Genomic DNA, 144,179 nt, shown 5'->3' with positions numbered 1-144,179 from the left:
AAAAATATGACCACTATTAGCTTTCATAAACAACAGTTTGAATGAATACAAGTATTCAATATCACTCAATAAGTGAATAAACAATAAAGCTCAAATAAAGATAAATTTTCTTAGCAAAGGATAAATAATGAAAGTTTAAATCAATCATCCAGTGATTTTTGCAAAGTTTTGCTTCAGAGTTATTCTCGTTCTCTCATAATAATTTTGTCGTTATGCTTTTGGGTAAAGTCTACCTTTTATAGACATCAGTGAAAGATCCATTACAAGATCAATGTTGAGTCCTTGAATTGACCGTTGTCTCTCACTAGGAGATAAGGCTATGTGGCATGCTCTGATTCAAGAGGAAATAAGCAATAGGACAAACAATTGCATGTGCTTCTTGTACTCGATGGAAACAACCCTTAAGGAATATTCTGTCTAGACCTTTTATTCTCTTACGTATTCAAATGTTAACAATTCAAATAAAGAGAGGCAAAATGAAAATTTATGAAAGAGAATTTGTGTACTTCCTTTTTTGGCTATCATAGCCTTTTTGAACTATGTTGATCACTTTGAAAGTATGTACGAAACACATATCAATTGGACGCGAGTGTTAATTATGCACAGTGTATAACACTGGTTAATATCATGAATGGACGCTCTTGGTTTTAGTGCTTTGGACGTTAGTTAATAATTAACAAAGCATTTCCCTCTTTGAGTGTGGACAATATATGTAGATCGCAATTAAGTCCTTTAATAAGTTGATCTCTTCCACTTATCATAAACTCATTAATTAATCAATAATTTACACTCATTGTTAATCATCAAAATCTAAAGTAGATGTAAGTAGTCGTCCAGACCAATCAAAATTCTATCAATTCTACTCAATGCATTACCTCTGGCTCGAACTCAAGGGAATTTCCTCCTACCAATTGTGTGTCCACTAACTCCATATCCTCAATGAAAAAGTTGAACTCCTTCATTTCCTTACCTCCTTATTGGCTTGCACTAGAACTTCCTACCCTTTCTGTAGAAGCAAATGACTTTGATGTTTTGATGATGCAAATGCGCTTTTCAAGTTTAAATTCAAGACAATGATTCAAGAATACAAGACACAACATCAAGATGATCACTAGTATTTTAGGAAGGGAATTCCTAATTGATATAGCAAAAGGTTTGGCCAAGTAATTTAAGTTAAAAAGTGTTTTTCAAGAGATTTACTCTCTGGTAATCGATTACCAGTGGCCAAAAATGGTTTACAACAGCTATTAAAAAATTTGAATTCAAATTTTAGACTGTGTAATCGATTACACAATATTGGTAATTGATTACCAACAGTTAATAAACGTTTTAATTCAAATTTTAAAACCTGTAATCGATTACCAGAGGAGATTTTCAGAAAATTATTTCTAAGAGTCACATCTTTTCAAATGGTTTTTACATGACCACCAAAAGTCTATATATATGTGACTTGAAACACGAATTTGCTCTGAGTTTTTAACAACAACAAGTCTTATTCTCTCAAAGAGAAAAAACATTTTATCCTCTTAAGAATTCCTTGGTCAATACACTTGCAATTCAATAAGGAATTAATTGAGTGCTCAGATTGTACAATCTATCTCTTTCAAGAGAGATTCATTCTTCTCTTCTTTCTAAATTCTCAAAGGGGATTGAGAGACCGATGGTCGCTTGTTGTAAAAGAATTCTAAACACAAAGGAAGGATTGTCCTTGTGTGTTCAGAACTTATAAAAGGATTTTACAAGATAGTGGAACTCTCAAGCGGGTTGCTTGGGGACTGGACGTAGGCACAAGGGTGTGGCTGAACTAGTATAAATCCGAGTTTGCACTTTCTCTTCCCTTAAACTCTTTTATTTATTATTGCTTTATATTTATATTCAGATTGTTCTATTTGAATCATTATTTAAGAGTTCATTTTTAAGGGAATTTGTAACTTGCATAGAAAGTGAAATAGAATTTTAATTGGGAAATAGTTTGCAATATCTTAATTCAACCCCCCTTCTTAAGATATCTGAGGCCACTTGTCTAACAAGTGGTATCAGAGCTTCATTCTTGTATAAATTTTAGAAGCTTCAAGAATAATGGCCTCAGCAAACTTCTTATTTCCAGAAGGAAATTCAATCAATAGACCTCCAATCTTTAATGGAGAGGGTTACCACTACTGGAAAACCCGAATGCAAATTTTTATTGAGGCAATAGACTTAAATATTTGGGAAGCCATAGAAATAGGGCTTTATATACCCACCACAGTAGAAAGAACCACAATAGATGGGAGCACAACAAGTGGAAGCACAACAATAGAAAAACCTAGAGATAGATGGTCTGAAGAGGATAGAAGACGAGTACAATATAATTTAAAAGCCAAAATCATAATTACATCTGCCCTGGGAATGGATGAATATTTCAGGGTTTCAAATTGTAAGAGTGCTAAGGAAATGTGGGACACTTTACAAGTAACACATGAAGGCACAACAGATGTTAAAAGATCTAGGATAAACACATTAACTCATGAATATGAACTATTTAGGATGAATGCAAATGAAAGCATTCAAGACATGCAAAAGAGGTTCACACATATAGTGAATCATCTTGCAACCTTAGGGAAAGATTTTCAAAATGAAGATCTCATAAACAAAGTATTAAGATGTCTAAGCAGAGAATGGCAACCTAAAGTAACAGCCATTACTGAATCAAGAGATTTATCTAACATGACTCTTGCTACTCTATTTGGAAAGTTACAGGAACATGAAATGGAATTGTTGAGATTAAATCAACATGAAGAAAATGACAAGAAAAAAAAGGGAATTGCTCTTAAAGTCTCATCTTCAATCCAAGAAGAAAGTGATAAGGAAATTGATCTAGATGAAGATTATGATCTTAGCCTCTTTGTAAAAAGGTTCAACAAGTTCCTGAAAGTCAGAGGAAGTCAAAGGCGACCAAATTTTATATCTAAAAGAAGGACATAAATCTCATCTTCTACTCCAAAATGCTTTGAATGCAATCAACTTGGACATCTGAGGGTTGATTGTCCTATCTTCAAGAAAAAGATGGAGAAATCTAAAAAGAAAAATTTTAGTGAAAAGAAAATGAAGAAAGCGTACATCACATGGGATGACAATGATATGGAATCTTCTGAAGATTCAGAAAATGAAGAAATAAACCTCTGTCTAATGGCTAAAAGTTATGAAAGCGATGAAGAGGTAACATCTTCAAATAACTTATCCATTTCATTTGATGAATTACAAGATGCATTTGCTGATTTGCATAAAGAGTCAATCAAACTTGCAAAGTTAGTTTCATCTTCTAAGAAAACAATTTCAGATTTAGAAAATGAAATTTCAAAATTAAATAAAGAATTAGATCATCTTAGAACTGAAGTTTCAATTTCTAAATCAAATGAAAAAGTTCATATCTCTACTATTTCTGACAAGAAAATATCTGATTCTTGTAAGTTGTTGTGGAAAATATGAAAAAGAAATTAAAGATTTGAAAAACTCACTTGCAAAATTTTCTTATAGTAAAAATAATTTAGATGTCATATTAGGAAAACAAAGATGTGTCTTTAATAAGGCTGGAATAGGATATAAACCTGAAAAACAACAAAAATTTCATAAAAACATCTTTAGTTCCACACAAAAATATAATTCTAGTTCTATCACTTGCTTTTACTGTGGAAGAAAAGGGCATGGCACATCTACTTGTTATTTTAAGAAAAACTACAACAACATTAAAATGATATGGGTCCCAAAAGGATCTTCAGTCTACACTAACACACAAGGACCCAATAAAGTTTGGGTACCTAAGTCAAAAACTTGATTATGTAGGTGTCTTTGAGGAAGGAATGGTACATAGATAGCGGATGCTCAAAACATATGATTGGAGATGCATCAAAGTTTACACATATCTCTCCCAAGAAAAGCGGGCATGTAACTTATGGTGACAACAACAAAGGTAGAATTCTTGGAGTTGGTAAAATAGGTACAAATTCTTTAAACTCCATTGAAAATGTTCTACTTGTTAAAGGTCTTAAGCACAGCCTATTTAGTGTTAGTCAATTATGTGACAAAGGCTATCTAGTATCATTTGATTCTCAAAAATGTCTTATAGAACATAAGCATGACATTAATATAAAGCATGTAGGATATAGAGTCAACAATGTATACATGATAGACTTAAGCCTAAAACTAGATAACAATCATTGTTTTCTTAGCAAAGATGATGATCCATGGTTATGGAATAAAGGAATTTCTCACATAAACATGGATCACTTAAACAAATTAATTTCAAAAGATTTAGTAGTTGGTTTGCCTAAATTAAAAATTGAAAAAGATAAACTATGTGATGCATGTCAAAAGGGAAAACAAACTAGAGTCTCATTCAAATCCAAAAATATTGTTTCAACCACTCAGCCCTTACAATTATTGCATATGGATTTATTTGGTCCATCTAGAACCATGAGTTTTGGAGGAAATTACTATGCTCTTGTCATAATTGATGATTTCTCTAGATTTACATGGACATTATTCATTACTCATAAAAGTGATGCATTTCAAGCATTTAGGAAACTTGCTAAAGTTATACAAAACAAGAAAAATCTTAAGATTGCATCCATTAGAAGTGATCATGAGGGGGAATTTGAAAACAAATATTTTGAATTATTCTATGATGAACATTGTACTGAGCATAATTTTTCTGCACCTAGAACCCCTCAACAAAATGGAGTTGTTGAGAGGAAAAATAGGTCATTAGAAGAAATTGCTAGAACTTTATTAAATGATACTTCTCTTCCAAAATATTTTTGGGCCGAAGCCGTCAATACTGCATGTTACATCATGAATAGGGCCTTAATAAGACTCATTTTAAAGAAAACCCCATATGAGTTATATAATGGTAGAAAACCTAACATTTCACATCTTCATGTTTTTGGTTGCAAATGTTTTGTGCTTAATAATGGTAAAGATAATCTAGGAAAATTTGATGCAAAATCTGATGAAGGCATCATTCTTGGATATTCATTGCAAAGTAAAGCATATAGAATATATAACAAAAGAACTATGAATATTGAAGAATCCATTCATGTTTCTTTTGATGAATCTAATGCTATTCTATCAAGAAAGAATGTACTAGATGATATTGCAGAATCTTTAGAACAAATTCATATTCATGGACAAGATTCTAAAGGAAAAGGGAAAGGAAGCAATGAAGATCCTCAAGAAGAAGCAAAATCAAATGATGAACTTCCAAAAGAATGGAAAGCCTCAAAAGATCATCCCCTCGACAGCATTATTGGTGATATCTCAAAAGGGGTAACAACTAGACATTCTCTTAAAGAATTATGCAATAATATGGCTTTTGTATCTATGATTGAACCTAAAAATATAAAAGAAGCCATAATAGATGATAATTGGATAATTTCTATGCAAGAAGAACTGAATCAATTTGAAAGAAACAATGTGTGGGAACTTGTTGAGAAACCTAAAAACTATCCCATCATAGGAACAAAATGGGTATTTAGAAATAAGTTAGATGAACATGGAATAATCATTAGAAATAAGGCTAGATTAGTTGCAAAAGGATATAATCAAGAAGAAGGTATAGATTATGAAGAAACATATGCTCCAGTTGTTAGATTAGAAGCCATTAGAATGCTCTTAGCATATGCATCCATAATGAATTTTAAGCTTTATCAAATGGATGTTAAAAGTGCTTTTCTAAATGGCTTAATTCAAGAAGAAGTATATGTTGAACAACCACCAGGTTTTGAAATATTGGATAAGCCAAATCATGTCTATAAATTGAAAAAGGCTTTATATGGCTTGAAACAAGCCCCTAGGGCTTGGTACGAGCGTCTAAGTAAGTTCCTCTTAGAAAAGGACTTCTCTAGAGGAAAAGTGGATACTACTCTTTTTATAAAGAGAAAATCACATGATATTTTATTAGTTCAAATTTATGTTGATGATATTATTTTTGGATCCACTAATGAATTATTGTGCAAGGAATTCTCCCATGACATGCAAAGTGAGTTTGAAATGTCAATGATGGGAGAACTTAATTTCTTTCTTGGATTGCAAATTAAACAAACCAAGGATGGTATCTTTGTCAATCAATCCAAGTATTGCAAAGAGTTAATCCACAAATTCGACATGGAAAATGCTAAGCACATGGCTACACCAATGAGCACTGCTTGCTATCTAGATAAAGATGAAACCGGTCAGTCAATAGATGTTAAGCAATATCGAGGTATGATCGGATCACTTCTTTATTTATCTGCTAGCAGACCTGATATAATGTTTAGTGTGTGTATGTGTGCTAGATTTCAATCAAATTCTAAACAATCACATCTTAGTGTTGTTAAAAGAATCATAAGATATTTAGTAGGCACTATGAACATAGGTTTATGGTATCTAGAAATTCCACATGCACCTTAATTGGATATTCTGATTCAGACTTTGTCGATTCTAAAACAGATAGAAAGAGCACAAGTGGAACATGTCAGTTCATTGGATCTGCTCTAGTTTCTTGGCATAGTAAGAAACAAAATATTGTTGTTTTATCCACTACAGAAGCGGAATATATTTCTGCCAGCAGTTGTTGTGCACAAATCTTATGGATGAAGCAACAACTTTCTGACTATTGAATCCTTCTTGACCATATACCTATTAGATGTGATAATACAAGTGCAATTAATCTTTCCAAAAATCCAGTTCAACACTCTAGAACTAAACATATAGAAATTAGGCGTCATTTTCTAAGAGATCATGTTGTAAAGGGAGATTGTGTTTAGAGTTTGTTGATACTAAGAATCAACTTGCTGATATCTTCACAAAACCTCTCCCCAAAGAAACATTCTTCTCTATTAGAAGGGAATTAGGCCTCTTAGATATTAGTGATTTAGATAAATAAGGATTGATTGATTAATTTATTTTTATTATTGATTGTTTGTGTTAAGTATGTTACTTTGCTTGATTTTGTTTAAATTCTTGTTATTATGATAGGCTTTATGAATTATTGTGTGTTTGATGCTTGAATGATTGAATTAAATGCATTAGTAGTGATGATTGATAGTATTAGATATATTTATCATAGACATAGGTAATTTTTAGAGAAACTAGTCTAGTTTATGCTCTGGTAATCGATTACCATTCAGTGTAATCGATTACACAAGAGCAGGAAGCCTGTAATCGATTATAACACCCTGTAGTCGATTACCAGAAGGCTTACTACTCCTGTAATCTATTACCATACCTTGTAATCGATTACACTTCGTCCTCCTCTATAAATACCCACGAAATCAATCACGCTGTGCAGCCTTACCCTCATTCACGAGCCTCCTTCATCCCTAATCTTCAAATTCTCATATCTTCCTCAATTCTTCACCAAAACACGTCCCGTAAAGCCCAATCTTCCTCTTTTTCACTTCTCTTTCAATTCCACCAATTGAAATTCACTAAAACTTCATCAAATGGCAGAATCGTCAAAGAAGAGAAAGGGATCATCCTCCACAACCGCTGATGCTGCTGCCCATCGCCGCCACGGACCATCCGAAGCACCCACAGCACCTATCCATCCTTCCTTGTCATCTCCAAGATCATCCACTCTGTTTTCTTCCGATGATCAGCGTCTACTGTACCTTTCTCAATTTTCTTCTAGGATCATTTTAGACCTTGAGTACCTAGACATAGATTTCTTCAATGATGAGGCATTTGATTGTTATCAAGTGTTTCAAAATTCTGGCTTGGTTGATTTCATGTCTTTAAAATTGCCTTATTATCCTGAACTTGTCAAAGTCTTTTACTGCAATTTAAAAATTCAGGATGGCATTCTTTCTTCTGAGGTGCATGGTATTCCCATGATCATTGATCAATCATTGTTCTTTTCTTTGACTAAACTACCCAGTCAAGGTGCACCTTTTGAGGGCACCATTGTTGATGACTGGAAATTTGATTATTCTAGTCATGATGCTCGACGTATGGTTTGCAATGACCAGGCTGAAATGACCGGTAGATTGCTGGTCGGATCATTAACTTTTGATAATCGCATCATGAACTACATTATTGTTAGAATTTTGCTTCCCCGGTCTTCAAATTTGGCTCAAGCCTCTGAGGAGGACTTGATTTTGATGTGGGCTTTCCTTATCGGTCTTCAGATCGACTAGGCTCACTTGGTTCGGTACCGAATGCATAAGGCATTACAGGCCAATGCACCTTTCCCTTACCCTCAATTGGTCACTCTATTTCTCCGTCATTTTCAAATTCCGCTTGATGATGAACCATTTGTTCAAGTCAAGCGTTCCTTTGCTATTGGTGCTGGTGCAGTGACTTCTTTTGGATACCATAAGGATCGAAATGGTCAATGGCTAAAGAAAGATGCACTTCCTCCTCAAGATGAGCGTACGCCTTCTCCTCCTCCTCAGCGAGATGATTCAGCCCTCATGACTGAAGTTCTTTCCGAGTTACGAGGTCTTCGTACTTATGTTGGCGAACATTTTGATTCTCTGGATACTCGCTTTGCCGGCATGGATATTCGTCTCACACAGCTTGAAGAAGATGTGGGTTATATTCATCAGAGCTTCGACCTTCCACCACCACCTCCACCTTCTTAGAGTTTAGTTTCTAATTTTCTTTTAAGCCTTGTATTTTGGCTATGCTATTTAAAGTTATCATTTTCTGCACTCTATTTATCTTTTAGTATTTGGACTTTAGTCTTTTCTGTTTAGATTCTATGTGGTTTGAATTATGACTGTTTGGATTACATTTTGGCTATGACTTATTTATGATTTTGGTTGGTTATGACTTATAATTGATTTTATCTGTATTGATTCCCACGAACTTTGGCTTTTTGATGTTGCCAAAGGGGGAGAAAAATGGGGTGGTAAAGAAGCTTAGAAAAAGGGGTGGTAAAGAAGCTTAGAAAAAGCTTAGAAATCAAGTGATCATCAATTCCAAAACATAGGGGGAGTGGAAATGTGCTTTTCAAGTTTAAATTCAAGACAATGATTCAAGAATACAAGACACAACATCAAGATGATCACTAGTATTTTAGGAAGGGAATTCCTAATTGATATAGCAAAAGGTCTGGCCAAGTAATTTAAGTTAAAAAGTGTTTTTCAAGAGATTTACTCTCTGGTAATCGATTACCAGTGGCCAAAAATGGTTTACAACAGCTAGATTCAATTAGGCTTTACTACTAAGTTATGAGAAAGTAAAGAACAGAAACAATAAGTTAGACAAAAGTAAAGCGGAAATAAAAAGTACACAGCAAAAATTAAAGAGTGTAGGGAAGAAGAAGACAAACACAAAATTTATACTGGTTCGACAACAACTCGTGCCTACATCCAGTCCATAAGTAACCATTATTTATTATTTCTTTATATTTATATTCAGATTGATCTATTTGAATCATTATTTAAGAGTTCATTTTTAAGGGAATTTGTAACTTGCATAGAAAGTGAAATAGAATTTTAATTGGGGAAATAGTTTGCAATATCTTAATTCAGCCCCCCCCCCCCCTTCTTAAGATATCTGGGGCCACTTGTCTAACACTTTCCTCCCTTCTTCTAACTGTATTAAAGCCACCCAATACACACCAATAGCTATCACAAATACTTTTTTTTAATTGAAGTATCTCCTCCCACGTTGATCTCTTCTCATTTAATGCACAAGGTGAGTAACCTCTTTCCCCTCCCCCCTTTCTATCTTCCTTGGACAAAAAGGAAACCAACTCCCACCTTCCAATTCATTACATTCAAATTGCCTTCTCCCCATAGACATAGGATCCCACTTGCATGATTAATCGTAGGGGCATGTCTCCATTCCATATTTGCATCACCCCAATGACTTCCACATCTGCATCACCTCCATTTTTGTTTCTTGAACACAAATAAAATCAAGTTCATCTTTTAGAACTAGCTTCTTGAACTCCCTCCACTTCACTATACTCCCAAGACCTCTAACATTGTAAGTGAGTAGCTTCATGGACAACTTGTTACACTCCTCTTCATCTTCTTACCTCCTTTTGACTCTACAACATTTTGATCCCTAGATTCAAGAGTGATCATATGCTGTATAAGCAACAACAAAAATATCTTTGGAATCAAATATAAGCAAATTTTAACTACTTGATTGTATTTAATGATACCATTCCAAAAATATCCTTCAATTAATTGTGACAGTTCCAATGACTCTTTTCTATTTTTGATATCAAATTTCAATCAAGGACACTTTAGGAAAAAAAGCTTATTTTTTAAATATGATTAGTAAAATTAAATAACATTAATCAGCTTTCTTAATCAACCTAAAGTTAGTTATTTTTGCTTATATTTAGGCCACAGTAGTAACATGCAAACAAAACTTAAATCCATTAATTGCACAATGCACACCTCATGTTGGAAAAAGATAAGTGATTTTTTGACAATTGTAATTTTGATTTTGAATAGTAAAAATGTAACTTTATAACATTATTTTTTTTGTCAAAGTTATGTCGGGCGAGATTCTAAAGATGATAAATTAGAGTCTAAGTTAATCTTGGGGTATATATCAACCTAAACCAAACTAAGTAAGTGATAAAATTCCTGAAATATTTCGAGGTTTATGATCTTTTATCATTTATTGGCTTTGACTGTACTTTTTTTTAATTAATTGGTCTAGTTTAGTTAACTAATTAATATATATAAATTATTTGTAACCCTTTTATATTAGAGTTTGACTCCTCTCTTAAAAAAAAAGATTGATTATTTTTTTATCTTGATTAATTATCTTGCAAAGATGCAAACTTCAATAACAATTAATTGTGATTTTGGGATTGATTGAAGTGGGAGAAAAAGAATGATAGGAAGAAAAAAGAAAAGAGGGATAGAGAAAATAATAAATGTAATAAGTGATATGACCAAAAAGATAGAAAATAATATAAAGATAAGGTGGAAGAGAAAGCCAGATTATGTTGATATTAAAAAACAAAACTAGAATTTTGGGAAAAAAATCACTTCTCTCTCTTAAAGCTTCTTTCGAACAGATGGTGAGCATAATGGGTGTACACTTTATGGTGCTTGAACTTGGGCCGGTTATGGTGATTAGTTGGCTATTACTTTTTGCATTTCCCATGTTGCTTCTTGCACTTACTTTTACCTTTTGAAATGGGGTGTTGCTAGGTGCACCCAGTAGTATTGCTGGTGCACCCAGCACTTATTGTGAAAAGTCACAAATACCCTTGTTATTTTTTTAAGAAAAGCGGTGCACCCAACAGACAACCCTTTCTTCTTCCTAATCCGCGGCTTTTCTTCCTCCCTATTCTGTGAGCCTTTCTTCTTCTGTTTTCTTCCTCGAGCCTCTTCGTTTCTTTCTTCTGTCGGTGGCCCTTTCTTCCTCCTTCCTCATTCTTCCGCGAGCCCTTTTGCTTCTCCAGCGCGAGGTGGTTGTTCTTCTTCCGCGCAAGCTGCTGCTTCTCCCTTCTTCCTAGGTGATCCGCAAATATGGTAGATGATTCGTAGGTTGTGTTTATGTTGTGTTGAACTTGCGGATCACGTTGATCCATAAGAAGAAAAGGCTGATCCACGTGCTTCATACGGATCAAGTTGATCCACATGAAGCTTGTGGATCAACTTGATCCGTAGGAAGCACGCGGATCAACTTGATCCGCATGAAGCTTTTTTAATTTTCAAAATGATTTTTTTTATTTTAAATTAGGGTTACTTTTGAAGCTTTTTAGCCTGAAGTATGATATTTTTTATTTTGGTTTTCAGAATGTCACGCTCTCGTGCTTCATCATCACATTGGACCAGCATGAATGAGGAACTCGAACACATTGTTGTGCATATGCCCAGTAAGATTGTCTGTTATTTGTTTTGTGCTTGAATGCCTATTATTTGCTTGCCTGTTAATTGGTTGAATGTTAATCTTGTAAGAATTAACAATTGAAGAGCAAGGGCAATGTAAGGAATTGGCATACAAGATGCAGCATGTCACGGCTCCACCAGAGGGTTTCTTCCAGATGGTAAGCGCTAGGGACTAGGTCATGTTCATTTTGATTTAATTAATATTTGATTTTCCTGCTATTTCGTGTAACTAACGAACCTTATTTGGCGATATGATATGTAGATTTTCGGTGAAGTTGGTAAGGTATATGCTACCAAGTGGAAGGATGTACTTGGCAGTATATGGCATTTGGTTGACAAGGACGGAAATTATCACAACGTTATGTACAACCAAGATATGGATCAACCAGCCATCGTTGCAGGGTGGACAGCATCATAACGTTGCATCATATCATTGCATCATTATTGTAAGGGTACATTTTTTCTTAAAATATGCAAGACCCCTCGCCTGCCCAGAGCATTCCCAAGATGACACTCTTTATATCATCAAGTATCAGGTTCTGTGACCTTCAAGGTTTATCTCACCGAGCAAAAAGTTTCTTGTAGCAGCCTGGTAAGCTACTTCCTAATTTCATTTCTTTATTTTTCAAGTTTTAAATTGCATAACATAAATTATTGACATAACATTTCTTTATTTGTTAGGACGTTCCAAGTAGCATGTATTATTTCTTGAAAGACAAAGGCTGGACTCATTTGCACTTGGGAGATGTTGCAGAATGTCGGCTCGTGTTCAATCATTGGAGAAAGTCACTGAAAATTGGAGCCGGGTGGAAACATTTCTGCGAGACGTTGTCGTTCACTACTGGCATGGAGATAGTTTCTGAATTTATTGATCCTGATGTTAATCACGTGCTTTACTGGCCATGTTTATTAATTGGCTTAGGATTGTGAACATTCTTATTACTTTGAACATTTTTATTATTATGCACATTTTAATTATTATGAACATTTTAGTTAACTGTGAACAATGAACAATTTATGTATATTTTAGTTGTTTTATAATGTGTTGATTTTGATTGAACATTTTTAAATTACTTGATTCGAAATTCGTCGAAATATTATGAATGGAAGTAACTAAATTATAACTTTTATTAATTCGTTGAAATTATTAATGAAAATTGGTTTAAATAATTTGATTTAAATTTATTATGAAAGTAACTAATTCGTTTAAAATATTGGTTTAAATTTAATGAAGATTGGTTTAAATAATTATCATTCAAATTTAAAGAAATAAAGGTTAAAAGCAAAAAAAAAAAAATAGTAACGTACGGATCAAATTGATCCGCGAGTAACTAACGGATCAAGTTGATCCACAAGTAACGTACGGATCAAGTTGATCCGCAAGTAACAGTCTTTATAGTAGTGATCTTATTTTAGTTGATAACACATATTAAGTTTGTAAGAAAAGACATAGGTTTGATTTGCAAAACATACTCTTGAGGAAGGATGAAAAACCTTAGGGTTGACTAAATTCAGAATCGAATTATTATTGTTATTAATAAAAAATATTAATACTATTTTTTTCACTTCAAATTTTTTACATTAATATTATTTGATGTTTTATATTAAAAATATTTAATTTTTTTAATTATATTTAGACTAATTATTTTAATCTTAAAAAATATAAATTTAAAAACGTTTATAATAATGTAATGATAGATTATTTTAGTTATATATACACAATTAATTTTAATATATGAATAAAATCAAATGTATAATCCATGTGAATGGACAAGTATTATACTGGTTAATAATGAAGAAAAACCATTTACAAATCGAAAACGCGACCATAGGAGAGAGGCGATGAATTAATTACTAACATTTAACTGTTTGTGGAAGAGCTAACTCAAACCTTGAAACGAACTAGAACCGATACCCCGTGTTACATGGGACACGAATCCAAATGTATGACAAACATAGTTTAGTACTTTGAGAATCTCATTTTGATGAATATATATATATATAGATATAATTTTTTATTATTATTCAACTTCCCTGAATTTATCATCAATTATCACAAAAAAGTCTAATTAATAGCTTCTTCATGATCAATTATTACGAAAAATATTTTTATCCATTTACAAATTAACAACCTCAAAAAAAGTTTATGCCCGAAAAACATTGTGCCATTTTTTCCTTTATTAGAGGCTTATCACTAACTAAAGGTGACGAATTAGCAAAAAATAAGAGTAAATTACCCTATCACTCTGAAGATGTTTTCAAATTGCATACAATTCTCCTCCTTTTTCTATCCCTACAATATCCTCTTAATTGTTGGAATATTACACTAACACCCATATACACGTACTAACGCCTTAATTGTTTAAAAGACATTACATCGAATACCCCTATAAATAAAGTTGTAAACGTTAAAAAAAACAGTAAGATTATGTGTAATTAAAAAAAATCTAAGAGGGTGTTAGTATAATTTAATCAATAAAAGAGAAAACAAGAGTAAAAAGAAAGAGGTGGGGATAATTGAGGAAAAGCTTACACGTAGCCCAGTTTGTGCATAGATTAGTAAATAGCACCGATTGATTGATTATATATTTTACTTGAGAATAATTTTGTGTTACGACGAATAATTTTATAGCTTCAAAAAGGCACTATCATGGTGCCATGATTTAGCAATTAGACTGGGAAATAGGAACTACTAAAGAATTGATCACATGTACCATATCAGATAACAATACACTTCCCATGATACAAATTTGTCCACTGTCTATGATTGCTATGGCTGATAGAAGTACCTATTTTTTGACCACACATTCCAAATTTGTAGGAGCAATACACGACAATAAGACAACAAATTGGTTTTTTCACATCATCGCACATACTTCTTGTTGCTTTCTACAATTGATCACCTTTTGGAGAGAACTTGGCCATCACTCAGGTCACGTCCTCTTCAATAGGAAACCCAAGATGAGTCCAATGATGCCAACAAGAACTACGTACATGAATGGTACACCGCCGTGGCTTCTGCTGGCATCACGCCTCAAAAGCTCCTGCACATGGAAGATTCCAAATCAATCCAAAAAATTTAATGAGAATTATGAAATGAAAATAATTGCATATGATGTATTTATTGAGTTCTTCATCAAACATTTAACCATTACGACTACAGTTAGACTGCACTACAAGTACTCTAATGGAAAATGATCTAGAGATGCGTTTGTTTTAAAGTTGAGTAGAATTAGTAGTGAACTGTTGAATGTAATTGGTGATGCGAGAACTGAGCTTAAACCCAGATTGGTCTTAAGCCCAAACACCTAGTTTTGACCAAAGTCAACACTAGGAGTGAAGTTATTAGATGTTTTTTTTTATCGGCATATGTTAGTTATTAAAATGTTAGTTTTGTTGGCTGGAGGGATCCAACCTATGATCTTCCCCCCTCCTTCCCTTCTCCCTTAATCATCCAACCTAGCTTGTATTTCTAAATTTATTACATGCACACAACCAAAGTAACGTATAATCGCCCACAAGGGGCCTTGGGCCCTATGCTAAGGATTCTTGCTCAGATCTAACACCTATACATACACCACCACCATCACGATGAAAGATATACATTTATTACATCTCGTCATTACTAATTTCAAGGTCAGAGTGTCTTTTGCAAGTAAGAAAGAAAAAAACTTGAGCTTTTTTAAAGACATCATCCATTTGTCATATACTTTAGACAAACCAGAGTCTCAATTGAAATTAGAGTTCAGATGATCAAGTATTTAGTTCAATCAAATCAACAATCGGTTCGGACCAGACAACATTCTAGCCTGAATTCATCACCTCATCCACTCAGGACAAAACAATTGGGAATTTGGGATATGTGCCTAGATTAATTTCAACCACAAATTTACATTGATGCATGTGGCAAGGTAGAAAGAATTGATTCTATGTGTTTGCCAAACAGGCATCTAGTCTGAGAAGTAAAAATGAATCTGAAGTGATCAGAAAAGAACATAGAACCAAGAAGAGTGAGAATTTAGAGTGCAAGACTATCATGGCTCCTTACTTAGCAATCAAAGGATTCAAAATATATTAGGCATTGCAACTATAGGAATACTGCAACAAGCCATCTAAACAATTCTCCTTTCTATTTCTATGATAGGTGATAAAATAGTTAGGCATATAAAACTATATGAGAAATGTAAGGTGATTGGTTAAGGAGGTAAATAATTTCAGGATGTCCATTGGTTTGTGAGGGTTGATTTTCAAACCATCCAACAACCATACTAATATACTCAGTTTAGCAAAATGAATAGTAGACTAAGCCTATGGATATGGCTAACATGAAACTGAACCAAAAGCTTTCAAGAATCGGCACAGTAGCATATGTTTGTTCAGTTTACTATTTCTTTTGATCTGAAAATAAAATTAGTTTAGAAGCAGCAAACAGAACAGGTTCCTTTCAGTTCTCCTGCCTCTATTTTCCTGATCATTAATCACTCAAAATCAGACAAAGATTTAAAGATATTCAGATACACTTTGCTTCATGAACACATGACTAAGATGAACTTCTCTTCCCCAAACTGTAAATTCAGACATAATGAGATGGATATTGAACTCAGTTCATCCTAATAAATGCATAACATAACAGGAGAACAATCAAGATCTATAGGAAGTAGAAACATTCAACATAACACATGTAGAAGCATGCTTAGAAGATTTTTTTTTCAGAATGAATTCCATACCAGTTCTTGCTGAAGTCTTCTGTTTTGCTCAACAACAGAATTCCTCTCCTCAGTTACCTTAGAAATATGAGCTCTTGCCTGAAACCAAAATAAGTTCAAAATGAGCACCATTTTTCCTTAATTAATTAGTATATCACTAAGAGCAATCCTGAGCTCTTCTTTGATGTAGTTGAGACAGCTGCTTCGATGAGTTACCAGAAAATTTCTTCCAATAATAGAATTGTCAATGCAAATAATGACTCAAATCAATCCACTTCAAACAGTTTATCATCAGGAGCATTTCCAAACAACATGCTTAAATAGAAAACAGAAGAAATCACAGTACCACAAGGCTATGAAGAAAAGATTACTGACAAAAGGCCAAAAACAGTAATATAAATTGATGCATAGAGTTGAAAGCTTAGAAATTTATGTGTTTCAAAAACATTTGAAAGGTAATTCCAACCTCCAAAAATTAAATTAGAGTTATCATGATAATTGATATCTCTACAATGACAAGCAAACCGGTCCTTTTGGGTAGGGGTCAAAAGGAGATGTTATTACATGCATGTTCAGGTTAGGATCGACAACCAACATCAAGCATTAGATTTTTCCAAAATTAAAAAGTACTCTGAGCCACATATAATGATAGAAATTATAATGTTAACTGTTTTTCTTTTTAATTGAAGAAAAAAGCTAATCAGAGAGAAATTATATATGTATATGTCACCTCAAAAGAAGCATCCTGATGTTCAGCCCGCTCATTGAAAGCTTTTGAAGCCTACAGTGCATGTTTATCACAAAAATTAATTAACCAAAAAGATGAAAATTTGTTTGAAAATATATGCAAAAACCCACTGGTTACTCACCCCTGTAAATTCCGCAGCACTTGAATGTCCATTCTCAGATACAGATGCACGAGGTGATGAGTCTTCATCAGATCCTTCTCGAACTGGGGATGGTGGTTGAGGAGGAGCAACATAAACAACTCTCAACTTGCACTCTTCAACATCATGACCAGATTCTTTATTGAACTATATAATTGAGAAAAGTAAACCATCAACTTAAGCAACATGTCACATGTATTAATTCTATCATGAAACAGTGTAATTTGTTGAATGGATACCATTTCTGGAGTGATATCTTTTGTGGTTGCCCCAGGGCTTGCAACTACACTTTGAAGGAGAAACTTATCCTTGCATTGCATGTCAGGAGGTGCCTCCTTTTGGGCTTGCATTGTTACTAAATATATAAATAAGACACTAACAGTCAATACATAGAAAACAAAGTTACTTAACAATATAAGTTCAATAGGCATACACGGTCAACGTAAAAGTTTTTACATAATCAATCAATCAGAAATCATCGTTGGTATAACTATTGGTATGACTTTAAGTTAGTTATCATAAAATTCAACAGTTTGTGATTGGATTGCACTGTCAGTTCATATATTATTTATTAAAAAAACTATTGCACATAAAAATGAAAAAACGATAAATCTATAATCTATAGCAACACTTAACCCAAAAATTACAAATATAAAGTATTTCACCATATATAGCCCACCAAATCAAGTAAAAGATAGATTCTCTTTGCATGCAAGTGTGCTTTTGTGTGAAAGAGGGAGGGAAGATAGAAATATAGAGTGAGAAAAAGAAACCTATGACATCACAAGTAGACCTAGGCATCACAACTCCAGTGTTAGGTCTAACACAATATTTCTTAGGATTTGTTGTCTTAACCTGCAAAACCATGAATTGCACCCCAAAACAAAATTACAATTCTCCACAACACACAAAAATTGAAGAGGGGGGGGGGGGGGGGGGGGGGGGGGGGGGAGGGGGGTGGAGACTATACCCAAAAAAAAGGTATAAAAATGAATTCTAAAAAAAATAATTCAGAAGTGAATCAGAAAAGAAACATAAAGAGTAAAATTGGAACCTTGAAAGCCACATAGTTGTCAGTCTTGTTAGACAACTGCAAAGAGCATGAGATCTGCTTCCTCAATTCAACTATTTTCGCAAACCCAAAACCCAGAAAAATTAAAAAAGAAACAAGAAATTAGAACAAGACCCAGAAGCAGAAACCGAATAAAAAAGCGAAAAAATTGAATTTTGAAGAGAAAAGTGAAAATCTTTAATGAATCTGAATAGGCTCACAGGGAAACTGCAGCTCCTGGGGTTGTATGTGGAGGAGCTCGCCGGAACTCATGGCGGACGGATCGGCGGAGAGAGAGATCAATGTCGGTTTTCCGGCGAGAGGAAACGGTTGTCGTAGGAAGAGAGACTCGCAACTTGCAAAGCAACAACGTGGGACACTTTGTGATTGTCTCTGATCTTTGGAAAATATTTTTACATGATACAAAGCATCGAATGGAAGGGTACTTTCGTCATTTTTAATGTTCAAAATCATGACCATATTAACTGGTCCCATCTTTATGATTTTATTTAATTTTTTATAAATAAACTTAATACAGTGGGAGACTAAATTGACTCTAAATATTCAAAATCTATTTGTAATACCATATATTATATTTTTAATAAAAAAATATAAATCAAAATATATTATATTTTTAATATAGAGAAAATATTAAAAATATATTTGGTAAAAAAACGTATAGAGAAAATATCATTAAGAGTTTAATGGTAATATAATTTTAGTATAAAAACTTTTTTATAGTTCATCAATCAGAAATAATTATTAATATAATTATTATAAAAATTAATAAATTTATTATATAGAATTATTTATAATTAGATAATGGTACGTTAGTATTTTTTATTTTTTAACATATTTTTTTATTTTTAAAAAAAATTTGTTACAAATTATATGAATTTATTCCTTATTTAAAAATTTTATTTATCATTTATAATTTTTAATAATAATTAAAAGAAATGTATCAATTGGTATATATATATATATATATATATATCGAACAATATATTTATAGCACTCCTCCCATAAAGTGATGTAATAATTCATGTCGAGGTAAATAAAAATATGTCAATCATGATGTGCTTTTTTTCTGGTTCTCCCTGCATGATGATGTGTTTTTTTACTTTTGTAAATTTCTTTCTCTTTTATTTAATTTTTCTTTCAAGGTTGATATTATTCTTTGTTGGTTTGTCAAAATAAAGTATATATTCTTTTTGGAAGGTCTGTTTGAATCGACGGGTTTTTTTGGTGGTTTACTCAAGCAAGAAGTATTTTACCGTAGTAATAAAAAAATTATAAGGTTAATTAACTAAATTAATTAGATTTTTTAAATATTACAAAACCCTTTTATCTTTATTTTTTTAATATGAAATTTTAACTTCCTATTAACATTAAATTATAATTTTCTATTTTAGATTATTTCTGTGAAGAAATATTAATGAACTTGAACGATGTAAGATCGTGTTAAACAATATTTTTTGACAGCAGTGTTAAACAAATTTGACTTTAATAGTTGGTGTACTTTTGCTATATAAGAATTAATTCGATTCCAGGTGAATGGGAAACATACCAAAAAATGTCAATTTTTTTTTGGCATTGTACCTTTGTACATTATTGGTGGAAGGTATCCATGTGCTTAAATGGATTGTTAATGTTTGCAATTAATAATGATACATTCAATTGGATGCAAGTATTTGTTGGCACACAAACAATTAAATTCATGTCCTGTTGAAGGTTCTTATTCAGTTTAAAATGATATTCTTGTAATGGCTTTCAATATATGTTTTCTCACATAATATTTTTTCAATTTAGTTAAATAAAACAATTATCCACTCTTCTTGTTTGGATGAATTTTACGAGGACAGTGAACTAGTACCAACAAGTAGATTAATATGAGCTTGAATGTAGTGCACCTTGTTGTCAATTGAGTTCTTTCCATGAACATGAAGATTTAAGAGCTAAAGATTCATTATAAATATTAAATAAAAGGTTAAAATGTTTTTTTAGTCTTTTATTTTATTTTAGTATGATTTTTTAATTTTAAAAACTTTTATTTTGATATTTTAAAATGACTAAGTTAGATTAAGTGGATTCTTGTATCAGTTTATCACATTAATTTAGTCAATTTGGTAACATGTGACAATAATATTTTAAAATGACAAATTATGAAAGATGTGGCATCATATTAACATTTGCTACATAAGCCAAAGTTTACATTGTTAGTGTGGTAAACTACCGTAAAGATGTGATACCATTTGCATGCCATCTTTCTCTGTGAAACCCTTGTGAATTCTAGACGAATTGAAGAAATAAAAAATCTCACTGACTTTGACTCTTGCATTGCTATTGATGTTAATGGAAGGAGTGGTGGCCTTGCTCTGTTTTGGAAACAACCATTTGATTGTCATCTCCTCAACTTCTCCCTTAATTTCATAAAAATGGCTTGCAAATATGGCAATTGACAGGTTTCCCCAAAAAGAAAAAAGAAAAATCTCTTGGGATCTTATTCATACTCTTTCTCATTCTTTCCTTCTTCCTTGGTGCATTTTTGGAGATTTTAATGATCTCTAGTCTACAGATGAAAAAATTGGCAATCGAGACCATCCAAACTACCTCATTCAAGGTTTTTCGAGATGCTATTTCAGATAGTGGCCTCCATGATCTCCCCATGGAAGGATATAAATTCACATGATCAAAAAGTAAAGGAAAATCAGATGCCATTGAAGAAAAATTAGACACGATGTTGGCAAATCTTGATTGGATTGACATGTTCCCAAATTTCAAACTAAAAAATATTGTAGCATCAAAATCTGACCATTCACCCATTCGTCTTTTGCTAGATGCTAATTGCAAGAAGCCTTGTAGAAAACATTGTCGGTTCAAAAATTCATGGTTGTTGGAACCATCTCTTGATGCTATTGTTAAAGAAGGATGGAATAATGGAGTTTATGATGACCTAATTTTGAAACTTAGCATTCATGGGACAAACAAGTCAAGCTTGCTTTTAGATCACATGTTGACCTATGTCTCAAAGAGTTTGAATCCTTGAGAGAAGCTATTGATGAAGATTATGCAAAAAAGCTTGCAACTGCCAAGGAACAATTGAATAGTTTGATCCCTCAAGAGGAGTCCTATTGGAGGCAAAGAGCAAAAGTCTATTGGCTTAGGGATGGTGATATCAATTCTCGCTTCATCCATTCTTATGCAACAACAAGAAAGAATATGAACAATATTGTCTCTCTAGTTCATGATGATGGCATGGTTGTAACAGATCATAATAAGCTTTGTAATGTTGCAAATTCCTACTTTGATCAATTGTATTGTGGTACTACTATTGAAATTGATGAAGTAATAAACCATGTTTCCCTTTACTTGTCGTCTGATGATAATTCCCTCGTCACTACTCCTTTTTCTATTAATGAGTTTAAAACTACCCTTTTTTCAAATGGGCTCAAACAAATCATCTAGATTTGATGGTTTAAGCCCAACTTTTTATAAGAAATTTTGGGGCCTGTGGCCTTGATATTTTTGCTACAGCCATAGCTTGGTTTGAAATGGCTCTTTCCCTCCTCAAATAAACAAAACATCCATTGTCCTTATTCCTAAAATTCCAAACCTTACCACTATGAAAGATTTTAGACCTATATCCTTGTATAATGTTCTCTACAAAATTATTTCCAAAACCCTAGCCAACCGCCTTAAGCCTTTACTTCAAAAATGTATTTCTTTGGAGCAATTTGCTTTTATTGAGGGACGTTCTATATTGGAAAAAGTTGTTATTGTCTCTGAAATTCTTCACCACATGATATCAGCAAGGCTTTTGACAGGATCTAGTGGAGTTACTTGATGTGATTCATGGCTAAAATGGGGTTTAATGAAAAATGGATTGGATGGACCAAAACTTATTTAGAAACTGTTAAATACTTTGTTAGGAATACAGATTCTTTTGGCAATATTACACCTGGGAGAGGACCGAGACAGGTGTCACCCTACCTTTTTATATTGTGCACAAAGGGACTTTCGTGTCTCTTGAGGCATTTTTTAGAGGAAATGAGATATTCATGTTATTAAGGTGTGTAAGGAGGCTTCAACCCTCTAACATCTTTTATTTGCTGATGATTATTTTCTGTTTTGCAAGGCTACTGAAGCAGAAACTCATTCTCTCAACAACGTTCTTGACATCTAGGGAAGGGCATTTGGCCAGATTATCAATTTCCAGAAATCTAAGGTATTTTTCAGTTCTGACACAAAAAATGACATGAGAAACTTTATCAAATCCTTTCTTGGAGTTTTTGTGATGATTGGAACTAGAAAATACCTTGGAATTCCTTCTCTCATTGGTAGGAATAAGAAATCTATTTTTGATTTTTTGAAAGATAGGCTCTAAAGTCGCATCAATCATTGGTCCAATAAACACTTATCCAAGGCAGGCAAAGAAGTTCTTCTCAAATCTTGTGCTTAGGAGATTCCAACTTATTGTATGAGTGTTTACCTTCTTCCATCAACTCTACAAAATGAAATTCAAAAGATGATGAACTCTTTCTGGTAGAACTCAGGAAATAGTCAAAGAAAAGGAATTAATTGACTTAGTTGGGAAAAATTGACAATGAACAAGGAATTTGGTGGCATAGGCTTTCGACATCTTTATGGCTTCAATCTTGCCATGCTAGGGAAGCAATGATGGATCTCACAACAAATCCTAATGCTATAGTGACAAAGGTGCTCAAATCAATACTTCCCCAATGGTGGTTTCTTGGATGCCCCTCTAGGGCATAATCCAAGTTTTACATGACATAGCATCCATGCTTCATAGGCTTTGGTTAAGGAAGGCATGAGATGTAGGATTGGCAATGGCAATTTGATTAATATTTGGACCCAACCATGGCTACCTGATTCAAATAAGTCTTTTATCTCATCTTCTCCACCTTTAGGTCTCGAAAATTTGCATGTCCATTCCATTATTGATCATGAAAAAAATAGTTGGAAAATGGATATGGTTGAACAAATTTTTAATGATGTTGATGTTCAAGTAATTCAGAATATCCCTTTGATGAACTCACAAGCTAATGATCTTCTTATTTGGAACCAAAGTGCAAGTGGAAATTTTACTATGAGATTAGCTTATCACCTCATGGAAAAAATGATTTGTAACAGTACTCTCAAGGTGGAAGGAAACTGGTATCTTATACGGGCTCTTCGAATCCCTCCTAAGGTGAAGTACTTCCTATGGCACACACTTAGGAGTGGTCTACCAACAAGAACTCGCTTTCAGCAAAAAGAAGTCCAACACACAAGTCTTAGTAAATATTGTGGAACTAAAATGGAGAATGAATGACATGTTTTTTCAATTGTTTTCAGGTTTGAAGCATCTAGGAAGTTGTAGGATTATGGGACATCATAAATCTTCATATGCAAAGTTCAGAATCTACAGTAGCATTGATATTCTCTTTGCTAGATCCTTTTCCACTAGAGTCACAAAACATCTTTGCTATTACCCTTTGGAGCATCTGGAAAATGAGAAATGAGAGAGTTTGGTAAGGGATGAACACCACACTAGCAATATCAACATTGCAGTGTCTCCAATTCCTCAATGAATGGCCAACAATTTGAGCACATACAACACACAACTTGCGTCAACCTCTCAACCAACCAACTATTGATCTCAGTTGGAAAAAACCGCCACTAGGTTTGGTTTAAATAAATGTAGGTGCTGTAATTTTTAGATGTGAAGGAAGCTAGGGTGCTAGGATGGTACTAAGAGATGAAAATGGTTAGTTTCTTAAGGTGAAAACAATGATAGTGAGAGGAATTCCAGGTGCAAAAGAAGTTAAGGCTTAGGCACTTTTACAAGCTATCCATTGGAGTAGTCAACTGCATTTTTAGAACATTATTTTTTGAGGTGGATTGTAAATCTATTCTTGATGGTTTAATGTCCAAACCAAGAAGAGTTTCAGATTTTTATGCTTTGCTTGATAATTGTTATTCTCTTTTATGTAATTCTCAAAACTCAAGGGTGAGTTTAGTTAGGAGGCAAGCAAATCAAGTAGTCCACTCTCTAGTTAAAGCTTTTAGATTTAAAGCTAGTCATCATGTTTATGAGCGTATTCCCATGTATATTTATGCTACTATTCTCAATGATATGAAATAAGTTTATTTCTCCTAAAAAAAAAACCAAAATGTAACTTCAATTATATTTAGCATACCAAATTAAAAAAAAAAGAGAAATAATGTTGCTAGAGTGTTTCATAAAACAAACTAAAATAATTTAGGAAAGAATATTGGTGTTAATAGGGACCTAAAAATATAGTTGGGGGGGGGGGGATAGTGTAAAGTATTTACAAAACATTTGCACTAACCTTCCGTTTCGGTTGTTATAATTAATTTACAAATATTATCTTTGTTCTTATCTATAAGAAATATATGAGAATACTTTTTTGTTCCTAAAGTATAAGAATATATTACAACTTGAATATTTTTCTATCAATAATTTAAAATAAAAATATATTAAAAAATATATTATTTATCATAAATTTAAAATATAATTTATATGTTAAAAATTATTAATTTATTACAAAATTTAATTATAAAATAACTTACATACTTAGAAATATTTATTTATTATAAATTATAAATTTTAGTTATGTAAAATAAACATTTATTGTGTGCAATGCATAGGCTAAAATACTTGTTATCATGTATGTAAAGTTTCATTCAAAATTGATTTGATTTATACCTTCAAAAATGCAAGATCAAAGTTTTCTGATTTGAGAAATTAGCTTCTAATAACTTCGAGAAGAATAATTTTTTATAAAAATTATTAATATCTTGCTTCCAAACATTTATGCACTATCATTTTATATTTTCCAAATATATTTAAGTGAGTAAATGTTATTTCCATGCTTATAAGAATCCTCTCATAACCAAGAAGACATTGTAAACAAAAATATATCACAAGAAATTTCAATTGCTCAATTTAGACCAAAGTTTATTAAAGATCATAATTCATCCTCTCTTTTTATGAATATCTAATCAACTTTAATTGATATGGAATTTCAATCTCTTGGGTTGAGCACACTAACAACATTGCTGAGGATATTATCGAAAGTTACTAGGATCTCCAATAATTTTATAGAACATGGCACAACCCTAGGTCATTCTATCAGAGATGCAATTCATTAAATGTCGAAATTAATTTGAACAGATTCAATAAAAAAAACACAAAATTCAATAAAAAAAAAACATCCTCTCTTTTGTCGTTTGTAGAATTAATAAAAAAAAACACAAAATTCAATAAAAATACTAAAACGGATTCAAATAAAATCAACCAAAGGATCAAAGCTTTTAGTTAAATCATCACGGTTTTAGAGTTATATGATGAATTCATAATCATGTAATCCAATATGAGTTCATAAGATAATCATCTATCATGTATTAAGAAAATTAAGAAAACAATTGCTTTCTCGAATTTGACTTGAATTGAAGCGCACAACATATTGGCAAACAAACAATCAATCAAATCCAATACAAGTTCATGAGATAAAACAATCGCATTCTCGAATTTAACCGAATTCAAGCACAAAATATATTGGAAATCAATCAATCAATTACTATAAGACTAACCAACCCTATTCCTATTCTGAATTTAATTCTTTAAATCTAATAATGATCATGCATTAAACCCAAAACATTGAAAACAAAAAAAAAAGGAAGAAACATATTACAAATTCAAAATTTAAGCACTGAGAAACTCAAATTTACTGTAGGCTTTGAGACCCTTGGATTGAAAAAGGAATTTAGCTCTTCATGAGCATCTACATTGAAAGATAAAATTACATAAAAAAAGGAGACAAAGGATAATGGAAATCCTTAATTAAAATTCTCAATATATTGTTCCTAATCTTATATGACATAAAGATAAGATAAAATAAAATCTTAATAGAGGAAGCAAATCTTGAAAAGATGAAATCCTCATCCTAATAAAGGAAATAATTCTAAAGATAAGATAAGATAAGAAAATATATTATAATGATATTAACTCTATATCTCAATAATCAATGTTAAATACAAGAGGATATCTTTATATATCTTTTGATAAATCTCTCATAAACTCTTCAAAAATCTACTTAAAAGTGTAATTGGGCCACTAATTACAAATTAGGCCCAAAAATGCTTAAGCTGAAAATACAAGTGTAGGGCCATAGTACTAAACTGGAATTTGACCCATGAGTAGTCTGAATTAGACTGAGTTTGAGACATAAAGTTGTAGAACTTCCTCTTATATTTCAAACAAGATAAGAATCACTTGAATTCTAGCTTTGTGCAAAAAGTTATGGCTTGTCTAGTAAAACAATGTCAACAATAAGAAAATGTTCGAAAATTAATAAAAATAACACTTGGTCCAATGTTACAAAATTTAGCTAAAACAGAAAAAAATCATTAAAATATGTCAATAATGCAACAAAAAAAGTCACTAATGAATGCTAAATAATGATCTATGACACACCTAATACTGTGAGAGAAAAAATTTAGGAAGAAGAAATTGACCATAAAATACATTTAACAATTTCTTTTAGTTTTAGGACAAATAAATAACATTCATTTTATGTCTTAATAAATAATTTGAGAATTACATGTTAGGTGCTGTTGTTTAAGCTTAATCAATAATTTCAAATTAGAGTCTAACAAGACTAGTGTATTAAATATATGAAGGGAAAACTTTATTATCTTGAACATAATTGACTCTTATAAAAGATACATGATGCTATTTACAATGATTACTTGATTTTATGTTATAAACACACAAGTCATTAACCAATATTATATGATAGTAGAAAAAACTATGAACAAGTAGGTACTAGTCAATTGTGGGTGGGTCAAAAATGAACTACCATGCATTAGCTAAAGCATCCCTGACTGCTAGCTTTGACCACTAAATAGAGTGATTTGGCTCCCCACCCCTCTTTATACTCATTAATCTTCTAAAAGGTCCTTTGTGAATCTACATCAAATTACGATTTTCGCCCATCCTTTTATTTAAAATATTACTTGCCGAATCAGCGAAATTTCAATATTAATAGCCAATCAACACCATCATTCCCATATCATAACATTAACACGTTCAACATGTTTAAATAATTTATAAAGAATGAATCAAGCATTTTTAAAATTTTCAAGCGAAGAAATGAAATTACAATTTTAACCTCAATGGCATATTAGTCTATACGATTGCCAATGAGTGTGATAATTCAGCTCAAATACTTGCAATTCCAAGCTAGAATGCAAGCTTCAAGTTATGTAGAATATAGAGCAGGATTCCAAGACGCAGTGGGTGTCCATTGGAATTTTCATGGAGAATGTTGCATTAGATTTAATCAAATAATGATAAATATAAACATCTTATTATAGTGTAGGAAATTTATGTTTTGAAAAAGCATTTCACTTGAACAAAATCCAAATTCTCCTGTTGTCTAATTTACTGAAACACTATAATTCATATGTTAACACATTAGTGTAAGACTCTGTTACATTCATATGTAGAAAAACAATCTATTTAATAAAAAAATTATATTCAATTTTTACTGTGTATAAAATTCTTTTGGATCAGTAACAATTAAATATCGTGAATAAAAATTAATTTCTAATCCTATGAATTGGGAGATTCCTAACCTTTCACATAAAACAAATTTGTTTTAGGTAAAGACTATCAAATTCAAGCAAGCATAAAGAGTGAGGAACACTTGTTCGGTAGTTTCACTATCACACAAGTTACTCAAAAGTGGAAATTTCAAGAAACTATTGAGCCCCGGATATAACTGCATGGCGGCTATTGATTGGAAGGGGGCTTGGGATATTTAATAAAATAACATAACTGATCTGTTATTTGAGTTGTATATGTAAACAATCACATGCTATCCCTTATGTTCAACTACTGTCCTTTTTATGGTGTTCTGAGCATGTGGTGTACCTTAGATGCCATCTAATGAATAATGATTTAGAAACTTTGTAATCGTACCCAAAGAATATTAACTTCTTTTCTTTTATCAAAACGTATATATTTGATAACATTTGTATTTATCAAAATATAATTATCCACATTTTATCTGACTATAATTAACAACGAGCTATTAATTTTTCATGAATCGTGGTATTAGGAACCCGCTAGTTCTTGGAATAATGATTTGTATAGTAATAATACTAAAAAATTATAGCACACAATATATTAATCACACTAAATATATTTTTAATAAGAAATTGAATTTTAATTTATTAGTTAGTGTCCCTAAGAAATTAGTTAGTAATATTTATATTTGTTTCTTTCACTACTTAGTCAATTTGAGCCGTTGCCATGTGGATGTGACAAAATTCAATATGAAAAAAATGATTGATTAAATGATTATAAATGCCTTGTACATATTTCAATACCAAATTTGTGATTAAAAGTTGACTATAAACAACCATGTTGAATTTGATCATTTGAAAAATGATTGTAAATGACACCATATTCCGTTCTTCAACTAATTGCATTATAATAACATCAGAATCAAGGTGCGATTCCTGCTCTAAAACCATCGTGACTTTTTTTTTCATCCTTATTCCCACCACCATTTTATTCTCCCAAATGTTAGACATTTTAATTAACGCTTCTTGTCCTTCAAAAATCAAATGTTTACTCATGATGAATTAAATGAATGTAATAAGTTCATGTTGCGTTTCTTCGCATCCTGCTATGTTGTTGCTGATATTGTTTTATTTGTAGAAAAAAAATTAGATGAGTTAAATCTCGAGTTATGATATATCTTAAGACTTACTGAACACTTATAAAAATATTTATAAATGGTTCATCAATAAAATTTTCACATTGACTGTAAGATTTGAACCCTGGGATATGAGTTTGATACTCACCCACGTTTCTCTTGGTTGTTTAGAATCACACAATACAAGCAAATGTAAATTGACTTTATTTCCATTCCCCCTCCCACATCTTTGCTTTCATTTCTACACATCTTTAGGAATTCTTCACACCAAGTTAGCTGCAGTCTTATTTATACGTGTGCGTCAGTCTATTGCTAATTAAGAAAAGGGACAAGAAAATGCTTACCCAGCCAATTAAGGAACATGTTCTGACTAATATAAATATAACTTCACTTGGAACTTTTCAGTTTTCACCAAACCCCGTTCATAGAGAGTCATCCCAATACGAATCTCATGGTGCGCATAAGAAAATTTGAGAAATTTAGTGTATGTTTGGATTAAACTTTTTAAACCTAAGTTTGAATTTTATTTTGCAAACTGAATTTGAAAAAACAATTGTATGCTTTCAATTGAAACTTGGTTTCAGATAATTCTGAAGTGTGAAAACATACTTTTGAGAAAAATTAAATATAGTTTTACAATGTTGACTAGAAAAATAATTGCAAGCCTTATTTGTTTACTATTTTCGAAAATAGTTTTTGTTTTCTAAAATTTTGTTGTCCCTTCTATATATTTGGTAGTGTTTGTCCCATGATCATATTTTTCTTTTCTAAAAGTTTGTCTCCTAGGTATTTCAACAGAAAATATCTTCTAGTTGTTTGTAGTTTTTTGTTTTTAAAACACTTATTTTGCAAACAACTTTAAAACTCAATAGAATTTAGATGAGAAATAGATTGCCTAATAATGTAGAATTATTTTAAGAAACAGTTTAAAACAAAAAAAAGTAAGAAGTGAACCAACCAAGCACTTACACTGTTAGAGTAGCCCAACACAGTTGGGCATTACGATGAATAATTCAGTATAATACCAAAGTAAAACGCAAATCCTCTAATGTAACTGTTCACAAAAACAACTATCCTAGAACTCGCAGTTCACAGTTTCTTGTCCCTCCTATTTAAACGTGAATCTTTGTTCTCACACATCTAAAAAAAATATAAAAAAATCACACTTGTTCTATGTTCTGTTATTCATCAAGATGCTGATTAAGAAGCAGATCGAGGGTAAAAAGAGCAGAGGAAAAAGACAAGGATACCTAAAAAAACAAAAACAGCCAAAACTGATTATCATTTATGAATGAAAGGAGTTTACTTGGAGGAGACAATGGTTCTAACAGGAAAAGCCTATTGTAAAGAATTTTTTGAATAAGGTGAATGGTGTTCAGTTAAAACAACATTTAAAAGACCACATACTCTGTTAAACAGGGCAATAAATTATTGATGCAATCTAGTTCTTGAGGCCAAAATGAGGTCTTTGAATGTTTATGGAGCACAACTGCGCCTTCTAACGTGACAGCATTCGCTTGGCGTGTGATGCATGTTAGAATACAAACCAGAACCAACCTTCCCTAGAGGAATGTGCAGCTACAGAGTTCAGATTCATGCTGCCCACTTTGTCAGGAGGAAGCTGAAACAGTGGAGCATCTCTTGTTCTCGTGTAAGATATCTTTCAGGTTGTAGTACAGATGCTATGGGTGGTTGGGCTTTGAGTCAGCTCTGCATAATAATCCAAGAATCCATTTTCTACAACATCACAATGATGGTTTATTGAAGAAGGAAGCACAGCTCAAACAGAGGGTTGTCTGGCTCGCAGTCATATAGACTATTTGGCTACAAAGGAATGACATTATTTTCAACAACACAGTTCTAAACAGTGAAAGAATGTGGGATTTGATCATGCTAAGATCCTGGCTATGGTTATCAAATATGAGCAGGAAGTTTAACTTTTTGCTTTATGAGTGGTCAACTCTGTCAATGTGTCTAAAAGGTAGATAGTTGGCACTTTGTACATTATACACGCTGCTGCACTTGGTTTGTTGTGAGACAGGGCTTTCAGCAGGTAATTCTCTTAAGTGGTGGTTCAACAGTCTCTGGTATATAGTGGATATATTGGTGGAGCTGTAATTTGGCACGGTTTGTTATAATCAGACATGGTGCAGCAGGTTTACTGATATTGGATATAGGGAACAACATAACAAATAAGTTACCAGCTCGATTTTGGTGCTGGTTCTCATTTTGAAGGGTCTGATTGTTGGAATGGCTAATTCTAGGGAGTAGTGAAGCTGGTGGGAAATTATGCAATATGCAGTACATCAGCTACATTATACATGACAGGGATATGTCAAATAGTGATTCTAGAGTTAGTCATTTATTTTTTGATGTAATTGAAAGATAAGTACCTATATGGTTTATGCTTTTAGCTACGTTTTCCTTGATGTACACGGGTTGGTTACCCCTTCTACCCCCATCAATCATACCTTTCTGGCTGATCAGAAGGAAAAAAAATGAACGTAAGGAATACGAGCCTCGACTCAATCTAGATGTCATCATTAAAAACAAAAGGACATGTAATTGATATAACTTATCTTATTACCTATAATTTATCAAGATAATACATCCATAAACTTTTCCTTGAACCAACTACCGTATAATTCTTCCATCTTCATAAGTTGAGGTAGAAAACAGATAAACCAATTTATTCACAACTTGAAGATAACAGACAAAACAACCATTGATACAGCATAAAGCCCAGTGATCAAAGTCTTGTATGCAATTTACCTGTGTATATATATATCCATTAGATGTGTACCACTATCACTATGGTATATAGATGGGATGGAAAACACCCATAACTATAATAAACAACATCTACTTATTCTAGAATCCGTCTCTTTCAGAATATTTTTGCAATGGTATTAATCAGTAATCACCAATCACCATTAGCACTAGAAGTATCAGAAGACAATTGCTGCTTACGAGTTCGCGCAGCTAAGCCAGCAAACCAAGCAACCCTCATCAACTGCAGACCGAGAATTAGCACCCACCAGCAAACCAGCCCCCTAATTGTATGCATCACCCATGCCGGTGCACTGAGCTCAACCCCAAGCTTTAATCCCCTCATTAGCTGCAACACACGGTAAGACTCATAAATGACAGGGGTAACAAGCCAGACTGGTGATTGCCAATGCCAAGTCAACATCTCGGTCAGAAACTGTACTGACAAAAGAAGAAGATAGGGACCAAGTAGAACTGCAAATGGGATGAAAGGTAGTTGAGGCTGGAGAAAGCCCTTCTGAGATCCAAACATCACCAACAATGGGATAATAAATCCGGTAAGAGTTGCAACAATGTTCCAGAATTGGTAACTGAAGGGAGCCTTGCTTTTGCAGTCTTGTGTTAGAGACTTTGGTCGTGAACAAGCGTCAGCCATGAGGAGAAAAAGGGTTGCACCGAGGTTAAATATGCAATCAAGTCCAATTAAGGAAAGTAGGCTGGCTATATTGGTGCCGAGAAAGATTGATGATATCGGTAACCACAATGTTGGGACCATGCCTGTTGCTAGGAGAATGGAAGGGCCAAGAAGCCACAATGGCCATTTGAAAAACTGAAACTGCAGGCCTGGCTGAGATCCTGTCTCTAAAACCCCTTCAGCATTTGCTATTGGCGACTCAGCTGTTTTACTAGATTCAAGAGTTTCAAATATATTGGCACTTTGCGGCAAAAAAGTATCACTTTGATTATCAGTAGGAGCATATGTGACAGGTGATGACTCCCATGGAGTTAACTTCGTGCAGCATATGCAGGATTGATTAATGTGAATACTAGGAAAGGCGGATCCTTGAAGTTGGGATAGTTTTCCAGATTTCAATAATCCTTGGCTTCTAGAATGCACCCTTCTGAAAGTGGAGGTATGTACTTTATAATGGAGTTGAGTTAATGAAGCCATTCCTGTATGCATTCTTGATTACTGACACTCTAAAGGATTTTATGCTCTTTGTTCAGTTGCACCTGAAGTTAAGAAATACCAAAATGTTGATAACAAACACTGTTAACCTCCAAAAATCAAGAAATTGTGGACTGTTGGAGTGAGAGAGTAATGTGATAAGAAAGCATACATCACCAACTTGGATGCTACCTTAAGAAGACAGTGAGTAAGTCTAACAATTTAAAAGGAAAAATGTAAAACAAACAAAAGAGTTATCAAGAAACATGAGCAAAGTGAATACAGGAACTCTGCTACCAAAGACTGTTCATCAATGCAGAAAGTGGCACACAAATAGTACTGTTCTCGAGAATGAGATTGGGACACCTTCAGTTACACCAGATGTCCCCTAACAAGATAAAACTAAAATTCAATTCTATTTTCAGCTTCACTTTCATTTTTCTTTTCTCATCAACTCCGAACAAGCAAAAAGGAAAATATTGGAAGATATACTCCCAAGTGTAACAGATACAATCCAGGTGAAAAACATAAACTTAAGCAGATTTCAGAGTAATGAAGTCATATAAAGTGGTGAAGGTTTAAAAACTGTTGTTATTAGCAAGGACAAAGAAAGAAAACCAGAAGTGAAATCTTTTATATGAAATGGGTGTAGGTGTACTAAAATGGCACTGAATCAGATCAATAAGCACAAGCAGCGGTTAATCAATACCTCATTAGGCAATAAAGGAGCAGTTTTCTAAATTAGTTAGCTAGTTTCTTCATTTTTTTAACAAATCACTCAGCTTAAATACCAATGCAGTAAGTGGAAATACTGAAATATGAAACTAGTTACATAAAAAGACCTAAAAGTAAAAACAAGGCAGTTATAAACTCTTAGGATTTTAATTTAATTTCTTGGGGATTTTAGTCAGCTGGAAAGACAATTTAGTTAACTGCGAAAAATTTCTATTCAACTAAGATAACAATGTAATTGACTATTTTTCCATGAAAAACAGTTCACATCATAAAACATTTTCTTGTCAACAGCAAACCAAATCTACTGAACTTGAAGCACAATCTGGCAAATGAAAATTTAATTTAAGTCGGATAGAATTCTCTGAATTTGAAGATTTCAGAGTTCAGACATTCAAAATTTAAACTTTCTGGGATTTATGTCACCGGTATACCCATTCTGTATCAAAATACTTATTATTTAAGTGGCATTTGGTAAAATAAATCTTTCATTCTTAACTAAACTACTTTACTGGAAACCAGGAAACGAGGTTACTATCAGCAATACGGTTCTGGTTCCTAGAAGTATGTTCATTCTCTTCTACAAAACTTTTATCCCCATGCCAATTTCCTAACAATGTTCAAACATTCCTTATCCCAAAAACCACCTTAAGGTAATCACGCAAGGACTAACAATGTAATTAAATAGCTACAATCGTACAATAATCAACAACAAAAACCCTTATCCCACTAGATGAGGTCAATTACATAGATAGCATGACAACAAACAGCTCCAATTGTATACAAATATAAAATTACCCTTTTTTTTAGAAGCAAAAGAAATTTTATTAAAACATAGACCAGAAAATGCCACAAGAAGTGCCATATACTGGTACAAACATGATTACATAGAACAACCTTGCTCTGCCTTTACAAAGGCCATAAACATCCCCACTCCCCTTGCCATAAAGCTAAAAGCACTTAAAAGAAAACAAAGAAAACTACCCAACTGTACAGCCTTTCCCCAAAACGATACTCCAGTTATTTTCTCTAGTATCTGTTGACTGCTGGAAATATAACATAGTAATTAAAACTGCATAACTGAAAATGCAGATTATACACTGCTAGACCATTGCTTTTTATATAGCCACCATCTATTTGACAAAATGTTACACCAAAATACTCATATGCAAAGATCTCATCAAAAACAACTTTTACTTCAACCATCTCAAAATTTCCAGGGCAATTCGTTAATTGAATACCAACTATCCTGCTGCAACATATTTCACCAATTGGATCACTTTTTACAAACAAAGAACACCACCACCGAATCAATCAAACAATAGTCAAGTTCACATATTCCTCCAAGTGCCACAATACTATATATACGAACCTAAATGCTCTGACATTCCATCTGGCAGAAAAACCTAGATGACAAGGATAATTTTTTTCTTTATAAAAAAGGACTGTCTTCTTGGCTGTCTTATGCCATCATCTGGATGACCTAACTCAAACACACTAACATAAGCTAAAACAAAGCCGAATATCTAAAAGCATATACATTTCCAGAACAAGGAAGTACCTAAAACACACAAACTTGTGTTAAATGGTCAGAGTATCATCAGAACCAAACTTCATCGTCACGGCAACAAGTTTAGCTAAACTCCAATACCCCTTTTCATTGAGCTACTACAATTATTTCTTTATCAATATTAAAAATTAGTAAATGAACAAATATTATATTCATGATTCCCTCAGCTCTATCAGTTCACATATATTGCAAGTCTAAATTTTACAACTAACAAGACTATTAGAGTATGCCCTAATAGCCCTTTTGCAATCACTAGCCTAATTCCAACATAGGTGAAAGAAAACTAACAAAATCCCATCAACCAAACAGGGAGCAACAAAAGATACGAAAAAAAAAATCATTGAAATTCAGAGCGAAAAGAAAAACAGAAGATAGTGAAATTCAAAGGAAGAAAATGGAGAGTGACCTTTTGGCTAAGTCGCTGGGCAGAGCACGGGCTTCGGATTCAGAGGAACATTCTCCTCCTGAGGTTATAGGTTATCAGGTTTTACTCGATGTGGATGAAAATAAACTACGTCAAATCGAATTATCTTTTTTTTTTTATGGAATTTGGAAAATTATAATTATTATTAATATTTATTGTATTTTATAATATTATCGACATTAATATTTATTTTATATAACTAAAACCTATGATAAAATATGTTATAATTAGAATTTCTAATAAAGAAATATTTTAAATATATAAACATATTTTTAATTATTAATAATTTTTTAAAATAATAAAATTTAAAAATGAGAAAATATAAATTAGAAGGGATGGATGATTTTGTGCCATAATTTTTAAAATCAAATATGTTGACTCAATCAAGACATTGAGTCACCATATCAATAGTAATTTAATTAAGTGACCTCATTTCATACCTTGCCATAAATAAATATCAACATTTCAAGTTTTTTTTTCTTCAAAAATATATAGTATATAAAGAAAAGATCAAATTAACTTTAACAATTATTACACCGTTCAATAACTTTTAATTAATATTTTCTTAAAACGCAGCGTTGGATTAGAATTTTTTTTTAACATAAATATATATACAAAATTTTATATTAATCCAAAATCATTTGTTATCTCGTTTACATATATTAAAATTGATGTAGTATAATCATTTTAAAATATACTAAAATATGAATTATTTGATTACCTTTTTGTTGTTTTTGATAAAATTTAACACAAACAATATTGATAATATATAGATATAATTCAATAGCTGGATCAATAAAAATCACATTGGATATCAAATTATCAAAATGGTATAGTAATTGTTAAAGTTATATCGGTGTAATTTGATATTCTTCGTGTGTGTGTGTGTATATATATATATGTTAAATTTGTTAATAATTATGACTCACTAGTTGAGATGGTTTATTGGGTAAGTTTCCGTGTGCCCTCCTTTAGATGTTAGTTGTTGGGTTCAATTCCAACTAGTAGCATGGTTTGAATTCACCTAAAGTGTATTTGTGAGTTTTTTTTTTCAAAAAGAAAAATTAAATTGACGAATCGACACCCAGATCGATTGCACCAAAAAAGGATAATATTTAAAAAGATTGAATATATATATATATATATATATATATATATATATATATATATATATATATATATATATATATATATATAAGAATAATTTGAGATAGTAGAGTAGAGAAAGAAACATTATTTAAGTCCTATGAGGTGGCTTCAAACCAAGTGATGTGCCTAGTACCTAGACTAACGATAGCAACTCCAATATCACGGTAACCACTAGCAGACCCATCATCTATCCTGAACAAAGAAGGCCCTGAAGAGCCACGTGGCATCGTTTCAAGGCCTCACTTCACTTTGTTGAAAATGAAAAATGAAAAAATAAAATGGAAAAAGAATCAGTCTGAAAAGGAAATGTGAGGGAAAACAAAAAGAATTAAATTTCAAATAGTAAATGGTGCAGAGGACAGACAAATTTCTCCTGCTTTCTTCACTTCTTCTTTCTTCAACTTTTCTTGCTTCCTCTTCGGATCTGACGCATTGCCTCTGACCGCTGCTCTGCTCCACCAATTTTCTCACTTCTTCTTGATTTCCGTTGACCCAAGTAACAATGGTGGTTTGTTATTGTGGTTTTTCCTATTTAGTTGCCCTAAGAATGATTCATTTAACTTCCCTAATAATGCGAAAGGACATGCAATTTGTTTAATAATGTGACACCTTTTGAAGTGTGAATGGATTTATGAGTAACACAATCCTGTTTCAGTTTTGTTTCTACTTCATTGTCTCTGATTTTCTGCTGTCATTTGCTTGAACACTCAGTGACTTCAAACCATTAGTTGCAATGTTAGTTGATTTATGCAAAGGTGTTAGCTTTGATTTTTAGTTGACTTTTCAAACGTGTTCTATTCTACTTATTTTCCTTTTTTTTTTTCTCTTTGTTGGTGGAAATCTGGCTTCTTACCATGTGTTTGGAATATTTTTTGTGTTTCATCCATGCCTCACAAAGAGAATGCCAAAATCAAACTGCCTACTGTTTAGTATTTAGTACTTATGAGTTCTATAATGTTTTTATTTTCACTTAGTATTTAGTACTTATGAGTTCTATAATGTTCTTATTTAGAATTCATACTAAACTCTTGGTATATAATTGTAGACAAATATCCACTTAGTGTTCAGAACACTAAGATAGCATCCAAGATGTATATTAATGTTGACATGTTAGAAATTCATGATTTCCTAAAACGGTATAAACTATTCTAACACTTCAAAAATCCTTATAAATTGATTTTGACCAAAAAAGAAATTCATGATTTCCAAGCCTTATCATACTGGTGAAGTAACTCAGGGAGATGCCTATTCTCAATCTTAGTTTTCTCAGGGATCTCAAGGTTCCTCACTTGGTAGATTTTTACATAATGCAAAAGTGGTGAGACTAGGCGAGATAAAACCACTGACACAGGTCAAGTTCCATTTCATTCTTTTATTATTAACGAATATCTAATTTATGCACATGTGTGCTAATATATTACAATTGTTTTTTTTTTTTGTCAAACTAGGATTTATACTATTTGATTGTTGGGACTGTTGATGAAGTCTTGGTGAAGGATCCATGGAGCTACTGTAGCTGTTTGTATTGTACCTGTTTTGTTGAGGCAAAAGTGTTCCTGGCTAAATGTGGGTCGTGTAAAAGGACCCTAAATGAAACTTTGCTCAGGTTATCATTATAGTCCATAAAGCTTTGTGTTGTGTTGTTTATTATTTAGTTTCACCAATAAAATATCTGTCCATTTTATCATTTAATTGAAATATTGAAATATAAGGTATAAGCTGGTCATTGTGATGGAGCATGAAGGTGAAACAGAAAGATTTCATTTTTGGGATAGTGTTTGCATAAAAATGTTCAACAGAAGTGCTGCAGAGACCAGGAAACAATTGCAAGATGTAAGTGTGAAGCTATGGTTTAAATAATGTTTAAATATTGTAAATTAATATAGTGTAAATGCTAGAATGATATATTTTTGTTATTGAATATTAACATGTTCAGATTGTTCCAACCAAGAAGGTGTGAAGAATATGAATTCTTTTCCAACATGTGTTGATGAATTGATTGGAAAACAACTTGCTCTAAGGTTCAAGTATCACCTTCAATATCGTTAGTGTTCTGTTGTAGATGTTAGTGAGAATGAAGACATCATCACTGCAATCAAAGCAAAACTTTCAACATCGCAGAATGTATGTATTGTTCTAACTAACATCAAATACTCTCCTGTTGGTTTTCTTTTTAATGTTATTTTTTGATTTTGTGATATTTAGTGATTATTATGCCCATGAATGTTTTTCCTTTTGTATTTTAGCTTGAACAAATCATAGACAAGGGAAAGTCTGTTTCTACTGATACTCAATCTCAAGAAACCTTCCCGATAGTAAGTTATTTATGTATTATGCAACTTATTTATTGAGTGACTATGATTCATACCCAATAACAAAGAGTAATATTGCATTGTGTATGATATTTGCAGCCTTCCTTATCTCAATCTGCTGAGCATGATCCCATAAGTTTTGTTTTAATGACCCCTGCAAAACAAATGACCATTAAGAATATGAATGATGAATATGCCAATCAACATGTTATTTCATATCAAAATTCTTCAAGCAAGCGTATCAATTCAGAGTAATTGTTTTATGAAGTTGGCATTTTGTAAATTATTCCATCTGGCAATATTTTGTGTTCCAACTTGAAAGAATTTAGTGGGTAACCTCTGCTCTACTGAGCAATGCTTGAATCATTCATTACTTTGATGTAACCTTCTAAAAATTGTACTTGACTATCTATGGACCAAGACAAGTTGTATGTGATATGATATGCCTTTTGTTAACTACTTCTATATTTTTTTTTTGTGAAGGGTTATGATTACAAATCACACATTTTTAAAAAACCATGGAAAGTAGAAAATGTGATACAAAAATGGTATAAACAACCAAGTTATAGTGCTGCTGATAAAATTCCTATAGTTTTGATCCATTTCATAATGAATTTTAACACTATTGATAAGAAATAGTGAATGTTTATACTTCATAAGTGAGTATGATATTATTAGGTGTTTCGTGAAAAACATTTAATTATTTACTGTGAACAAAGTATTTATTTGAAGATTTTGAATGTCACTACACCTCATACTATAATTTGTACAAATGAAGAGAAACTTTTTAACTTTAATATTATACTTATTTGCATACAGACACCGTGATTTAGCCATGAATAAATATTTCATGAACTTAAATGATGAAATTCTTGCTGCAATGGTTCATGCCCGTTGTGACAATATAAATTATTATGATTACAATTACTAATAAAAATATAAAGATAAAAGAGTAGTTTTGATCATTGTTTTTTATTTTTGATATTCAATTTTGATAATTGTTTAATTGTCTTAAATTGTATGTAGGGTTTTAGTATTACAATTAGGAAAAATTTTGTAATATGTGAATATTCCAAAGAGATATCAAGTTGAGTTGCTTACACTAAAATTTATTATCTTTATAATTTATGATAACATAAATTCTATTTGATTTATCTATTTGATTTATAAATTGATATAAATTGAATGCAGGATTATTGAGAAGATGTATCATGTATCATATATCAAGACTAACATGGTGGAGGGGATTCAATAAAAAAAATAAAAAAAGAAAAAAGAAAAACTGATGGAGTGGATAGGCGTGACTTCTCTTCCTTTGGAAAAGTAAATTTCAAAAAGCCTATTTTAATTTTTTTTTAATTTTTTAATAAGCATATAACCCCTTATCTTAACTCTTCATAGACGTGTGAATAGAAGTGACTTGAAGAGACAATTATAATTACGATAGGAAATAAGGAAGGAGAAAACAGTGCACTCATTATTTGTTCTAATTCTGTGGGAAAGAGAAGCCATTCCCCTTCTGTCACAGACAAGTTTTTCATTTGTCAAATCTGCACTTTGAGTCTGTGGGAGAGAGAAGCCACTCCCCTCCCTAACGCACTGTTGCTACTGTATCTCTTTCTTCCATCCATCCATCCATTACACTAAGAAAAGGTAGGCAAGTTTTCTGAAGTTCCTCCTTGAAGGATTAAATCTTGATGAAATCAATATATGTTTTCTATTGCATTTTTAATGAGTCAAGTTATTAAATTTATTTTCTTGCCCTTTTTATTTATTATTTTTTGCCTAAACATATCAAACTTGAAGCAGAGATGGCAAGAATTGGACAAAACAGACTGGCAACAAGAGTGTTTATGGCTATATTGCATGTGGACAGAGTAAGTGTCTAATTCCTTTACCAATTGTCTTTTTGCTACTATACTGATGGGAAGTCAAGTGACCAAAGTTAGATTTAGAGGAACTAAGTCCAATACCAATATTTTAGCGGGAAACAACCAAAACACACCAAAGACTACTATGCTATCACCTTCAACCCCAAACCCACCAAAAACCTTAGAAAATCTACTTTGATATCCACCAGCACCATACACATCCCCGCTTTCCTTTACCACCCATTCCTGAACTACTCTAAAATTGAAAATCCTTATTATGTATTTGCTTAATGCAAAATCTATGGCGAAGAGGAGGTTGAAGAAGGAAAAGTTGTTTAATGAAATACTACTTACTTGAGGTTGAAGGTGTTGAATCAATGTCACTGAGATAGATTCTGCACTACTTTTGAAGGAAGTAGCACACTCACTCTCTTTTGTTTTAGAAAAACAAAGATTTAGCCAATCTCAACAAATTTTACAGGTATGAGGTTCATCTAATATTGTAACAAGAGTATTTGCAGTTTTTGATAAAAAAAATACAGACCTTAAAACTCTACAAAGTGTTTAATTTTGTAAATTTATAAATTTTATTTATTATTCCAGATTTTACCTTGGTGTAATCTGGGTGTGCCAAAACAAAAATGGATGTAGCTGCTCAAGCAAGGAGAAAAAGGAAATTAATACTACAAGAAAAGAGAAAAAAACAAGAAAAGCAATAGGGATATGCTGAAAGGTAATCTATAACTCTTCAAATGTAAAATAAAATACAAGCATTTATCATTGTGTCTATGTTTATTTGGCGAATTCAAACTTATTAAAATATCATTCCAGATAAAGAAAAGCAGGCTCGCACTACATTTAATAACTTGCCCAATGAGTTGCAGTTTCAGAGTACACAATTTACTCTTTTGGCTGATATCACTTCATCAATACCTTCAAACCATGGGTCTATTAATTCTATGCAAAGAAATAGTCTAACTATTCTACACCATCAAGGCATACTTTCATCAACAACCAAACAAAATCTCTCAGAAGAATCTCATGAACAGGTTTGGAAAAGAAAATGTGACAATTGTTAGTGCTCTTCGACAAGTGTACCGATTCGCTCAAGTAGTATAAAATGGTAAGACCGAGTATCGTATCCTCAGGGAATTTGTTTCACTCAAACACTGTACATCCAGTATGCAAACATTTGTATGGATTAAAAGCAAAGTAAATATCAAGTTGAATTCTGTACTAAAGTCTATTGGAATATAAACTAAATATCTAGTATTTTGGAAGTGAAAACTATCAAGTAAAAAGCATAGGGTCGTTCTACTGAATTTCTCTTGATGTTAATGTGTATTTTTCTTTATTTAACGTTATCCTAGCGTTTTTATGCTGAGAAACTACTCAAACCAAGATCCCTCTAGTGAATGAGCCTAACCCTCTTTAAAATTCATCCTTGATCCCTCAACAAACTTAAGTCTAAAAGAGTTGCGTTAAGTTTACAACATCATATGAGCTAGATCACTGCACTCTATTCCTAGACATACAGATTTCTAGCTTGCTCTACCAAGTTCTTAGGCTTTAAAGCATTTCCCAATGCTAAAAATCCTAACTATACATACAAATGGGTGATCAAGCCACAAACATGTAAAATAAGCATAGATAGAAGCAATGAACACATAAAAATAACCTTAAATAGATAGTGAAAGAGTGTTACATCAAGGTTTCAGCAGAACTCCCCAACCAAGAGGCTTAGCCTTCCATTACAAGTAATGCAATCTCTGAATACAAGGAATGAATAGTTTTGAGTGAAAGAAAATGGCAAAGGATGGTTGAGGATGTCTCCTATAACCTTTAAACCCTAGACTTTACTCCTTCTAACCTAAGCTCTCTCAGCTGCCTTCCTTTTGTCTTCTCAGCTTCCTCTTATGCATTTTTTTTCTAAAACTATCCAAAAGACTCTTTTATTTCTGCCAACTTCAGTGTTTTAAAGGCTCTTGGACCTTTCAGCTTCTGAAGGCTCGCTAAGCGAGAGTAGTGAATTTTGGCTTAGCGAGACTGGGCGCGATAAGCGCGAGAAGAGACAAAGACCTTGCTGGGCAGGCTGGCTGCACACTGGGCGAGCACATCTCTAATTGATCCTCTTCTAGGGTTTCCTAACCCGCTAAGTGAGTTGTATGCCTCGCTTAGCGGATGCCACTCGCTGAGCAAGTCATCAACTACTTGAACGTTCTCTTCTTTGGCCTGAAACTGAGTTGGATTCAACATTAATTCATAGAATGGGAGTATCTACTCTATAAAATCACACTAAACAAAAAAACATGTACAATTCCTACAAAAAGAACCATAAAGTGGAGGTAATGCGTTATTTCCTTGCAAATATTCAATATAAAACTACTCATGAATAACAACTAACAAACTCCCCCAAATTTATAGTTTTTCTTGTCCTTAAGCAAAGAAATAACAGTTTACTTATCCTCAAGTGACCGAATTCACAGTGGTTAATAAAAAATGTGTTTGTTCCAAAATATTCAATCGCATGAATAGAGGTGATTAGCAATACCTCAACCAATAGCCCTTCATAAAGATATGCAATATTTCAAAGATATGAACATGTTCATTAAGCAGTACAAATGAAATAAGCTAGCAAGCAAGACATGTATCAAGGAAGGTTCATAAAGCTTAATCCTCATGGTCACTGTTTCTCTCAAAAGTAGAAGTGTTTAAGGTAATTCTTTAAATAAAAAACCAACACAAGTCTCAACTTTTGCATTTCATCTCATGTCATACAATCACAAATACACAAATTGAATCTGAAGGGCTTTCTTGGCTTGTAATGAGGCTGGGCTACAAACAATTCATGGTTTTTCTAGGATGCAAAACTTAGGTTCTAGGAGAGCATTCATCCTTAGATCACCTTTTCCCTTTAATTCCCAACTTCTATTGATATGCGACAATCATATAAGACACTTAGCTTGAGAAACAAAACACACAAAGCTTTGCTTATTCTTGAAACTTTCATTTTCTTCTTTTTTTATTTTTTTTATTTTTTTATTTTAGCAGTTTATGCTTACTGCTTCTTTCAACAATTGTCCGTGGCTGTTGCTTTCCTTACCACAGTCAAAATCACCCAATTCACTCCCCCAAATTTGGAACAAATTTTCTTTGAACCACAATGCTCTCCTACAACTTAAAGAAAGGTAGACAGAGATTATAATTTCAATTAGGCTTAGGGTTCAACTCATTCAATCAAATTCAAGCTTAACATGGGTGCAATGGTTTCATCATTCATGAACAAGGTAAGGCTATTTGGCTAAATCAATCAATCATGACCTTCATCATTTCCAAATCATGCATTCATTCAATATTCAGAGATTCAAGCAAAAATTGATACTTAATGCTAGTTGTTTTCTCACAATTTAAGTTCGCACAACTCACCGGGTTATAGCCAATGATTACCTTCATTATTTACCTGTCAAACAAACTAACATTTTCACTCACGCCACTAATTCATGTCCTTTCTCTTCTAACTACCGCATACTTATTCAAGGCATGTGATTTATCATCGTAATTCACTCAGGTCATGCAATCAATCAAATTCAAACCAATCAGCAAACACCAAAGATTTAAACCAAAACATGTTTCAAAAGAAATCAACCACTGTGCATAGTTTAAAAACTGTAAACTATTCCAAAAACTATAAAATTATGCTAAGTAAGTAAATAAAACTAAACTAAAACTGAAATTTAAAAATAGTATCTAAATAGCAGAAAAATAAATGAGTCCTATCTTCAATCATCTTGTGTTGGTGCTGGATCATCCTGAGGTGTGGAGAGGGCATCCTGGGCTGGCGTCGGAATGAAATCCTGTGCTGATGTGGGCCAGGGGTCCTAGGTGCCCTATCCTGCCGTTAGGGGTGGAAATGAGCCAAGCCAAGCCAAGCTTTATTAGGCTTGAGCTCGGCTTGAGTTAAATACGTAAGGCTTGAGCTTGGTTCATTAAGTGTCATAGGCTTTTTTTAACGGCTCGGTTCGGCTTACATAAAAGTCTGGCTTGGCCCACGAGCCTATTTAAAAACTTGCTTAAATATGTCTTTGATTAATTAATTATTTTAAAACCTAGTGAAATACTAACTAAAAAAAGAAACTTATAAAATTTCGTATAAGTAATGTACAAATCCAAAAATAATTGATAAACAAAATCATATTGAATTCAAGTTGTTAAAGCACAAAGTATATCAAAAGAAAATAAAAAGAGCATAATATTGAAAAATGTATGGATTAGGTCCTCAGCCCCAAAGCTTACAAATCTATTTTAAGTCCAAGCCCATAAATAAAATAAAATAAAATCTGGAAAAAATAAGATAAGATTAGATGAAATAAAATCTGGAGGAAATAAAATCTAAATAGAATAAAATCTGGATAAGATAAGATTTGATAAAATAAAGTTATTATTATTATTATTATTATTATTATTATTATTATTATTATTAGTTAAATAGGTCGACTTGTCAAGCTTAACAAGCTTTTTTTATAGTTTGGGCTTGACCTTTTATCTAAAAAAGCTTTTTAAAAAGCTTGAGCTTGGCCTTTATAGTAAACAAGCCGAGCCGAGTCGAGCCTTACATAGGCCGAGCCAAAGGCCCTTGACAAGCTACTCGGCTCATTTCCACCCCTAGCTGCCGTCATGTCCGCAACATAATCAACATTTGTAGCGGTAGTGGCAGGTGTGTCCTCCAGCGTCTCCTCTGGTGTCACCTCTGGCACTGGCTGCGACTCCTGGGCTGTAGGAGCCTCACCTTCCCCCGCAGGAGAAGGCTGGACTCCTGGTCAGGCCACTTGGGCCATGAAATCCTCCATGCTGATGATGGGCCGATGCTGAGCCAAATCGTGAATGCTCTGCATTACTAGGCATAAGCCATGGTGAAGGCTCTACAACATCGGCACCAAGACTTCTGAGCTCTGAGCGGAGGGGCCGGACGGTGCTGTGAGTGCTGGAGGGGCAGGAACAGGAACTAGTGGTGCTGGTGCTGAGGTAGAAGCTAGAGTGGGAGCAAGAGCAAAAGTAGAAGTGTCTGAAGGAGCTTTAGCCCTGGCCTTGCGGGACCCAGGGAATGTAATCGTCGGATCATCTGGGTTCCAGCAGTTCTTCCTAATGTAGGCCAAGTTAATGGTCGGGCTCAGGGACTCGAAGGTGAGGGAATCAGACACAACTCCTCTGGCGATGCACAGTGCTGTAATGAGTGTAGGAAATTCGAGCCGAGAGGATTTGGACTGGGCCATCTGTGAGATCTGGCTTGAGATGATGGAGCCCAAGTCCATGTCCATCTTCATCACCAGCCCATAAACTAACCTTGCCCTGTCCATGTTTAAATCGGACGTGTGAGAAGTAGGGGCGAGGTTAGAATAGGAGAGGACACTCCATGTCTGAGCTAGAGTGGTCAGGTCCTTCCTGAGGAGCTTCCAGGGTGCTCCCTTATCATTCAACACAAATCCCCGCCCTGGAATGCTTGGCGAGCTCCTGAGGGTCGAGGTGTGTATGAAAGAATCTGGAGTAGGCTGAGTACCTCTCCCAAGGCTCTAGAACCACTGGGGTCTCTAGAAATTCATTCAAGGTCACAACATCAAATTTTATAAGCTTCCCCCGCACTCTGCACTGTCTAAGGGATTTGTCTTCTGGGTCATATAGATTAGCATAAAATTTCTTGACCAAGGCCAAGTCAATATGGTTATCCCGGCTGCCTGGTCTAGGAGGATGTTTCTGGCGTGTACATTCTGCTCATACCTCTCCCATGCAACCTTAGAAATGAACCGTGAGGTGTCATATGGTTCCTGAGGTTGGGAGGTGGAAACCCTTCTCTTTCTAGAGGGCATCTACACCAAAACAAGCAAAGGAGTTGAGTTAGACAAGTGTTATTGAGAAATAGATAACAGAAAAACAAGTAGTAAAAAAGGTTGTGCGCTTAGCGAGACAGACTCGCTTAGCGCGCCTTCAGAAAATAACAGCATGCGCTTAGCGCGCAGGGCACGCTTAGCGCGACAATAGAAAAACACAGAACTAGCTAAGCAAGACAGACTCGCTTAGCTGAAACAACACAGTGGCTAAACGAGCATGGCTCGCTAAGCCTTATTCTCTAACAGAGAGCTAATTGCGCTTAGCGAGCATGGCTCGCTTAGCGTGACACACTACACAGGCTTAGTGCCTGTGGGCGCTTAGCGTGACTTAACTACTGGAACATAAATGGCTTAGTGAGCAGGCTCGCTAAACCCAATTCTAAAACAGAGAAGAAATTGCGCTTAGCGAGCATGACTCGCTTAGCGCCTGAACAAAATTCAGCAAAACTAAATTGCCTTGGGCTTAGTGAGACAGACTCGCTGAGCCCAGGCTTATTCAGACTTTAGAGGCAAGGTGGCTTAGCGAGCGTGGTTCGCTTAGCCACAACTAGAATGTCAAAAGCCTCTATGACTCAGACCTAACTAATCTAACTCGCTAAGCGCGACATGACGGCTTAGCGAGTTCATACGAACTCTAAAATTAAAAACTTGAAATTTAAATGCTCGCTAAGCCATAGTGCAATGGCTTAGCGAGTTCATACATATATGCATAAATTTAAATAGAAATGATGAACTCGCTTAGCGGGGTAGAGCCTGCTTAGCGTGTTCATCTGAAAACCCAGAAATTCATCCAAAATGGATGAACTCGCTTAGCGAGTAGGCTCGCTTAACGAGTACATCGAAATTTCTAGAAAAAAATTGGGGCTTTGAAGCTTCAACTCTCTAGCCACTTTCAAGCATAGGAAATCTGAGGCTCAACCCTTCAATCAACCTTCATTATATAAACTAAAGCCTTAACAACATGCTAACTAAACAACTAATTACAGAGCCACAACAACATCAATAGGATCAAATCACGGAGAATTCATAAGTCTTCTACCCTAGGGTTCAGAAACTTAAAAATAACTAAAGAATAAGGAAACTTACTTGGATTGCTGAGATTGAAGTGAATGTGAGGCAAGGAGCAGAGAGAAAATTTAAGCACAAAGCAAGAATGCCAATGATTGTGTGTGTGGGAAGTTATAATCTTGGTGAAGTGTAACTACCTAAGGCAGTTATGTTTTATTTTTTGGTAGTTTCGACTGACTCGCTTAGTGCGAATGACTCGCTAAGCGAGCACTCAGTGACGTTTGAATTTTCAGGATTTAAACTCATGCGCTTAGCGGGCAGGCTCGCTTAGCCCAATTTGAAAATTAGAGAACCCGAGAGGGTTTTGGGCTTAGCGCACAGGTGTGCGCTTAGCGAGTTATGTAGCTTTGATTGGTATGCAAATTTTGCTAAACGGGACATGGCCGGCTTAACTGATTAAATGCCTCAAGATGCAGTAGTGGGGTTGCATTTAGCGAGATGGTCTCGCTTAGTGCTATTGCTATTCTAGAGAAGGTTTTGGGCTTAGCGGGTATGACCTGCTTAGCCCAATTGACATGGGGGTCTATGTAGAGAGCCTTTTGCTAAACGTTTGAATTTTCAGGATTTAAACTCATGCGCTTAGCGGGTAGGCTCGCTTAGCCCAATTTGAAAATTAGAGAACCCGAGAGGGTTTTGGGCTTAGCGCACAGGTGTGCGCTTAGTGAGTTATGTAGCTCTGATTGGTCTGCAACTTTTGCTAAACGGGACATGGCCGGCTTAACTGATTAAATGCCTCAAGATGCAGTAGTGGGTTTACGTTTAGCGAGATGGTCTTGCTTAGTGCTATTGCTATTCTAGAGAAGGTTTTGGGCTTAGCGGGTATGACCTGCTTAGCCCAATTGACATGGGGGTCTATGCAGAGAGCCTTTTGCGCTTAGCGCATAGACGCGCTTAGCGAGAGACTATATCGCGCTCAGCGAGCTGACTTGCTTAGCCCTATTCCATTAAATGCAATTCCAGAGAGGTTTTTGGGGTTAGCGTAACTGTCTCGCTTAGCGAGACCCCTTCAGCCAATGGGTGGAGGTTGGCGTGCTTAGCAAGAGATGCTACTCGCTCAGTGCATGGGTCTGTCTTGCTTAGCGCATGAGGCTCCCTGAGCGAGTGGATGGCTGAAAATTTTTCTCTAAGTTCTTTACTCATCCAATGCTTTAGTGAAGCTTTTGCCAACCCTTTTATCATACAAAATAGACTGAATTTTGACTCTAGCAATATCAAATAAGCTAAAACCTAGCTACATGTAATGATGAACAGAAAATAATGATTGAGAAAATAAAGAAAAAATTGGGTTGCCTTCCAGTAAGCGTTTCTTTAACGTCACTAGCTTGACGTATGTTACCTCTAAGGGTCCTATAATTACAGAATGGTGGTCAATCTCTCAATGTTCTCACCATGGTATAGCTTCAATCTCTGGCCATTCACTATCCATGTTCTATCAGGAGTTTCTGACTGAGGGTCAAATAATTCCACTGCTCCATAAGGCTTGACATCCTTGATGGTGAATGGTCCAGACCATTTAGACTTTAACTTGCCTAGAAACAACTTCAATCTTGAGTTGAAGAGCATAACTTGTTGGCCTGGCCTAAAATCTTTCTTTAGCAACTTCTTGTCATGATAAGCCGTCATTTTTTCTTTGTATAGTCTTGAAGACTCATAGGCATTCATTTCCATCTCTTCCAGCTCCCAGAGTTACAACTTCCTCTTTTTTTTCTTGATAGAGCCTCATCAAAATTCAAGAATTTCAGAGCCCAGTATGCCTTATGTTCCGTTTCTGCTGGTAAGTGGCAAGCTTTGCCATAAACCATTTGAAACGGAGACAGGCCTATAGGGGTCTTGAAGGTAGTCCTGTAAGCCCATAGTGCATCGTCCAACTTGCTTGACCAATCCTTTCGAGTGGAGGCCACAATTTTCTCCAGGATCTTCTTTAGTTCCCTGTTGGAAACTTCAACTTGACCATTTGTTTATGGGTGATACGGTGAGGCTACTTTGTGTGTGACATGATAATGGCCTAGCACCTTCTGTAGTTGGCTATTGCAAAAGTGAGAGCCCCCATCACTGATTAGGACCCTTGGCACCCCAAAGCGAGCAAAAATATTCTTCTTCAAGAATCTCACTACAGTTTTGGCATCATTCTTTGGGGCAGCCACTGCTTCATTTGAGTGCTTTGCTGCATCAAACAAATCAAATGTAACTTTCTAGTCATCCACACTTATTTCAAGATTACCTTTCCCATATCAACCACACAATTGGTTGTTAACATGAATGGATGACCTAAAATCAGCGGGATTTCAGCGTCCTCTTCAATGTCCATTATCACAAAATCTGCAGGGAAAGTAAATTGATGCACTTCGACCAACACGTCTTCCACTACATCATATGGCCTTGTAATTGAGCGATCTGCCAGCTGCAATGCCATTCTTGTTGGCATGATTTCCAACTCTCCAATCCTTCTACACATGGATAGAGGCATCAAATTAATGCTAGCCCCTAAGTCAATAAGGGCTTTTCCAACTGACACAACACCAATCGAGCAAGGGATTGTGACACTCCCTGGATCCTTGTATTTTGGTGGAAGAATTCTCTGGATAACAACACTGGAATTTCCCCCCACCACAATATTATCACTATGGATATATTTGCCCTTCTTGGTCAGCAGATCCTTGAGAAACTTGGAGTAGAGTGACATTTGTTGCAAGGCTTCTCCAAATGGGATAGTTATCTCCAATTTCTTGAAGATATCAAGGAAACGAGCGAAGTGTCGTTCCTTGTCCTTCTTAGATGGCACCAAGGGATATGGTGCTTCCTTCCCTGTACATGGAACAACCTCTTTCTTCTTTTATTTGGCCAACTCACTCTTTGTCTTTTTATCTTCCTAATTTTCTCTCTTTTTCCTTATTTTTTTTATTTTTTTCTTCCTCATTTTCTCTCTTTTTCTTTATTTTTTTTTATTTTTTTCTTCCTCCTTTTCACTTATTTTTCTCTCCCTCATCAGATCTTCCTCATTTCTTTTTTCTCCCTTAGCTTCTAACTCTTTCTCATCACTAGTCCTATTTTCATCCTCTACCATGGTTTCCCTCTTGCTTCTAGTCATGACAACCTTACATTGTTCCTTGGGATTTCTCTCTGTATTAGCTCCAAAACCTCCAGAAGAATTCTCAGCTATTTGCTTAGCTAGTTGTCCCACTTGGATCTCCAGGTTCTTGATGGCTGACTCAGTGCTATTATGATTTGACATTATTTTCGAAGTCAATTTTGAAAATAGTACAATGTTTATGACCCAAATGTATTTCTTCAATGCTTTATTTTTTATTTTTTAAAAAAATCTGAAACAAATAGATTATCGTTGATAGAGGGTACCAACAATATCAAGTTACAAGGTAGGGTTGTGATATATTTATAGCACAATAGGTATAAATATTAGATAACCCACAGCAAAAGGAGTTAAACACCCAAACATGGGCCAACACAATTATGCCCCTGACCCACACCAAAACCAACCATCCCTCCCATAAAAAAAAGAATCTCCACCGATAGAGACAAGAAGCATGATCGTAGCAAGCAAGTCACGATCCCAACAAACATAGACACCTTAATGAAATGCAAAGACATGCAACTGTGTTGGAGCACCGTTGCACAAAGGAAATGTTAAAATAAGGGTGATTGTTATAGCACCATGACCATGTAGTGAACTTAATCTCATCCATTGATAAAAACACTTTTTGAGTGGTATTTTTTGGGAGGTTTTGTGCTATTTTGCATGTGTTTTCTTGGCAGAATTCACATTTTGACACTAGTTTTGTGTTGCAAAAGGATAGCCGCTCAATTAAGTGAAAAAGTTGAAAATTACACAAATTTATGAAGATTTGAAGACTCTACATTTGATCACGGCCATGGTACATTGACCACAGTTGTGGTAATTAGCACGACCATAATAAAGTGATAACAACCCTCCAAAACAATGTCAAGATTCGACAACAGTCGTGGTCAAATCATAAGGGTCGTGGTCAACTTATGAGGGCTGGGGTCAACCAAGAGGGGTCAATTATGAGGGTCTTGATCAATTCACAAAGGTCGTAGTCAACTCTTGAGGATCGTGGTCGATCAAGAATGCCATGGTCAATCCATAATGGCCCAAGGTTTCAACATTATTTACGACCACGATCATGGTGGATTCACCATGGCCATAGTGCGCCTTTTCGTGCAAATATCTTTAAGAAACTATATATAGGTCTCTAGGCCTTTAGGCTTTGTAAAATTCATTATAAGTTTAATCTTTAGTTTTATTCTTATCTTTTTACGAATTTGAGAGAACTTAAGGGCTTTTGAGAAATGAAGAGCGTGGGCAACACCGCTAGGATGCATCTTGATCATTGTTCCTGCCTATTGGTATGCCTATGTATACTTTTTATTGGATTGCTAGTTTTGCTTTGATAATGAGTGACCAGTTCCCATAGTCCAGGTGTTCTAATGTAACTATCCAAATGTACTCTTCTCCTTGTTCATGATGGATTTTTATCATTATTTTATGTTAATTAATTATCTTTCTTATTTTAATGTTTATTTGGAACCGACCATTCCAATACTCAATTGATTGTGTAGTAGTGATCATCTGCATGTAATTGATAGATCTAGGTAGAGAATATTTTGCACCAAATTGCATGATCAAACTGTTTGGGTAATCTTTGATAGATTAGTAAGTCTTTAATTAATCATCTTTGAATTGATTTTATCCTTTGACTTAAATTGATAGATCCGTGCTCATGTATTAATTTAACGCAAAGAGCATCTTTGACCTTGATTATAGGCTTTAGTTGATTTTGGGAATTGGTAATTAACTGAGGAAGAAATTTCATTAGGACTAGGATTGGGAAAAAATTAGTACTAGTGAATCATAATCCCTGACACTTTTATTATAACCCAAAACATCTCTTTATATTCATTTATTTGCTTTCTTATAAAGGTCAAAATCATAAAAATATTTAAATCCTCTTTTTAATCATCTCTACTATGAGTTTAATAAACTTGATTAAATGGGAATAAAATTGGTCCTTTGGATTCGATATTCAAATTTTCGAGTTCATTGTTACTATTGTGTAGGGTACACTTGCCATTGTGTGAGCCTAACATATTTTACGCATCAAGTTTTTGGCCAAAACGAACCAATCACCGTCCCATGCTGAAAGATAATTGCATTTCTCTTCCATCATACACAGAAAATAAATGTTGACCATATCACTTGCTAGGATTCATCTTCGTGCCTAGATCTCCCCACCCCTTTGATGAACCAAAAATGCTCAACTAGAGAGCTAGAAAAAACTATTGCAAAATCTGGAGAAATCCACAAGAAGCAACAACACCAAATCTTATAGGTAATAAGGCACGATAAAAAAAGATGATGTGCAGTTTCCCCTTCGATCTCTTTTTGCTGGGATGTATAACTCTAAAACCTTATGATACTTATGAAAAAAACCCCCCACATATCCTTGACATTGCAATAATTTGGGAAGTTGGTGAAGAATTGAGGTGTTTGATCATCCCCCAGATGGGCCCCCCTCCTTCTCCCAACGATATCTGGAGAAGCTTTTCTTGGTCTAGTAGTTAGTCATTTCCTTTGCTTGATATTCGTCCATCTCTAGAAGGGAAGAAGAGGTGGAGAGCCGCAATGGTACAAAATAGAGAGGTGAAAGGGATGAGAAGGTGGTGGCCAGAAGTGAAGGAAATGACAAAAGACTAAAGGAAGATTCCAATAAAACTTTTGAAAAATCTTAAGTTTTAAGCCATGCTTATTGTGATATTTGCAAGCCAAGTTGTTCTACATACAAGGTATTTGTATATAAATTTTGTAACAAATTAAAATTACTCTATAATATGCTATTCAATTTTTTTTCTTTGTTTGACCTTATCATGTGCTTTGTTTTTTATCAGCCAAATAATAATAGTATATTGATAAAAGGGTATAAGCTATACCCAACCAAATAAATAGATTTTTTACATCCCTAAAATCAAAATGATCCCAATTATCGGTTATACATCAGCTAGGTATTTATGACAAATAAATGAAGGATAACCTGTAAAGAAAAAAATGGGATCAAAATATAACCACCAATCAACCCATCCCTATAGTTTAGTAGAATGCATTTAAGACTACCCAACCTTCTCATCATGCAAAATAATTCTCGAATCCATATTGTATGCACATTTTGAGTACACAATAACAAAACTATGAAAACATCTCCATAAACAACCTCACGTAGCATTGGAACAATGTCATAAACTATGTATGCATGTTGTCGTGTTCATAGACCAGTTTAAGTAGGAAAAATGAAAAGAATGAGAACCTTTTTTCAATCACGACCAACTGGTAAACAACACTTGATCCAAGAGTTTCTCTAGATCAAAAGAACCTCCACGGAAAATATATGCATTACACAATTACCATAGATAACAAATCATAGTACACCACAACAAGTTCCAAATGGAAATTGCATAACTAGGTTTTTGCCAGAAGTTTTCCCCAAGTGAAAGGGGCAAAACAATAATCAATCTTCCCCAAGAGTACATAACTTTCCAAACTAATTCCATCGCTTTGCAAGAGAAAAAAACATGAGTTGTAGTCTCCTTCTTTGAACCACAAACAGGACAAAGCCAATTGTTGGAAGTGATCCTCACATTTTTCTTTTTTAAGTTGTCCATGGTGGAAAACCTATTTAAGAACAATCTCCACAAGAAAAGATCACTTTCGAAGGGATATTTAATCTCCATAGGTAGACAAAATTTTTGTTGCTTTATTGATCCAAACTATCCCTAATGAGATTCTTGTATGTCAACTTTACCAAACAAGAACCATCCGCATTTCCTTTCCACCTCCACCCATCTAGACATTCCTTATGTAACACCAAATTGGACACAAGTTGTTAAAGTTCCCTTAGCATATCTTCTTCCCTAGCAAAACAATTCCTACGCCATCTAAGATCCCACCTCTAATTCTCCCCTTTCCACACCCCTACTTTGTCCACCTCCTCAAATTTTTGTAATGGATTAAGGAATAACTTAGGGTATAAATTGGTTAGGCTTTGTTCCCCCATTCATACATCACACCAAATTTTATTTTATCTCCACTTCCCACCTTCCACTCTACTCCTTTATCAAACCATCTCAAGTTGTTCAAGCCACCACACGATTTTTTAAGATTTCTCCACCATATGGACTCCATTTTGTCACTATGGTCACTTAACAATCCCCTCCATCCGTCATATTTAGATGTCACCACTCTACCCCATAAGGAGTCTTGGTGATGGAATAAATTCCTTCTCTATTTTCCCAATAAGGAAAGATTGAATAACTCTATTTTTTAACCCCTAACCCTCCTTCACTCTTCAGACAACACACTATCCCATTAGACCCATTTTATTTTCTTTTCTCCCTCCACTCTACCCCAAAGAAAAGTTTTTTGCAAACAAACTAAATTATCTAACACCACCTTTGGAACTTAAAAAAATAGAAAGAAAGAACAAATGTATAGAACTCAATACCATATTGATTAAGCACAATCTTCCCACAAAAGAAAGAACTTTGTGTTTCCATGATGCAAGCTTCCTTTTGACTTTAGTGAGAACCGACTTCCAAGTCTCCAATTTTCTATGATTCACCCTAATAGGTATCCCTAAGCATGTAAAAGGGGAGATAGTAGTCTATAATTCAAGATTTGAGCAAATCTAAAGCCCACCCTTGCTTCCACCCCAATGGTTCCAAAGTTGTTCTTATGAAAACTGACTTAGAGTCTCGAAATCAATTCAAAACATCTCATGATGCTTTTCATGATCAAGACATTTTTCATAGATGTATCTCCCAAAAAAATAATATCACCCGCCATATCATAAAAGATTGACCTTCACCTCATCATTTTTCACCTTATAGATAGAGTAAAGATTTTTTTGCAATTGTCTCCCTCATAAGACCACTAAGATCCTACCCAATAATGATAAAAAGAAAAGGCGCCAGTGGATCATCTTATCTCAAACCCCTTTGCACTCCAAATTATTTTTGGGAAATTGGTGGAGTATGATGAGCCAATTTGAACCTGATAAATAGAGAAGGATCACATATTGGGAAATTTGGCAAGGAACACTCGCTTGCAGAAAGTCATTAATGCTCACAATGTTTTTAGGTTTAGTTCTTTTTGTCTTTTTCTCTATAGGATTGGCAAGAAGCCAAGAAAGTATATGTAAAAGTAAGATGTAGGTGAACAACATGCAGTGCCAAATATAGGCAACCGAAACTAGAAAACTTTTATATTTGGCAATTTTCCAAATTTTCCCCTCGTGTGTGGAAAATTGAGTGAGGTCTTTGTTCAACAGTTTACCATTTATATTTGGAAAATTTATTGGATGTTATATCCCAACCAATTAAGCTATTTGCCTGTCATATTCTTATTTCCATGAGTAACAAATTGAAATGATAAAAGTAACATTTTTTGAATGTTATATAAAATTATCAACTAACATTTAAAAAATGTTGTTAAAGAAGTAAATTAACAATTCCTTTTAAATGTTGTTAATAATATATTAAAATTTTGTTAAAACTAGCAACATTTTTTAAATGTTTCAAAAGATATGAATTAGTTACACTTTTTAAATGTTACCAATGATATATTAAAAATGTTGTTAAAACCATTTAGGGCGGGGGCTTTATAATGCATTTGAAAGAATGTTACCCATGAAAATGATAACATTTTTTCATATTTTAGTAACGTTTTCTAAATGTTGCTAAAAATCAATTGTGTTGTAGTGGTACGTGATGATATGCAGTTAATACAATTACACCACAATCTTAAAACTTCACATTTACATATGTAATATATTTAAAACTCAAATTAAACGGTTCCATAATTATGATTTATGTGCTGGATATTTTTCAGTTTGAGTCTGACAAATAATTGGCATATAGGAAGGCATACAAGTTCCCCAGCAAATTAATACAATTTCCCACGAAACTCGATCAATTTTAATCCAACAACCCAAAAATAAAATATAGAGGTTGCACTGATTGAATCCTTTAAATTTATCGTCAGAGGACTATATATATATATACTGAATGCATTACACCTCACACAACAACATATATAGTAAAATAATAAAATTTAAATTGTTAAATTGGGTAATTTTCAAACCTAATCCGATCGTTACTCACTTTAAAAATTGTGTGCATTAATATTGTCGTTTCTCAGAAAAATTAAAAACTACACGACGCGTTGTTCAGTGGTTAAAATAGAAATAGAAACAATGTACAGTTGGTTCTGTAATATGCATTTTTATAGGAATATGCAAACATGGACTTCGAATAAACCGATCATACAGCTAATTTTGTTTCAGAGTGAGATCATGCACTAGTCAGTTCAAAGTGCTTAATCAAAGCCCAAAAATCCAAACCGTTTATGATGAAAACATCCGACGAGTTCGAAATGTTTTGAACCATTTTATTGGTACAAGAAAAGTCGATTTATTCACTTATAGGATTCCAATATTATGCATGCCTTAAATGTTTGATTGAGAATCATAAATACCCTTTAAACACTGATCCTTAAAGACCTTAAACTCTTGGACAAATATCGTTGCTTCCATTGGCTGAAGAATCCTTACAAACACCCCATGTCAACTTGGCTAACATTTTTGTTATCCAACACGCTGAACTTTTGAGCATGTGACGAGACAGTACTATTGGTATAGATCCCCATATGGTAAGCACAATCCACAAAAGGTGATGTTGCTTCAATAAGATGGATAAAAGGGACACTGAAGAAAACGCTCCAGAGAGGAGAAGACCATAGTTGAGAATCTCTTGAAAGAAGCCGTCGCGAGTCTTTGTCTGCATCTTGATTCCTAGTAACGCCCCATAGATGCATATGGCTGTCAAGAAGGTGTTCTTCTGAAGTGGGTGTGTATCAAAGGGGGATTCTTTCTTGTTTTGATACTCAACTTGCATCACACCAATGAGTATTGGGTCAAGAAACACAAAGATGGCATGCCATGGGATTGAAGGGATAAACTCTTGCTCGATTGAGGAAGTCGATAGGCTACTCAATCCAAAGAAAACTTGTCTTATTCTCAGTTTATATGAAATTAAAATCACTGCAAAAGTTATCTAGGGTTTCTAAGTTCTAACCCACTTTTTAACAAACCAAATAAAATCTCTACAAGTTGCAAGAAAGGCCTCATGGAAAGCAATTAATATATTAATTTTGAATCTTTTGAGGTTGCCCTAAACCACTACCGCGTGCATATATAATATATATAATAAAATATATAGAAGTTGATGGAGTGAATTTCTTGTCGTGATCAAAGAATAATATACATATTTAATGTTTTAGCTTGGGATATGAACTTAATCAATTAAACTAATGAAAGAGGGTACAATAAAAAATGAAAAAAAAATAAAATCAACCATACTACTGTTTAATGATGATAAGATCGTTCAATTCAATCTTATTTTATTCTTGCTCCAGTGGAAGAATCATATAAAATGAGTTTTGATGCACATGAGTCATGACTACAGACTAACCTTGTTCGATTATAATATTTCAGACGGCATGTGCAGCCCATAAGCTTTGATTTCCTTTGGTTTACTTTCTTAGCCACTCTAACTCCTCTGGGTTTTGTTCTGCATATTGAGAGACTAACATCATGGGCACCTACCACTTTTATTTCATCAATATATTCCTGAGACGACGCATCCATATTACTCAACACTGAAGAATAGCAGAGGATTAATGATCTCTCTAGGTTTAATCGCGAAGTGTCCGTAAGCGTAATAGTAAAAGAAAAAATCTCAGGAGTATCAAGACTGCAACTTAATTTCAACGCAGTGGGATCCACTTTGTCTTTTGGCCAAATTTCATAGACTCACACCATTGGTTTTCAAAGTTTTGTTACGTAGGAAAATGTGGACTATTTCACCAAAAAGATAAATGTTGACTACATACTATATTATCGTCTTACATCTCTATTTTTTTTCTTCTGATTTAGATCATATGTATCTTTGACGAGAGAAGGTACCATGCATCCAAGTGAGAAGGGGATTGTGTAATGAGAAGAGTTTGTCAACTTTGTTTAGGAAACTTGTAATTGAGAGGGTTTTTTAAGTTTGTCAAGGAAAAATTGTAATCTTATTTAAGATAGTAAATATTTTTGAATGTTCTTGTAGATGTAGTAAGAGGTATCGATTTATGTTAAGTTTGTATATTTCACTATTTATATTTGTAGTGATATTTGTGTGTGTTTTATGATTAAATCCTTGCTGTGAGAGGGTTTTCCAAAGCTGACACTATATAGAAAATGTTTTGCGGTTCAGACACTTCAATTAAGAGATGCTCAATTTGAAAGCCTTTTTGAATGCTTCTTATTAGACTTATTTTTTGTAAGGCTAAAAACATATTACATTGCTTCAAATATGTATCAAGCTTTGGATGAAAAATTCATCTAAGTCCTCAATGATTAATTTGTTATTATGCATAAAATTTTTGGGATATGATTCTAATGAATTTTCTTTCTTATATATGCTTTTATTAGGTGTTTAAATAATTATGAGGAGTGTTAGAAATACATTCTCTAACACACTTCTCTTAATCACACTATTATTGATTGAATTTTTTTGAAAACTACAAAATCATCATAAAGAATCATTTAATACTGCATCAATTAGTTTGTTGAGTTTAACAATTATTCTATTCGAGTTTGAGTCAGATAAGGTAAATAAAGACACTAAAACACTCTCTAATAAGAATTTTTAATACAATTGCATTTCAAAAGACTCAATCTTAAAATGCATTTGTGACACTCAAAATTGTTTAAGTTGTTTTGATAAACCCCATTTTGGTCTTTATTTTTACGGGGTTTCTCACACCGTTCTACTTATTTTTTGCACCATAGTGAACTATTGCTTTCATCTAAATATATCTTGAATTGGTGCAGCATATGTGAGACCTCAAAGGAGCAAAAAAACGGGGTAAAAAAATATCGAATTTGACTCCAGGCAAGGAAACATAGCCCCTTACATAATATGACCGGCCCCGTGCATACCCCTGTGACTCAGTAGACTCATTAGGCCTTTATATAACTTAGTTTTTATGTTTTAAAGTATCTTTTTCACACTTCGTGAATTTTACTTTTCTCTGGAGCAATTTGGGAATAACCGAGGGAGCTACAGATTGGAAAGAGAAACGGGAGCACATTGGAGTTTAATTCTTGTAAAGATTCTTCTTCTTTGATGTTTCTATTGTTTTCTTTGTTTGTTTTATGTTTTTCGATGCCCATGAACAGCTAAACCATTAAGCTAGGGTTGTTATGTAGGACCTACATGTGAATTCTGTTTCTTCTATTGCGAACAAAACTTTCAATTGATTCTCAATTATATTATTGGTTCCTTTTATTGCATGCTATATGAGACCGATCACTCCAAAATCTAAATTGATTAATTATTATGATCTACACCTTTTAATTAATTGACCCATGCGATAATTGGATTCCTAAGATTTGTATGAACCAACTTATCTCGGAGTTCTAATCTAATTAGCAATTGTTAATTAACTTTTTCGTGCTTAACCTTTCTTCTAATTTAAGTCATAAACAATAAGGGAATAAATTAGAAAGAAGAGGATTTTTAGAACATGACCTAACTTTGTTTATCATTTTAAGAGGCATGATTAGTAGTTGAACGGACAATTGAGATTTTGATTGAAAGAGAATTAGGGGAAACATAAGGATGTGTCTGGAATCATGAACCTAGGTCCTTTAATCTGTTAGAGTCTTCATCAATTTTCAGCACAAACCAATTTTCTCCCGTGTCCTATATAAATTTGTAAGCTAGGATATGATATCCGAACGTAAAAGGTCTACTATTATTATTACATAGTTACTCTTATCCTTAAGCGGTATATATTTTATGCATCACGTTTCTAATTAGTGAAATTTAAAACTACACAAGGCATTATTCAGTGGTTAACACCGATAGTAGCTTTTATGAAGACTGCAGTAAGTGAAGGAAACAAAGAAATTAATAGAGAACCATTTTTCACTACATTTTAAAGGTTTTTTGCAACAGAAAAACCAACTGATATACATTCTCAGTTAACTGAGTTCAAAAGAGAATCAACAAAGAGGATTATTGTACCAATTCGCAAAGGAAAGACCTGTTGCCGCAGGACCTATATGTATTTCGTCCATACCCAAGAAATATGTTGAATATGTGAGAACACACTTGACATGTCAGGCATATGACCTTGAAAATAATTTTATTTCGGTGCAGTCAAATACACCAAATTGTAGCAATCTACGTTAAATGCTGAAACCTTCGAAATTTCTTCCCCCTAAACAGCCCATCATGTTGCATAAAATGTAGCTGCATATCACAATGCTGCACCAAAGAAAAACTGTTGGTGGTATTCCAGAGGTGATTAGGTAGCAAACACTCAAAATACTAGCTAGGTGTTTATGATGGACTAAAGCTGCAGAAAATTGAGAAGAAGAGGAAGAGTATTTGGGGGCTGAATGACTCTTTATTTTGATTTCTTTTCTGGCTTGCTTTTTGCAATACATTCATAGGTATTTATATAGCTTGAAAAGTAATCCTTAGAATACTATGACAGTTACAAATATAAAGAGTCACGTGAATACTATTAAACATTCTTTAAGTCTCCACTAAGAACACTTTATTATATCTCCACTAAGCACTTATTAATATATATCTCTCCACTAAGTAATTATCACAGCCCCTTACTCAACATTCTTCCCCTTAATGTGTTGTTCTTGAACTCTTAGAGCTTCTCTTATGTTATTGTCTTTGGGCAAAGCCATTGTGAAAATATCAGCTAGTTAATCACTAGATCTGAAAAACTCCAACTGTACCTGTCCTTCTTCAATTGCTTCTTGAATAAAATGATGCTTCGTGGCTATATGTTTTGCTCTTCCATGAAAGATTGGATTCTTGACCGTAGCAATGGCTGATTTATTATCACAATGGATAGTTACAACATCTTATTTTCACCAAAATCTTCAAGTATTCTTTTCAAGCAAATTGTTTGTTGGGTCATTGCTAAGCCAGTTGAAATATATTCAGCTTTTGCGGAAGATTGAGACACAACTTGTTTCTTCTTTGCACTCCATGAAAATACACCTAAGCCAAGTGAATAAAAATACCCAGAAGTACTTTTCGTATCATCCATATGCCCTGCTAGGGGTGTTCGCAGCCCGGTTCAAATCAATTTTGATCAAATTTAGGACTCAATCCAATCAAATTTGATCGGTTTTGTTTTGTTCGATTTTCACAATTTTTTTTTAAACTCAACTCATTCATAAAAGGTTTGGTTCGGTTTGAACCAACGGGTCACCTATTTAATTTTTTTTCTTAGAACTACTATTTTATATTATGATTCACCCAAATATTCAATACAATTAACACAATATTATCAAATGTTGAAAGTAGTAAAATTGATTAATTTAATACCATCAACATAATATTCTAAAATAAACTAATACAAATTAAAACAAAATATTCTTCAACAAGATTTATTATAATAGTCTGAATCACAACTATTTACTACAAACTAATTTCTTGTAGTAAGCTTTGCTGCAACCAATTTTGTTATAACCAAAATTTTTGGAATCAGATTTGCTGAAACAAATGAATAAAATATGATCAATTAATATTATAAACATGGCAGAAAAAATAAATATGAAAAAAATGTGAAACAAATAACAATATACATGAAAGTAATACCTTAAGAAGTTCTAACACTAGTAGTCTCAATACTTAGAGGTCCAATATTAGTAGTATTTAAAGTTAAACCAAACAACTCTAAATTTTTTATTGATTTTGATCGGTTCAGTTTGGTTCAATTTTGATCGGAGCTATAAATCTAAATCCACGACTCAACCTGTACATGAATGGTTTTGATCAATTCGATTCAGTTTTGACCCAAATACATAAATGATCCAACCCAAATTATTTGGATCAGTTTGGGTCAATTCTTATTAGTGTGTGACCCGTACCCGTGAATACCCCTACATCCTGCCTATTCACTATCACAAAGGCAAACTAACATTGCTTCAATTTTGTTGCCATATTTTATTCCATAGTTCCAAGTGCCTTGAATGTATCTTAACACTTTTTTTGTTGGACCTAGATGGATATGGCTTGGACCATTCATGAACCGAGAAAGTAAACTTGATGCAAACATGATATTAGGCATTGAACTAGTGAGGCAAAATAAATTTCCAATAAGATCTCTATAGTTGTTAGCATCAACTTTCCTTTCCTCCATATTCTTTCTTCAACTTCTCATTCACAACTAGTGTTGTATCAGTTGGATTACACCCAAAACATCTAAAAATTCTTCAATATTTTCTCAGCATATTTCTTTTGACAAATAAATACTCTATATTCCTCTTGGTAAATTTCTATTCCAAGAAAATGATGCAACAAGCCCAGATTATTCATTTCTTTTCTCTTCATCATATCCTTTCTATAATCTTCAATCAACTTTGTAGTCCAATGTGGACACAACAAATGTTGTGTGAGTCCAACAACAGGTGCTACTAAGGATGTGAATCTTCGAGAGAATTTTTGAAGGAATACTTGGATAGAGCCTGTCGAGGCTTAGAGAATACTAATCAACGAAGGAATGGTATTTCTCCATAACTCTTCTGATTTCCAAGCGAGAAGCTTAAGAAGAAAAATCAGAAGCAAAGCGTGCTTGTGCTGAAAAAAGTCTAATCAGTGTTGATGTCACTATTCAACCTCTCTTCAAGTGACCAACTGACTCACTTCATTTATTTTTTTGAATTTATCTTGTTTAAATGTATTTGATCAAGTCCTTTAAGGTTGTTGTTGAGTTGAAGATGAACAAGAAGATAAAGTGTTAGGTTCAATAAGGTCTTCAAGATTGAGCACAATCCTAATGATGTAGATTGTTCGCTCACATTGATTTGGAATTACGCCACACAGTTAAGATTTTTTTTTTGTCCAAATGGAAATTCACCTGAGGTTAATGACAATGAAATCATGATTTTCATCAGGTGTGTTGGTGATATCCTCTTTGCCTATGGCTCATTAAGCTTTTGATTGTGACTTTGTGTATATTGAATAGACACTTTGATATGAAAGACCCAAGTGATGCTTCAAGTTGTGTTAAACATCTAGATATTTTTGTGATAGGTCATATGGCAATTCTTGGACAATCTCTAAAAAGATTTGAATGGTTAAATTTGCATTATATATAGCCCCCTCTATGTTATAGGTGTTCGAACATATCATACATCTTGTAAGATCTAATGTCCTTAGAATGATACGGATAAAAGTAAGATCTCATATGCTTTCATTATTGACAAGTTGATTTATGCTAAGTTAATTTGTGTTCATCTTAATATTGTTTCTTGTATAGTGCCTTGTGAAGATACTCCAGCAACCCAATTTTGGGTCATTAGAAAGTTGTAGGAGATTTTGAGATGTTTTCAAGGCACTAAGGATCATATGTTGACCTATAGAGTTTTTCAGGTTAATTTGGTTATTCAAATACTATTTGGATTTTGATAAGAATATATTCCAAATTGTGCAAGAAATAAAGTGACTGTAGCATCTCCACATGGACTTGCATGATGATTGGGTAATTAATAATATAATGAAATATACTAAGAGAAGTGAGAAATTTAGTAACCAAAATTAAAAGATGATTGCATAAAAATTAAAAAGTTTAAGGAAAGAAAATAGGTTGAGAATTTTTGTTGAACACTTGTGATTCCTAGAAAATTGGAGTAATATCAATGAGAGAAATCTTCAGGGTTTAACTTCATTTTACTTTCTAACATATTCAATTAAGCTTATGTTTTCATCAACCCATAATTTTATTCTAACCTTAATTCTTTAAGTGAGAGAACCTAATTCCCTTGATTATACTATTAATTCCTTGATTTAGCATAACCAAACGATTTGCATTAAGAAAAATTATTTATCGATGACTAATCCTCTTTACCCTATTCCTAGACATAAAGAAAATTAGTTACCTTCTTCAATTCTCAATCCAAAGGGATTTCCCAATTAAGAATGGAAAAATAACAATAATGATGCTTTATTAAATAGAAACAATGTAGGAATTAATTAATTACATGGGATTAGGACCAATTACATTAAACTCCCAATGAAAGAAAAGAGTTAGCTACTCATCATAGCCACGGGGGAGAAGCTTTTGATGAAGGAAAAATGGAGAATGAATTCAAACACATCCAAAGTCATTACCATGTCCCGAGTTAATTTCTTTCTCTCTCTAAACTCTCAAAACTACGGAACCTTAGATTAGGACAGAAAATCCTTATTTAAAGCTATGGGCTAAAGAGAGTTCTAGTCCAAAAGACAACAAAATGAAAAATTGAAATAAAAATCTAATAGGTCGCAATCATGAGTGTCACTGGATTCACACCAGCCCCCCATGAACTATTCTAACATTGAAAATCAATTTTTCTGCTACTGATCATAGGTGTGACTAGGGTCACACCCTCTTGTGATCTTTTATGATTTCTTTAGCATCACTCTTTTCTTCTTAGCTTCAAGGCTTCCAAAATTCTCCCAATGTAGCTAATTGCATACTCTTATTAGCATGATCCGGGCTTCAACAATTTTTTTTTTTTTACAAAACATAAACAAACAACCCAAAGATCAAGTGTAAAAGGTATAAACTAAAAATTCTAAATAAATCAAGCTTTTATTCAAATGACCAAAGTTGATATTGTCACGACTCACTCTAAAGCCATGACCAATGCACAGGCTAACACTTAACACTAACTCAAATGACCTTTAGTCTGGCAAGCCTATAGATCAAACTGAACTAGGAATGCATACTCCAACAAATCAAAAAATTTTAATTAAAATTTGATAGAGTTTTCCTTGTATCTCCAACATTTCATTATTCAAATTTAATTATTGCCATGAGTTTTAAAATAAGCAATTAGTCCAACATTGTGGAGTTCAAAGGTGCTTTTGTTGGTGGTGTTACATGTGCAAAGAGGCAGACATTTGTTATCTTCCCAGTCAACAGAAAATAAAAATAATGAAAGAATAAACATAAATAGTGAAAAAATAAAGTTCACAAAATCTAACGGTAGATCTACTCGAAATTTTCCTATATAAAATGTTGAGGATTGAATAGATCAATTGGGAAGTGACAGATGCAGTTATGGAGTTATAGGTGGCTTTTGATGCTTTATTGCATTACATTACATGCTAAGTGCATATAGTTATCAAACATCTCCATGTATTTGGGTGAAAAAGACAGATGAGCATATAAACTCAACTTTGTGTTCTCTCTGTATGCATCTATATTGAAAACTTGAAATAAGAGGTTTATTGTTCATGGTCATTTTATTAAACTTGAAGAATATTGTCTTTCATATAAAATATTTATGCACAGTGGTGAGACAGGTTCATGCCTTCCAATGATGAAAGTACAGTGGTGGAAGGGTACGATTCACAAATTGACTTGGATGATGGCACGATGGTTTCTGATAACATGACAACAATGAGTGGACCATGGTGACAATGAAACCACCACCATGATGCGAGCCACAGGGCTAAAGGGATGACGCGAGCAAACGAGCTTAAGGGATGACAATGTGTGAGACTAGATAGGGCGCTTGAGTGGACTTGACACTCACCACTTTCAATTTTTACATCATTTGTTATTATACATGTCTTTTTATGACAATATTAAGATACTTGAACTATTTTGTTGGAATTACATATTGTTTAATTATGTTTTCTTATATCCACTTTTTGTATGAAATGTAAATTTTTGACATTTATTATGTTTATCCTTATGAAATATAATTTTCTATATTTTCTTTTGTTCCCTAAAAAATATTTTACTAAAATTGCCCGCATGTTTTTCATCATATGGTGACATACTAAGTTAACATGCCAATGTAATGACAAATATCAAATTCATAATATATTTTTTTTCAAGGACCAAATGTAAAAAAATAATTTATTAGAGATTCAATACAAAATTCAATAATTTTCCAAGAATTAAAGATATATAGTATTTCAATTAACTACTATTAGTTATTTGTGCTTATGGTATGAACGTCCATACAGTATGTTGAGCCCTCAATTGGTGCTCACATGAGGAATCCTTGCTCTCTGTCTAATGATTATAAAATTCTTGTGTAACACACCATTGTATGAGAAATCATAGCCACAAAGTAAAAAAGGAATATTTCTCTCATCTTGATATTAATGATTCGATCAAGACACTACTACAAAAAGCACTTTCTACGTCGATTAATTTGCACATTCTATGCCTGTTATTAACCGTCATCATAGCCAACGTCGTTGAAAGTCAACACTTCCTACGACGGTTCTTAGCCAAAAATTGTCTTACATTGGTATCTTTCTAAGACGGTTTTTAGTTAACAATCGTCTTAGAAAAGAGATAGTTCTTAGTTAAAAATCATCTTAGAAGAATACTTTTCTAAAACGGTTCTTAGTTAAAAACTGTCTTAGAAAGGTACACATTCTAAGACGATTTTTTAGATAACTGTCTTAGAATGCATTTTTAATATATATATATATATATATATATATATATATATATATATATATATATATATATTCTAAGACGATTTTGTCAAAAAACCGTCTTAGAATGTTCTTTTTAAAAAAAATTAAAAAAATTCATATAAATTATTGTCCCATATGAATTATAAAAAAAATTTCATAAGCCCTTTACCCTACACAATATATACCATCACAAAATAATTATTTATTAGTTTAATGGTCTTAAGACTCCGTTCTTGAGAATGCTGATGAAATTTAATAATCCTAAATGCATTAATTTTACAATGCAAGTAAATGTTGCATGGATCAAGCTTTTAAACAAAGCAATAGAAAATTGTATTTGGATTCTTAAAGTATTGAATTTTAGCCTGTAACAAACTATATTTCGGATGACATAGCCATTAGTAGTTGGGAGCAGTTTCACAAAATCATTATTTTAAATAAGTTCTTGAAAGTATCCCATGGTTTATTCATCAATGAATAATGATACAATATTTTGGAAGATAATAATAATAATAATAATAATAATAATAATAATAACAATAATAATAATAACAACAACAACAACAACAACAACAACAACAACAACAACAACAACAATAATAATAATAATAATAATAATAATAATAATAATAATAATAATAATAATAATAATAATAATAATAATAATATAACCATGCCACTACATTGAATTTCCAGCTATAAGAACAATTTGACCATAATGCTTCATGTCAAGCAGTTCTATTTACCAGTCAAGCAGAACAACATATGACCATAATGCTTCCTGTGAATTGTCACATAGGACACAAATGTTTACGAATGCAATTGAGGCAAGCTGCACAATATATCATATCATTGTATAACAAAGTGTAGTCAAAGGAATAATTATTTTAGTAGAATAAAGAACCTAAGGAGTCGAGAGAAGGACATACCTCCTGGCCCTTTGTCTTCACTGGGTCTGAAACAGTGCAGCCTTGGAATTCACTTAATTAATTGGGGAACAAACAACAAAAATAAAAAAAAATATTATTGAATGCATTCACTTTATAAATATTCATACTTGAATAAGTAAAGCAACAAAATACATATCAAGCAGTCAATTACTTGAATACGTTGTTATCATAATCTCAACATTCTAAATTTTTAATAACTTCACCCTAGAAAGAGAATAGGCACCAATTTATAAAATTAAGCATAAAAGAAAAATCATGAAACTAGTCTTAACCATTTAAAATACAATTCATTCCTTGTATCCATACCAAAAATAAATGAGTCCAAGCTACCATTAAGCATGTACTCATAAATCAACATTTTTTCCTCTTCTTCAAGGCAACATCCAAGAAGCCTCTTCACAGAAATTTCTTGCCCATCTTTTAGACTTCCTTCAAGACCAAAGGATCCATGTTCCTACACTCATTGATATGTGGGCAGAACTGCATAACCTTAATAGTGATGGTAGCAACGCAAAGGCCATCGTCCATGATTTAACCACCAGGAATTTGATTAATTTCATAGTTACAAGGAAGGGAATATTTTCTTACTATAATATAATATGACTTCAAATATATGAAACAATTAGACTAAGAACTAAAAACTTTTCTTTTTTTTTTAAAAAAAAGAACTTAAAACTTTAGTGAAAGTGAAATAAATGAGGCATCTCGACTCATTTAATAAAGTGAGATAAATTTAATATTTAATCTTTGTTTGTTCAATTGATTTATAATTTAATTATCAATCTCTTTTTTAATTTTTTAAACTTTATTTAGTAGGTATCTTTAGGCTAGAAAATAAGGTAAATAGAATTAAAAGGGCTTTCTGTTGCACTCTCATTAAACAAAAGTTTATGACCACCACTAAAAAAAACAACAAAATGATTGTCAAGTCACTTTATTTGGCCAAGAATGCCCTCACTTTATTGATTATTAAGCTCCTTTTCTATCCATATCCATAACTGTCAAGTCATAGTTAATACACCAAAATATCATCAAATTCATTATACTGGGTAATAATTCATAGGTATATACTCACATGCGGTAAACTATTTAGGAGAATAATGAAACTAGATTAATGCACATTGCAAAAACAAAGTTAGCAACTCCAAATAGATGATAACTCAAACTGGAAAGCAGGAAATTTGAAAGAAGAAAAAACAAGAAAGAATGATCCAATGATTAATTAAGACTTCTTGCCCCTAAGATAATAATTACTAGTATATGCTACTTTAATTAATTACTCCAATTAATACAAGAGTTGTTTCCAATATTTAACTTCATGGCATAGAGTTCTTAAAGAAGCAACCTTACACTATTACACTAAGGTTTATTTGGGAAAAAGGGAAGTGAAAACACAGAGAAATGCCATCGCAAACCTAAAAATTTAGGCATAACAAAGTAGTGAAGAGACGTAATTGATGGTCACATCATCTTATCAAGTAACTAACAACGAGAATATGTGGTATATTACTAAATCACACGAAATTCACCAAATGATCACCAAGAGAAAAAGTATTTCCAAGGATTACCAAGTTTGGTTTAATCACAAATGCTATTTTAGAATTTCTTTGGCATTACTAGGATTTTATTCCATAAAGTGAAACCAACCGGTGGAGTAACTCCAAGCAACAAGACAAGCACCCCAATGTATGAAACTCCTATTTTCCATCCCTCCTCCATAAATAGTTTGGCCTGCATGAAGGATATAGACAAAAACTCTACTTATAAATCATTAAAATATATATATATATAATGAATTGATACTTAGACTAAGATCATGTTTAAGTGCCAATTCTAAATAACAAATCTCAGTCAAAATTCAATTAGCCACCTAGGCAATACACAATTGTTCACAAAATCCCATATTTTTGTAGCTTTATTTCAGGTGCAATTATGCTATGTAAATTTCATAAATATTCAAGCAAAAATATAAATAGGAAGAGTATGTATTTGCTAGCAATTCATACTTTAATTTCAATTTAGTTATTCTAAAATTTCAATTTCCTAGTGTTGGCAACCAGCAATATTAACTCAACATTGCAAATATCAGTTGTGAGTCAATTTTAGTACTTTTCTCAGAAAACTAATCGCTATCTATCTTAAGTCTCATCCTACTATAAAACCAACAACAATTTTCTCTCTTAAATAATACTATAGTCAAACCAGCAGTAGATACAAAAAACAAAAGCAAATATAAAATAGTAATAATTGAAAAGCTAGAAAATCAAACAGATGGAAGTCAGAACAGAAAAAATCCACAACATAATATGATAAATCAAATAAATTCTCACAATATTAAATATTAAATAATTAAAAAGAAAAAAGAAAACGAGTAAGGAAGAGACAGAGAATCTGGTGGGCTTTGAGCTGTGATTTAGATGTCCTTTTGAAGCATTATTTCATCCCCACTCTCTTCCTCTCTCTTCTCACACTCATATACGCTCCCTCAAGCCTCACATATAATTCCAAAATCCTTAGAAAAAAACCAAACTCATTCTCTCTCTCACTCTCACTCTCACATTTCTTCACCCTAATCCATCCTTACATTGCAGCTATACCTTAAATCCTAGTCTTGCTAAACATGATTCTACATCCTTTTTTATCCAATTTCATTTTTAGATCAATTCAATAATTAGTTAAGATCTATGAAAGAAATGTTTATAAAACCCAAGAATGCAACAAACAAGTAGTTGGAAGAAGTAGCAGCTAGAGTGTTGCCCTATGTCCTCTGATATTCTAGGCCAGTATGTGCATATTGTGTAGGTGCACCTAATTAAATAAACTATTTGATACCTAAAATAGTGGCACGATCATGCAGACATTAACTAATTTCATTTTGAAAAGTCTTAATTGTAGTAGGACTCCAAACTTGAGAGGATCTGCATGCATGCTTTCAAATTTTTTTTAAAAAAAACTAGAGGTCACCCATCCTTCTTGCGCATATGATACAATCATCCAATATCATCTTTAGGTCATATTTGTACACAAACCCATTGTTTGTCAGCTTCGTTGACACCCATTTTATATCCCTTTTTGGGCCTTCCAAATACCTAAAAACCAATTACCAAATACTCTTCAATTCAATCATGTAAAGGTTAACTTTACATATTTCCAATTAAATAAGTAACTTTTTTCTCAAAAATCAATCATATAATGGTTTACATAAGATCACATTAATCGGTATTTCAGCATGGTTTTGGAGACACTAATATGAAACCAAACATACACTTAATCATATTTCGTGTTGTTTTTTGTATGCGCATATAATTAATTTTATAGAAATTAGTGATAACTTAATTGTGGTTCAAATGTAATTTGAGATAGGCTTGAAGATAATAATTTGCAATATCTGTGGATGATGCATATGAGCTTGCAACCAAGAATCTGCCATTAATTGATGGATTCTCCGCGCAGAAGATGTGAGCTTCACATACATCTTCAACGTGAACTATTGGGATTTTTCCATCCCATTCTTCAAAGACTGGTATGCGGCTTCATTGTCTTGTGCCTGAGATGAAAGTAATGTAACACTCAAGGGTGTGTAACTCATAAGAGTATCCCCTCCCACTAGGCCACAAGCCAAACTCACCACCTCCAATCCCCCGCCATTTTCACCACTTCCATAACTCAGTAAGTCTCTCTCAACCCATGTCTTCGAATTAGTCTACCACTGAAAATTTGAGAACAAATATCCAAAAACTGTTACCCCGGACCCAAATACATTCTTTTTTTAATTAAGAAAAATTTAGGTGAGTGAGATCTGGAAAGAGTTCACCAGGATTTGAACAGATCTCAAGGCCTAATACATACTTATAAAGATACTTATAGATTATTCATTAGTAAAATGTTCACCTCAATAGCGGAAATCAAACCACATCATTACATGCATCATTATAATGCACCTCACGAAGGTAGCCTCAACTTCATATAATGTCTTAAAACAAAGCTGATATAAACAAAGTTGATATATGAAAGCAGCCTCATCTTCATACAAAATGAAAAGTTTCTAGCTCCTAATGCATTTGAAACTCTAGTGCTGAACAACTCGCCCAAAAGAGAAACCAATCAGAAAGAGAGAGAAAATTCATTTACTATAATATCATTCTACATGAATATGAATATGCACAAATTGATGAGCTTAAGACTTGTGTGAATCAAAACCTTGTTGTCGAGCCAATTGCTTTTGTCATCATGTAGATTGTTGTGATGATGGATAAATTGGTCAGAACATAGTTAACAATAACAACAAATTAGCAACATTTACATGAATGGAAATCAAAATTTGGCTTAGTAACAATCTCAGCACATATTTTAAAACACAAAGCCATTCATGTCTGAAGGACTAGGATAAGTTATGCATACCATATGGATAAGACTGAAGTTTCAAGCTCTGGATTTAGTAGAAGACCAAAAAGCAAGGTTAGTAGCTCAAATGACCACCACTCAAGGCTGCAACAATCAAATAAGTAAGAAACATACCATGGCTGAAAATTAAATGGGAAATAAAAACACAACACAAAAGATAAAATATAAGAGGAAGAAACTCACCAAATCATTCCAGCTGAAAGAATAGCATAGGTGAAGAATTCACCAATTCCATGGAATAGTTCCATTGAAATTGGGACTCCAGTCCTTTCACATTCAATAGAGAATTTCATATATAATCCAAGTAAAATCACATTCATCCAGTATGAAGTACCAATTGAAAAAGCTGCTCCAAAGTTACCAAATCCAGATTTAAAGACCATTAATCAACTGAAAGCCACATGGAAGAAAAGAGTAAGGGAGGAACTTATGACAAGGGGATTGATCAAACTTTGCATAAAAAAGAATTGAACCAAGGCCTGAAGTGTTGCATAAACAAAGAAAGCAGGGATCGTGCACAAAGCAAAATTTCCAGGTTGTTGTGAAATCAAAGGGTCTTGGCCAAGAAAAATGAGTATCTTCTCCAAGTAGACCCACAAAAGAGTCAGAGGAAGACATGCTAAAGTAAGAGAGACAATAGTAGTGTATATTTGAACACTAAATTTTCGATATTTCTCTGCTCCATATGCTTACCCACATTGAGTTTCCAGTGCACATGACATTCCAAATTGTTTGACATGTACAAAAAAGACAAAGTTCAATTAATTCTTTTTAATTTTTTTAGAGACCATAGGTATCTTCACATAAGAGAATCCTACTCTAACTTAAGCCATTTTGTGTTTTAATTCATTTTCATCTCTTTTTTTTTATAATAATTTTCCCTCCTTTGATAATTTGGGTTCAATGCAATTGTTGGTCTTAAAGCTTAAGAAGAAAGCAGTGAGATGGGAAAGGAATAGACTTACAATAAGACTAAATCTAGAGACAACACAGAGAGAGATGGCAATGGTTGTGCTAGAGAGAGCAAGCTTACCCAAGTGACCAACCATCATCATTAAAATAATAGAAAATAGTCTGGCAAAGTCATAGTAATCATAGAACTTGCTAGACAACCCACTCTTTTCATTTCCTAAGAAATTTACAATCAAGAAAAATCAATAAACCAATAAATATACTTAAAATACGAAGTTTACCATTACGTAAACCAGTTGTTGCAACTGAGTTACTTGAAGCTTCACGTATTATGCAAATCACCCCATCTAGATTATCAAACCCAATAAAAATACCCTAAGTTTGTACAAAACATAAACTTACATCCAAACAACTCTTTAAGAAAAACTAAACTTCAATAATTAGTCCCATAATCTCATACAATCCTCATGTATAAAATTTTCCAAACCATTTCTTTTTCTTTTCTTATTGTAAAGGGATTTAGTTTACCTGAAGCATTCTGTGAAAAGCATTGAATTACAAAGTTTATTTATAGTGAAACTATACACTCTAAAAACATAACATAAATAATGAACCTAGGAAAGAATAATAAACTAGTAAAAGAAAATTCAAATATTTTAGCAAAGAGGACAAGGAAGGCATGCTATACTTGTGGTGACTACAAGGAAGGCACCAACGCCATGTGGCTTAAGGACACACTAAACCTCGAGAACCAGCAATGTTGGGACAGAAACCTCTCCTAGGTCTTTGGAGAACAAGAAATCAAAGGAATTATCCTTGTACAGGACATTCCTCTGCTCGAAATGGTGCATTTGGACGACACTGACGCTGGAGAAAAAACCTAACTGTTTCATTGTTGTGACGGCCATTGAGGAGCCTTCTCCAACGTAGAGGCTTTTAGCTCCGGGATGGTGTAACCGGTTACCGGTTAGCTCGGTGACCATGGTGAGGGTCAAGTTAACGTCTTTCTCGTAATTGGCAGAGACCCTGAACCGGGTTCGGAGTATGGGGGAACCAGGGCAGAAGGTGATGCTCTAGAAGTCGGAGACGTAGTCAGAGTAGGTGGCAATGGGAGTGAGGGTTCCGAAATCGAAGAGGGATAGGGTGCGGTATAGAGAAATAATCGAGACAGTGCAAGCAAGTAGGATTGTGTGAATGAGCACGTGCCTCGCGATGGAGCTGGTAAGGATCTAGAATTTGAATGGAAGAAACTAAGGGAGAATGGAAGAAACCACGTTGTTTCGATCTCCATGACGATGGATGCATGAATAGAGAGAGAGCAAGGAGGAGAATTTAGGGTTTTTCAAAACTAAGGGAGAGAGAGATTAAAAAGATGAAAATAAGGAGTCAGATAGAGAGCCAGTTTATATTCCCTAAGATATTATTCTCGCATTCTATGTCAGTTCTACAATAACTGATGTCGTAATGCATTTTTAAATATGGTTTTATCAAAATCGTCTTTTAAATTTTCCAGTTATTTATAAAAATGTCACTGCTTTACTTATGACATCGGTTTTTGTACAACTATCGTAAAACCTGCGTCGTAGAAGACCATTTTTGTGGTAATGAGATAATAAATAGATTCGATATCTTCTTCTGGTATATGTTTGACCTAATTTATTTTGAGCTTTAACGTTATTTTTAAGTTTAAGCCAAAAATTAGAAATTTTAAAAAATAAGTAAAATTTGTTTGTCAATTTTAATTTTCTTTAGCTTAAAAGCTCCTCTAAAGATAAAATGTTTAATAAAAGTATATTTAAAAAACAAAAAAATTGGGTAACGAGAAGTATATTTATAAAATTAAAAATGGTAAATTAAATTTTTATATAAAATAATTTTAATGATAATAAATATATTAAAATACAAATATTTAAAAGTTTTTATTTTTAAAAAATTAAAAATAATTTAGTTAATAAAAAATACTTTAATGATGATTTGAAAATATTTTATTATTTTAATATTAATTAAAGAAATTTAAATATTAAGTTAAACATATAAAATGTTTAAAACCTTTTATTATGTCGTTAACTTAAATTTTTAAGTTAATACTTGTTTAATACAAATATTTTAATTTTTTTTAACATAATTTGAAAAATTAAATTACGGTAAATTAAATTTATTTATATAAAATAATTTTATTGATAATAAATATATTAAAATACAAATATTTAAAAAATATTATTTTTAAAAATGTAAAAATACTTTAATTAATGAAAAGTATTTTAATGATGATTTGAAAATAGTTTATTAATTTAATATTAATTGATGAAATTTAAATATTAAGTAAAACATTTAAAATGTTTAAAACCTTTTATCGTGTCATTAACTTAATTTTTTTATGTTAATACTTGTTTAATAACAGTTTTTAAGTTGCTTATAGTTTTGAGCGCTTTTCATTAATAAAACTGCTCCTAGCTTGTTCGTTTAAGGAAAAAATAAGCTAAAAAAAAGTTGGGTCAAACACACTTAGATACACACTTTTTACACTTTTTTATGATTGTTTTTATGTGTTATTATCATGTTGTAATGTGCACCGTTTCATGAGAGATAGATACTTACAATGAATTTGTCGTCCAAGAGGTTTTGAAGATGTTTTTGAAGATGAAGAGGTACTGTAAATTTATGATGGTAGTCATGGATTTTTTTTTATTTGTCATTCTTGTTAAGATATATTTGTAAAGGAAAAGAACGGGAAGGAAATATATTTTGTAGAGAAACTTCTTAAATATTTCATCCATGATCATGATAAATTTTTATGAAAAATTTATAAACTCTTGTACATCATTTTTATTACAAGTTTTTATGAAAAACTTGTAAACCCTTGAACATGATGTTCATCACAAGTTTTTGTGAAACTTGCAAAATCCGTTCTTTGGTTGGGTAAGGTGGAATGTTTTTTCTCATATCAAAATTCTTATCTATAAATTTAATATCACAATCTTAAAAGAGGAAACAAAATCCTAAAATATTCTAAACAAATTCATAATATTTTTAAATTTAAATAATATTCTAAAGATTTAGAACAAGTACTACTAAAAAATGCTTTTTACGACGATTCTAAGGAGTTTTTACGATGGTTTTCAACTGTACATTGAAGCCACCATCGTAAAAAATCAAGACTTTTCACGACAGTTTTCAAACTGTCTTAGAAGGGAATAATTTCTAAGACGGTTTTGTCTGAAACTGCCTTAGAATATCTTTTTTTATATATAAAATTAAAAAAATTGAGAATTTTAAAATAGTTTTCCCAAAAATCATCTTAGAATGTCTTTTTAAAAAAAATTAAGAAAAAAATTGAGGATTCTAAAAATCATCTTAGAAAGTAAATTTTCAAAGACGGTTTTTCATAAAACTGTCTTAGAATGTCTTTTTTTTATAATATATACAGTTCTATGCAAAACCATCTTAGAAAATTTACTTTTTTAAAAAATATATTTTAAAAAAGTACATTTTGAGACGTGTTGTTCACCGACATGGAGTTAGTTCAAGGTCTCCCTGAATATCTGGTTGTGGTTGTGCAACACCAACAACTAGGGCATTTAACAACCTTCCCAAACGAAACCTACAATGACCAAAAAGGTTAGCATTGGCATCAAAGACAAGTCCAATCTTTGCGACATCAATGCGGAATGTGTCACACAGGATTTTAAAAATGCTTTCAGGAGGAGTTGTCAAAGGTGGAAATGACATTACCGTTTTAGGAGGAGTTATCGACGATCATTTGTAAGGCTTTGTCAGCTCTCGCTCACAGAGAGTGAGAGAGAGTGTGTGTGAGGGAGAGTGAGAAATGCTTAAGCGCGAGAGAATAGAGGAAGAGATAAAAATTAAAAACACACAGCTTCCTAAAACGATTTTTGGGAAACCGTCTTGGAATATGTCATTCCAAGATGTTTTTCACGAAACCATTGTAGAATGATAGTTTCTAAAACGATTTTTGAAAAATCATCTTTGTTGAAAACCCTCACATTTACAAAATTATAACCGCCTTATATATTAAGACGGTTCTTCAAGAACCGTCGTGAAAAACATTTTTTCTAGTAGTGAAGGTTTAGTTAGCATGGAATAGTTTGTAACTAATCCACTAATTGATTTTACCTATAACAAGAGGTTACACATTTTTAGAAAAATGGTAGAAGTAAAGAATTTAGATTTTTATAAATCCAAGAGACAAAAATAAGAAGGCAAAAGAGGACTTGCGAGATCATATGGAGTCATATGGGGTCTTTTGTGTATTTAGAGGAAATGGACCTTCGAGATGATTTATCCGCTCTCCAATACTGATTTCATTGGTGTAAATGGAACATGAAATTAAATACTTCATGTTTCATTGTATATGTTTACTCCTTGAATGATGAGGGTAAGAGATAATTTTTGGAATATGTTTTATTGGAAACTTTAACAGAACTGTTAGATAAATGGAAGGAAAGAGAAGTTCAAAGGAAATAGGGAGAAGAGAAATGAGTTAGTTGATGAATTTAAAACATTTGGGGAAATCTCAATTGCTTCAATAATAACATACTCCCTCTAGCAATTCTTTTTTCATTCTAATATCAATGCAGTAAAGTGAGGAAAAACTTCTAACTTTTATATACACACATTTTTGGCATACAAAAGCTAAATTTGTATCATGATGAAATGAATTGCTTTTCCCATTTGGTTGCTCTACCATCAGCCAAACGTTGTAACACTAAAAGATTATCTAGCCTCAGCAAGACATCCCTCATTGTTGGAAAAAATTCTATGCACTGCAACGCCAATTGAGTCATTGCAACACCATCTTCAGCACAATAACACTAATCTTCCTGCAAAGTTTTGTGGACAAGAGAACAATTTGACTTGTATTCCTTCTTGGCCCAAATATGAACCACACTGTCCAAGTTTATGCTTGCATGTTCTCTCTTCCCAATGACTGAAATGTAAAAATTCTTAAGGGGTTTCCTAGACTATCAATGATAGGAAACAACAGGATCTTGAAACCTATGGTTCTCACAAACAATCAATAAACAACAATAGATAATGATGTGTACCTTTCACCATAGGAAGACTTGTACCTTTCTCTATTGGAACTTCTCTCCAGTGCACTTTGATTTCCTTGAAAGATGAGAGAAATAAGATTTCACTTCCTTAGGCCTTTCTTTTCTGCCTCTCTCCGTTCGTGATGGCTATGGGTGAGAGAGAACATTTTCTGGTTAGGAAGGGGACCTTATTTCACGTTAGTGAGTATTAAGCCCCTTTTATAACCACTACTCTCATCAAGTAGCAGTTAGTTCTAGAAACTTTTTCTATTAAGCCCAATTACAATTTAGCCCTTAATCATTAATTATTTACTTATTAGTCCCTACATAAGTCACATGTCTCTCACATGAGACATTAATTCTTACATTCTCCCACTTGGCTCATGTGACATTAATAAACATTATGGACTAAATAAATAAATAGATTAACTAACATAATGCACATTAAAATTGACTAAATTGTTCTATACATTGGGTACATCATAATTTCATGATTAAGAATGAGAACCAATTCGAGTCATGGCGGTTGTACATCATCTAATCGACATAGTCCCTTCCATGTACTACAAATTAGTCTTCTCCTTAATATGACCATTAGTTAGGAGTACCTAATTGGTCCAACATAATGTCTTCATTCAAGACAAAACCTGTTAACATTACTCTAACACAAACATGCATGCAAACATAGAGAACAGGTAATCAGAAACATATCATAATTAAGCTCAGAGTGTCAGCAAAATTACAAAAGGTAAATTACTCTTAATGATCATCAATAACAATAATACCCATACTTTCAACATGTTCTATAATTTCTTGGGCAATAATCCATTATTCAAAGGGTCAACTATCATAAGGTTTGTGCTAATATGTTCTATTGACACTCTTTGTTTCTGAACTTCTTCCTTCATGACAAAGTACCTCAATTTCATATGCTTAGCACCCTTAGAGTACTTGTCGTTCTTAAAAAAAATATTGTTGCGGAGTTATCACAATACATTTTCAGCGGCCTAGCAATACTATCGACAATTCCAAGCCCTGAAATAAAGTTCCGCAACCAATTAGCCTGAATTGTAGCCTCAAAACATACTACAAATTCAGCTCTCAAATGCAACAACAACTGATGCATACAAAATTACTTTCATTTGTTTTCGTTCCATATCATTTCTAGGACATTGTGCGAGACTAACTCTGTCTCATTTCTAAATTAGAATAGGTGATGTTAAACACCTTTCCATCTTGAATCTCTCTAGTACTTTATTGATATACACTTTTTGAGATAAGCCTAACAATCCTTGTGATCTATTACAAAATATTTTATCCCTATCACATAGCTTACCTCACCCATATATTTCACTTCAAAGTTTCTAGAGAGAAATTTCTCAGTCTCATGAAGAAGACCAAGATCGTTAGTTGCAAGCAAGATATCATCAATATACAGAATTAGAAAATAACCTTACTCCCACTGACCTCCAGATACATATACCGATAAATAGTATTTTTCTTAAATTTAAAGGAAACAATGGTATCATTAAACCTCAAATACCATTGGTGGGAAGCTTGCTTTAAGACTGTATATTGATTTCTTTAGTATGTACACCATGTGTTTATTTCCTTCAATTGAGAACCCCATTGGTTGGTCCATACAAACATTCTCCTCTAAATCTCCATTAAGAAAGGCGGTTTTCACATCTATTTGATGTAGCTCCAAGTCATAGTGGGCTACTAATGCCATGATAATCCTGAAAGAATCCTTTCATGAGATTGATGAAAACTTCTCTTTATAATCAATGTCGTCTTTCTGAGTAAATCCCTTAGCAACAAGTCTAGCCTTGTAACGTTCAAGGTTGCCATGAGAGTCACATTTAGTCTTGAAGACCCACTTACAATCAACTCTCTTACAACCCTTTGGTAATTCTACAAGGTCCCAAACTCCATTATGTTCCATGGAATTTATCTCTTCTTTCATGAAATTTAACCACTTCTCAGAATTATCACAACTTATAGCTTGTGAAAATGAAACTAGATCATTATCATTAATGCTTAAGTTTGTTTTTGTTTCATGTAAATATACCACATAGTCATTCGAAATAGCTAGTCTTCTTTCTTTTTGAGACCTCCTTAATGCTACTTCTCGTGGTTCTTCCACAATGGGTTCATTATGTATCATTGGCTTATCATTGTGTTGTACTTCTTCATTACTGTTTGTAGCAATAACTGAAGTAGTAATCACCTTACTTCTAGAGGCAAAAGCTAAAGGGACTTGCACTCTAACTTCTTTAATTTCCACTTCTCGTGGAACTGTACTCCCACTGATTTCACCGTTTTCAATGAAACTTGCATTTCCAGTTTCGACAATTTTCATACTATGATTAGGACAATAAAATATATATCCCTTTGACTTTTCTGGATAACCAATGAAATATCCACTGATTGTTCTTGCATCCAATTTTCTTTCTTGCGGATTGTAAATTCTTATTTCTGCCTGGCAACCCCAAACATGCAGGTGCCTTATACTAGGTGTCCTATTTGTCCACAGTTCAAAAGATGTCTTTGGAACTGTTTTACTAGGAACCCTATTCAACAAATACATGGCAGTTTTCAAGGCATACATCCACAAAGATACGGGTAAAGTCTAATTGATTAACATACTCCTAACCATATCCATTAAAGTTTTATTACGCCTTTCTGATACACCATTTTGTTATGGTGTACCGGGAATTGTGTATTGCACACAAATGCACGTTTCTGAACAAGCTTAGCAAATGGACCTGGGTGTTGCCCAGTTTCATCATATCTTCCGTAATACTCATCACCTCTATCATATCTAATAATTTTCACATTTATGTCTAATTGCCCTTTTACTTCATTGTAGTAAATTTCTAAGACATTCATTCCCTAAGAAATCTCGGGCAGTAAGTAGACATAACCGTAACATGAATAATCATCAATAATGGTGATAAAATATCATTCCTTTTCGAAAGAACTAACATCAAAAGATCCACAAATATCAGTGTGCACAATTTCAAGAAGCTGAGTGCTTCTTGTAGCTCCTTTCTTTGTATGTTTTGCTTGTTTTCCCTTAATACAACCCACACAAATATTTAGATCTGTAAAATCTAGATAAGGAAGAATTTCATTCTTTATTAATCTTTCCATCCTTTCTCTAGAAATGTGACCTAAACGTTTATGCCACAAAAAAGTAGATCGTTCATTCACTAAACTATGTTAGTGCCAACATTATGATGCAGAGTTAAAACAGTTTCAGCATACAAACAGTCTATTTCCAATTTATATAAACCATCACAAGAATACCAGTACCAATGAGATGATTATGCTTAAATAAATTGAAACATCCATTACCAAAATTAAAAGAGGTAACATCAAGTTTAGATAATGAAACTAAATTCCTAGTTAAACTAGGTACATAAGGAGTTTCCAGTAAATCTAAACGATGTCCAGTGTTGCGTTTTAAACAATAAGTCTCAACTATTTCCACTGGAGCTTTCACTTCATTCCCCATGAAAATGAACTTCTCATTTGGGCTTATGGTTTGGATTATAAGGAATCTCTGCATAATGTTAGAAACATGAGTCATACTTCCAGAATTAATCCATCATGTATCATGGGAAACTACATTTAAGTTTGATTCAAAACATACATAAGCATTAAGCTCACCATTCTTTTCGAACCAAGACTTACACTTTAGGCAATCCTTTTTGGAAATGTCTTAATTTCACAAAATTGACAATTACTGCCCTTTGATACCTTTCTTCTGGATTTGCAAAGAGTCGTCATTGTTCTTTAATGACCCTTTGCCTTTATCATGCTTCTTCATAAATTTCTTTTCAAACTCCTTGATTCCCTTGGTGGCTAACATAATGGACTAAGTGACTTCCTTGATTCTTAAGCCTCGTTTCTTCCTGAACTAACATACTGTGCAATTCATGCACATTCCATTTATCTTTCATGGTATTATAGTTCATTTAGAACAGGCCAAACTCAGACGGTAATGAGTTTAGAATAAACTGAACAAGAAAGTTCTCATTCACAGCCATTATATTCCCAATGTCTTAAGTCTTGCTGCAATGTTTGTCATCTCAATGACATGTTCATACATAGTACGTGAACCATCAAACTTCATGGTGGTCAATGTACTCATTAATGTCCCAACAACAGACTTATCAGCTGTTTGAGAATACTCTTCCACTAATCCATAAACTTTTTAGCACTTTCGATTTTAGGGAGAGTTGTCTTAATGATGTCTGCAACAGTTATTCTCATCAACATTAGGCTGAGTCTGTTAGATCTTTCCCAAGTTTTATAATGAACTTTCTCTTCATTGCTACTAACATCAATAATAGTAACAAACTTCTCTTCCAACATAGCAAGATCATGATCCAAAACATCGAGGTGAAAGTGGACCTGCTCATTTCAGTTAGAGAAGTTAAGTCCATTAAAATTGGCTCAGATGATACATCAGAGTCCAATGAATTCAAAACATGTATTACATAATAAAATTCACATAAGTGTTTTAAGACATAAAATACATATCATACATATCATACATATGATTCATTTAGATAATGGACAATGTATATTGATGTTCTCCTTTGGGTGATACACCCACATACAACATACAAACATAATGATGCTAATAAAATTTTAACATTATTTGGCAATTAAATATGCACCAATTAGTAGTATCTATTTCCTTTGGGCATATAAATAAAACTAATGATACACACAAATTGTCTACAATTATATTCATTAATTATAAGAACAACTAATCAACTTTTGGGTGATTCATAAATGTCTTATAACAATGAATTTCAATTACCCATAAACCAATAATCATATAATTTAGCATCATTATTCTATGAGTATTGGAATAATCATTAAGTTGGAATTAAATAACCTTACAAATTTGGCCACTTTGGTGACTAACAAATTCAACATACATTTAATTCCAACCAAGTATAATTGAAATAATCATTAATTTGGAATTAAATAACCTTACAAATTTGGCCACTTTGGTGACTAACAAATTCAACATACATTTAATTCCAACCAAATATATATGGCCTGTACATACTTATTGCTATTAACAATTCATAGTCATTATATTAATTTCGTTACAGACCATAAAATAATATTTGTATTTATTTATGTTTTTGCATTCAAACACGTTCAAGCAAATATGTAGCATATACATATATTTACTGCTACCAATAATTTCAAAGTATTCACGTTAATTTAATTACAGAATATAAACTTTCAATCCTTCAATTACGTTTAATAATAATTTCCAAAAAAAAAAACACAAGTGGGACTAGAAATAGCAAAATGGGTTACAAATAGCAATATCCAAAATTTCTAATTCTCCTACAAGGAAGGTACGCATAGCAGTGACTTTTCAATTGGAATTGAAAGAAAGGTACATGCAGCCGCACAACTTTACAAAACCAATTCACAGCATAGCGCGACATTCTTTCTCCATAATTTAATATATAAATAACGTTAATGGAAAGACAACTTTCTCCATTAGAAATAAAATTCGTAGCAGAAGCTTTCTCTTTGAAGTTTTGTATAATATTTCTTTCATACAAAATTTCATACTTTGCAGCGAAAAAACATAATTAATGCCAAAAATACACTATCCAAACGTGTACTTTAATTGAAAATACATGTAATAGAAATTAAAATTCCTAAATTTTATAATTAGGTTTGATGCATAATTTGAAGAAAATAAATTATCCCTAAATTTCAGAATTAGGGTTCATGCATAATTGGGAGAAATTAAATCATTCTTGGATAATCATAAATTTCATAACACATGCTCTGATACCACATGTAAAAATTCTTAAGAGATTTCCTAGACTATCAATGATAGGAAACAACAGGATCTTGAAACCTATGGTTCTTACAAACAATCAATAAACAACAATAGATAATGATGTGTACCTTTCTCCATAGGAAGACTTGTACCTTTCTCTATTAGAACTTCTCTCCAGTGCACTTTGATTTCCTTGAAAGAGGAGAGAAATAAGATTTCACTTCCTTAGGCCTTTCTTTTCTGTCTCTCTCCGTTCGTGATGACTATGGGTGAGAGAGAACACTTTCTGGTTAGGAAGGGGACCTTATTTCACGTTAGTGGGTATTAAACCCCTTTTATAACCACTACTCCCATCAAGTAACAATTAATTCTAGAAACTTCTCCTATTAAGCCCAATTATAATTTAGCCCTTAATCGTTAATTATTTACTTATTAGTCCCTACATAAGTCACATGTTTGACATTAATTCTTACATGAAACTCTTTTGGTTATGAGTTCAAGTAAAACAATGCCAAATGAAAACAGTTAAGAGCTTCTATCCCATTCACCACCTGCCTTGAGTGAAAAGAGGATCGTGTATTATAAATACAAACTTAGGCTTCGATCTGTACAATATACATCACAGACCAGATGAAGGGTTTTCCTCAAACAATTAGAATATTAGATGAACATCGAAGATTTTCATAAGACGGGACTAGAAATTTTGGTTTAGGCACTAATGTAGCATGTTCGGTATGCAGACGACACGGAACAAGTTTTTTGCTTTAATAATAGAAACTACGAGAGTTAGAGACAGTTATTTAGTGTCGTTTTGCTACACCAAAAATATCCTTCATTGCTTATGAATTTAGATGAAGGGTAGTTGAAGCACCTTTGTTTCTTAACTCAATGACATACTTTTCAAGGAAAAAATTGTGAAAGATTCATACAAGTCTTAAAATGGAATATATAATTCAGATGTGATAATTCTAACAATGCAGTGGACTTTAGTCGAGACTTCGATCACACACGTGGACTGTCAACCCCTACCAAAAACAGTCTTACCATTAACCCACCAAGCCTATTTTATGAACAAAAAATATCATAGAGGGCCTAGGCCAGACATGTGGGTCGCAAGGCCCTGTAAAAAAAGACTAACCCTTTTAAACACAAAACAAAGAAATTCATACAAGAGTCAAATCACGCAATATCTTAGATGTAGTGACCTTAAAAATGCAACATATGTTATGTTACAACAAAGTGTTTTTAATAATATTTTCTAATTAAAATTAGAATTTCACTTCACTAATTAGCGTCAATCCTTCCTGAAGTAAAACTTTAATTTCTATTGAAGAACAGTAATGAATATACCTAACGTATTACACCTAAATTTTTGTCATAATAAATTGATAATAAAATATTTTAGTATTATAGTAGCAAAACAAATTGAAAGGAAGCATTCACGATGCAGGTAAAAAAAAAAATTATCCCTTAGAGAAAAATAAGGATCGATGTAGCTAGTTGACATTGTTATTTGTTCCTTTAGCATTGTCACTTCGCTGAGCAACATCAAATCAATAAAATTTGGCTTGTAATCCTACACCAGAAATGAGTGTTCATGTTGAGTGCCAAAACAGAGAAAGTGCAAATGAGAAAGGAAACATCGATATATAAAATTTTTAGGAGCTGGGAAGTGGATTATTGCCACAATAATGTGCTAAACTTGTCGAGTAGTATATGAGATGCACTGATATTCAACACCATATTTTGCTTCTCCAGGTCATGAATGAATTTCAAGAGCTTTGCAAGTTCATGAATTACATTTATTCTCCGAAGCCAATTCAGGTTACCTGCCTCAGCAAAGAAATCACATCAGAATATCAAAGTAATTAAGTAAATCATTTATCTTTGTTTCCTATCATATATCAAGAATTCAAGGACCAAAAATAATTATTGAAATGGATTAAGGATTAGGACATATCCTTCAATAACAATAAAAGGGCAACAACTCCTTAGAGGCTCTTTCATTTCTTCTCCAATTAAAACGAGTTTTGAAATTTCTCCTGAACCGTTGACATTTGAAGGTGATAAACATCAAAGCTTGTAATAAAGTAATTAATATCTTTCATTATTACGTTATCCAAAGTATCAAGTGGATTGAGATCATACACAAGTCCCTTTACATCTCTCTCCCAAGTATAACCAATCAACTTCACCAGATTAGGGTAACCTTTCAATGTTGGATTAGTTCAAAATTTTACTTCCTCCTGCAAAACAGAACCATTGACTTTTCACAATTAGTGAGACAAAATTAAAGTTGGAAGCAGGATAAGAAAAAAGGTCATTTATGAGTGAAAGAGATAGTGAGAGCACTTGCTTTGATAATCAAATTCTCATCATTATATTTGGAACTTATCTGTTTCATTCTTTCACCATCCCATATCTTCACTACTACATGTTGACCTTCAAGGTTGCCTCTATACAATCTACCAAACTGTGTCAAGCCAATGAGATTGTTCTGACTGAAATTGTTGGTACATGCTTCCAAATTCTGAGATGAAAACTCAACAAGGTTTGTTGTTGGGTCCATTGTACCAAAGTCATAACAAAATGATATATGGGACCACATTTATATCTTGGAACTTTTGGTGTCACGTTGTCAAGGTCAACCTTTCTGCTCTAATAAATTTCATAATCTTTGACTTTGTCAAGGGAACGGATTTTTTAGCTTTAATTTTGATTCCGTACAAAAGGAAATTTCCCTTTACATAAGAGTTATCCTTTCGTAAGCAAAATAGTCTATACTGCCAAATGGAAGAACCAAAGAAAGTGTACAATAGTTGCCACCTATTATATCAATATCATAACCAATAAGCTTTAACACAGTTGGAAGATAACTGGGACTTTTAAATGTGTTGTTAGGAGTTCAATTAGTGATGTATGAAGAAAACTTTGTTAAGAAAACTAAACTCATTTTATTTATCTTTACGTCTTGAAATAAATTAGTCTTTAACTATTGATCAAGAGATATCTTTGGTAAAAAAAAAAATCTATCAATACTCTAATTAGTATTGAAATAAATCTATTATACTCAGATTATAAAACTCATTCCACCACTCATTCACCTGAGAGAGATTGTTTGCAATCTCTTCTTGATTCTTATTCGGAAGACATTATGTGCTCCTCAAGAGATTAAGAAAAGTTCACGAAGATAAAGGATTTATACACTAAATTGCTAACCAAGGTTGTGGTTGGTAAATTAAATAATGCTAGATACTTCTAAAGAGTCATGGTTCATAATCGGGGATCCATTATCACAGGTCCCTATACTAATTGGTCATATACAATGCCTTTTGTTGTGGATGCTTACAATATTTTACGTAAGAGCACAATTAAAAGAAAAGAAAATTGTGAAAAGAAGCATAATTAAAGGTTATAACGATGTATGAGGACAGACAACATGGATAAATACTCTTGCTTTGTGTCTGCACAGATGCAGAGAGCATCCAACCTCGGGAGATATAACTAACGTATCTAGAACACATACTAAGTAATAGATTAATCGAAGTTACTTAGATTTTTTTTTTTGATACATAGGAATTAAAGATAGTGTCAAAAAATTTATAATAACTTATGCATTTTGTTCAACTAATTGAGTTAGACTTCAAACAGAACTCTCTTTGACATTTAATTTTTTTATTTATAAGATTCGGCCGAGACAACTTAAAGAGAAAGCCTTGGAATGGACATAACATAACTGTTTTATTTCCAAATTCATAGAAAACCCAGTATGTTGACCATATCACACTGAAATAAAATTTAAATGCCCTAACCAATAGTCACTAAATAGCATTGAAATGGCTAGTTACTCATTTCAAGTAACTGATGTGTTACTTCATCAAAAGGATATATAGTTTGATTAACTCACTAATTACTAGCAAACTGTATTACTATTACATCCCATTGTAACACTGTGGATGTGTTTGAATAACTATCCGCACACGTTGCAATGTACCCAAACAGAAAAGCTTCTCTATGCATGGATTGAAATGAACGGGCGTTTGAGGTGTTGGAACAGAAATCCAAACACACTACTATAACTATCTATTTTCCGACCATACTGTGGTAACTATTTTTCATCTAGTTACATCATCATTTTCCCTAGACAATAGGAACTGCAGCATTGAGCTGTATTGATTGGATGAGATCAGAGTCCGGCAAATTGAGTGGAGGCAGAGAAAAAGGGCTCTCTGTGGAGCTACCTTTTCTGATTTCTTGCAGTGTAAGCAAAGCTGCAACCGTGTTTCTGAAAATCCCTTTTCCTGCCACAGTTATCGCCTCTTTTGCTTCCTTTGCTCTTTCAGCTTCTTCCTCGGCCGGGAACACTGCATCAATTATGCTCTCGCACTCCTTCACGAGCTTTGAAATCAAATCTGTTGTGAAAAAGGGCTGCTCCAACACTTTCTGGATGAACGGCAAACGCAGAAGCCCCCCTGTCCTCTTGTCGTATTTCTTCAGAATTTTTGCCAACCCTGCGAAATTCAGTGTTGTCACTTGTTGAAGCTAGCATCAGATGGCAATAATTATAAATTGCAAATTGTGTAGAGAAAGCTGCATCAAAGTCTATGGCAACGCATATTTCAATATGTGGAATTTAATTTCCATGTTAGTATAAAGAGCTTTTAGGGTAAAACAAGAGGAATTATTGCATGATTAAATAACCATCACGTTCATGGTCCTGACTAATTTCCCGCATGATATATAACTGATTTTTACATAATCACAGTTATGTATCATGTGGAGATTATCTAAAAGATTATAGTCTTCGGCCATGTAATATTTTTTGGTCAATCAGTTAGAAATTACCCTAAATATAGAGAAATTATTATAAGATTCGAGAACATTATGTGTCTATGGTCGTCTTCATTGATTTTCATATAAAATAAAATTGAATCTTTTAATTTTAAAAAAATTAATAAAACTCAATTATGTCACATGAAAATTGATCATGACCATGTGATAGTCTTCATCAGTTTTTTAAAGGAATTATTATAAAAATGAATAAACTTACAATCTATGATTAGAGTATAAACAGTGAATAGCTTAAGCATATGGGGAATTCAAAACCTGAGAGACACTGCTAAAAAGCTGAATCAGGTCTAGTTTAGAACCTCCAACATTATTTGGGAACTTTTAAGTGGGGAAAAAAAAAAAAAACACCTGTGTAATTGATGTTGCTGTAGTTGACTAAGAGAACCATTTCACCATGGAAATCAACAATAGCTTTTCTGATTTTCGCCATCTCCTCTTTATAATCCTCTTCAGAAGGTTGACTTCCATTTGGTCCCCACAAATCAACTACTCTCTGGATTCTCTGTTGTACTTCCTGCACTACACATCTAATTATAAAAATTTCATAGTCACCATTTATTTCAATATTAATAAATTTGTCGAGAGGACGTGCTGCCATATTCCTTGAAATCCCTATGCCCATTTTATTCAACAATAATAAAGATGATTTTTGCTACAGCTACATTGAAACGTGTCAAAAGAAACAGAAAATTGTTGCATTAATATAGAATTTGTGCACCTAACTAACTTGGGGTAACGAATAGGAAGTGTGGGTGTGGGGCAAAACGTGCTTGTAATGGGCCCAATAACAATGCCCCTCACTTGAATTCTTTGAACAATTGAAGTGCATTTTTTAATACATGATTTTTCCATTTTTCAAAATTGATAGGGAAATTCGAGAAATTTAAGGCTTAAAGCAAACACATGGTGACGGTGTTCCACGTGAAAAACCATCATGGGCCAAATTATCTCCCTTCTGACCCATATTCATATTTGTAGGATCCTCTTGTGGATGAGGGAGAGCCACGATTCCCTTAAAACTTTTTATTATAATTAAAAAGAGTATGTAATTAAATATTTAAAATTTACCAAGAAAGTTATATTAGTACTTTAAGTAAAACTCATTATTTTTTAAAAGGACTAATATGAGCTTAATTCACTAAAATAAAATTTATATATATTTTTACGTCAGCTCCTATAAAAACAAAACCATCTATAAAATCCTTGTTTAAGTTCTATCAGTTTTTTTCTTTTTGTTGAATCAAGTTCTGTCAGTTTTTCTTTGTTCAATTTTTTCTTATTGTTAAGTTTAATTTTCTAAAACATCAAATAAAACTTATAACTACTGAAACCTCAAGATTAACAATAAAAATTAAAATTCCAAAGCTCTCGCATATAAAACCCATTGCTTTTGGTAATTCAAAATATCCGATTGAACCATTGTGTTGCTTCCTCGTTTGGTAGACCACCTACTCATTAAGCCGATAATATAAATAATTTGGTCTAAATAACAGTATCTTATTTGTCTTACGTTTTCGCAGCTGGCCAACACTATCTCCACTCTAATCATAATTTCCAATAGAGGTAATGCATGACTTTAATTTCAATCTTTTACTCTTAACTAACTATTCAAAAGAATATTCGTAAGGAATAAACGACGTGATTATGATGAAGGATCGATGAAATGAATTCCTACACACACACAAAATCTAGTCCCTGTAATCCCCTCTAAAAAGATTAATTTTTGTCTACTAATTTATGACCTGAAACTGCGTTATCGTTTAAAATAAGAATAAAGATTAATGCACACCTTTTATTATCTGACGCCACGAGAAAGAAAAAGAGAGAAGGGTTCATGTAATAATATAGTATGACAAGAAAAGAAAATAGATACAAATTAAATGAGAAATGTTAAATAAACATTTGTGATATACAAGCATCTATATATATTATTACTTTCAAAACAAAATGTTGAAAAGGAAAAAAAAAAGAGTCCTAAGTCCTTTACACATGCTTTATATATAAAAATGTCATTTATATATATATATATATATATATATATATATATATATATATATATATATATATATATACATACATATCACAAACATCAAAACAAGCATACCGTAAATTACGGTTCGCACATATGAAATAACTTACACAAAACCACAGCATTTTCAAATATTATTTAAATGTTACATACATTATTTTACATCACAAGATCTTTACAATTATAATGTTCAAATTATCTCAATTTTCTTAACTATCTATATATAAAAAATAAAAATAAACAAGACTCTAAATCAGTATATATGGAGTTCTTGCCGTCAAACAAAGTGACTACAAAACCCTACAATTACTTTCATGACCAAGAATTTGAATGTAAAACTATGTCAGACAAGATGCAATAATAGTGGACTGAACTCTATTACTGTGTCTTATCTTATAGTTTAAAAGTCTCTTGTTCACTTTGTCTGATATGCAAATCTTACTTCAAGTTTTATAACACCTTTTTAAAAAAATACTTAAATTTTTAGACTCTTAATTTCTAATTATCCAAACAATAATTTTATTAAAACAAAATAAAAATAAAATCATTGTTAATAAATATACTAAAAAATACAAAGATTTCCTATGTAAGTGTAAGAAATTTTAGTACCACAATCGAATTTAAACTATAGAACATTACCATGTGGCGAATAATGAAGTCCTCCTCTTTCTCCATGAAGAACCCATTGAACTTGTCTATTTCATTGTTCAACAAGTACACAAACTCAGCCTCCGTCTTGCCAAATTCCAACGACCCATTCAACAAGGTAGGCGGCGCCGCCGATATGAGCCGTACAAGTTTCTTCAATTCCTTGTACGACAAATACTTGTCCCTCCACTCCGGCAACGATTCCTGAATTTGTTGCTTGAGTCTCTTCCCAAACTTCATAACGTTAAAAACAACCAAAATTTAAGGAAGAAACTAATATTATGATAGTGTATATATGTCTATGAAGAAGATCAAATGCAAATTAAAATGGGTTGGTGTGATATGAAATATGATGATGATGAAGGTACAAAAAAAGGGGGGGAGGGGGTTAAGAGGGGAATTTATTAGCGAAGGTTTCCTAGAATATTAGAAGGCATATGCTTGCCGTGATGAAGTGGCGGTTAGAAAAGGGCATAAAAAGGGTCGTTGGAGGGAGCATGAGAATTCTTGGAAGCATATTCGGTTACAATTAATATTACTTCATGGTCGTAATTATGACCAAGACTTTGAAAAATAAAAACTTGCTTCTTTCTTTCTTTCCTTGGTGGTAGCAAAATGTGGTTGATCGAGTTTAGTAACCAGGGAACACTAGCGAGTGGGGTTAGTGAAGTGGGGTTTGTGAAGTGGGTCCTGTAATTTTCATAACATTATTTTATGTAATATATGTATGAGCTGTAACATCACATTTTTTTTTTTTACTTTTTATTCATTTAAGTTACCTCTATTTTATTTTATTTTTCTGACTTTTTCTGAAAGACTTTTTATTTTTTTCATATCTTTCTTTTTTGAGTTCCGTTCAATAATTTATAAAATATGACAAATTACATTACATAGAATTTATAACAAATTAAAATTATATATTAATCTTAAACATAATAAATGAAAATATAAGCAAGTAAAATATTCTTAAAATACTATCATTTTGCTTATTTATAAAGTCTATAAGACTTTTTTATAAAAAAAATTATTTTTAACTTATTTTAATTTATTTTTTATATTGCATCCGTAATATATGTATTTTATTTATATTAATAATATTAACTAATGGTACATGCTTTACAAAAAAAAAAAAAAACTAATGGTACATGAAGTTTTTTTACAATTTTTTAAATGATTTTGTTACTAATATAGTATTTAAAATTTAAAATTCAAATTAAGATTTACTAAGATTATAATAATAATAATAAATTTGCATTTATCTAAAAATATCTTTAATTTAATATAAAGTCTCAATATTAAAATTTTAAAGTAATTTTAAATTAGAAATCAAATTGAATTAATTTAAATAATTATGATTTTTTTTAAATTACATAGTAAATGCAAGAAAAGTCACATGGTTTAAAAAGGAAAAAACCATCCCTAAAAATATTACTATTTAAAAATTAATATTCAAGATTTGTGATATAAAGATATATATTTCACATATCCGTGTTAATATGGGTGAAAAGATTAGTAAGTTAAGAGAAATAATATTTTCAATTAAAGAAAAAATATATAAATTATCGTAAGACGGAAAGAAAAAAAAAAGTTGGTTCCGTGATTGAGAAGGAAGAGATTTCCTTGCATATTTGTCAAGAATGAAGAGGTTGAAGTAGTGGAAAAAGTTGTCATGTGGGATGAGGGGGGGATAGGATGATTCCTCGGAATCTACTAAGAATCGTCCATGGAATAGAAAAAGTGTGCATTCGTGAGTATTAATTAAAGTAGAAATACATGGTACTTTGGCAATTGTGGAAGTAACCAAAGGAGGAATATCTTTTGAGCCACAAGGCATTTGAGAAAATGCTTTATTTATATTCATGAAGTGGGTCATGATGGTGGGTTTGTTTTTGGGCATGAGTGGCAAAACAGTGTTACTTGGTGCACCCAGTATTTTTGTTGGGGCATCCAGTAGCTGTGATGAAAAGGCAAAAATGTTCTTCACCCTAATAATATAAAAGCCTTACATTTCTCGTCCGTATTGCGCGAATCTTCGTCTCCTCTTCCTACTGTCGCTTCTTCCTCTTCCTTTCACCATTTGCTTCTTCCTCTTCCTCTTACCGTTGGTGTTGGTGCTTCTAGTGGTTGTTGGTGGTGGTGGTTGTTGGTCCTTCGTCTTCCTCCGTGCTAGTGATTGTTGCTGTTGGTGGTTATTGTTGCTTCGTCTTCATCAGTTCTCCTTCTGGTTCGTTAGAAAATCTTCTTCGAGGTAAGTGGTGTTCTTCTTGTTCAGTTCTTTAGTTGTTGTTGTTGTTCCTCTTCCCACTTTGAAGTTGTTTTTGTTGAAGTAATCAATGATTTTTTGTTATTATGACGTTGTTGCATGATTCTATTGTTTTATGTAATTATTTTTTGGTGTTTGATGTTGCTGGTGTTGGTTGGTTTTGTAGCTTAACCGGAAAAAATGGCATGTTGCCGACAAAAACCCATACGAATTGATGATCCGTATGGGTCATACAGATTACCAATCCGTATGACTCATATGGATCACTGGTTCATACGGATCAGTGATCCGTATGGGTTTTTGTCGAAGTTAATTGGAATTTTTTTATTTTTTTTAAATTATAAAAATATGTTTAAATCTTGGCAGGTTATAATTTAAAAAAAAAATTATCGCTACTGCCATACAGATCAGTGATTCATACGGATTGACAATCCGTATGAACCATACGGTATTTTTTTATGTCCGTATGGTTCTTTTAAAAAAATTAAAATTAAATGTTTTTTAAAAAACTTTGTGTGATCCCTATGATTTTTTTAAATTTTTTTTTATAAACCATACCGATCACCGATTCGAATTGGTTTTTTTAATTTTTTTTCTAAACCATACGAATCACTGATCCGTATGGTTTTCTTTTTAAATTTATAAAATATGATTAAATTTTTTTAAAAAAAACTTTGCCATATGGATCACTAGTTTTTTTTTTATTTTGAAATTTATAAAAGAAGGCTAAATTTTTTGAAATTTATTTGTTTAAAATAATTTAAAAATGCAATTTTTTAATTTAATTTTGTTGTATTTATTTTGAAATGTTTTTTAGTTTAGTGATTTTGCTAATAAAATTTAGTGTAATTATTTTTTGTAGTGTCATAATCATTTGTGAAATTTAATCATTAATAAAAATTTATTATGTATGGACTAATTTGGTTAGTGTTCCTGATTATTTGGGTAGTTATTTTATTTAATTATGTTTGGTAGTATAACATTACATTTGATTAGATTAGTAAGATTAGATTAGATATCCCATATGAAGAGTAAGATTAGATTACTAAAATTATATTAGATTTCCCATATTAAGAGTAAGATTAGATTAGATTTCTCAAATTAAGACTAAGATTAGATTAGATTTCACAAATTAAGACTAAGATTAGATTACCTAAGATTTCCAAAAGTAAGACTATAGTTAAATTAATTAAAATTAGTTATAAAAAATAATTTTGAATTGAAAATTAAAAATGATTGAAATCGTTTATTAAAATCTGGGCCATTGAATTTATGAGATAGGATAATTATTATGTAGGTAATGGTTAGAACTAGAGGTCTTGGTCGGACTTTAGGGCGAGCAATAGGAAAAGTGTTGGAGAGGAGAGATGAGAATGACGATGATGCCCCCAGCGACGAAGGCCTACTACATCAGCCCGTAGACAACAACAACAACAGGTTGTTGTCGAGGACCCTCCTACGGAGGAGGAATTGGTCGACGACCAACCAGAAGCACCTGTTGAAGAAGGTGCTACTGATGTTGAGGGTTTTCCAGACGGACCCCATGACACATCAGTTCTGAGTGATTTTGAAAATCACATTGCTTTGAGAGTGTGGAATGTAGAGGTATGTAATTTTTAAAAAACTTAAAGAACGTAGTTTACTAGTTAATTATTTTTTTACATCATCCCTAATATTGTTTGCAGGAACGTCCTGAGTTGAAGTTATCTTCCCATGGAAGGAAGATGACTAAGTTCGGGAGGCCTGCCCCAAAGATTGAAGCCCTTGTGGTGGCCAGTGGACTGAGTCCTTTGATCACTTGTTTCCTAGATACGGGCGATCGGGGACTAATGTATGCTTTTGTGGAACGCTGGCATAAGGAAACTAGCAGTTTCCATTTGCCTGTCGAAGAGGTGATTATCACCTTGGATGACGTTGCGTCATTGCTACATTTGCCTGTTGTAGGGGCATTCCATAGCTTTGAGCTACTTCATGTCGATGACGCTGGCGAAATGTTGGTGGAGTTACTCGAGGTCAGTGCTGCAGAAGCGAGAGCTGAGACGATTCAGTGTCATGACTCTTATGTTCGACTATTGTGGCTGCGCGACGTGTATGAGCTAAAGATCGAGGCATGTGACTGGATCATAGCAGTGTGAGTGTATTTATTGCATCTTCTTGGATGCACACTCTTTGCTAACAAGAGTGCCACACACGTGCACGTGGTATTCTTGGATGCACTGCATGATTTGACGCATACTGGAGGTTACACTTAGGGCGCTGCTACACTTGTGCACATGTATGATAATTTAAATGACGTGTCCAAGAGCACGACGAGGTAGCTTGCAGGATATATCACTCTGTTACAGGTTAGTTAACATGTCACGAAAAGTTTTTTCATTGAAGTTTATTATTATATGTTGTCGTGTATTTTAGTAAATATGTTTGTAAAATATATTTAGTGTTGGATTTACGAGCATTTTCCATCCGTTAATTCCGCTGTTGCTACCGAGGATTATGACGAGAGGAGACCGCGTGCATGTCGATGGACCTCTGGCAAGGCACTGCCCGTTTCCACGTATTGGAGGGATCTGGATAGACTGACCCTTGACGCGATGTACTGGATTTCGTACGGTGACCACCGTTCATTTAGAGAATTTGAGGTCATCTCATTATTTTTTTTGTCATCTCAGATAGGGCCCCTTGATGGTTATTCACCGACCGAAGAGGGTTGTACGACAGTTTGACTACATCCAGACTATTCCGCCACACCCTGCTGTGTCTTCGCTGTCTGTTGCAGAAATTGATGATAGATGGATGCAGTTTGGTGACTACATTGCACTTGTAGGGCAATTATGTGCAGTGCCTGGCCACTTTCGCTAGATTACCCGGATTAGTTTTACATGATCTCGCACTCATTCATGAGTCTGGCACAGTTAGAGGATCTTCCTAGAGTACCGCCGGTTCAGCAACATGAAGAATTTGTTGAAGCAAATATGTATCAACAACCGATGGCGGAAACGGCACCTAATGAGGCAGACATTGATCAACATCATCTTCGGCATGCAATGGTAATATTTTTTTTTTGGTTTTTTTGTTTGTTGCTTTGTTTAGTATTTGATTGCTAACAATTGTTATGTTTGTTTTATTTCACTTGCTAGGATGACTTTGCAACAATTGCGATAGGTTGGACAGGCTACTGAACCTGAGGATCTTGACCAAAGGAACAAAAGCTTATATTGTTGTTGAAGAATGTGTGGGCATCGCAAGACGCTACATTGGACAGCTAACTGTAGCCCACAGATCGAGGCGAAGGCGGCGTACGAATGAACATTGAAGTTTTACTTTGGCTTTGTAAATTTTCGGTTTATAATTTTTGTACATTTATTTATTTTGGATATTTTATTTATTTTGTATATTTATTTATGGACAGTGACACTTGTTTATTTAATTTTAATCATTATGTGATATAAATTGTTGTCATTTGTCTATCCTTAATTATTACTTAATTGTTGTGTTAAGAAATAAATTAATTGGTACAATTAAAATAAATTACGCATGTATGATTCATCATTGTCAAAATTGACAAGACATTGTGAAATGCATGCGTATTAAGATAAACATGACATTGTCAGACTTGACAACACATTCTGATGCAAGATAAAGCTTGACACCACATTGTTGTAGTTGACAACACAAACAGAAATCATGTGCACGCGTCTCTATTTTTTTAAAAGAATTGAAACAATGTTAGTGAAAACCATCTATATATATGACATACGCCAACACTCTAAAAAATCACACAATCTCTCCCAACCTAATTTTTAGAACAAAGTATGGCATTTTTGGGACAAACAAGCAGTCAGTCGATTGCGAACTCCACATTGGGTTTTATTTTTCCAAATGGATCGATTATTTGTTGGATCAAGTGGCCTCAGAATAATTAAGAAGGGGGGGTTGAATTAATTATTCCTAAACCTTTACTAATTAAAATTTTACTCTTTTAAGGCTTTTACTATGTTGTTAAGTAAATGAAGAATAGAAAAGAAACTTAACCAAGAGTAAAAGCGGGAATTAAAGTGCACAGCGGAAATTAAAAGAGTAGGGAAGAAGGAGACAAACACAAAAGAGTTTTTATACTGGTTCGACAACAACCCGTGCCTACATCCAGTCCCCAAGCGACCTGTGGTCCTTGAGATTTCTTTTCAACCTTGTAAATTCCTTTACAAGCAAAGATCCACAAGGGATGTACCCTCCCTTGTTCTCTTTGAACAACCTAGTGGATGTATCCTCCACTAGAACTGATCCACAAGAGATGTACCCTCTCTTGTTCTTAGTCAACAACCCAAGTAGATGTACCCTCTACTTGTACCACAAAGGATGTACCCTCCAATGTGTTAAGACAAAGTTCTCAGGCGGTTAGTCCTTCGAAACTTTGTGAAGGGGGAAACAAAAGAATTCTCAGGCGGTTAGTCCTTTGAAATCTTTTGTTTATGGGAAAGGGAAGAATCAAAAGAATTCTCAGACTATGTCATTTTGAATTCTTTGACAAGGGAGAAGGGAGACACAAAAGAATTCAGACGGTTAGTCCTTCGTTCTTTTGGAAAAGGGAGAAGAGAGACACAAAAAAAATTCAGGCGGTTAGTCCTTGGCGAATTCTTTTTGGCAAAGGGAGAAGGGAATGAAAAAGATGAATAGCACAAGTTTTTGAACAAAGAACTTTTTTTGGAAGAGAAAGTTTTGAACAAAAACTTTTAGAAGGATGAAGAGAAATGAAACCAGAAAGTTCTGTTGAAAGAAAAGAAAGAAGATGTTGAAAGATAGAATGATTGAAAGAAATGATGGATCGATTTTAAATTCATGCCATGGTCACATATTTATAATCTTTTGATGACTCAAGTCAAAGTTTGTGACTCTAGGCAATTTCTTTTAAAACTAGTCACTTAGAAAAGTTGTGACTTTTGAAAGAATCTTCAGAAACAAGTCACTTGAAGAATTGTGACTTTTGGAAATGAATTTTTCGAAAACAGTCACTGGTAATCGATTATCATTAAGGTGTAATCGATTACACATCAATAGATGTGACTCTTCATTTTGAATTTTGAAAATCTTAACGTTTTAAAAACACTGGTAATCGATTACATGATTATGTGGTAATCGATTACAGTTTTGTAAATCAATTTGAAAAACAATGTTGGCTATTGGTAATCGATTACTATCTTTTGGTAATCGATTACCAGAGAGTAAAACTCTTTGGTAAGAGATTTTGTGAAAATTTCATGTGCTACTCAATGTTTTGAAAAACTTTTTAATACTTATCTTGATTGAGTCTTCTCTTGATTCTTGAATCTTGAGTTCTGAATCTTGATCTTGATTCTTGATTCTTGAAACTTGATTCTTGAATCTTGAATCTTGAAACTTGAAACTTGATTCTTGAATCTTTGCTTGAAACTTTGTTTAACTCTTGATTCTTTAGCATCATCAAAATAACATTGGAAGGCGTTGCTTCCACGATTATTCACAATGATAGTGGTGTTTATTTTCAAAGTTCCACTCCAGTACCCATTTGAGTACCTAACACTTGTGATTTTGAAACGCTAAAAACCAGAATACACAATACCCTTCAGCTAACTAACAAGCAATCTTTGGATGAAATTTACTATCGCCAGTCATTCACAGTTATATGTAACCAATTTTGCTTTCAATGTATGCAACTAAAAAAATGATGATGATGTTAACACAATGTTAATGTGTAATCATCAATTTTCGTGTGTTGGCCCGATTGAATTATTTTGCACCATTGGTAGAACACTAGATGATCTATTAAACTTACTTGAAGCCACTATGACCCCTACTCATGATGCCTTGCTATATTACAACGGGAGGTGGAACATGCCACGCCAAAATGAGTTTATCGGTTACTTGTTCACATGAAAAAATCCAAAAAAGTTTGACATTCCTTCCGGATGTACTATCGATGAACTGAAGGATTTGATCAAGCAAGTTGTACCTCTTGGGATTCCCCCTTATGATATTCATGAATCACAAACGGTAAGACGATTGTTTTTTCGACAACCAAGCCACTATGAGTATTCAGATAAAGTTATCAAATTTGAAATTATTGAGCTGAAAACTAACAATGACGTGCTAAAGGTCTTAGTACAGTCTAACAACTAGAAACAATTTGGGCCAATAGAAATTTTAGCTGTTTTTAGTAAACAGGTAATGGAAATGGAAGACGACGTGTCTCGGTCGTAACATGATTCAATGCAAAATTAGTATTACTTAATTGTAGTTTTCATGCAAATTTTATTTGTTTCCACTATGTTCAACTTAATGTAATGTTTGAATTCATGTCCATTAGCGAATGAAACCGTATGATTATGATTTTTAAAGCTTTTAATTGTTTTGTACCTTTTAAAAATACTGATTGAAAGCAAAATTCTGAATGTAAAAAAAATAAAATAATTTACACAAACGTCAATGCTAATAAAATTTTATGTTCATGGTTCACCTAAATCAACAAATTCGGTATTCAACCTAGACAAAGTTGTGTAACGCTGCATTCTAGCTATGTATGGAGTGGGCCACTGCTTTGCCCGAGAATGACAATGTGTACTCCACAACAATGCCACTGGTGGTAAAGGACAGTGGTCTCGTAACAACACCTGTTACATAACGACAGTGGTAATTGAACGTTAGATACACAACTAAATTTTTAGCATGTTTACTAAATTCATAATTATGCAATTACTTGTACAAAATGATTTCCATACATGTGACCAATGCATATTACACGATGCACAAAAGAATTTGGCGGCGACTGACTTCTAAGAGAAAAAAATTTCATGCTATGTTATCATGAAAGAGAAACAACGATCACATTGTATCGTGAAGTAATGACGTATCCCATATCCGTAATATTCATCCACTTGTCCATGGTAAGCTACATGTAACAAATAACAAATAGTGGTTACTTAAAATGTTATTTTAACAAAAAAATGACATAATAATAAAATTATGCACCTTAGATAAGTCGTCTGCAAGTAGAGAACGCTTTAATTCCTCAAATCTCTCTATGCCACCAACCAGGTTCATATACTCATCAGACCAACTAGTCAGTTCTTTATGCAGATGGTTCCTCACCAATGACCACGATTCTTCACCCATACCCAATAACGCAGCTATTGCACGATAACCACAATTACCATATGCTTTGACATCAATAATGTTTTCAATAGAATCCTGGATGCAAGGATGAAATTAATTCAACATTGGAATATTCCATCTTTGTATTGGGTCCTAAGATGATGATGCACTATGTTTCACTGAGGAATTACTATTTTGCATAAAGTGTAAAGCATCAACATACTCCCAATAAGACGGATCGCGTTTTGTTGACTTTTGTTGTTTGGCAAGTGGTTTTTTTGGAGCACCCTTGGTCTTCACTTTTTCTAGAGGAGGACAGATGGAGTTCATATCAGGGTAAGCAATTTCTCGCAGCTTTGACTTCAAATGTATTTTACCACAAACATCGAGTTGCTGAAAGCGTTTCGATATGGTTTCCATCTCCTCAGTTATGGTCACCTGTGTCTCACTTAACCCTTGATCTGAAAAACTAAGTCTCCGCCAACAAATATGAATTGTCTCCAGTGGTATGGAGCTAACAACATATTTAAACAACTCACATGCACATGAAAGACCGTGGGTACTCCTCGTGACACATCCACATCGTGAAGGGTTTTTGCCTGCATAAGCTACACGCTCATACTCAGCAGCAATTTCATTTAAAGCGTACCTTGATACCATGCCAAGTAGTTTTTTTGTACAAGGTTACTTTAAACACATGCCCAACCACGTGCGTGCTTGTCTCAAAAGATGCTTTAATTTGAGTGTGTTGAAGTGTCATTCATTGCTTCCCAAACACTGCATATGTCACCAACAGAGTTTTGTAGGAGTCTCTTTAGTGACCAATGAGCACTCTCAACCCTACAGATGAAATATACAAAAACATGTAAACAATCGCATCATTGTCATTTAAATCAACACTTCAATAAATGAAAACAAACAAAAATCAATATTCATACCTGTTAGTAGTTGTGTTTCCTATATGCATCACTTTGTTTGTCCATGCTTTCACAAATCTTTCTTTGTGTGGAATCACCCATGTTTGACACACATAGTCTACAAACATAGGCCATGGAGAGCAAGTCATTTCAAAGTTTTTAAGGTACTCATCAAAAGAACTCTTATTGGGATAGTCAAGCAAACTCCCCCAAGCCTCCATCACATAATCCCATGCATTCTTTTAAGCAACCAGGGTTTTGCACTTTGCCTTGACATTCTTGTCAATATGGAACTGACACAACAAGTTCGTAGCATCCAAGAATACAGTTTTCACTGCATTCATCAAAGACAAATCCCTGTCAGTGACAATAATCCCGGGGAGTGCATCAACTATCATGAAAATACCCCGAAACCACTCTACAGCCCAAACAACATTATTAAAACGTTCTCCTTCCAAGTAAGCAAAACCGGCGGAGAATGTCATTCCTGTTGGTGTAACACCAACAGTATCATGCAACGACAGTTTGTACCTATTGGTTTTGTAGGTACTGTCAATCAAGAAAACCAAATCACATGAATTGATTAACTTTACTGCATCGGGATGACTCCAAAACAAGTCCCGTACAACATTATCATCCTTCAGCCTATGCCAGTGAATATACTGATCTCGATCAAGCAACATCATCAGTTGTTGCATTTTGATGTTACTCCCTCTTATGGAGGAACGGTAAGCATGTCTCACATTGTAAATTTGTTTGATTGTTGTATAATTATTGTCATTGTGCTCCTTTAACGTCAACAAAATATTTCTTGGCTTCACCATGGACTTCGTCATATCAGCAACAACAATCTTTTCATCCTTTGTCATTCAACCTGCATATGGATGCCCAACCAATGACTTTGTCATTTTGTGATTGTGAATCCCATAAATTAACTTCACCATCTCGTCGTCTCCTCCCGAAACTGGCTTCGCACGCAACTTAAACGGACATCCACATTTTCTACTGCCAGTGCATGTTCTTACCAAATTATGTTTCTTAGGCCTATACTCCCACTCCTTTCACGAGCTATCAACAGAAATGAGGCTTTTCCTCAAACACCGGTATTGGTGTCTAACCTCATTATAACAGCAACAAATCCAATGTCATGAGTCAACGATCGAGCTCATTGTAAAACTTCATCACGGCTACCAAACAACTACAACAGAATTCAAATCAGGTTTGCCATGAGTAAACATTTATGTAATATAATTATTGTACCAACAACAACAAATTGCTCAAATACCTCATAAGTATTAAAGGCATCAGAGCAATCAACTTTAACGTCGGCATCTTCCTCATTTTCGACATTCATTTCAACTTCTTCGGACATGATACTATCATACATCCACTGATCTTCATCCATCTTAATAAAACATTTAACAAATTCAATAACAACAAATTCAAATTCAATTCACACAAATATAGTTGTTTACACAAAAAATATTTTATAGGACTTTTTCATTAAAATGTCAAATAAATCTAATAAATACATCCTTCAATAAAAAACATTAAATACATAATCATTCTCATATAAATTTATTTAATTATTAATCATTAGTATATTCATTTTTAAGCAATGTAATATTACAAAAATTAGTAAAAACAAAATTTACTAAATTATTAATAATTAATTTAACAATTATAAATAAAAAAAATCCGTATGTTCATTCGAATCACCAATCCGTATGTTCTTTGCGTACCTCTTCTTCTCCGGCAACGAAAACCGACCATAATCCACCATATACTCCTCACCAACGTACTACACCACCGGAGAACAAATACGCTTTCAAATCACCCTTAACGGAAGCAACACACACTGACTTACGGAAATTTTACGAAAAAAAATGGCACTGCAGAAATAAAAAAATTCTATTGCTATTTATAACCGAAAATACCATAAGGGTATTTTTGGCATTTAGGAAATTTGTTGGGTGCCCCAAGCAATTCCCCTGGCAAAATCATCATAAGACTTGGTACTTTTTGTCTTATTGGGTTTGAGATCTATTTGGGTTCGTAATTTCCTTGAAAGAACAGGCTCTAGCCTTGAGGAGTTATCTTGTGATGCACTTACAATCACTACAAAAAATTATGTCTTTTATACCATACGATGGGAATGGTTAAAGTTAATTGAGGGAACCAGTGTTCATTGTTTCTTTTAAAATATTGAATGTGAACAAATAGAAAGGAAAAAACAGACAACGAGGATGTGGAGAACAAGGCAATGCCTTCTCACAAAGGTGATTTTAATGCTACACGAGGTAGCCTATTCTACGGAATATGTCAAAAAGGATATTTAGTATATTCGGTAGAGAAAAATTATACTTGTACGTCTTTTGAATATTTAGTTGACAGTTTATCTATGTAGAACTTTTCGATATGAACTAGCGAGTGCTAATATATATTAATGTCAACGATGAGGGAAACAGGGATCTTATTTTTAGGCATCTAAAATTACGGATAATCACAGTTAAGTAATGATGTTGGAGGAAATTTTCAATTAATTGAATTAGAGCATGAACGATAGAACAAATTCCTCTAAGAGAATATAAAGAAAACCAAAGTCTCAAACCATGTTTGGCATTACTGAATGATAAAAATGAAAGTGCGTTGAAAAAAAATGAAAGTAAAATTGAAGGGGTGTTTGATTATGCTGAAAGTTGTGCTGAAAGTGGGTAAATTCATATGGGAACCATAATTTTACTTTTACCTCGAAAATGAGGTGGAAGGAAAAAAAATACAATGAAAGTGACAATAGTTTTAATTTTAGGAAACTATCCTAAGACTTGTGAGTAATGTTATAAAAATCCGTCTGATCATTGACTTGTTCGAAGTAGTTTGTTAGTGATTTAATTGGTGGGTCTATAATTGACTCAATTTAATCTGGTATATCTTAAAAAATTCAAAATTATATATATATATATATATCTTATATATAAGTATATAATTAATATTATTTGATTAATAAAAGTTCATCCAAAATAACAATAGAAGTATTAAAAAAAATATCAAACGTATTAAAGTTCTTTTTGGGTTGATAATAATGAAACATCAAAATGACATCATAGAGGTGATTCATTTTTTTTTTTGCGTGCATAGCCCAGTCCGGATTTGTAAAATGGGAAGAGTCACGGAGTTTCCTCAACACTGGTCGGGTTGGACAGGTCATTCCGGATCATATACATGAATAATCCAATAACAAAACTGGTTGGATCTCGGTTGAATCGATCCGACAGGCTGGATCGAACTGATTTTTATAACAATGCTTGTGAGTCTCGTGGCTTTTGGAAACATTATGGTGCTTTCATTTTTTATTTTTTAAACGTTCATCTCCTCTCCTTTGCATTTGTTGACATACTCGTGAGTGTCAAACCATGAGTGCCTTCTTCATTGGCATTGCCGAAGTTGATTGGAGCATCATCGTCGACGGAGGCGTAGCCGATGGGGTTGGTAGCATTGAGAGGGAGCTTATCCAACGAGAGATTATTTATACTCACACTCTTCCTCATGGATTCCACCACGACTCTCACGCTAAACAACACGATCATCTCGCCAACGCCAAAGACGGCAACAACAACAAAGGAGGGATTCAAATAAAAATGTCCAAAAAGTGATTTTATATTTTACAATTTCTTTAAAAAGCCATGAATAGAAGAAAATAAATTAATTTGATATTACATAAAAATAATAAAAACTAAAACAATTAATTTCTACGAGAACTAAAAAATAATAATTTTAACTAAATGTTTTCTTTTGGTAAAGTGATGAAACAAGCAAAAACCAAAAAAGAACAAAACTAAAGCCTCTAAAAAGAGACTTGCACAACATCAACCAGAAGTAAATCAGCCATCTCTGGCAGCGGAAGCTCCAAAATAAAAAGCTCCTCGGACATGGCCACTCCTCACTTAGGCTCTTGGCTAAGGCATCCGCACACTAGTTGCCTTCATGTAGAGAATGCTTCAACTCCAATCTCCAATCTTCCTTCAAAAAGTCCCTAATACGTTCAACAATATGATAATGTGCATTGTAGCTATGGACTTTCTTCTTGATCAATTGGACCGCATGCAGCGAGTCTGAAACACAAAGAACATTACTGCATTTTTGCAAACCATGAAGCAACCCCAACAGTTGTGCTTTCAAGATATCTGCATGGTCAATGTTCCCATAGTAGCCCTTAATCCACTCACCACTCAAGCCTCAGATTAGGCCACCAAAAACCACAACGCCAGGTTTCCCACGACAACTCCTATCAGCATGAATAGTCACTTAATTCTCTGACACAAGCATACAAGAGGCCTACCTTTTCTAACTAACTCCATTAGACTCCACACCATCAAACTCACTATCAAACACCATGGCCATAAACTCCAACAAGGAATGAATCCTGGCCTCAATCTAGTTGTTTGTAATAAGCTTCCCCTTGACAACAGACTCATTACGAGCCTTCCACACCTCCCACAAAAGAAGCCTTCCCACATGTTGCATCTGAGCATGAATCCACGTTTGCCAATTCATGTTAACCCTATTAGGGATCAACACCCTAATGCTCAACAACTACCACACCTGCATAATATTGCTACACTCCTAAAAAATATGATGTGAATCTTCCTTACCATTTCCCACATCTAGGGCAAATAGATGGAATATGAATATGGCATTGCACCATAAAACTCTTAGTATATGGAATAGGAATACGACATTGCACCATAAAAATCTTAGTAGGGGGAGCTTTATGACTAAGCCTCCAAACAAAGAACTTTACATTCTCTGGAAGTTACATTTTCCAAATCCAATTCTAATGACCCCCAAGCTATGCCCACGATTAGCAATCAACCAACTATATCTAGACTTAGTCGAATAGAAACCTGATAAGTCCCATTTCCAATGAAATTAGTGTCATACCATTGCTTCCAAATAACCCCCCATCTACAATAGCTAAATCTAGGCATCAAGTTAATAAAGTATATTGTCATCTGCCCAGCCTGATAAAATAGAAATAGTTTAGAAATTATCACACTCAAAACTCTTCATAAGAAGCAGAAAGAGAAGCAATGTACCTATGCATGACAAGATCCAAATGAAATGGCAGCAAGTGATGGTGTTAGAGGGTTTCATCTATACCCATAGCTCTTCATAGGCTTTTAAAGGTGGATCAAGTTACTAAGAAAAATGAACTTATCATAAGGGAGGTTGTAGTAAGCAAAGCACTAAACAACATGTTGCTGAATAAATTTACTAGGGAAAATGACTAAGCTTTTTTTCAATAAATTTCTTTTGTAACAAATTGTTTAGGCCTGCTTATTTCCACCTTGTTCATGATGAGTTCATTCAAGAAATTGGGTCGAGCTTCACAAGTCAAGGAAGATCTATGAGGATAGATGAAAGCAACATTGTAATGTGAGAAAGACACTAAAAGACATACAACACCTAAAAAAACAATTTTACCTCACTACTAGAAAAATTAAATTTAGTTATGAACTTTTGTGAAGGACCATTTTCCTTCACTAATAGTAACGACCATTGTGATGGATAATAAGATTTTCTGGTGAGTGCTATTTATGCTACTTTGGGGCGAAATTAGTGATAGATTTTATCCTTCTCTAGGCTTTTCGTTACTAACTAAATAAATAGATTTCCTTTTGGGAGGAATTTTGTGATGGATGTTTGCCCCTCCTAAAGTCATTCACCACAAAATCTGTCACAAAATAATATGTAATGTTCAGTGAGGGATTCTCTGACAGATTTTTTGTTCCTCTTAAAGCTATTCTTCACAAAATCTATCACAAAATAAATATAAAATGTTTAGTGAATAATTTTGTGACGGATTTATATTGATATAAAAATTATCCGTTACAAACTTTTAAATATTATTTTGCGAAAAATTTGTGACAAATTAATGTTTCTCTTAGTATTTATGTCACAAATTGTAATTATAAGATTATCAAGTATATAGTTCATCACAAATAGTATTTTTAAAATTACTTTATTTAATTTTATATTTCAAAGTTATATAGAATTTGTGAATTATTATTTGTCATTTTTTTATCAACTTAAGAAATGCCATTTAAATAATATAATAATTGAAACCAATTATCTTAATTAAATATTTAAAAGAAAATAGATAGAACTATATAACTTTAAAAAAGAAGAAAACAAAAATTTGTAAATTTAAAAATGTTAAATCTAAAATAGGATTTATTTAATTGAAGGAATTATTTACGCTAGTGAAACTTAGAAGAGACCTTAAAGTTTTTTTTTCTTTTTCCTTTTGATGATTCTCTTATCAAGTGCAAATAAGATTTTGATGTCAATTATTTTTTTATATATAAAATTAGTATGTGACGGACGTCACTAACAGTTTGGGATACCCCATTTTGTGACGAAATTGTATTTGTCACAAAATCCATCACTTAATAACTCTAACATATTTTTTTATATTTAGTGACAAATTATACCCATCACTAATTTCCTTTTTTCTAGTTTCAAAATCATTTTTTTGGCATGTCATGCTCAACATTGTAACAATGTGTAAGTGTTAAGATGGGAACAAAATAAAATATAAGAACTCATTAAATTACATGAATTGATGTTGGTGACAATGAAAGATTGGAAAGAAGCCAACACTATCCATGCCACTTTCATGTCACCAATGTTTTTTTTATCACTTAATGAATTCTCAATTTTGAATCCATTCTCATCCCATTAACACTTAGAACAAGCATAACTCATGATGGTTAAATAGTACACTTTGAACACGTAGAACATGACAAGCCAAAAAAATTGCTTTTGAACTCCCACATATAAAGCTACAATTGTTTTTTTAGGTATTGTATGACATTTAGGATCTTCCTCATAATCATAGTTTTAATAATCAAACTGACCTAATCGGTCCGCCTGGGGATCTGGATTTGGCGGACCAACTGGTTCAGTCCAACAATCATATCACTCATGTAATGAATCGGGGGAGACCTGGTGCAACCCGATCAAGTTGTTGGTTTTCAAACTTTTTTGTTTTTTTTAAGAAAATTAAAAAACAAAAACAAGAAGGGAAGCCATGGAAGCACAGACGCAGTTGCAAGTCGCAACACTGGGGTCACCAATGGGGCCAACAACAAGGCTCTAAAACTCAGTTATCGAAACATTGAACCCTAGTGTCATCATCAGACTCGAACCAACCTCTATCCACCGATGTCGTCAAACCACCAACCATTATTCTGTCGTCACACAAAGGAGCCTATAGAACTAGCACACACCATATTGTTGGACCACTACACGCACGTTGCCTTCGCGTTCTCCTCGTCGCTGCATCAAACACACCACCGCCGCAATGGAAGCCTTTTCCCCCTTCTGTAAACAGGTACAGGGCTTATTTGTTATACTAAAGCATACTTGAACACTTCTCGCATACTCCTTTGCAAGCTAGTGGATGATATCCTGTCCATTCTAATTTTTTCCTGAATGATACACATTTGAACTTTACATAGCTTGTTTTAGTATCTTATATTTTGATAATTGTTTCTTATCAGCATTCCAGTCCTTTGTTTAAAATCTTTCCAAATAGAATTGCTATTGAATCTGTAGAAACCTCATATATCTTGATATCTTCACCAGAAACCTAATCATGTTATTATAACAATGTACTCCAGGTTGCTGCAGAAAATATGGCCAGGAGGCCTTACATTAATTGGGCTGTCAAGAGAGTTACCCGATTTCTGCAGGTTCTGTGGCCTAGATCCCGGACAAACATATTTGGTTCAAATGCAACTGGTATGTCCCTTCCAACAAGTGATGTTGACCTTGTGGTTTGTCTCCCTCCAGTGAGAAACCTGGTAATTTTTTTTCCTTTTTTCTCCTGTTTGTGGGTCTGGCCATGTTATTACTATGACGGATTAACACTCTTTGTTTAACTTTTGTAATAAAATATTCAGGAACCTATTAAAGAAGCTGGAATACTGGAAGGTCGTAATGGAATTAAAGAAACGTGTCTTCAGGTAATATTGGCAATAAATGAGTCCCCACATGCCATGAATATATGAATTATGAAGTGCACTATGATATAAAATAATCTGCACTTGTCATGCCAGTTCATTGACTTGTTTCTTTCTCTTTCATACTTTACAAACTGGTTTTTTAATTTGAAAAAACTGGAAGCTAGTTGGTGGTGTGGACCTTTGTATTTTGGATAGGCTTGACTTGAACATGGCTTTCCTGAATAATTGAGACATTAAAAAATGTTTTGCTTTACCTCTCAATCTTCCTGCACAACGTGTGTTACAGATCTTGTTAATTAATCTTTCCATTTCTGTTTAAATGATATTTTATTTGATCCACATGTAAAGAGAATTTCTTATTGCATTGTTGTTTTTTTTCTTCTTCTCTATAACGAAATTATAGGTGGATATAATGATTTGTTCTTTCTAGTTTGTATATATTTTATCAATAGTAATTATAAGAACAAGAAGATTTTCTGTATATCGGACAATTGATGCTATTATGCTTATTTTGCCAGCATGCAGCTAGGTATCTTGCCAATCAAGATTGGGTGAAAAATGATTCTCTGAAGACAGTGAAAAATACAGCTGTAATACCTCTTCTCTCTCTTAAGCTGTTAATTGTTATTATCTACTTAATAAGTGTACTCTTTATCTTGATTTCTGGTAAGATATCATTCTGTATCTTTTTTCTATCAGATTCCTATTATTATGCTTGTGGTGGAAGTACCACAGGATGTTATTACCTCATCAGCTCCTATGATACAGTCGTTAAATGAAGAGCCACATTGTACTCCTGTCTCCTGGAGAACATGGTAATGACAATCAATCCGATACCTTCCAGTTAGAAGATTTGGCTTTGTCAAAAAGATCCCAAATGAAATTCGATGCCTTGAAATCGAAATCAGTTAGACTGGACATCAACTTTAAGTCCCCATCACATACTGGACTCCAGACTACAGAAATGGTGATTTTTCCAATGTCTATAGGGCCCTCAATTACATAAAATATTCCTGTTTCAGTGGTTATATATATATATTTATTTTTTTCTGTTGGATACCTATCCATCTTTTGGTCAAAAGGACATGCAGGCATGCACACACACATATATGCATGCAGGCATGCATGTGTGCACCATATGCATGCACACACACATACACACATATGCCCTAGTTCAAGAAGAGAGTAACCTACTTTATTTGTCTAACCATAAATCTTGAAGAAATTTATTCTTTATTTATTTGATTGGGATAGACTATTTTTTGGTGAATAATTTTTTTCCCTAAATCTCACTCAGGAAGTTAGAAAAATTCTTTGAAGTTGTACAAAACATGTTAATTTGTATGAATAAATACCTTTTTTTTATTAAATTTTCTTTTTTTCACAAATATATATTTTAACCCCAAGAATAAACTTACGGTGGGTTGTTAGGATTGCTCAGTTACATATGTAGAATGCAGAATTGGATGCCTACCAGTGAAATGGTCTACTTATTTTAACAACATCGATGAGAAGAAATGCAACAAAAACTGTACTTCAAAGAAGCTTGATGCCATATTTATGCAATGCCTTAATGTATATCTTATGTTTTCCTCTTGTACCTCCTCCCTGGAATATTTTTTAATAATTCAGCTTGATCCCATGGTTTCATAAATACATCACAAGAACTTGTATTAGACACAGCATAACAACTATTTTTTTCTTCGATGATTATTAAGAGCAGCAGAACCGAATAAGTCCATTGGTTGGAATTGTTGAGATCCAATGGGCTGTCAACAAAATCAACTATAAGTGAATGAGTTGTTCTACATTCAGCTCTGATACTGTACTTGTGGTCAAATGTATCATGTGGTTCTCTTTATTTTGCTTGGTATTTGTAATTCTTACTTATGATACTGCTTCCTGTAGGTTAAGGGGTTGACAGAGCAATTTCCAGCTGCTACACCTCTTGCTTTGGTACTAAAACAGTTTTTGGCTGATCGAAGCCTTGATCAGTCCGACTCTGGTGGCTTAAGTTCCTACTGTTTGGTATGCATGATTGCTTCCTTTTTCAGTCAATTTTCATTTCTCAATGAATTTTCTAAGTCCCTTTTCTATTGTAGTAACACAAATTGACGTAGCTTTTCAGATAGGCTATGAAGATTTGAAGAATCTTTGGTTTTATTACATTTTCTGATCTATCTGCAACTGGCATGATCATTGTTTCATATAATCTTGTCCTCGGCAGTTTAGTGATGATCAGGTGGAAAAAGTGAAGAAAAAAAAAAGATTTTTATGTTCTTAGTTTCTTTTGGAATCTGTGCTTTAGATTCACTTGCTTTTTGAAATTGAGGTGGAAGCTGTAGGAAACACACTTCAACATATCTTATTGCCTTCCTCTTAAACACAATTTGTTTTTGCAACTATGTTGCTTTGTCATTGTTTTTGAGTGTTTTGAGAAATTGTAGTCTGTATCTGCTAAAAACATTTGTTTTTGTTTTGTATTTTGTATTTTTTATGCAGGTCTTACTAATTATACGATTTCTTCAGCATGAACACCATCTTGGCTGGCCAATCAACCAAGTAAACTTAGATCTCTCTAGTTATAGTTATTCAAGTCTGTATCTGTTGATGGCCATCGAGGACTAATTGTCTTCTGAATTATTATAAAACTAAGGGTAGAATGCCACAATTTAAAGAGAATGAAAAACCAGACTTTACTCTTATTTTGTTTTTTCTTTTAATCAATGGGGATTTAGTATAAAAAAACAAGCTGGGTTATGGAGAGCTGTATTTATTACTTCTACTAAATAAACTTCTCTTACATTTTCTGGCAGAATTATGGAAGTCTTCTAATGGATTTTCTTTACTTTTTTGGGTGAGAACTAATCATAATTATATATTTTATTGTTGCTACTAGAGAGGACTTGTATAATTATTTTGTTTTGGTTAGAATCCAATTCAATGGTTTTTCTTTTAGGAATGTGTTTGATCCTCGCCAAATGAGAATATCAGTTCAGGGAAGTGGACTTTATATAAAAAGAGAAAGAGGTTGTAGGTAATATAGAAACCAAACTTTCTATCTACTGTGCGATATCATTCCTTTTTCTCCAGCTAAATGGCAATTACCTTCATTGCAGCATCGATCCAATTCACATAGATGATCCTCTTTTTCCAACTAATAATTTGGGAAGGAATTGCTTCTGAATACATCAATGTATTAAGGTATTGATTAACAACAACTTTTCCATATTTCAATTGTTATACTTGACCTTTGCTATGCCATGATGACAGGGAAAAAAACCTGTAGTTTATGTTATCCACAAGCTATGAAACTATCTTTAATGTAATTCAAACCAATAAAAAAGAAAATATTTCGTGTAATTTTGGCAGTAAAACAGCTTCTAATGTCTTCATTAACTGATCTAGGTGTCTATAATTTTTTTAGCAATAATGCACCTGAAATGCCTGTGGATGACAAATGTACTTTCAATAACAATGTGGCATGTGTCAGTTTGTGATTTTCTAAGAGGAAATGTGTTCATGATTCTTGAAAGTTGTAGAGGATGGACAAATTTTGTTGAAGTCTGGCAAGATTTGTAAACTTACTGTTAGAATTTAGGCTTAGTGCCTAACTCAACCTCACAAAACTGACTTGTAAAGTGAGGATTAACCAAGCTTTATTTAAGCCATATCTCTAGTCATGTGGGACTAAACAAATCCTCCATGCTGCAATTAAGGCTGCCCAGAGAAGCCACAACCACAACTAAGGCAGGCTACAGGTCACAGCAATTAAGGCGGCTTTCCAACACACATAATTGACTCTAAAAGATTAAGCTGCAGTGTACCCACAAGTGGCTAGGAGCTAGGACCCCTTTATCATATGATAATTGCAATTAAGGCGGCTTATGTTAGTAGAAGCATAGAACTCTAATGGGTCCATATATGATGTTTTTCTGAGTACCGTGTTTAAACTTCTTGAAGTTCATCAAAATCATTGTATATTATTAACAATTTATGGTGTCATCCTTGAATCTCCCAAATATTGCTCTAAAATAAGATTCTTGAAAATTGAAATTGGTTTTATTTAAGAAAGAATTATGCTTTGATGAATTTGACTTTTCTGGTAGTGTTTCTCATTAGTTATAATATTAGTGCAGGCATTTTCAGAAGCTTACTCTGTTCTTGAAAATGAACTCAAATTCCTAAATAGTGATGGTGGGTCATGTTCAAGGCCACCTTACAGACTGCTTCCAAAAATCATTCCAAGTCTTGATATATCATAAGATTCTCACTACATGAAGACTGAAATTTTATTTTTTCTAAAGGTATATGGAAATAAATGATTGGTGGCAATTATTAACATGTTTCTAATATGATTTTGCTTCGTCTTAAACCAAATTGTTGAATTTAGAGTTTGAATAACTTTATTATCTAAAAGTGGAAATAAATGAACTAGAGGGATATGGAAGCCTAGCGCTTTGTTATTTGCAATTGGAGACTGATTTTTGGTTGAGGCTCCAGCCGATGTTGACTGTGCCTGAATCAGAGTAGTTAACAGTAGTTGGAGTGGTTGCTAATGCACTGTCACAGAACGGAGCCTCCTTGCTCTCAAAGCTTGTTGCAGAGCATTTCACTATTGCGGAAGTGTTCCCCCTTCATTCCCCTCAACCAAAAATTTTGCCACTCGAATTGGTGGTGGGGGGAAATAAATCATGTTTTGGTTATGGAAAATGATTCATACACCCAAAATTTCACAAGTTTTAACCTGACAAATCCAGATAACCCAAGACTTCTACATTCTTAACATGTTAAAAATTTGAAAATTTTGGGAATGCGTATAATCACACTCTTTGGTTGACTATTAAGTTACATAAGGACTTAGCTTCTCTGTAGTGTTGTCTCACAAGAAGAGTATGCTACCCACTGGCTGGCTGGGTGAATCAAAAGGCCTAGCCCTTGTCTGGCAAGCTACTGATTAGCTTGATGAGCAGTAGCATACTGACCCAATGAGTAAAATATCATATTTCGTTGAAAGAAAAATGGGTGTCATCTGTTATATGATTGAGATAAAATTAATTGGCAAGCTTTTGTACTTTTTGAGATTTTTTAAATAGGTCACTATAGCTTAAGATTTATAAATGATTCCCTGTAGTTTCATCACAACCTCAATTTTGAAATATAGTATCATAACTAAGACTCCCCCTTCCAGCTTGTTTTTTTGCTAGAACCATCCAGACAAGAAGACCACCTCTTTCCCTTTCCTTTTCTTTCATTAGGACGGACGATATGAGTTTCACGGTGAAGCTTGAAATGGCTGCGGTAGTGGAGGAGGTTGGTTTTCAGAAGCCATGGGATAGAATCAATGTGCTCTAGGTAATGAAATTGTATTGATTTGTGAAAAAGTTACAAAGATGGAATCATTGACTTACAACCCAAAATATACTGCCAGGACAACAAAGACAAAAGTCAGTTATAACTGTCTGAAGGTGAAAACTTTAACTGAGTGACAGATACAAAAGAAAGAAAATTACAGTAAATGACATAAAACGAAAACAAGAATTATATCACAGAGATACTCGAGAAGTGTATTCTGTTACATCTTTCTGCCTCACCTCACATGCTGCCATGCCTGTTCAGATCAGACATGTATTCCTTCCTGTTTCGCACGACTATTTGTTTGTTTGTACAACCAAAACAGAAAAGACAGCCCTATGAATTTCTGTTTTCTATCTTCCAAGTAGGCCGCTCATCCAAAACTTGAAAGACACTACTGTCCTTTTTCTGGTAATTTATATAATGTCTGTTTGCTTTTGGTAACTAGCAACACTTTTTGTTTGGGGGTAACAAGTGTCTTCCTTTCATATGCTTATGGATACTACACTTTTGTTGTTGGTGTTTAATTTTTTAATAATACATTTGACTAAGATAATTGATAAACAAGTCAGAAAAATGAGTATTGAAAATTTAGTAGTTTTTTTTTTGTTTGTAGTATAAACAATGAAGGTTAAAACCATTAGGATTATTAATTAGCCATGTCTTTCCTTTCATATACTTATGCATGTTACACTTTTGTTGTTGGCATCTATTTTTTTAATAACACTTTTGACCAAGATAATTAGTAAGAGTCATATAAATTGAGTATTGAAAACTTTTGAATTGGAGTATTTATTATGATTCTGAGCTGATTGTTTTATTTTCAAGTTATTTTTATTTATGCATTCTTCAACTTATGTTTATAGTCAAATTTCTCTGTTAAGCAGGTTCCTGGCTTGTGCAAAGTTATGCATGCCAAAATATGGTCTGTCACTTTCATCATGCAGAGTATATATGGAAGATGATCACTAACTGACGTCTAGCAGTGCAAATGGTGGGTGTGGAAGTTGGACATCTAATATCTTTTTCATGCCTTGACATCCAAGCCTTGGGTATGCCTTTCATGTATTCATTAGTTTTTTCCTAGTTACATGGTGGCAACTTCCAAGAAATGGGTTAAGGACTTTATCCTAGATGTTGTGCTGATGAAGGGGTGGTTGATCGTCTGGTCTGCTTGATCATCTTGGTTGGTTTAAGCTACATATTGCTCAATCACTGATTCAGCGGAGTTCTGTCAGACATTTCTGATGCAAAATTGTATGCACATTTCTTTAAATGGAAAGTTGGTAGTAGTTTCTGCATCAATTACTTTAAATATTTCCTTATCTTTGTTTTTTCAAACATTTTCTTAGTTGATTAGAAGAGGCAAAAATCTTCGAGTCGATAAAGAACAGCAAAGTCAGGCAAGTTTTTCTCAGTCCCCTGAAACAGTCTCTTTGCATGTGCAAGGGTAAGCCTGTGTACAATGACCTAGTAATTTTACCTAGTGTGTTTGCTGATATAAGCATCTATACTGAAATATGCTTCCAAAATTTGATTTCTTTGGTGTTTATATACTTTGTTGGGACTTATTTGAAAAGCTACGGGGGAATCTTCTCATTAGGGTTTTTTATTATGCTTTTGCTTTTTGGTCTCTCTCTCTTTTCCTTTTCCTAATTATTTTCACATCAAAATATGCAGTTTTTGGACACATTAGAAATCCCTCATACCAACTTTGTTTTACACCATGAAATTAACAGTCATTGTTTGCCAACGGATCAGAATAAAGATCTTATTGTTCTCTAAAACTTTATTTATAAAAATGGTATGATCTTTATTTTTTTTATTTTTTGCTGCTCGGCATTCAAGATTTATAGAGGCTAAGCCTTGGTGCAATTGTAAGGTTGCTTTTTTACTTGTTGATTATGGGTTTACGTTGCGGAAACAACCTTTCCACTAATGGAGTAATGGCTTTGTACCTCTGAACCCTCCCTACACCAAACTAGAGTGTAAGCCTTTTGCACTGGACCACCCTTTTTTATGATGCTTGACACTTGTGTTGAAAATGAATCTCGTGTATACTTAGCATGTATTTGGTTGATTTTTGTTTTCAGTTTTGGTTTATATGTTTCTTCTAATAATTACAAAAATGTTACCTTGTTTACTCTATTTCCTTCATGATTTTGTAAAGGAAAAGCTGAAAACAAGAATGTCTGTTTGAATACCGTTTTTAAACATAAAGAAAAAACTTGTGATTTGTGATTAGATGATTGTGAAAAAAACTTTTACACAGTGAGTGCTTTCTAATTAAATTTGTGCACATTAGAATTTTAATTTCATCTGTAAGCTGTGTAGTAATGTGGTCTGTGTTTCATACTTTTCTCATACGGATTTCTTGATCATTTATGCATGAAAGTATGACGTTGCAATCGAAATTGTGTTCTATTGTTGAGTCTTGTTGCTCCCACTTGTTTATTCACCTCAGTTAAATCCGTTTACCTTCTCTTTGCCGCAGAAAAAACATTTGCTTTCTAGTTCCCGAGTAATGCAAGTTTCTGTTGTCTATTACCTCTGGCTTGACGGATTGGGTACCAGGTGGAAGTTTATTTCTGTTGAAATTGCTACAAATTTCTAGAATATTCTTAAATATAATATGTATGAATATGGTAGAATAATCTAGAACTATAGTGTATATGAATATGGTAGAACAATCTAGAACAATAATGTATATGAATATGGTAGAACAATTTAGAACTATAAGTGTATGTATAAGATAGAAGAATCTAGAACTATCATGATACTAATCTATCATGAAAACTCTAGAAAGACCTAAAGTAATGTAGAAACGTTCACCACCATTGAGAGGTTGGTGACTTGAGCCTATAAATAGGCAATTGGTATGTTGTAATTGACAATCCAAGAAATCAATGACATAGCCTTCTTTCTAAAACAATTCTCTAAAACTATCAACTATCATCTAACCAACTACCAACAGTGGCATCAAAGCTACGTTCGGTCATACATTGGGCGTAGTTATCTTACCTACCTACCATTCCAAAATCCTCCCAACTACTTCAAAAATTTCCTTTGTACTACTAACCCACTCCAATAATATTTTTTCTAAGCTATGGATAACACTACTCAATCGTCAATTATTTCTGTCCCTATCTTCAATGGTGAAAATTATGATTTCTGGCGTGCTAAAATGGAAACATATTTTTCATCTCAAGATTTATGGGACATAGTAGAAGAAGGCTTCACCATTCCCGCGGATACTTCAGCTCTTAATGCATCTCAAGAAAAAGAGTTGAAGAAAAATAAACAGAAAAATTCAAAGGCGTTGTTCACCTTGCAACAAGCGGTGACTGATCCAATTTTCCCAAGAATTATGGGAGCTAAGACTGCCAAAGAAGCGTGGAACACATTGCAGGAGGAATTTCAAGGAAGTGTTAAGGTACGTGCCGTTAAACTTCAATCTCTAAGAAGAGATTTTGAACTATTGAAGATGAAGGAGTCCGAGACAGTTAAAGATTACTATTCTAAAGTTAAAGGAATAGTTAATCAAATGAGAGCTTTTGGGGAAGATATTATTGACAAGAAAATTGTTGAGAAAATTCTAATTACTATGCCCCAAAAGTTTGACCCAATCGTGACAACAATTGAGGAAACCAAAGATCTGTCCACTCTATCAGAGACAAAACTTGTGGGCTCTCTTAAAACATATGAGCAAAGATTGTATAGGCATAAAGAAGATACAATTAAAAATGCCTTCCAGTCAAAGTTTAAATTTCAGCCCCAAAACAAAGAAAATAGAGGAAAGAAAAATTATGGAGAAACTTCTAGAAGAAGAGAAGGTTCTAGGAATTTCCTTAAGAACAAAACAGATAAAAATCCTCCATGCAATATATGCAAAAGGCAAGGCCACGCAGAGAAAAATTGTTGGTTTCGTAATATGCCACAATGCAACCATTGCAAGAAGTTCAGGCACGTAGAGAAAAATTGTCGCAACAAAAATAGGCATCAAGCTAATATCGCAGAGGAGCATGATCAAGAACAATGTACGTTCTACGCCACTCAAGACTCAATAAAAGAAAAGGGAGGAAACTGGTACTTGGATAGTGGATGTAGCAATCACATGGCCAAGGATGAGACTATTTTCAAAAGTATTGATGAGTCTGTCAAAGTCAAAGTTCGACTGGGAAATGGAAGTGTGGTTGAATCAAAAGGCAAAGGCACTGTCATGGTGGAGACATATAAAGGTACGCGACTCATCCATGATGTCTTACTAGTTCCCAGCCTAAAAGAAAATCTTCTAAGCATTGGCCAAATGATGGAGAGAGGCTACACACTTCACTTTGAAGGAGGTGTATGCAAAATCTTAGACAACAAAAATAAAAGGTCTGAGATAGCCCAAGTAAAGATGAATAAGAGCAATAGAAGCTTCCCTCTAAATTTAAAATATGCAACAAACATTGCCATGAAGGTACAAGTTGATGATTCATGGCTATGACATCGAAGATTTGGACACTTCAACTCACATGCCTTGAAGTTGTTACATGAGAAGAACATGATGAGAGATCTTCCAAGCATAAAGGAGAACAATGAAGTGTGTGAAGGATGTCTTCTTGGTAAGCAACACCGATTTCCTTTCTCAACAAGTGGAGCATGGAGAGCGAAAGATCTATTGGAGCTGATACATACGGACGTTTGTGGACCAATGAGGACGCCATCACATGGGAACAACAGGTACTTCATACTCTTCATTGATGACTTCTCTAGAATGACATGGGTATATTTTCTAAAAGAAAAATCAGAAGTCTTTGGAGTATTCAAAAAGTTCAAGGTCCTTGCTGAAAATCAAAGTGGAAAACGGATAAAAGTACTAAGAAGTGATCGCGGCAAAGAGTACACCTCTTGCGAGTTTGAAAGATTTTGTGAGGATGAAGACATTGAGCGACAACTTACAGTCGCATATTCTTCTCAACAAAATGGAGTGTCCGAGAGAAAGAATCGCACAGTTATGGAGATGGCTAGATCGATGCTCAAGGAAAAGGGACTACCTAACACATTCTGGGCTGAAGCAGTCTACACTGCTGTTTACATACTCAACAGATGTCCAACTAAGTCTGTAAAAGACAAGACTCCAATTGAAGCTTGGAACGGGAAGAAGCCATCAGCAAAGCACCTAAGGGTCTTTGGATCTATATGCTACATTCATATTCCAGACGTGAAGAGGCACAAGCTTGAAGACAAGACTATACGAGGTATCTTCCTTGGGTATAACAATATCTCTAAGGGCTACCGTGTCTACAACTTGCAAACTAAGAAACTCGTCATCAGTCGAGATGTTGAAGTTTATGAATATGCTTCATGGAATTGGGATGAAGAAAAAGTGGAGAAGAACGTTTTTATACCCGCTCAACTACCTCAAGAAGAAGATGAGGAAGAAGACCCAGGTGAACCACCTTCACCTCCACCACAACAACAAGATCAAGAACTATCATCACCAGAATCTACTCCAAGACGAGTAAGATCTTTGGTGGACATATATGAAACCTGTAACTTGGCCATACTTGAACCTGGAAGCTTTGAAGAAGCTTCAAAGCAGGAAGTATGGGTCAAGGCAATGGAAGAAGAGATACAGATGATCGAGAAAAGCAACACATGGGAGTTAGTAAATCGTCCCCATGGAAAAGATATCATTGGGGTTAAGTGGGTCTATAAGACAAAGCTCAACCCTGATGGCACCATACAGAAACACAAGGCGAGGCTAGTAGCTAAGGGTTACTCACAGCAACCCGGAATTGACTACAATGAGACATTTGCACCAGTAGCTCGTCTTGATACCATAAGAGCTCTAATAGCTCTTGTGTCACAAAAAGGATGGAGTATCCATCAACTAGATGTCAAATCCGCCTTCCTTAACGGCGTACTTGAAGAAGAGATCTATGTGGAGCAGCCACAAGGATTCGTGTCTGAAGGCAAAGAAAACAAAGTGTTAAAACTAAGAAAAGCACTCTACGGTTTGAAGCAAGCACCTTGAGCATGGTATAGCAGAATCAATCAGTATTTCATGGATCGAGGATTCAGGAGGAGCAAGAGTGAGCCTACACTTTACATCAAGTCTCAAGGTCAGTACACTCTCTTACTCTCTCTATATGTAGATGATCTTATCTACACGGGAAACAATACTAAGATGATGATGGAGTTTAAAGAAGACATGATGAAGACCTTTGAGATGACCAACCTTGGGTTGATGAGTTACTTCTTCGGCATAGAGGTAAGTCAGAGAAATGAAGGGATATTCATCTCGCAAAAGAAATACACAGAAGGCTTACTTAAGAAATTCAAGATGTATGGTTCCAAACCTGTTGCTACTCCACTCATAACAAATGAGAAACTACAGAAGAATGATGGAGCACCAGAAGCTGATGCATCCAAATACCGAAATCTAATTGGAAGCCTCCTATATTTGACAGCTACATGGCCTGACATAATGTATGCTACAAGTCTTCTATCAAGATTCATGCAAAGCCCAAGTCAAATACACTTTGGAGCAGGAAAAATAATTTTGAGGTATCTACAAGGAACAAAAGAGTTCGGTATATGGTATACTACCGAAACCAACTCAGAATTACTTGGCTACATCGACAGTGATTGGGCAGGTTCGGCAGATGACATGAAGAGTACCTCTGGCTATGCTTTCTCACTAGGATCGGGAATGTTCTCTTGGGCGTCGAAGAAGCAAGCTACAGTAGCACAATCAACAGCAGAAGCAGAGTACGTGGCAGCTGCTGAAGCAACGAGTCAAGCTATATGGCTTCGTAGGATACTTGAAGACATGGGAGAAAAACAAGATAAGCCTACTAAAATCAACTGCGACAACAAATCAGCAATTGCAATGGCGAAGAATCCAGTTCATCACAGCAGAACAAAACACATAGCAATCAAGTATCACTTTATCAGAGAAGCTGAAGCAACTAAAGAGATCAAACTCGACTACTGCAGAACAGAAGATCAAATTGCAGACATATTCACGAAGGCTTTGTCGAGACCAAGATTTGAAGAATTACGAGCTATGCTCGGAGTCACAGAAATTTGCATCAAGGAGGAGTGTTGAAATTGCTACAAATTTCTAGAATATTCTTAAATATAATATGTATAAATATGGTAGAATAATCTAGAACTATAGTGTATATGAATATGGTAGAACAATCTAGAACTATAAGTGTATGTATAAGATAGAAGAATCTAGAACTATCATGATACTAATCTATCATGAAAACTCTAGAAAGACCTAAAGTAATGTAGAAACGTTCACCACCATTGAGAGGTTGGTGACTTGAGCCTATAAATAGGCAATTGGTATGTTGTAATTGACAATCCAAGAAATCAATGACATAGCCTTCTTTCTAAAACAATTCTCTAAAACTATCAACTATCATCTAACCAACTACCAACAGTTTCATCTCTGCTTGTTTTGTTCATCACCTCTAGCTTTCTACTGTTACAAGTTTTCTGCTGCACAGACAAGATGGAACGTGAAAGTGACTGTAAGAACAAGTTGGATGGACTTTGGAAATCACTGAGAAAGCACAAATAAAATAAATTTGTAGCAATGGATATTTTGAATCACTTTTATTTAAAATTATTTATCATTTATGATCATCTAGAAGATAAAAAATTATTAATTATATTATGATGAAATTATTTGTCTTTGGTTAAAGATGTTTTTCGAAGTTGTCGCATTAAAATTTCACCTTGTACAAGTTTGAATGATTTGAGAGGACAATATTTCATTGATCTGAGTGAGTGAATGATACGAGGAAGGTATAGCTTATTAGCTTTGTTACAAGAGTAAATTATACTAATCACTCATGGGAATTCGTAAAATTACACAAGTAACTAAGAAAGTGCAAGTAAAATAAATTTGAAGCAAAGGATATTTTAGAATCACTTTTATTTAAAATTATTTATCGTTTATGATAAAAAATTAAAATAAAAAACTATTAATTATTAGGATGATATTATTCATCTTTGGTTAAAGATGTTTATGACCACTTCTTAAGTTTCATAAAATTATACAAATTTTTCTCATTTCTTTTTAATATCTATAGTTACTTCTATTGTAGATAGGGGTGGGTAAGCGGGTTGGTCCACCCCGCGTAAGGCCCGCTCGCATAAGTCTGCATTGGCAGTGGATCGGACCAGTCCACCACGCTTCTTACACGGACCAAATAAATTGGTCCACCCCTGCCCCGCAGACCCCACAGGTCAAACGGATTGGTCTGTGGGCCTAATTTTTAAAGAATTCCAATTTTAATAAAAATACAATACAATCAAATTAAGTTCAATACAAATATAAATAAAATTTCAATAATTAGTCAACTACATCAATAAAATAAATAATGTTTTAACAAAAGAAAATCCAAACAATAAATCTAAAATATGAAATTTAAACATCTCCAACAACAAGCAATTTCATATTTGAAGTAGCTTGAGCCTTCTACATCTCCACATTTAAGAGTACAACAACAATGACTCAGCCCCAACAAAAATAGGATAAAAACAAATTCTAGAGAGAGAAGATATGTACTTTGCGTGGTGGCGCGATGGTGGGTCGAGGCTGTGCCGCTGTGGTGTGTTGCATGACTGCGTGAGTGTGAATCGCGTTTTGTTTTCCTTGTAAGGGAAAGAGTCGTATGACTTGCGCGCGCGCGTGCATGACTATGTGGTGGAGAAAAACCGTGAGGAGAAAAAGTGTTCTTATAATAAAAATATATTGAAATATATTTAAAAATATTTATTTAACAATTATTTTTAGCTTAGATGATAATAATTAATATTTTTATTATTTATGGCTTGCAGATATAAAAAACATAGATTAAAAGAAAAAAAGATCGAGAAAATATCAAAAAGGAAGATTTTTAGCATGTTATCACTTATCTTTTTTTTATCTTAATCTTTTATTTTTGTTATCTTTTATTTTTCTTAGCTTATCCTTTTTTATCTTTATCATCTTTTAATTTAAATCTTTTATTTTTATCTTTAAATCTTTATCTTATCTAATATATTTCTTTAGCTGTTATTTTAGAAAGAAAAGTTTAAAGTGAAAAAGAGAAAATCAAACCTAATATAATTGGGTCAGCATCACACAAATCAAACCTAATGCGGACTGCGGGCAACCCGTGGACCCCGCGGGTCAAACCCGCATAATCCGCAGGTTAAGCGGGGCAGACCCAAAAATATGACATAGCCATGGACCGTTTAAAAAAATTGGTCTGTAACCCTCACGGACCGTGGGCCCCGCGGGCCAATCCATGGACCTGGGCCCGTTTACCCACCCCTAATTGTAGAGGACAATGGGATGTTTTTCAAATATTTAAGGAGTTGGTGTGGGAATATTAATTAGCAAATGAAGAATCTCTCTGTAGGCAGTGAGACAAATTAGCAAATATATAATTTTTTAAAGTACAAAATGAGGATTCTTTGTATGCACTACAATATGTGCATGAATTTTTCTATAGTTGACACATGTACTCTGCATTTCTGAATAAATTCACAAATTTATTTATTTATTTATTTATTTATTTATTTATTTATTTATTTATTATTATTATTATTATTATTATTATTATTATTATTATTATTATTATTATTATTATTATTAAGATTAAGATTATTTTGCATCTTTGAATGTATTCACAAATTTTTTATTAAGATGATTAGATTAGATGGATTGGGAAGACAATTTTGGAAGATTAGGTAACTTTGTAAACAAAAATACAATTTAGCCTTCAATTTTATAGTAACCAATGTAATAAGATAAAAAGAATCTGAGTATTAATATTAATATTAATATAATATTGGATGTTGAGTTCTTCTGGTTAAGAGCTAAAGAGTGTAAAAAAATTGAGGCTACCCATTTGTCCTTAAGTCCTCTGTTAAGATAGTCAACGGAGACCGGTTGTTGTTGAACGGTGTCATTCATTCCGTGGCCTTCAATCGTCATGTATCAATGGACATTATTGTTGTCTTTAATTTAGCAGAAAAAGAGTTTTTTTAGAGATGTCTCTGCCACCTAAGACTGCTTTTAAGCATAGCATATTGAATGTTCTTTGGAGACATGGGCGATGAAAGAATACGGAGTGCACTCCTCTTGGACTAAGATTTTTATTGTGTCTCATGATTGCATTTGTAGCTTCTTCTATCCAATATGCTATACAAAATGTGGTGATATTGTTGGAGGACGGTACGAATGTGCTGTGTTGGTGAAATGCAATGACAAGGGACAGTTGCAAGAACATCAATCGTATTGTAATGATTGTCCATTTGGAACCCCCGATGACTGTATACAAAGTATCTATTTTCACTGGCTTGATATGACCAATTTTTTTTTTGACACCTTTACTTTTTTCTTTTCTTTCTGGATACTTATATTTATGATTTCTAAATTCTTCCGGTATATTAAAGCATGATTTGTAATAGCTATTTGATGTGTCATTATTTTCTCCTATTTTTTTAACCCTTTTTGTCACCATTTTAAATACTAATCAGTCTTAATTGTCAAATTAATTATGTAGTTTTATCATTTGGGCCTATTTGACTAATTTTGTGTTTTTAATTTAATTTCAGGAGAATTATAAGCAATTGGGCTTGAATCCGGAATAGGGCTTGGATTTGAAGAGAGCAGACAATTTTAGTTTATCAAATCTTATTTTATCTAGATTTTATTTCATCTAGATATTATTTCATCCAACCTTGTCTTATCTTATCTAAATTTTATTTCATCTAGATTTTATTTTATCAAATCTTATCTTATCTTGTCTAGATTTTATTTTATTTATGGGCTTGAACTTAAAACAAATTTGTAAGCTTCGGGGCTGAGAACCTATATAACATCACCAAGGTTTTAGTTTTAGGGAGTTCTTTTTCGTTTTGGAGAAGAGAATAATTCTAGTTTTCTACTACAAATTCATTTTCTACTGATTAATGGAAGGCTAAGTCTCCAGTGTTGTTTTCTCTTGAGGATCAAGCACAGCTCTCTTTGAGGTTTTATTATTACTATTGAATTCTGATAAGTTTTTCCTCTTCACCAATTACTCTATATTTGTTGCTATTAATCCATGCATGCTTAGTGCTTGATTAATTGTTTCTGCGCTTAATTTACATTCATGCTTAATGATCAGTTTCGTTCATGATTAATTGGTGTATGTGTTGCTTAATCACATAATGGCAGCCTTATGTTAAATTTCGCTTAGTAATTTAATTTAGGGTTGGATTAAGTGGTTGAACTGATAAAGGATAAATCCTCGTAACCTAGGATAAGAGACTTGCTTGTGAATCAAGGGGAAACAACATGTTTTAATTATGTTATTTTCTAATTAAAATCTGCTTGCTGTTTAAATTACAAAAACAAACAACCCCCCCTCCAATTCGTTACTATTTTATTACTATCTTTTATGAACATTTGGTCGACCATTACTCGTTGGGAGACGACCTAGGATCACTTCCTAGATACTGCATTTTTAATGTTTATTTGATTCGGGTACGGCCTCGATCAAATTTGGTGCCGTTGCCGGGGAGCAGTGGGCCAAAAGTTCATAATAGTATTTAGTTGTCTTGTTTTGTGTAGCGTTCTATTTTGCATTTCAGTTGCGTCCCCTGTTTAGCGATTGTTTTTAGCGACTGTTTCAGCCTTGTGTTTTGCTATGAACAGTGATTAGCGACTGGAATTAGCGACTGATTTTGCAATTTAATTAGCGATTTTTGTTTTGATAGTTAGAGTTGTTATTTTTGGCTGATTTTTTTGTGTGGTAGCTTCTTTTGATCCATATTTTGTGTGAAAAATACCAAGAGCACTTGGTGTGGCTGAATTTGAGAGAGACAAAAATTTTGGGAACTTGTTTTAAGCAAAACTTAAAACGGCCATAACTTTTGCTTTGGGTGTCAGAATGACTATTATTATATATGCATTTGGGGTAGAAAAAAATTTCCCTTAGTGGGACAACCCGTTTTAGATGGTTAGGGTCTCCCAAACTCCAAAAATCAGCCGTTTACTAAGTTTTTTTTATTTTTCAAGTATTATTGTCATATTTTTCTAAACTTTGCTTAGGTATTTTTCATAGTTAGACTTTGAATTTTTGTTTGAAATTTTTTGTGCTATCTTTTCATGATTTTAGGGGGTTCCTAAAAAAATTTCAGCTAATTTTGATATCGTTTGAGTATAGCTGTAGTTTTACCCCCTTGTTAGGTGCCTGTTGAGAAACACATTATTTGCTGCATATAGTGCATGACTAGGGGCAATCCAGGTGATTTACAACCCTTTGATCCTGAAATAGATAGAACCTTTCATAGATTAGTTAGGCATAATGTTCATCTTGGTCATTCTGTGCATTTTGAGCATTTTGAGCATTTTGTTGAGGGTGATTCTAAATATTCTGATTTTGAGCATTCCACTACTAATTTTCATATTGAGAACATGGCTCAACCTCCACCTCGTGAGAGGACTCTTAGGGAGATGACTGCACCTGATTTCACTTATGAAAGCTTGTGCATTCAATGTCCTGATGAAGGTGTTCCATATGTTCTCAAGACTGGACTAATACATTTGCTGCCCAAGTTTCATAGTCTTGCAGGTGAAGATCCTCATAAGCATCTTAAGGAGTTCCATATTATTTGTTCCACCACGAAGCCCCCTGATGTCCACGAAGATCATGTCTTTCTAAAGGCTTTTCCTTATTCTCTGGAGGGAGTGGCAAAATATTGGCTATACTACTTGGCTCCCAGGTCCATTTTCAGCTGGGATGACCTTAAGAGGGTGTTCTTGGAGAAATTATGCCCTACATCTAGGACCATTGCCATCAGAAAAGACATTTCAGGCATCGGGCAACTTAGTGGAGAAAACCTGTATGAGTACTAGGAAAGATTCAAGAAATTATGTGCAAGCTGTCCTCACCACCAGATTTCTGAGCAACTCCTTCTTCAATATTTCTATGAGGGACTTAGCAACATGGAGAAGAGTATGATTGATACTGTCAGTGGTGGAGCTCTTGGTGATATGACTCCTACTGAGGCTAGGAATTTGATTGAGAAGATGGCTTCCAACTCCCAACAATTCAGTGCAAGAAATGATGCTATTGTCCTTAGAGGAGTCCATGAGGTGGCCACAGATTCATCTTCATCTACTGAAAATAAAAAGCTTGAAGGAAAACCTGATGCCTTGGTCAACCTAGTAACTCAGCTTGCCATGAATCAGAAATCTACACCTGTTGCAAGAGTCTGTGGTCTATGTTCTTCTGCAGATCACTATACAAATCTTTGTCCTTCTTTGTAGCAATCTGGAGTCAATGAGCAACCTCAAGCTTATGCTGCAAACATTTATAATAGACCTCCTCAGCAGCAAAACCAACAACAACAGAATAATTATGACCTTTCAAGCAATAGATACAATCCAGGTTGGAGGAATCATCAAAATCTGAGATGGGCAAGTCCTCCACAACATTAACAGCCTGTCCCTCCTTTCTAGAATGTTGCTGGTCCAAGCAAGCCATATGTTCCTCCTCCAATGCAGCAACAGCAGCATCAGTCACAACAAAGACAACCAGCAATTGAGGCTCCTCTGTTGGATCGAGTGGCCTCAGAATAATTAAGAAGGGAGGTTGAATTAATTATTCCTAAACCTTTACTAATTAAAAAATTACTCTTCTAAGGCTTTTACTAGGTTGTTAAGAGAATAAGGAGTAGAAGAGAAACTTAACCAAAAATTAAAAGCGGAAATTAAAATGCACAGTGGAAAGTAAAAGAGTAGGGAAGGAGACAAACACATAAGAGTTTTTATACTGGTTCGGCAACAACCCATGCCTACATCCATTCCCCAAGCGACCTGCGGTCCTTGAGATTTCTTTCAACCTTGTAAAAATCCTTTTACAAGCAAAGATCCACAAGGGATGTACCCTCCCTTGTTCTCTTTGAACCTAATGGATGTACCCTCCACTAGAACTGATCCACAAGAGATGTACCCTCTCTTGTCCTCAGTCAAACCTAAGTAGATGTTCCCTCTACTTGTACCACAAAGAATGTACCCTCCAATGTGTTAAGACAAAGATCTCAGGCTGTTAAACCTTTGATACTTTGTGAATGGGGATATAAAAGAATTCTCAGGCGATTAGTCCTTTGAACACTTTTGTATTAGGGAAAGGGAAGAATCAAGGGAGAAGGGAGACACAAAAGAATTCAGGCGGTTAGTCCTTTGTTCTTTTGGAAAAGGGAGAAGAGAGACACAAAAAGAATTCAGGCGGTTAGTCCTTGGCGAATTCTTTTTGGCGGAGGGAGAAGAGAATGAAAAGATGAATAGCACAAGTTTTCAAGGTTTAGAAAACCAGAAAACTTTAGAAAGCTTTTGGTACAAAGAAGGAGAAGAAGTTCAAAGAGATTCAAGGCTTGTAAAGGATTGTATGAATAAGTGTTCAAGATTATTGAAATGCAAAACAAAGCATTGCTTTTATAGACTCTTCATGTCTGGTCAAGACAACCATTAGAAGAGTTATGACTTTTAGAAAAACTTAAAAACCAATTTGAAAAAGTCAAAAACTATTTGAAGAGTTACATCTTTTGATTTTATTCAGAAACAATCACTGGTAATCGATTACCAAATCAGTGTAATCGATTACACAAAGCTTTATGTGAAAAGATGTGACTCTTCACTTTTGAATTTGAATTTCAACGTTCAAAGGCACTGGTAATCGATTACCAAAACATTGTAATTGATTACAGCTTTTTGAAATTAATTGGAACGTTGTAAATTCAATTTGAAAACTTTTTCAAAACAATTTTGCTACTGGTAATCGATTACAACAATCTGGTAATCGATTACCAGAGAGTAAAAACTCTTTGGTAAACATGTTTTATGAAAAATCATGTGCTACTCAATTTTTGAGAAAAACTTTTCATACTTATCTTGATTAAGCCTTCTCTTGATTCTTGAATCTTGAGTCTTGAATCTTGATCTTGATTCTTGAAATCTTGAACCTTGAATCTTGATTCTTGACTCTTAACTTTCCTCTTGAGTCTTGAATTCTTCTTGATTCTATCTTGAACTCTTGAATTGTTCTTGATTCTATCTTGATCGCTTGAGTTGTTCTTTGATTGATCTTTGAGCTTTTTGTCATCACCTTTGTCATCATTTTTTGTTATCATCAAAACACCTTTGAATCACCTTTGATTCACCATGAAGCTTTGCTTCTACATCCTCCTCAACCTTCCTTAGAAGAGTTAGTGAGGAAAATGACCATCCAAAATATGCAATTTCAGCAAGAGACAAGAACCTCCTTTCAGAGTCTGACAAATCAGATGGGGCATATGGCTACTCAGTTGAACCAAGCTCAGTCCCAAAATTCTGACAAATTGCCTTCATAAACTGTGCAGAATCCGAAAAATGTGAGTGCCATCACCTTGAGGTCTGACAACCAAATTCAAGTGCCTCCACCAATAGCAGCACCTGCACCTGAACCTGTCAAGCTTCATTCTATACCTGAAAAAGAGGATGAGATAGGTTCACAAAAGAGAAAGCTTCCTAACAAAAATTTTCATGCAAGTGGACCTTCTTCTAGTAATTCTGACTTACAGCAGCCTCATATCCCTCTTCCATTCCCACCTAGAGCAAGTCCAAACAAAAAGATGGAAGAAGTGGAAAAGGAGATCTTGGAGACCTTCAGGAAAGTAGAGGTGAACATACCTTTGCTAGATGCCATCAAGCAGATTCCAAGATATGCCAAGTTTCTAAAGGAGTTGTGCACCCACAAAAGGAAGCTCAAAGGCAATGAACAAATTAGCATGGGTAGAAATGTGTAAGCATTGATAGGTAAAGTTGTTCCTCACATTCCTAAGAAATGTAAGGACCAAGGTACTTTCTGTATACCCTGCATTATTGGGAACAATAAATTTGAGAATGTCATGCTAGATTTAGGAGCATCAGTTAGTGTCATGCCTCTGTCCATTTTCAATTCTTTATCTCTTGGACCTTTGCAATTTAGAGATGTGGTGATTCATTTGGCAAATAGAAGTGTTGCTTACCCCGTAGGTTTCATAGAGGATGTGCTGGTTCGGGTTTGTGAACTTATTTTTCCTGTTGAAAATAGCTCGAACCAAGATAGATGTTTATGTTGGCACATTGTCTATGGAATTTGGTGATAATGTTGTTCATTTTAACATTCTTGATGCCATGAAACATCCATCTGAGGATCATTCTGTTTTCGTGCTGAGATAATTGATCAGATTGTTGATGATTATATGTTTGATTTTGATTTTGTTCTTCATGGTAGGAAACATCCATTTTTATCTGATTTGCATACTTGTCATTCCTTATGCATTGAACCTGAACCTGAGTTTGAATTTGATCCTGTGTTTGACTTTTATACTGAGAGTGAATTTGAAGTTAAGTCTGGTGTTGTACCTCTTGATGTTGATTTTTTTGAGTCAGAATGCACTAACCATGTTGCAAGAAGTACATATACTTCTGACTTGCTTTATGAGGTACAGGCTGAAGAACCTTCTTCTTCTCCTACCCTAGTTCCTCCCACTGTTCAACCACCAGAGTTGAAGCCATTACCAGCAACCCTTAAATATGCTTACTTGGAGGACAAGAAAAAATTTCCAGTGATCATCTCTACCTCCTTTGTTGCTGAGTAAGAGGAGAAGTTGTTGCTAGTTCTCAAGAAGCACAAGAAAGCCATTGGATGGACTTTAGCAGACATTCCTAGTATTAGCTCATCTACCTGCATGCATAGGATACTTTTAGAGGATGGAGCTAAGTCAGTGAGACAGCCACAACGACGACTCAACCCCGTCATTCTAGATGTGGTGAAAAAGGAAGTGACCAAGCTCTTACAAGCTGGAATCATCTACCCCATTTCTGACAGCCAGTGGGTGAGTCCAGTTCAAGTGGTTCCTAAGAAGACAAGCCTCACAGTGATCAAGAATGAAAAGGATGAGCTTATCCCCACAAGAGTGCAGAATAGCTGGCGAGTCTGCAATGATTATAGTAGGATGAACCAGGTAACCAGAAAAAATCATTTTCCCCAGCCATTCATTGATCAAATGCTTGAGCGCTTGGCAGGTAAGTCTCATTACTGTTTTCTTGATGGTTTTTCTAGTTATTTACAAATTCATATTGCTCTTGAGGATCAAGAAAAGACCACATTCACTTGTCCCTTTGGCACTTTTGCCTATAGGAGGATGCCCTTTGGCCTATGCAATGCCCCTGGTACCTTCCAACGGTGTATGCTTAGCATTTTCAGTGATTTTTTAGAGAGTTGCATAAAGGTGTTTATGGATGATTTTACTGTTTATGGATCCTCTTTTGATGCATATTTGGATAGTCTGGATAGAGTTCTTAATAGATGCATTGAAACTAACCTTGTGCTGAATTTTGAAAAATGTCACTTCATGGTAGAACAAGGTATAGTTTTAGGGCATATCATTTCCAATAGGGGCATAGAGGTAGACCCTGCAAAAATAAAAGTTATTTCACGATTGCCTTACCCCTCTTGCGTGCGAGAGGTTCGTTCTTTTCTTGTTCATGCAGGGTTTTATAGGTGCTTTATCAAGGATTTTAGCAAAGTGGCCCTTCCATTATCCAATCTCCTGCAAAAGGAGGTGGAGTTTGATTTTGATGACCAATGCAAAGAGGCTTTTGATTGCCTCAAGCGTGCGGTGACTACCACTCTTATCATTCAGGCACATGATTGGACAACCCCATTTGAGCTAATGTGCGATGCATCTAATTATGCATTGGGGGTTGTCCTTGCTCAAAAGATTGATAAGTTGCCTCAGGTAATCTACTACGCTTCCAGAACTTTGGATGCTGCTCAAGCAAATTACACTACCACGGAAAAGGAGCTATTAGCGATAGTTTTTGCTCTTGAAAAATTTTGTTCATATTTGGTTGGTACTCGTGTTATTGTTTATACTGACCATGCAGCTCTGAAGCACCTGTTGAAGAAGGCTAAATCAAAGCCTAGATTGATCAGGTGGATGCTTTGGCTCCAAGAGTTTGATTTGGAGATCCATGATCGGAGCGGTGCACAGAACCTCGTGGCTGACCATCTGAGTAGGATTGAGCATGTGTCTACGGACTCACCCATTCAGGATAATTTTCCGGATGACCATTTGTACATTCTGTATAGTATTTCTGAGTCCTTCCCCACTCCTTGGTTTGCTAATATTGTGAATTATTTGGTTGCTTTTGTTTTTCCTCCCTTAGCATCTAAAGCTCAAAATGATAAAATTAAGAGCGATGCTAAGCATTATATTTGGGATGACCCCTATTTGTGGAAGTTGTGCAGTGACCAGGTTATTAGGAGATGCATTCCAGACCATGAGATTGACTCAGTCCTGCAATTCTGTCATTCTTCCTTACCAGGTGGCCATCTTGGCATACAGATGACAGCTCACAAGGTTCTTAACTGCGGTTTCTATTGTTCCACCATCTTCAAGGATGCGTGGAGAATCTGTAGCACTTGTGAGCCTTGTCAGAGAGCAGGCAACTCACTTTCATGGAGACAGCAAATGCCTCAACAACCCATGTTATTCTGTGAGGTGTTTGATGTCTGGGGTATAGATTTTATGGGGCTTTTCCCTGTCTCTTTTGGTTTTGTGTATATTCTCATTGCTGTTGATTATGTTTCAAAATGGGTGGAAGCCAAACCCACCAGAACTAACGATGCTAAGGTCGTTGTGGATTTTGTTAGATCTAATCTGTTTTGCAGGTTTGGAGTTCCTAGAGCCATCGTTAGTGATCAAGGCACCCATTTTTGTAACAGATCCATGTATGCCTTGCTCAAAAAGTATGGGGTCGTGCACTGATGAGATTCGGTTAGAAGCCTATGAGAATTCCAAATTCTACAAGGAGAAGACCAAGAAGTTCCATGACTGCTTGATAGCTAAGAAGGACTTCGTGGTTGGACAGAAAGTTTTATTGTATAACTCTAGGCTCGGACTCATGAATGGTAAGTTGAGGTCAAAGTGGATTTGTCCTTTTGTGGTGACTAATGTTTTTCCTATGGTACAGTTGAGATCAAAAGTGAATCCACAGATAATAGCTTCAAGGTCAATGGACACCGGTTGAAACCATTTCTCACAAATCTCTGCTTAGTGGATGTAGTGGTGGAGGAGACCTCCTTACTTCACCCTACTTCTCTTCCGCCATGACTTAGGGAGTTTTCTTTTTCTGTCTCATTCTTTACTTTTATTGCACTTGTCCAAATTTATTGATTGTTTTTGATTTTTCTTGATCTTATGATTGTGCTACATTGAGGACAATGTGTCGTTTAAGTGTGGGGGGGGGGGGAGATTGTTCTTTAATTTTGTTGGGTATTCTAATTTAATTTTATTAGGTTTTTCTAGGTTAATTTTGTTATTTTGGTTTTATGTTTTGTGTACAACATTGCATGTTTCTCTTTGAATTTTGGGTTATGTACAGGTAATGGGTAATTGTTTTTGAAATAGGAGTTTCTTGGCATTTTGTGAATTGAAACCCTTGTTTTTTCCCTACATGTCAAGTTAGTTTTGAAAGTTCGAATTGAAAGTGATAGATTTACCCTTGGTGAGAATTTGAGTCATCATCATCTATTTTATTCGGTGTGTTTTGCCCCATTGATTGCTTGCACAATAGCATTGGGATGACTCTTGTTGATACTTCTTGCTTCACATGCATGTTGGGAGATGATTTAGGCATTTTGTTCTTATAAGCCTCTAGCCAAATGAGCCTACCTTAAATTAATTCCTTTGATAGCCCCTTTGAGCCTATGTTCCCCTTTCTTTGTTTTGAAGCTCACTACAAGCCTTAAGTGAAAAACCATGATTTCACCCTACCTTTAAGGAATTTTGGAGCTTTGGAATTGTTTTGGGAATAAGTGTGAGGGGGGGTATGTTTCATTGGATGATATGTTTTTGTTGGCCATGCTTGATGATGTATTTTGGCCATGCTAGATGTATATACATATATTGCCTAATTGTTGCTTTATTTTTCAAATGCTTTCAATTGCTATTGTTCACGTTCAAAAAAAATAAATTAAAATAAAATAAAAACAGAAAAAGAATGAAGTTGAATAAATGAGGTCTTGGTTTGAAGACTTGGATTGGTTTGAGGACTTGGTTGATTTTGTTTTGGGTTTACTTTTTAATTTTGGTTTTGGGGTTTACTACTTTTTCTTACTTCCCACTTATTCCCCATTTCTCCTCTATTCCTTTGGGTTTTAGCTACTATCCCATACTTTCCTCTACCTTGTCCTTGGCCTCATTACAACCTTAAAAGACCTTTTGATCCTCATGTGCATGTGTTTGTGATGTGGTTGTCAATTTTAGAGTCTTGCCAAGTCTATGTGGTGTTTGTTTTCATGGGTGCTCTGAGAATAAACAATAGCCTAGACACTTGAGAGATAGAGTGTATATCTTGTGAGGCTTTATCACTTTTCATTCTTGAGCCGATTGACTATTTTGCCATGTTTGAGATTCTTGGATGATTTTCATGACTATCTTGATTCTTTTACTATCTATGTGTTGGATGTTGCTCATTCCTTTCATTCCTTGAGATTCATTGAGAAATATGTAATTGTTTTTGTGTTTGTTTGTTTCTCTTTAATGTCTCTTGATTTATTCCTTGCTTTACTTTTTAATTTTGCCCAGGAGTGCAAAAGGCTAAGTGTGGGGGGATTTGATGTGTCATTATTTTTTCCAATTTCTTAACCCTTTTTGTCACCATTTTAATTACTGATTAGCCTTAATTGTCAAATTAATTATGCAGTTTTATCATTTGGGCCTATTTGACTAATTTTGTGTTTTTAATTTAATTTCAGGAGAATTATAAGCAATTGGGCTTGAATCCGGAATTGGGCTTGGACTTGAAGAGAGCAGACAATTTTAGTTTATCAAATCTTATCTTATCTAGATTTTATTTCGTCTATATATTATTTCATCCAATCTTATCTTATCTTATCTTATCTAGATTTTGTTTCATCTAGATTTTATTTTATCAAATCTTATCTTATCTTGTCCAGATTTTATTTTATTTATGGGCTTGAACTTAAAACAGATTTGTAAGCTTTGGGGCTGAGAACCTATATAACATCACCAAGGTTTTAGTTTTAGGGAGTTCTTATTCGTTTTGGAGAGGAGAATAATTCTAGTTTTCTACTACAATTTCGTTTTCTACTGATTAATGGAAGGCTAAGTCTCCTGCATTGTTTTCTCTTGAGGATCAAGCACAGCTCTCTTTGAGGTTTTATTATTACTATTGAATTCTGATCAGTTTTTCCTCTTCACCAATTACTTTATATTTGTTGCTATTAATCCATACATGCTTAGTGCTTGATTAGTTGTCTCTGCGCTTAATTTACATTCATGCTTAATGATCAATTTCGTTCATAATTAATTGGTGTATGTGTTGCTTAATCACATAATGACAGCCTTATGTTAAATTTTGCTTAGTAATTTAATTTAGGGTTGGATTAAGTGGTTGAACTGATAAAGGATAAATCCCCGTAACCTCGGATAAGAGACTTGCTTGTGAATTAAGGGGAAACAACATGTTTTAATTATGTTATTTTCTAATTAAAAAATTTTCGCTGTTTAAATTACAAAAACAAACAACCCCCCCCCCAAATTCGTTACTATTTTATTACTATCTATTATGAACATTTGGTCGATCATTGCTCGTTGGGAGACGACCTAGGATCACTTCCTAGATACTACATTTTTAATGTTTATTTGATTCGGGTACGGCCTCGATCACTATTTCATCATTTTGTTATGTTTTAGGATTATTCCATCATGATGTTATTCATGTGTTATTGTCGCCAATTTATATCTTTCCACTCTTTCACAGGCTTTTTAGCTTTGCCTTAATAGTGAATTTACTGCATTGCTAGCATAATGTGTAGCAAAATTTTAAATTGGAAAAATGAATTGATAGTTGACAACACTTTGATATGAACCAGACATAGCATGGTGACGTCTAACTATTGCAGTTTTCTAGAATTTAGTTTAAACCAATTTAAAGCTTACGAATTTACGAAGTCAGTTTTCTCGAAATTTCGGCCATAAGTGGGAGTACTAAATTGGCCCTAGGTTAGGTATTGAAGTTGGAGCATTTGATATAGAACGAGTCTTTTGGTTATTGTTACAACAACTTAATTCTTAATAAGATTTCTGGTTCAACATTATACCTTGTTTTATATGAGAAAGGACATAAAAGAAATTACATACGTGTGTACAGAACTTTTAACAGTAATCAACTGTCCATGGATGTCAATTATGATCCCTATGATCACGCCACCAACAATGGAGAGCTGGTGAAGGATTAATTTTCTTTAAATGACACAAATCAATCTAACTAATAAACCAAATTCTAGCTCAATATATTTAGAAAAATTAGTTTATATTTAGAATCTCTTAATCTGTAAATAATTTACAATTAATTCCTCTATGTAAAATCTTTGTAGACTATGTTATATATTTCTCCTATGTCTCTTTTTGTAGTGATTCAATGTATTCATGTTTCTAATAAAAAGTTATACAATTTATCGATTTTCTTCTTGGTATCTGAGTCTTTGTGAACACCTTGCTGCAACATGACTTCCTTCTCCCTCAATATTGACAATTTCATCACTCTGAGGCTCACCCCCACAAACTACCCTATGCGTGAACAAGCCTTAGCATTAGTAGACAGCCAAGACTTGGTTGGTCATCTTACAAATGATGATTCAGCTCCTACTCAATACACCACATCAAATTCCAATGGGACAACAAACATAAAATTTTGTTTCAAAATTAACTGACAAACTCATTGCTTGGCACAAGGCAGATAATTGGGTGATTGGAACACTCTCTAAGGAAGCACTTGGACTCGTTGTTGGCTTAGACACTACCCACACTGTTTGGATTGCACTTAAAGACTTGTATGTGGAAGACTCAAGAACATGAATTCACACTCCGTCAACAGATCATGTACCTTCGCAAGGAAGATGGTCAAAGTATTGGTGAACACATTCGTACTTTCAAAGGTCTATGCGACAACCTTGTTGCAATTGGGAAGCTTGTCCTAGACAAAGAAAATTTTTTCTATCTCTCACAAGCCTTGTGCACGAGTATGAAACATTCACAACAACCATGCTAAAACCTCCAAGGCCATCATACTTTGAATTAATCTCACAACTCCAAAGTCATGATCAACGTCGCAATTGGTTCTCCAATCACTCTAATGTGCACAACTCTTCTGCTCCTCAAGTGGCCTTCTATGGCAAACCACAACGATCTCGTCAGTTTTCCTCTCAACATCAAGGAAATTCTCAAACCTTCACATCAATCGAGAAAGGATTTCAGGCTCAACATCCTAGGAACCAAAATAAAATCCAAACCTTAATAAGCACACAACAAAGACGTCCTCCACCACCAGGACAGCGTCATATGACTCCTGCAGAATGAGAACAATATCGGAATGAAAAATTGTCAGTACTGTAATAAAATGGGCCATATAGCAAAGATATGTTGGTGGGTGTCCAAGAAACCAACTCAATCTGATACCTTAAGCACTTGCAACCATTTACCTTAGACAACACATTTGCTGAAACATAATGAACCTCCGACACCAGCGCCTCCAATCACATGACAGGTAAAGTTAGTATGTTGAGTAATATTCGACAATATTCATGTACAAATTCTATGCTTATTGGTGATGGTTCTTCTCTCCCAATTCATGGTATTGGAGACTTATTCATTTAGCCAAAAAAAAATATTACTCTACCTTTTCATGATGTCTTACTTGTCCCTGATTTAATGAAAAATTTGCTTTCTATAATCCAACTAAGAAAACAATTTCCTGTTAACTGTGAGTTTTCTACTGCTGATTTTTGTGTTAAGGAACGAGAAACGGGGAAACCAATTATCATCGGGAGGCGTAAGGGTGACTTATATGTTCTCTCTCCTTTTCCAAAATCATATTTTTCCAATCGTTTCAAATTAGAATCAACAGATATTTGGCATTAATGTCTAGGACATCCTCAAACAAAGGCTTTACAATTACTAAAGAATAAAGGATTAATTGATGTAGTTGGAACCTTGAAATTTGAACATCTTTGTGATAGTTGTTAATTGGGAAAACTTACTAAATTAACTTTCTCTTCTTCTGAACTTCTATTTCTTTTATCTTTGAAAAAATAAATTGTGACTTGTAGGGACCCACTCCTACCTTGTCTATTAGTAAATTTAAATATTATGCATGCTTGGTTGATGATTTTTCTAAATATACATGGATTATTCCCTTACAACATAAATCTAACTTTGTTAATGTATATCTATCTTTTGAGCAATATGTTAAAAAACAATTTAACAAAGAAATCAAAGTTTTTCATTCTGATGGAAAAGGTGAATTCATCAACTCCAAACTTTCAACTCATTTTCGCTTAACAGCTATTATACATCAAGTTTCTTGTCCATATACCCCGGAACAAACAAGTATGGTTGAAAAGAGACATAGAATAATATGTGAATTAGGTATGACTATGTTATTTCATAGTGGTGCACCTTTATGTCTATGGGTTGAAGCTTTCACTACAATTGTTTATCTTATTAATAGACTTCCGTCATCTTCTCTTAATTTTGAAACTCCTTACTTTGCCTTACATGGCACATACCTTAACTATTCATCGCCACGCATCTTTGGTTCTAAATGTTTTCCTTACACTTGGGATACACGACGTAACAAATTTGATCCTAAAACTATTTCTTATGTCTTTGTTGGATATAGTGATATGCATAAAGAATATAAATGCTTTCATCCTTCTAGTAAGAAATTTTTAATCTCACGACATGAAACTAATCATCATAATACAATTCCTTCTCCTACACAACATGCAGTTAGCATATTTGATTCTTGGCTACCTCGTACTAACTCCAATTCTTGTGCAGACCCAACAACAACAACTTTTGTTTCCACTCTACCATGCTCAAGTTCTTTAGTGCAATCTCTTGCCTTACAACTTCCTGTTGTGTCTCTTGGTCAACCAGAACAACCCTCATTGCTTGAAGATGAGCACCTTGAGTCACAACATTCACAAATGGAACCAAACCTTGAACTTGGGCCTCCTACCTCAATACAACCACTTGAGTTTGCCTCTTCTACCCAGACTCAACTACCACAAAGTGTACCTGTTCATTCCATAGTTACTCGCTCACAACACTTAATTATAAAGCCTAATCCTAAGTATACTTTAATCACCATGTCATTTCCAGACATTCCAAGCAACCTATATAATATTCACTCTACATTAGCTTATCCTGGATGGAAGGCTGCCATGTGCAAAGAACTTGAGGCTTTACATAAAAATCAAACTTGGGAACTCATTCATGGCACCCATAACCTGCACGTTATTGGCTCTAAATGGGTTTTCAAATCAAAACTCAAACCTAATGGGTCCTTAGATCAACTCAAAGTTCATTTTGTTGCAAAGGGATATCACCAGGTTAATGGAGTAGACTATACTAAAACATTTTCTCCTATAATCAAGCCAGGCACCATCCAGTTAATCATCACTAGGCATGGCAACGGGCTGGGATAGGGACAGGTATTGTATTTCCCATCCCCACCCCCGACTTTATGACTTATCCCTGACCTCGTCCTCGATCCCCGTCGGGATTAAAAAATACGTACCCATCCTCGTCCCCATTGGGGGGTCGGGTTTCCCCGCCCTGCCCTGCCCCCGCTAGTATTGATTAAAATTTAAAAATGGGTGCAAGGAATGAGTTCCCAAGTTTGATTTTAAAAATGGGGCCAAAAGGCAGTTAAGTAGCAAAAGAAAATCAATAACAAAGCCAAATTCAAAATATGGGATCATTATCAAAATTTTAAAAATTACTAAAAGAAATCAATCAATTCAACAAAAATCATAAAATTTGGGTATTGCATGAGGAATTAAGGACATGCATATTTAATTTCTCCCAAAATACAGTACCATCTAAATATTTGTTGGCCCAATAATAAGTAGCATATGATTATGTTTAGCAAAAAAAATAATACTAATATACTATGTTGGTTGTCCTTCAAGTTCTAATTCAGCAACTTAAATATGTTTCATTCTTTCAAATTACATAATAAAAAAAGAAACAACTTAAATTGTTCAGCAAATAAATCTTGATCATTCCTCCAAATTAGTGACACTAGAACCCATCATTTCACCTGCATAAAAGGAAAAAAAATAGAACAAAAGCTTATATTATATAATAACAAAAAATGAAATTCGTAACATTATTTACCTTCATCATCTGAAACCATTTCATTCATTATAGTAGCACATTCAGCAATAACTTTATAGCTCATAGAACCTATAAAAATACATTACAAGTATTAGTTTGTTGAATAAACACAAATATCAATTTAACAATATATGAATAAAACTTTACTAGTATTTTAAGCCTCTAAAGCAGTTCATTGAAGTCAACTACGACGTGGGCTTAATATTTGACCATCGGTGCTAAATGCAGATTCTGAAGCTATGGTAGATACCAGAATAGCTAATATATCCTTAGCAATTGCTTGAAGTGTTGGATACTTGACACCATTAAACTTCCACCACATCAAAATATCAAAGTCAACAATTCTTGGTAAAACCTCTTCTTCTAAATAGTGGTTCAACTTTGATTTAACATTAGAACTTCTAGCCCTTTTTTCCTTATAATAAATCTATCATACTCAGATAATGCATCGCCAACAACTTTACTACCAATAACATCACCAACATTACTACCAAAAGAGTCCTTGTTCATTTTCATTTGGTAATTAGAAACTAAGTCATAACACAATTGTTTAATGCACCTCACTTGAGTAAAAGAGTCATGTTCATACAATTTTTCATAATAATACTCAAGCAACTCCATCTTGTACCTAGGATCTAAAATAGTGGCAACTCCCATCACATTATGAATCACACCCCAATATTTATCAAATTTGATCATCATATTTTTTGCCATTTGTTGAATCATTGGGCTAGGAGAGGTAATCCATTATTTGATTGTCAACTTAATCTCACATATATTTGGAAAATACAAATTAGCAGCTTGATGTTTAGTAGAAGAAAATAATTCAGTGGTAGTATTGAACAACTTCAATCTCCCACAAATATTTTTTGCAAGTTGCCACCGTAAAGTTCTTGGCAAACAAGTATATTGAGACTCTCGTTGCTTTAATCGACAAAATACATCTTCATATCCTATGGCAACTTCAAGCATTTTGTAAGTTGAGTTCCACCTAATTGGACAATCTAAGGCCAAATTCTTAGTGTAAGGGATTCTCAACTGTTTAGTTGTTTCCTCAAATTTTTCCTTCCTCTTAGGTGTTGCTGTCCAATATGCCACACTATCCTAAATCTTTTCTACACCTTTCACCACTTCCAACACATCTTTTACTATCAAATTAAGGATGTGTGTGCAACAATACATGTGAAGTAAAGACCCATCCCTAAGCAAACTACCTAAGTACAATTTATCCTTAATTTTATAAATCATAGCATCATTTGTGGTACAATTATCTAAGGTGATAGTGGACAGTTTTATTTCAATATTACAATCCATCAAATAGTCGGTCAATACATTGTAAAGTCTATCACTTGTATGAGGAGCAGGAACATAAAGAACAAAAATAGAGATATAATATAAAAAAAACTAAAAAAAGAGATATAATATAATCATATTCAATAATTTTATAAAATAAAAATGCCTAATAATATAAAAAGTTCAAATCACTTTGTTACCTCAAAATCCGACTTTGTAGGTTTCAACAACCATTAACGTAATGAGTTGTAATAGCCATATAATCCCACTTCTGATTGGTTGAAGTCCACATGTCTGATGTAATGGTCACTCTTCCATCAAGACTATCCAACAACTTCAAAGCTATTGCTCGTTCATTCTCATAGATTTTCATTATCTCCTTGTTAATTGTGTTTCTAGTAGGAATAATAACGATACATTAAATTTCATAATTGATTAAGTAATTATTTTAATTATTAACAAATC

The 144,179-nt window shown here is 33.8% G+C and overlaps 4 protein-coding genes, 1 long non-coding RNA gene and 1 pseudogene across 8 annotated transcripts; 1 reads left to right on the top strand and 5 right to left on the bottom strand.

Annotated features, from left to right (window-relative positions):
- Window positions 1-14,518: 14,518 nt before the first annotated feature.
- On the bottom strand, window positions 14,519-18,898 carry LOC100779655 (vesicle-associated protein 1-2). The gene is made up of 8 exons (XM_003516974.5): window positions 18,694-18,898; window positions 18,476-18,546; window positions 18,195-18,276; window positions 17,661-17,776; window positions 17,404-17,568; window positions 17,265-17,315; window positions 16,556-16,633; window positions 14,519-14,872 (listed from the first exon to the last, which is right to left on the bottom strand). The coding sequence occupies exons 1-8, from the start codon at window positions 18,743-18,745 to the stop codon at window positions 14,762-14,764; spliced, it is 726 nt and encodes a 241-aa protein (XP_003517022.1). The 5' UTR covers window positions 18,746-18,898; the 3' UTR covers window positions 14,519-14,761.
- A 12,988-nt stretch (window positions 18,899-31,886) lies between these two features.
- On the bottom strand, window positions 31,887-35,996 carry LOC100779126 (uncharacterized). The gene is made up of 2 exons (XM_003516973.4): window positions 35,869-35,996; window positions 31,887-33,225 (listed from the first exon to the last, which is right to left on the bottom strand). Exon 2 carries the CDS (start codon window positions 33,173-33,175, stop codon window positions 32,144-32,146), a length of 1,032 nt encoding a protein of 343 aa, XP_003517021.1. The 5' UTR covers window positions 33,176-33,225; window positions 35,869-35,996; the 3' UTR covers window positions 31,887-32,143.
- A 36,205-nt stretch (window positions 35,997-72,201) lies between these two features.
- Window positions 72,202-75,013, bottom strand: LOC100799634 (protein DETOXIFICATION 14-like; annotated as a pseudogene).
- Window positions 75,014-82,419: 7,406 nt separating this feature from the next.
- Window positions 82,420-85,218, bottom strand: LOC121174018 (uncharacterized). Its single transcript, XR_005889681.1, has 2 exons — window positions 85,046-85,218; window positions 82,420-83,506 (listed from the first exon to the last, which is right to left on the bottom strand). It is a non-coding gene; the product is annotated as an uncharacterized lncRNA (long non-coding RNA).
- A 3,528-nt stretch (window positions 85,219-88,746) lies between these two features.
- On the bottom strand, window positions 88,747-93,056 carry SPX1 (SPX domain-containing protein 1). The gene is made up of 3 exons (XM_003516972.5): window positions 92,437-93,056; window positions 90,117-90,282; window positions 88,747-89,428 (listed from the first exon to the last, which is right to left on the bottom strand). Exons 1-3 carry the CDS (start codon window positions 92,683-92,685, stop codon window positions 89,058-89,060), a joined length of 786 nt encoding a protein of 261 aa, XP_003517020.1. The 5' UTR covers window positions 92,686-93,056; the 3' UTR covers window positions 88,747-89,057.
- A 16,497-nt stretch (window positions 93,057-109,553) lies between these two features.
- Window positions 109,554-126,805, top strand: LOC121172611 (terminal nucleotidyltransferase 4B). 4 transcript variants are annotated; one of them, XR_005889669.1, is made up of 14 exons: window positions 109,554-110,146; window positions 110,436-110,618; window positions 110,718-110,780; window positions 111,299-111,370; window positions 111,480-111,747; window positions 112,689-112,808; window positions 113,283-113,342; window positions 113,597-113,637; window positions 113,740-113,817; window positions 113,900-113,984; window positions 114,920-115,087; window positions 117,023-117,392; window positions 117,488-118,709; window positions 126,750-126,805. XR_005889669.1 is itself a non-coding variant. In XM_041011926.1 (11 exons), exons 3-8 carry the CDS (start codon window positions 111,556-111,558, stop codon window positions 113,964-113,966), a joined length of 558 nt encoding a protein of 185 aa, XP_040867860.1. In that variant the 5' UTR covers window positions 110,920-111,183; window positions 111,299-111,370; window positions 111,480-111,555; the 3' UTR covers window positions 113,967-113,984; window positions 114,920-115,087; window positions 117,023-117,392; window positions 117,488-117,538. The 4 variants fall into 4 exon arrangements, 2 of the variants coding, with proteins under 2 accessions (XP_040867860.1, XP_040867876.1); XR_005889670.1 differs by lacking the exon at window positions 126,750-126,805 and having other exon boundaries at window positions 117,023-117,187; window positions 117,287-117,392; window positions 117,488-117,538; XM_041011926.1 differs by lacking the exons at window positions 109,554-110,146; window positions 110,436-110,618; window positions 110,718-110,780; window positions 126,750-126,805 and adding an exon at window positions 110,920-111,183 and having other exon boundaries at window positions 117,488-117,538.
- The last annotated feature ends 17,374 nt before the right edge of the window (window positions 126,806-144,179 follow it).

The sequence above is a fragment of the Glycine max genome, chromosome 1, assembly GCF_000004515.6.
Source record: "Glycine max cultivar Williams 82 chromosome 1, Glycine_max_v4.0, whole genome shotgun sequence".
NCBI lineage: Eukaryota > Viridiplantae > Streptophyta > Magnoliopsida > Fabales > Fabaceae > Glycine > Glycine max.
This window is presented reverse-complemented; position numbering and strand designations above follow the sequence as displayed.

Excerpts from the sequence above, each read along its gene's own strand:
- LOC100779655 (XM_003516974.5), bottom strand. The coding sequence starts at position 18,745 with ATGAGTTCCGGCGAGCTCCTCCACATACAACCCCAGGAGCTGCAGTTT. Across the intron at positions 17,777-18,194 it reads GTCTACTTGTGATGTCATAG|TAACAATGCAAGCCCAAAAG; the intron begins GTTTCTTTTTCT and ends TTATATATTTAG. Across the intron at positions 14,873-16,555 it reads GAAGACTTCAGCAAGAACTG|GAGCTTTTGAGGCGTGATGC; the intron begins GTATGGAATTCA and ends TTCCATGTGCAG.
- LOC100779126 (XM_003516973.4), bottom strand. The coding sequence starts at position 33,175 with ATGCATACAGGAATGGCTTCATTAACTCAACTCCATTATAAAGTACAT.
- SPX1 (XM_003516972.5), bottom strand. The coding sequence starts at position 92,685 with ATGAAGTTTGGGAAGAGACTCAAGCAACAAATTCAGGAATCGTTGCCG. Across the intron at positions 90,283-92,436 it reads ACTTCATTATTCGCCACATG|GAAGTACAACAGAGAATCCA; the intron begins GTAATGTTCTAT and ends TGTGTAGTGCAG. Across the intron at positions 89,429-90,116 it reads CAGCAACATCAATTACACAG|GGTTGGCAAAAATTCTGAAG; the intron begins GTGTTTTTTTTT and ends TGAATTTCGCAG.
- LOC121172611 (XM_041011926.1), top strand. The coding sequence starts at position 111,556 with ATGAAGAGCCACATTGTACTCCTGTCTCCTGGAGAACATGGTAATGAC. Across the intron at positions 112,809-113,282 it reads GCTTAAGTTCCTACTGTTTG|GTCTTACTAATTATACGATT; the intron begins GTATGCATGATT and ends TTTTTTATGCAG. Across the intron at positions 113,818-113,899 it reads AAAAGAGAAAGAGGTTGTAG|CATCGATCCAATTCACATAG; the intron begins GTAATATAGAAA and ends CCTTCATTGCAG.